This window comes from Equus quagga, chromosome 8 (assembly GCF_021613505.1).
Source record: "Equus quagga isolate Etosha38 chromosome 8, UCLA_HA_Equagga_1.0, whole genome shotgun sequence".
NCBI classification, from domain to species: domain Eukaryota; kingdom Metazoa; phylum Chordata; class Mammalia; order Perissodactyla; family Equidae; genus Equus; species Equus quagga.
In genome coordinates this window covers 8,926,516-9,070,694 of record NC_060274.1, presented here as the reverse complement: position 1 = coordinate 9,070,694, position 144,179 = coordinate 8,926,516, and the positions used below count along the sequence as shown (strand labels likewise).

General features: G+C 42.5%; 3 protein-coding genes across 3 annotated transcripts; all 3 read right to left on the bottom strand.

Moving 5' to 3' along the window:
- Positions 1-12,896: 12,896 nt before the first annotated feature.
- RSPH3 (radial spoke head 3) lies at positions 12,897-31,263 on the bottom strand. The gene is made up of 8 exons (XM_046669969.1): positions 30,605-31,263; positions 26,659-26,746; positions 20,319-20,460; positions 18,678-18,823; positions 17,472-17,675; positions 15,735-15,897; positions 13,770-13,856; positions 12,897-13,358 (listed from the first exon to the last, which is right to left on the bottom strand). The coding sequence occupies exons 1-8, from the start codon at positions 31,222-31,224 to the stop codon at positions 13,048-13,050; spliced, it is 1,761 nt and encodes a 586-aa protein (XP_046525925.1). The 5' UTR covers positions 31,225-31,263; the 3' UTR covers positions 12,897-13,047.
- Positions 31,264-60,251: 28,988 nt separating this feature from the next.
- On the bottom strand, positions 60,252-69,514 carry TAGAP (T cell activation RhoGTPase activating protein). The gene is made up of 10 exons (XM_046669838.1): positions 69,393-69,514; positions 68,716-68,800; positions 68,573-68,626; positions 68,196-68,262; positions 66,707-66,873; positions 65,849-66,010; positions 65,315-65,424; positions 63,689-63,884; positions 62,959-63,073; positions 60,252-62,291 (listed from the first exon to the last, which is right to left on the bottom strand). Exons 2-10 carry the CDS (start codon positions 68,740-68,742, stop codon positions 61,030-61,032), a joined length of 2,160 nt encoding a protein of 719 aa, XP_046525794.1. The 5' UTR covers positions 68,743-68,800; positions 69,393-69,514; the 3' UTR covers positions 60,252-61,029.
- Positions 69,515-82,047: 12,533 nt separating this feature from the next.
- On the bottom strand, positions 82,048-142,452 carry LOC124243787 (uncharacterized). The gene is made up of 6 exons (XM_046669786.1): positions 142,320-142,452; positions 128,145-128,227; positions 119,438-119,596; positions 92,527-92,697; positions 84,417-84,521; positions 82,048-82,234 (listed from the first exon to the last, which is right to left on the bottom strand). Exons 1-6 carry the CDS (start codon positions 142,389-142,391, stop codon positions 82,048-82,050), a joined length of 777 nt encoding a protein of 258 aa, XP_046525742.1. The 5' UTR covers positions 142,392-142,452.
- Between the last annotated feature and the right edge of the window lie 1,727 nt (positions 142,453-144,179).

Sequence of the window (144,179 nt, the reverse complement as noted above, 5' to 3'; positions counted from 1 at the left end):
GTGTCCTTTGAAGCACTAACATTCTAAATTTTGATGAAATCCAATTTATCTAATTTTTTTCTTTTGTCATTCGTGGTCTTGATGTCACACATAAGAAACCATTTTCTAACTGTGGTCACACAGTTCTCCTACGTTTTCTTCTGAGAGCTTTAAAGTTTTAGCTCTTGTGTTTAGGTCTATGACCTAAATCCAAATGAGTTCATCCGTTTGGAGCTAATTTTTGTCTATGGTGTGAAGTAGGGGTCCAACTTGAGTTCTTACATGGATAGCCAGTTGTCCCAGCACCATTTATTGAAAAGATGACTCTTTCCCCATTGAATGGTCTCGAATACTTGTCAAAAACCAATTGACCATAGATGTGGGGGTTTATTTCTAGACTGTCAATTCTACTCCACTCATCTATACGTCTATTCTTATTCCATACCACACTGTTTCGATTACTATGGCTTTGTAGTAAGTTTTGAAATTGGGAAGTAGAAGTCCTACAGCTTTGTTTTTCTTTTTCAAGATTCTTTAGCTTTTTGGGTTCTCCTGCAATTCCATATGAATTGTAGGACTGGCTTTTCCAGTTCTGCAAAGAAGACTGTTGAGATTTTGATTGGTATTGCTTTGAATTTCTAGATTACTTTGGGGAGTATGGCCATCTTTCATATTAAGTCTTCCAACAGGAACATGCAGTCTTTCTATTTATTTAGGTCTTTAATTTCTTTCATCAGAGTTTTGTAGTTTTCAGTTCGTAAATTTTGCACCCCTTTGGTTAAATTTATACTTAAGTATTTTATTCCTTTTGATGCTATTATAAATAGAATTGTTTTTTTAAAATTTCCTTTTAGATTGTTCATTGCTAGTATAGAGAAATAGAATTGACTTTTGTGTACTATTGATCTTGGAACCTACAAACTTGCTGGACTCATTGTATTAGTTCTAATAGTCTTTTTGTAGATTCTTTAAATTCCTTCTTTATTTAGATTGTAGATTCCTTCTTTATACAAGACCATGTCTTCTGCAATTAGAGATAGTTTTACCTTTCCTTTCCAATGTGGATGCTGGGTGACTTATTTCTTTTTCTTGCCTAACTGCCATGGCTAGAACTTCCAATACAATGTTGAATAGAAGTGGCAAGAGTAGACAACTTTGTCTTGTTCCTGATTGTAGGGGGATCACATTAATTATGAAGTTAGCTGTGGCGTTTTCCTAATTGCCTTTTATAGGGCTGAGGAAGTTCCCTTCCATTCCTAGTATTGTTGGCAGTTTTAGTTATGAAAGTGTATTGAATCTTGTCAAATGCTGTTTCTGCATCTATTGAGATGATCATGTGGTTTTGTTCTTTATTTTATTAATATGGTGTGTTACATTGATTAATTTTCAGATTTCACAACCTTGCATCCCTGGGATAAATCTCACTTGGTCATGATATATAATCCTTTTTATATATTGCTGGATTCAGTTTGCTAGTATTTTGTTGAAGGACTTTTGCATCTATGCTTTTAAGGGACATTGGTCTGTAGTTTTTTTTTTTTTTTCTGATGTCTTCGGTTTGGTATCAAGGTAAACTAGCTTCATACAAGGAGTTGGAAGGTGTTCCCTCTTCTTCTACATTTTGAAGAGTTCGTGAAGGATTAGTATCAATTTTTCTTTAAATGCTTGTTAGAATTCACCTGTGAAGCCATCTGGGTCTAGGGTTTCCTTTGTGAGAAGTTTTCAAAATTAATAATTCAATCTCTTTGTTTGGTATAGGTCTATTCAGGTTTTCCATTTCTTCTGGAGTCAATTTCGGTAATCTGTGTCTTTCTAGGAATTTGTCAATTTAACCTAGGTTATTTAATTTATTGGCACACAGTTGTTCATAATATTTCTGTAATAATCCTTTTATTACTGTAAAGTTCGTAGTGATATCCTCTCTTTCATTCCTAATTTTAGTAATTTGGGTCTTTTTTCTTGTTTTCTTGGTCAGTCTAAGAGTTTGTCAAATTTGTTTTATCTTTGCAAAAAACCAACGTGTGGCTTTATTGATTCTATTGTTTTTCTATTCTCTTTTCCATTTCTTTCTTCTCTAACCTTTATTATTTTCTTCTTTCTGCTTGCTTTAGGTTTATTTCACTCTTGATCTTCTAGTTTCTTAAGGTAGAAGGTTAGGTTATGATTTAAGATCTTTCTTCTTTTTAAATATAGGTGCATCCCATAAGTTTTGGTACTTATTTTTGTTTCCATTCATCTCAAATTACTTAAATTTTTTTTTTATTTTCATTTTTCAGAAGAATTTTTTCTTCTTCTCCATTTTATTTTTTTATTTTTACTTTTTGTTTTTATAGCAGTAACATTAGATTATAACATTATATAACTTTCAGATGTACATCATAATATATTTCAAATTCTGTATAGATTACATCATGTTCACCACTCAAAGACTAATTAATTATAATCCATTACCACGCGGGTGCCTAATCACCCCTTTTGCCCTGCTCCCTCCCCTCTTCCCCTACGGTAACCACCAATCCAATCTCTGTTGCTATGTGTTTGTTTGTCCTTGTTTTTATCTTCTACTTATGAGTGAGGTCATATGGTATTTGACTTTCTCCCTCTGATTTATTTTGCTTAGGATAATACCCCCAAGGTCTATCCATGTTGTCACAAATGGCTGGATTTCATCATCAAATTACTTTCTAATACGTGATTTCTTCTTTGACCTATTTATTTAGGAGCATGTTTAATTTCCACATATTTGTGAACTCCCCGAATTTCCTTGTTATTGATTTCTAATTTAAATGTATTGTGGTGGGAGAACATACTTTGTGTGATTTTAAAATTTTAAACTTATTAAGGCTTGTTTAATATCACCCCCCCTGTAGAATGTCCCACGTACACTTGAGAAGAATGTGTATTCTGCTGCTGGGTGGAGTGTTCTGTAGATGTCTGAGGCTGGTTAGTTGATAACGTAGTTCACATCTTCTGTTTTTTTGTTGATCTTCTGCCTAGTTGTTCTAATCTTCTGCTTAGCTGTTCTATTCATTATTGAAAGTGGGGTTTTGAAGTCTTCAACCATTGTTTTTGAATTGTCTGTTTCTCCCTTTAGTTCTGTCAGTTTTAGTTTCCTGTATGTGGGGGGCTCTGTTGTTAAGTTCATGGGTGTTTATGTGTTCCTGATGAGTGATCCTTTTATCATCATAAAATATACTTCTTTACCTCTTGTAACGATTTCTGTCTTAAAGTCCATTTCGTCTGATATTAGTATAGCTACTCCAGCTTTCTTTTGGTTACTGTTTGCATGTCATAATTTTTTCTACCCTTTTATTTTCAACCCATTTATGTCTTTAACTCTAAATTATCTCTTGTAAATAGTATAGTTGGATTACGGTTTTTTTAAAATCCGCTTTGCCAATTTTGGCCTTTTGATTGTAGTGTTTAAACCATTTAATTTTGATGAAATTATTTATCAGTATTTTCATGTGCCAGTTCACTATTGGTTTTTTACATGTTTTATGTCTTTTTGCGCCTTTATTCTTCCATTACTGCTTTTTTCACACTGAATGGATATCTGTTAATGTACAACTTTAATTTCTTCTCTTACTATTTTAAAGTTATTTTCTTAGTGGTTGTTCTGGGGGTTAACATCTTTTTCTTTGGTAAGGAAGATTAGCCCTGAGCTAACATCTGCTGCCAATCCTCCTCTTTTTTTTTGCTGAGGAAGACTGGCCCTGAACTAATATCCATGCCCATCTTCCTCTACTTTATATGTGGGACGCCTACCACAGCATGGCTTGCCAAGCAGTGCCACGTGCACACCCGGGATCCAAACCAGTGAACCCCGGGTCACCAAAGCAGAGCGTGAGCACTTAGCCACTGCACCACCAGTTCAGCCCCTCACTGTTGTTTTAATTTGCATTTCCCTGATGACATATGATGTGGAACATCCTTACATATGCTTACTTGCCGTCTGTATATCTTCTTTGGTGAGGTGTCTGTTAAGGTCTTTGGCCCATTTTTTTAATCGGGTTGTTTCTTATTGTTGAGTTTTAAGATTTCCTTGTATATTTTGGATAACATCAGACATGTCTTTTGCAAATATTTTCTCCCAGCCTATGGCTTGTTTTTCCATTCTCTTGACAGTGTCTTTTGCAGAGCAGAAATATTTAATTTTAATGAAGTCCAGCTTATCATTCTTTCTCTCATGGACTGCACCTTTGGTGTTGTATTAACAAGTCATCGCCAAACCCAAGGTCAGCTAGATTTTCTCCAATGATATAGTAAAGTTTTATTGTTTTCATTTTACACTTAGGCCTGTGATCCATTTTGAGTTAATTTTTGTGAAGGGTATAAGGTCTGTGTCTAGATTCATTTTTTTGCATGTGGATGTCCAGCACCATTTGCTGAAAAGGCTATCCTTTCTCCATTGTACTCCCTTTGCTCTTTGTCAGGATCAGTTGACTCTACTTATGTGGCTTTATTTCTGGGCTCTCTATTCTGCTCCATTGAGCTGTTTGTCTATTTTGTTGCTGATACCACACCATCTTGATTTCCATAGCTTTATAGTAAGTCTTGAAGTTGGGTAATGCAACTTTGTTCTCATCCTTCAATATTGTGTTGGCTGTCCTGGGTCATTTGCCTCCCCATATAAACTTCAGAATGAGTTTGTTGATATCCACAAACTAATTTGCTGGGATTTTGATTGGGGATTGCATTGAATCTATAGATCAAGTTGGGAAGAACTGACATCTTGATAATATTGCGTCTTCCTATCCATAAACATGGAACATCTCTCCATTTAATTTAGTTCTTTGATTTTATTCATCAGAATCTTGTCGTTTTCTCCATATAGATCTTGTACATATTTTGTTAGATTTATACCTAAGTGTTTAATTTTGGGGGGTGCTAATGTAAATGGTATTGTATTTTTAATTTCAAATTCCACTTGTTAATTGCTGGTATATAAGCAAGTGATTGACTTTTGTATATTAACCTTGTATCCTGCCAACTTGCTATAAACAGTTATTAGTTCTGGGAGTTTTTTTGGTCAGTTCTTTCAGATTTTCTACATAGACAATCATGTCATCTGCAAACAAAAACAGTTTTATTTCTTCTTTCCCAATCTGTATACTTTTTATTTCCTTTTCTTGCCTAATTGCATTAGCTAGGACTTCCAGTATGATGTTGAAAAGGAATGGTGAAAGGGGACATCCTTGCTTTGGACCTGATCTTACTGGTAAAGCTTCTAGTTCCTCACCATTAATTTTATCACCATGATGTTAGTTGAAGGCTTTTTTGTAGATATTCTTTATTAAGTTGAGGAAATCCCCTCTATACCTAATTTACTAGGAGGGGTTTTCTTTTTAATCACAAATGGGTGTTAAACTTTGTCAAATGCTTTTCCTGCTTCTATTGATATGATGGTGTGATTTTTTTTTTCATCTATTGATGTGATGGATACATTAACTGACTTTCAAATGTTAAACGAGCCTTGCATATCTGGGATAAATCCCACTCAGTCATGATTTTTATACATCGTTGGGTTCAATTTGCTAATATTTTGTTGTAGAGTTTTGTAACTATGTTCATGAGAGATAATAGTCTGTAGTCTTCTTTTCTTGTAATGTCCATGTCTGATTTTGGTATTAGGGTAATGTTGGTCTCACAGAATGAGGTAGGAAGTATTCCCTCTATTTCTATCATCTGAAAGAAATTGTAGAGAACTGGTGTAATTTCTTCATTAAGTGTTCAGTAGAATTTACCAGTGAACCCATCTGGGCCTGGTGTTTTCTGTTTTGAAAGGTTATTAATTATTGATTCAATTTCTTTGATAGATATAGGTCTATTCAGACTGTTTCCTCCTTCATTTTTAGGAATAGTTTTGATGGATATAGAATTCTTGAATGGCAGCTTTTTCTTTTAGCACTTTGAATATATCATCCCATTGCCTTCTGGCCTCTATGGTGTCTGATGAGAAGTGAGCCATTAATCTTACTGAAGAGTCCTTGTACATGATGAATTATTTTTGTCTTGGTGCTCTCAAGATTCTCTGTCTCTCTTGACAATTTGACTATGATGTGTAGTTGTGGATCTCTTAGCTTTATCTTACATGGAGTTCATTGAGCTTCTTAATAAATATTAACATTTTTCATCAAATTGGGGACGTTTTCAGCCATGGTTTCTTCAGGTGTTCTTTCTGCCCCTTTCTCTTTTTCTTCTCCTTCTGGAATTCCCATTATGTGTCTGCTGGTATACTTATGGTGTCCCACATATCTCTGAGACTCTGTTTGTTTTTCTTGATTCCTTTTTCTTTCTGATTCTCAGAGTGGATAATCTCAATTGAGCTGACTTCAATTTCATGGATTCTTTCTTCTATCACCTCAAATCTGCTGTTGAGGCCCTGTAGTAAAGTTTTCATTTCAGTTGTACTTTTCGATACCAGAATTTCTATTTGGTTCTTTTTTTTCTCTCTCTTGATATTCACTATCAAGATATCATTCTCATACTTTAATTCTTTAGACATAGTTTCCTTTAGTTTTTGAATATACTTATAACAGCTGATTAATGTATTTGTTTAGTCTCGTTAAGTTCAAAAGCTGGACTTTCTCAAGAACCATTTCTCTTGACTGCTTTTTTTCTTCTGTATGGGCCATACCTTCCTATTTTTTGCATGTATTGTGTCTTTTTGGATGAAGTCTGGACATTTTAAAGAATTAAAATGTAACTCTGGACATCAGGTTCTTGCTGCACTCCTCCAACCTGGATTTTTGTTACTGTTTGTCTCTTTAATGGCCTTCCTGAACGAATTCTGTAAAGTCTATCTTCTTTGTTGTGTGCTGCCACTGAAGTCTCTACTCAGTTAGCTTAGTGGTCAGCTAATGATTTGAGATTTCCTTAAATGTCTTGAACCAATAAGTCTTTCACCCTTTGCTGAGAGGCCCTTTGGGTGTTGGGTTGTGCCTTTGGTATTTCCACAGTTTACAATGCTGACTTAGCTTTCACGTCCTGCTTGTGCAGATCCTCAAGGTCAGCCAGAGATGAGAAATTAGGGCCTTCTCAGGCCTTTCCTGGGTATGCACACAGCCCTATGAAGCATCCTACATGCACATTCCCAGGAACACGTTGAAACTTTTCAAGCCCTCCATGGACATCTCATCCCCCAGATTTCCCTTTCAAGTTTTCTGGCCATCCTTCTGTGTGATCCCACTGGTATTTCTGCCTCAGGCAGTTGTGGTGGTAAGCAGTTGCTGCTGATTTGTTTTTTCTTTTTCACAAATGCCTTAGTGTTACGACTTTCCTCACTGAGCAAACTCTGAGTCAGGTCAAATAAAGATAAGCCCTGTAAATGGACTTTTCCAGGGAACTGCTGGACAGGTCATGTAGCGACAATTTGCTGGGGACGTGGCTTTTTGGGGAGCTGCAAGCCTGTTTTGCTTCTTCCAGTGGCTGCGAGGCTGCTGGTTTTCTCAGTCCCTGTGGTTCTGAGTCTGTTGGTTTCAAGGCATCAAGGTATCATGGAGCTAGGAAGAATGAGATGGGAACAGGGCAACCTAAAACGCCAAAAAACTTACTGTTCTTACTGAGATTCAGCCATTTTCCTTGAATAAATGCTCTTCATTATTGCAAGCCTTCGGTTAATTTCCAGAGTTCTAAAAATGTTGATTTTTGACAATTTTTGCCTGTGTTCTCATTGCTTTTATGGAGAAGCAAATTTTCAGAGGTCCTTAGTCCACCATTCCAGAAATGCTTCCTCCATAAACATTAATTTCTGTACTGTGCTGTAATAGAATGATGTATTCAGGACCTTCTGGGGAATATTCCAGTTTGTCCCCAGATAGCTGTGCTTTTTGACTTATCTATTTTTCCTGCCTTTTCTCTAATAAATGCTTGCCTATGGGTCTTCTCATGATGGTCCTTCTCTCCTTGTTAATGTGCTACTTCTAATACACTGTGAGGTTAATAATCAAATAGCCAAATTGGTTAGCAGCGTTACAATAGGTTTGGATGGTCCACTCAGTGTGTGGACTTTGTGACCGCTCAGAAGTCATTTTGGCTTTTTCTCTTCTTTGTTCTAAACTGAGGTTTCTAGATATCTGAATTCAGATGAAGTGAGGTGGCGACAGCCAAATCATGGGAGATAATAGTCCCACGATATTCCTTGAGGAGCCAGAGTACATCTATAGTAGTGTACCCAATCCTGGGAAACACGTTTTAAGATTACTGACCAAATATGAGTCTCAAGGGAACAGTAACCAGGATGGAGAGTGAGGAAGTTCTGAAACTATGCCATATGAGGAATAACTGGGAAGAGTGGTGATACTGCACTGGGAGAAGGAAAAACTTAGAAAAAAGGAAAAACTTATTGGAGTTTAGGATAGGACTGATACAGTAACAAAATTATTCTGTCTCCCCCCACCATAATGATGCCAAGTGGCATGATCATGACCAAAGAGCAGAGGTTAAAATGGGACAGATTTTGACTCAGTGTAAAAGAAATTTCTAATAATGGGAACTGTCCAACAATGTAACTGACTAAGCATTTACCACAGCCTGGGCCTGGGGAGACAAAACTAAGACAGAAGCTACTCTAGAGCAGCTCAGAAAGTGAAAGCCCGTCCTTAAAGTCATTAAACAAAGACTAAATGAGCAACCATTAGGGATAACTGTGCTGGATAGTGGACCAGAGACCACGACAGCTAAGGTCCATTCTAACACCACATTTTAAGGGTCTCAGACACAGGCTGGAGTAGACTGGCACCCCTACAGAGCTGGCAGACGACTTTAGGGCAAGATAAAATATTCAGTGTGAGTCTGGAGTCCCCAAGGAGTACAATATATTTTTGAACTCTGTCTACCAAAGTCTTTTTACGGTCATTAAATTATGCATGAAATTAGAGGCCAGTTAACTTTAGGGTTTTACTGACACCTAGTGGTAAATATGGACATCAGTATAATCTAAAATGTTAGAAGACAATATACACAATTATGATCACAAAAATATTTAATATTTATAAAAATTATAAATGCATATAGTGATAAAAATTTATTGTTTTGAACTCTATTTTCAAAAAGGATTTAAAATTGTTTAAATGTTATCTTCAAGCTATTTTTATCTTGAAATTTCAAACTCTTCAATTTCTTGATTGATTGTATTTATAATCAAACCTATAATGCCATTACTGTATCTTTTTTTTTTTTTTAAAGATTTTATTTTTTCCTTTTTCTCCCCAAAGCCCCCCGGTACATAGTTGTATATTCTTCATTGTGGGTCCTTCTAGTTGTGGCATGTGGGATGCTGCCTCAGTGTGGTTTGATGAGCAGTGCCATGTCCAGGCCCAGGATTCGAACCAACGAAACACTGGGCCGCCTGCAGCGGAGCGCACGGACTTAACCACTCAGCCACGGGGCCAGCCCCCATTACTGTATCTTTTAACTCATATATTTCAGTTATGCTATTTTCATGGTTTATGAAAAACAGAAAAATAACATCTAACTATCAATTTATTAAATTTCAATTTGTAATTTGATATCATTAAAACACAAAGGTAAATGTGCTCTGATTCAAAGGGAGAATTATAGACACCAATCTAAAACCATTAATGGTACTTTTTCATGATAGTGACACCCTGTCTGAAACATTCTTGCTCACTGAGAATGAGCCTGGAGAAGGCTGGTTTTGGTTAAACCTAGGAACCACGACTAAGAAAAAACAGGTGCTGATTGGCCTATGGGGAAACTAAACCCATGCCTGGGCCCCTTCAGAATGCCTTTATGCTAAATAAAATAAGTGAGATAAATGGCTATGGCTATTGAGCTATACAATATTTATAAAAATTTTCTGTGATTCACTTAAAAACAGAAAAGGAGAATGCATCAAATTTTCCATAGTAAGTAAAACATATGAAAATTAAGATTATAGATAAAAATTTAGCTGATGTGGTTATGTTTTAACAACATGATAGGAAAATAAAACTTTTCTAGGATAGAAGAAATGGGTACTCTTAACATTTTGATAGTTATGGTACCATAACATTTTGATACGAATGCAAAATGCCACTTCTCCCATCCCTATTCTGACTTTTAAAGGAATCGGAATCTCCAAATACTTCTTCCTTCTGCAGGTCCTCCCCCCTCCCATGAATTTTAAAATAAAACACAGAGTGATAAGCCAGTTCTTTTTCCTACTTAAAGGCAAACCACATTATGCGTGGGACAGACCATTCCTTGCAGGTGAGGACTCGAGTGCAGGCAGTCTGGCTCGTGTCTGTACTTCCTGTCACCACCCTCTGCTGCCCTGAGTGACTTCCCGGGTTGTGCCAATAGCCCCCAGCCCAACACGAGCCAGGAGGGCTTCACCACCATGACGCCGGCGCTAGAGAAAATGACTTCCACTTTTCTGATCTATTTTAGTGACATGAGAATTTATGTCAGAGATGGCAATCTATAAATTTATCATCCATTTTATTACTATTTAGCTTGTGCTAGCTTAGTGTTAGTTGAAATAACAGAAAGGAATAGAACTCCTAGGAAGAGTATTAGCAAAACTGGGCAAAATCAATGCAAATTTGAATATTTGTATGCATCTAACCCATTTACAAAGTTGCTTACAGTAACAAAAAATCTTCTAGACACACGGAAGCTAAGCATATTGCCTTATGACTTACCATAAAATCCTTTATATGCTTAAAGAAATTCTTCATAAACTTTAAGAAAATTTTAAGAAAATTTTAAGTTTCCGTGCAATGTTTTTTCTCCAGATAACATATAACCCGTTTCTCTAAGTTTTCTCACAGGGACAACACCTAACTCTCAATTGTTTTTGTTTCTCTCTAGGATGGAATGGGATGGGAGTAAAGCTTAACCAATTTCAGCGTGGGCTCTATAGTTTCCATTTATTTTAATACATTGAATTAATTTATGGAATTACAGAGCACAGGTGGGGATGTTTAGCGTGTAACAGGATTGAATTATTGTAAAGGAGGGTCAGAATGGAAGGCAAGCGACCTCAAATCCATTTTGGAAGAATACTTAAAATTGCAGGTATTTGAAAAGCACTAATAATAATGATCTACAACAACCCCAGTTAAAAAAGTTTTTGGTTTTCTTGCCAAAATTAGTAACATAAATTTTAGGATGATCATAAAAACTTTAACTACATAAGTTTAACTAGGATGGAACAAACCCAGCAATGGAATCAGGTGTGATTCTAATTTTTAAAATGCTGTTGATGCAATAATTTATTTAAAGTTATTCTTTGTACCTCGTAAGAGCTCAACGTTGTTCAGAAGAAAGTGCAGTGGATTAGAAGTAAGAAGGTCTGGGTTCCAGCTGTCGTCCCATTCCTTACGAGGCTTATCGCCTATGGGAAACCACTTAGAATCCCTGGGCTGTGCTGCCTCGTTTGCACCCCGACTTTGCTCAGCGCCACCGCTAGGCTGTATCTGCAGCCTCCCGCAGGCTGCCCGACACACAGCAGGCCCCCAGTGTTTGCGGGCTGATCCAACTGACGACTGATTGAAAACGAGAATAAAAGCACCACCGCGCGTACTTCAGAAGGGTTGCAATGAGGTTAAAATGATATAGTGATAAAATACGTAGGAAAATGGTTTGAGAACCATATGATGCCATCTAGACATACAGTCCAGTTCTTTGTACAAATAGAGAAAGATGTTCTTTCTCCATTTTTAAAATGCAGATATATTTTTGATACTTAACTTAAAAAGAAATTAAAGTAAATGTGTTAATAACTGCAAGTTATTTCAAATCACCACAGCTTATATATCTATAAATATTCTGAGAAAAATAGGCTATATCTACCTGAAGCCTCAGACTTCAGTGATTCTTTAAGATTAACATGATTAGAGATAAAATATCTGTGATTTTCAATCGTGCAGGTAAAATCTCCAAACAAGTTCAGATTAAAAAATCAAAGGTGCTGGGGTCAGCCCCGTGGCTGAGTGGTTGAGTTAGTGTGCTCCGCTTCAGTGACCTGGGGTTTTACCGGTTCAGATCCTTGGCATGGACCTAGCACTGCTCATCAGGCCATGCTGAGGTGGCGTCCCACACAGCACAACCAGAAGGACCTGCAACTAGAATAGACAACTATGTACGTGGGAGCTTTGGGGAGAAGAAGAAGAAAGAAAAAAGAAAAAGATCGAATGTGAATTCCCTATATATAACACAATCATATTACGTAATATCTTACCTTATTTTAAAAAGATAAGAGATTTACATGAACTAATGTTGAAAAGTTTAAGATACATTGTTAGGTGAAAAATGCAAACAACACATTTATATTTATATAAAAAAGATCAACCCATATATTTCTAGGTGTTCAAATACGTATGTATGTGAGTATTTCGAGAAAGGCCTAGAAGGTACACACCTAACTGATAACAGCCGTTATCTCTGAGGAGGGGAAGGGAACTGCATGAGGGCAAGGAGGGACTTTAGTGTTATTGGCATTGCCTGAAATTGCTTGACAGTAGGAATCTGAAAAAAATAGACGAGAGCGTATTATTAATTCCCGGAATCCCTCGAGCCTTACCCGAACATTGAAGCTGAAAGGGTAACTATCTGTTCAATTTTATACAAATAAGGGTATGTTTCTTGGTCTTGCCCAGGAGGCAACACTATAGCTTCCAGTAACAACATTTAGGCATCCTTTCGTAGAGTAAGTTAAATGATTTTCCTATTGAGAAGAAAAGCTCGATGGCTGACAGCACTGATATTTAACATTAAACATCACACTTACTAAAAAAGGAACTAACCCACAAAATTAGAAAGATTAAGGAAAAATATCTTTGTTAGTTATATATACTGATAATGGGAAGCTCGGAATTAAGCATAATTCTCATTAGAGTTAATATAGCTTCTAGATGTTACTATTAAATAAATGAATTAAGCATTTGTTTCCTTTTTTATTAGTTTTATTATTCCAACATATTTGATTTGCCCAGACCATTATACAAAAAGACATGTTGACTAAATACAACATAATTTCCATCATCTGAGGGGACTCACGCATCATTACCTGATTGCTTGTGATGCTGACCCGTGGCTGATTGGTTTCGTGGTTCCCCTCTATTGTGACGGTTCTTCCTTCCCTGAGGACTTCCTCATTTCTCTTTGTTCATCCTCTTCTTCCTCCAGAAGCCTCCTCTCTTGGGATGACAGTTTCTCCAAATACCTTCCGTCAAGTGGTGGTAGGGACTCTCTGTCTGGAGGTGGCCCCTGTGACTGTGATGTGCTTTGTCCCTGGATTTCGGGACCCACCAGCGGATCCCTCACTGCTCCAGGACCACTGAGCCTGTCCCCGGGTCTGAACGACAGGCGCTCGTCCTCCTTGTGCTCATACATCATCAGTCTCTTATCAACCACCTCGCGAATCAACACTGAAAAATTACATGTACAGAAATCACTGTGATGTTTTCATGTCTCAGTAGTTACAATGCTGATGTATAGATGAGGACAAGGCATATAACATTTACCAGGCCTCATCCATTCCCAGTAGCATAACATTTTATATAGAGTTAGTACACTTAACTTCTATGCCACTTAATGTATGGAATATGAATTATATTCAATGCCTGTTTTAACAGAATATCATTTATAAAGTAAAGACAGAAGACTAATTTTGATCAAATTATAGAAGAATATAGAAACAATACTGAGGGTAAAAATTTGCACCTTTGTTAATATAATTGATATACTGAAAATTGAAGAAAAGTAAAATTAAAATCTTTTTCCTATTTATTCTTTCTACTGGAAAATTTCAGAGATAACTTTTAAATAAAAGAACTTACTGTCAAGCACTGCTCTTCCCACCATGCTGTATTCCATGGTTTTATCAACTTCATTCATTAGCCATGGAAGGAATCCTATCTCAATATCTGTCATAAAGAAAGTTCATTTCATTAAGTGATTTTTATGAATCATTATATATAGGGAGAATCTGTGCTTTTCCCCTAATGTTAGATTCATCAACATTGTCTTCTTAACACAAAATGTTAAACAGACTCATACAGCATTACTTTTGCCATATTTTTCATACACGTTCTGGTCCATTTCCTTTCTATTGCAGTAGAAACAGTATTTTCAAAATGCTGACGCTTCCTTGAAGTCAAAGCCTTCAGAGCTGACTTTATAGGTGCAATCTGATCAAGGAGACGGATCAAGGAGGCAGGGAGTGGGGGTGGATCTGGAGCTGAACTCCAATTGAAATGCAATGCGAATCCGGGATTGAGCAATAGAATGCCCCCACCTGAAGCTGGGGTCTAACAGCTGATCAAGACTCTGAGGATAGAGGTCAGAGGACATCTGAGAAGGCCATCTAGAAATGGGTCAGAAACTAGGTGTTGCCATTAGTGATAAATTTGTTCAAACTAAAATGGGAATCTACGGTGCAAGCACTGAAAAAATATGGTCCATTAAAATATACGTTTTAATGTTTGAGAATGGCTTTTCCTGGCAGGCAGGCACCTAATTGTTATTTTTGAATGGGGTGACAATAGAGTGTGAAAGAATATTACATTCACTACTAAAAACAACTTTTATCTGAGGCATGAATCTCATTTGCAAGCTTTTAAATGGTCTATAACTGACTTTTTCAGCAATTCATGAGAGAGAAAAGATTCCCAGCCTCTGTGACTAACAGCAAGAGGCCTCGCTAGCCCCCAGGAAGGCGGCGAGGCAGCATGGACAGAGCTCTGGACCTGGAGTCTGAGGCCTAAATGCCTCCCTGTCTGAGTGCTGGTGAGCAAGGCATTTAACCTCTCTGAGCTTCAGTTTCCACTTTTGAAGAATGGGAATTAATGTGCCCTATCCACCTCAGGGGGTTCTTGGGAGGGTCAAATGGTAGCATGTATGGAAAACACTACATCTACTGGAAAGTACAATATAAATGTAAACGAACAATATTTGTTTGTACTCTGACCTCTGTTTATTGAATTGAATACGTAAACAGTGAAAATTAATATTACTAACATCTGCCCCAAAATACTATCAGGCATTTGGAATGGGGCCTGTATACAAAGCACGGTGGATTTAACTGCTTTTGCACCCGCAGAAGGAGGGTGGCAATGAGGACACAGCAACCCATACCCTTCACTTGGCCAGGCCAGCTAAGGAGAGGTGGCTCTGAGGGGCTCCTAACAGCTGGCTAACAGATACGGGTTCTAGACACGCAGAGACCAGGTCCCTGCCTCTTTTTTCTCTCTAACACCTAACATGGTGCCTAGAATAGTGTAAACACCTAATTAAATGAATAAATGACCTCAATAGCGGCCCCCCAAAGGGCTTTTGACTAGAATTGGAAGTCAGCTGAGAAAAAGTTACGAACTATTTATATATACAAGCACAAGTGCTTTCCAGCCCGTAAACCTTTCATATATATGTGATGACATTTAACTCCTAAAAAATTGTCATTTTACACCTAAGGAAACTGAAGGTCAAAAAGCAAGTTAATGAGGAAGCTGGGACCCAAACTCAAGTTTTTGACATCAAGTCCCTATTTCTTCCTACTATTCAATGTTGCTTCTTAATCAAGACAAAGTAACGTCCTAAAATCAAGATCTTTACAATTCACTTCTTCCTAGTAACAGTACTTACTTAAAACAACTATGACTGACTTTTTTATTTGCTTTAGAGATGGAAAGATTCTAATTCAAAAGAAAAATGGGCATGTGATAAATATGATACTTGTGATAAATGTGGACCATTAAGAGGATGCTTATTGTAACAGAGTTGAGCTAATACAACCCTCCACCAACCTCTTTGAACGGGATCATAGAAGTAGCCACCATCCCTGAGGCTGTCAAACACAGAAGGGAGGAGGTCGGCCAGGTAACGCTGTGCAAACACCTGCGCCGCGATCTTCTGCGCAGTCTCGTTATGCTTGTGGACCACTTCCCACTGCTGCTGCTTCCGCCGCTCCTGCCCAGAGAAAAACGCCAGCGCCGGTGGTTACTTAGCCGCTCCGTCCTCCCCAGATACTGAATCCAGTGAGTGGAAGAATTTCGACTTAGATTTGCATCAAAAAAATGGACTGCAAGGTACCTATTAAAGGTTCATATTTTTCATCGAAGACTTTAATGAATTTCAACAGCTAGTAGGTACTGACCTCATAAAAGAGATGGAGCTTAAAGTAAAAGTCATCTCCTGAAAGTAAAACATTTCAAGGAAAATAATTTCCATATATACGTGCTTGACTATATGGATGATATCAAAGGATAATAATAGTTACTTATATTTTTAATGAGTATTATCATAAAGTATTGCTGATACGAAAATTATAGTGCTTAGACATCTTCAGTTAAAGAACTTGGGCCAACGAATTACCTCATTTGTAATGATTCTTTGAATTCATAAAGTTCTGAAAATTATAAAACCTCTCTTTTCTTGTTGCTTCTTGTAGAGCACATATCTGTAATGCTAAAGAAGTGTCTTCTCCCGTAGAGAAGTGGGAGCATTAATATATTTTCTAATTAAGTCTGTTTTCAAAGTTTTAAGCAAATATAAATCTAGATGATTTGTATTCTTCATTTTTTCATAATATATTTGCTAATAGTAAATAAATAAATAAATATTCCTTGATAAAGATTTCACTGATTATTTCAGCAAAGCTAATTTTGTCATTGTTCATTTTATATTTGTAAACAAATAGTCGTGCATTTGCACAATCTTTACCATAAGCCCTATGCTCTTTACACAATTAATTAGTCATTTTGGAGGGAAATTGAAAGGCCATTTGATTAGGTATTGAGTAGAATATACCAACAACTAAGCTATTCTGTGCAGTAAGTTGGCCTCTTTGGGAAGTTAACTCTTTTACGTATTCAGGCACTCCTTTATAATTTCTTCATTCAGTGTACAACATAGGGTGACAGTTATTGCCAGACTCAGAAGGACCCTAAAGATTCCTGAGCCTACTGTTTCCTAACTGGAGGTTATTGGCAAATTTTAAAAACTGGATTCTAAAACTTTTATTAAAGGTTCTAAAAACCTATAATCTAAGAAATATTCTCTAATGACCCAAGTAGTTCTGGTATATCCCTAAGGGTGCAGAGAAGGACCTGGCCACTGAGAAAAAGACTCAAAGGTCTATCTAGACCCTCTGCTTCTTATCCCCCATCTATCCCCAACACACTCCACTTTTTCTTTCCACCTCTTCTGCTACTGACTTATGGCAAATTGATGTATTTCTTTCTCTAAGACTCTTGATATTTAAGAAGGCCTTTCAGTTGGGACATATGCAATTTACTGCATTTAGGAACTTTCGGGAACTCTATTTAGGTACATTTATATATGTTCAAATGTAAAAAAAAGTAATTCAGTCCATGAAAGATGTATGATCTAGAGAACAGGAGAGACCCTAACAACAAATACTATAGGTCTTTTCTAACATGTTTCCAAAGATCTTTAGCTCTATGACATAACACATGTAAATTTGAGCATAATCTGTTAAATAAGCAAAAGACTGTCTAAGAAAGAAAAACAGAACTCTATACTTTTTCCTCTTGGTGGCGTCTCTCTTGCTCTTCAAGTCTCTGAACTTCAGCCAGCTCAACGTTGCGTAACTCTTCATATGCATACTGACTGGCCTGCAGGTTAGCCAGCTCCTCCTCCTCCATTACTTCCAGAAGAGACTGCTCAATGGTCTTTCCCACCAACACTTCTAACATTGGTTTAACTTCAAGATCAAAGTCAAAGAGCTTGAACACACAAAACAAAGCAAATTTAAAACTTTAATCACGAACCAAATGCTCAATGAAAAAATAGCCAGAAGAGCAGCAATAACAAGACACTATTCATGTCTTCTGGGTGCCAGACACTGTGTGGGTGCTGGATTTATGTTCCCAATCCTCAAAATCGCCCTGCAAGGCACACAGAATAGCATTTTGTTTACAGGCAAAAATTGGTTAAGTCAAAGTTATTAAAAAGACCCAGGCATCATCAAAATGAACCCTGATACTTAACAACTTTAAGATCAAACTCTGAAACCCAAGAAATATCCTTGTTTTTCCTATTCTCTGCCTTTTCTGCTCAATTTTTACTGTTTGTTTTTGATAAAGAACTAAGGAACAAGAACAATGGGTATTCTGGTGATTCATCTCCAGGATTTAGAGGCAAACATGTTCTTCTGTGTAGCTGATGAAGACTTATTTCCCAGTTCCAACGATGCTTCTTTCAAGTTCCTTCAAGTTTTAAATCTCATTTAAGTTATTATGCACATACGCATTGACTTTTCTTCAATTTCATAAACTGGCCTATCTATGCATTCCACATTGATAGGAAAATGTAGTTATTTTAGGATTTTTTTTTTAACAGAGAGATTATCTTCATAAAAGTTATATAATCTACAAGCAACTAATAGTGGATCTTTTATACTAGAGATCCTATTTTTCCTTATTTGCTACAAATCTACCTTATATTCATACATTAAGCAAGTATGCAAACACACAAAAATAAAATCTGTGAATATTCTAAGAACATTTCTAATGATGTTCATTTCTGATCAGCAAAGAGGAGAAATCAGAGAATGGAATTTGAAAACATTTCTGGGTACATCAGGATAAAACTACTATTACAGAAAAATTTGGAAAGAAATCCAGTAACTAGAATCTTTCTGATTGTGGTTTGTACTTACGTTAAGCTTTTAACTAAACAATCTATTTATAAAGAAGATAGAGGGAAGTTCAAATAATGTACTATACCTCTCCTTCTAGTATTTGGGTGGCCACATCTTTGCCGGTTTTGGCAGGAATAAAGAGTGGTGTTGGTGGTCTGTCCAAAAATGCATCTGTTTGGCATTCCATATCAACTTCTATGGTGCGGTCGACAATTTCTTCAAGGTATAATTCTAAGAGAACACCATATACATTGATTTGAAACTCTGGTCTATTTCAAGCATATATGTGTATTTGAAACTTCGACTCCTTCAAAATAGAATGAACACGCACAAATGTGAGCTCAGGTCACATACTGAACTAAGTGCTTTTATATATTTGGAAGACCACAGAGTCAGTCAGGCTAGAGCATTTATTGAATGTCAAGAAAGCACTGAGCGTTGTATATGAAAATGGAACTAGAGGAGAACATGAAATCACAGATGTATATAAGATTCAAAGCATAACAGGGCATAGAAAGTTAATAATCCATCTGCATAAGTGAGTCCTAAGATAGTAAATGGATAAAGATTTGAAAATTCTGGATATTTAAAATAATTATGCACCATGTCACTATGTTATTTGATGTTCCCTCTAGCCTTTAGATTATAAACAGATATACGAAAACAAATTTCATCTTAGGAATAATTTATATGAAGCAAGGGCAATGTGGTATCATGCAAAGAACATGAGAAGTGGAGTCAGATGTGGACTTAGCCAAGTTACACCCTGTTCGGGCCTCAGTTTCTTCACCTGTAAAAGGGATCATAATTATCTGTCACATGGAGTCTTTGTAATAATAAAGGTGATACACAGGTAAAGGACCTGGTGTAGTCTGAGATATAGGAAATACTCAACCAAAGGTGGCTGCTATTGTATCACGTGATATTCTGATGGCATAAATAAACACTAAAGTTTAGCTCTCACAGAATTATAACTATATTGGCTAATCACAGACATATGCTCTAGACTTGGCCTCAAGGTAGGGGAAAAAGCGTGGCATGCTTCTCTGCCATTGACCCTTAGTACTCAGAAATAACTCTGATGGATCCACTCACCATCTTGGCAGCGTGCAAAGTGGATCTCGAGTAGTGACATCAGTCCAAGGAAAACCCCAAGTATTGTCTGATTATCGAGATCCTGTCAACCACACAGCTAGACCCTCCAGATCCAGGTAAGCCTCTGTAGCTGAGGACAGGTAGGAAAAGCCTGGCACTGGCCTGTGGTGGGACAGCCTGTGTGGCCCTGGGGAACATGCAAAGTGAGAGGAGAACCAAAGCAGAGAACAGAAGAGGCCGTGCTGAGAGAGGAGGACTCAGATCTGAATGGGCCCACTCCTCTTAAAAGACACACAAAATGCCCAAACAGAACTACATTGCTCTTCTGCCCTGCAATTCCAACAGCGACTCACGCTGGGCTACGAAAGGAAAAAGTGAGAAAAAATCTCCGTTTGAGAATAGAGTATGTGAAAAGGGCTGAGCGTGAATGAATTTGGTCATAAATACTGTTTAAAAAAACCCCACCTCATAGTTCCAGGCATACCCAATATAATAATAATATATAGTCTATGAATTTGTTGGGAAGTCCCGGGTAGAGTAACAGATATGTAAATAATACAAAGGCCCAATAAAAATGAACTGACTTAGGAAACTGAGCAAACCAGGGAGCTGCCACAGCATGGTCACGTACCTGTCTGCACGTCCACGTGCTGCCTGCCTTCCACGGGTTCGGGCGTGTGTGGTCGGAGCTGTTCTTGGGCTCGTTTTCTGGCAAGAGCCCTCCTCTTAGCCTGGTGCTGTCTCTGAATCTCTAGAGGATCAGGCTGCCCAGACTAAGGGTGACAGAAAAGGCTTCTAAAATTCAGAAAATATTTCTCACAGCATGCAGAACTACCACTCCGAAAGTGATTCCCGGAGAGTCTAAAAGCACCTGTCATACAAGGCTTCCTGATTATCAGTGACTTGAAGAAAATTCCATTTGAACTTAGACAATTATAAAGATGTCTGACAAAGCAGAAAAGTAACTTCAACGTCTGGCTAACTGGAAGGAACGGGTGCAGAATCCTATCTAGGACCTTGTCCTTCCTTATCCCAGCATTTTCACCATGAATTCCTCTGGTGCCTAGTAACCCAGCAGACTGATGTAATCATCCAGTAACAATAAATTTTAATGTGTAGTTAAGAAAGTGCAAAGCACTATGATTTTTAAAAATCTGAATTTCACTCAGATGGAATTTCCTTAAAAAATACATTAACTCACAAAGAAAACCAGCTCAGTCCAAATGAAGTCTGTCCAAGTGCACAAGATGATAGCTAAGGGATTAAAAATATAACTATTCACAGTAGTTCTGCAACATCTGGAGGTCCTCGATTTCGTATCTGTATCTCCCTTCGTGGTCATTCTCTATAGCTAACCTGCCTTATATCAAGGTAAATACGAAAAGGAAGGGAAAATATAAAAGCACTTTGCATGAAAAAAATTATAATATTTAAAACTAGATTTCTAAAAACACTTTAACTGAAATGACAATGTAATAACATTAAAGTTTTTCAAAAAGAAAAAGAAAACTACCTATAATCCCATATCCTAATACAAGGGCTACTTTCATTTAAATACACAGTATTTTATCAGTCTTTGGGTGGGGAACATGATGTAATCTAGACAGAAATTGAAATATAATGATGTACACATGAAATTTATATAACATTATAAACCAGTAACCTCAAGAAAAAAATAACAATAACTCTTTTAACAAGTGAAAAAAACCCCCCAAAAATAAATGCAGTTTTTTTTGAAGTTGTGATGGTACCATACATTTTATAGTTTTTCTAACTTAACACTATCTATCATAAACTTTCCCCATATTTGCACTAAATATGGAAAGAACAGCATTGGCTCCGAAGCTCAAATTCCAACTCTTCAATTTATTAATCACTAAGATTAGTAAAGCTTGGACTACTAACCTAAGTTTTCAGATATTCAGCTTTCTTGTCTGTACAGTGGGAATACTAACAACACCTACCTCAGGTTTTGATTGTAAGGAACAGGTCAGAGGATAATGTAACAAGCCTAACACAATCTCTGACACAGAATAGCTCTTCTGCTACATAGTTATCATTTCCTTTTATTACAAAATAATATAACCACATTACAAAAAAAAAAGAGAAAGAATCGCCTATAACTCACTCCATTTTCTAATACAAGTACTATTGTCATTTTGGGATCATTTAGTGAAGGCTTTTTTTCTTTGTGTATATATTCTACATTATTATAAATATCATCCTTGATTTATTTCCATTTTCTTTTTCTTCTGAGGAAAATTAGCCCTGAGCTAACATCTATGCCAATCTGCCTCTATTTTTTGTATGTGGGTTGCCACCACAGCATGGCTGATGGATGGTGTAGGTCTGGCACCTGGGATCCAAACTTGCAAACCCTGGGCCACCTATGTGGAGCAGTGTGCCAAACTTAACCATTATGCCATGGCCCGGCCCCTCCATTTTCTCAAGGTAACAGAATTACAAATGTCAGCTCTTGAAAGATTTGGAGTAACGTGAATACAACAAGTTCATTTTAGAAACGCATTGCCCAACTTAACTGTTTCAGGGTCTAGTTAAAAAACGCATTGCCCAATTTAACTGTTTCAGGGTCTAGTTAAAAATCTATTTTTTAGAAAGTTTATTTTGAAATAATTCATAATAGGTTGCAAAAATAGTAGATAGAGTCCTGTTGTACCCCTCAGGAAGCTTCTTCCGATGGTGACATTTTATATAATTGTGGCACAATATCAAAATCAGGAAATGAACACTGGCAAAATATGATATGACAGTGATCTGTAACAGATGTTGCTCAGTTTTCACAATTTTACGTGCATTGATTTGTGTTTGTATCTGTGTATATAGTTCTACATGATTTTACCCCATATACAGATTCGTGTAACCACCACTATGATCAAGGTAAGACCTGTTTCATCACAACAAAGGAGCTCCCTGGGTATTCCTTTCTATTTCTCCCAAGTCTCTCCTTCATCCCTGTCCCCTGGCAACCACTAATCTGTTCTCCATCTGGATAGTTTTGTCTTTTCGAGAATGTTACATACAAGGAATACAATAGTACGTAACCTTTTGAGATTGGCTTTTTTCACTAAGTATAACGCCCTTGAAGTCCATCCAGGTTGTTACATGTATCGATAGTTCATTCTTTTTTGTTCCTGAGCAGTTCTTAATTGTGTGGATGTACCAGGTTTGTTTAACCACTTACCTATTGAAAGACACTTAGGATGTGTTTTCAGTTTTTAGCTGTCATGATAAAGCTGCTATGAATGTTCACTTGTGTGCAGGTTCATATGTGAATATAAGTTCCCATTTCTCTGGGATAAATGTCTACAAGTACAATTGTGGAATTGAATGGTAAGTGCTAGTTAGTTTTGATAACACTGAACAATTTTCTAGGGTGGATGTACCATTTTACACTTCTATCAGCAAAATATGAGAGTTCCAGTTGCTCCATATCCTCACAAGCATTTCCTATTATCACTATTTAAAAATTTTAGCTTTTCTAACAGGTGCATAGTTATATCATTGTGGTTTTAGTATGTATTTCCCTAATGGCTAATCATGTTGATTTTTTTTTTAATGTGCTTATTTGCCATCCCTTTCTTTTCTTTGGTGAAATATTTGCTCATGTTTTTTGACCATTTTTTCTTTTTTTTTTTTTTTGGTGAGGGAGATTGGCCCTGAGCTAACATCTGTGCCAATCTTTTTTGATTTTGTATGTGGGACGCCTCCACAGCATGGCTTGATGAGCAGTGTGTAGGTCCACACCCAGGATCCGAACCTGTAAACCCCAGTCTGCCAAAACGGAGCATGCAAACTTAACCGCTATGCCACCGGGCTAACCCTTGACCATTTTCTAACTGGACTTTTTTCTCCTGAGTTTTAAGAGTTCTTTATATATTCCAAATATAAGACCTTCGTTGGATACGTGGTTTGCAAATATTTTCTTCTGGTCTTAGCTTGTCTTTTTGTCCTTTTACAAGGGTTTTTCACACCACAAAAGTTTTAAGTTTTGAAGTCCACTTGATCATGTTTTCTTCTCTGGATCAACTCTCTGCTTAGCCCTAGATTCTGAAGGTTTTCTCCTAAAAGTTTATAGCTTTACATTTCATATTTAAACCCGTGATCCATTTGAACTAAATTTTGTATATGGTGTAAGGTTTAGGTCATGGTTCATTCAATTTTTTTGTCTATGGATGTCCAATCGCTCCAGCACCATTTGTTGAAAACACTATCTCTCCTTCATTGACCTGCTTTTGTCCCTTTGTCAAAAATTAGTTGGGTGTATTTGTGTTGGTTTATTTCCGAGTTCTCTATTTTGTTCCATTGGTCCATGTATCTATTCCTCCACCAATATCACCCTGTCTTGACACAATTACTAATATCATACATAGTAAGTCTTAATGTTGGGTATAGCAATTCCTCTCACTTTACTCTTCTCTTTCAAAGTGGCTTTAGCTATTTTATTCTTTTGCCTTTCCATGTAAATTTTAGAATAAGCTTGTCTAGATCTACATAAACTTGCTGGAATTTTGGTAGGAATTGTGCTATACTTATAGGTCAACTTGGGGAAAATTAACATCTTTACTATGGTGAGTCTTCCAATCCATGCACATGGTATGTCTCCCCATTTCTTTAGATGGTCTTTGATTTCTTCCTTTTTAAAAATAGCCATCATATAATTTAAAAAATCAATTTATTTAAACAAAAACAAAAACAGTTCATCCCTTTCTCCCACTCCCCATCCTCTTGCCTCTGGCAACTACCACTTTGTTCCCTGTATCTATGAACTTGCTTTTTTTTTTTACTATATATTTTTTGATTACACATAGAAAAGAGATCATATGGCATTTGTCTTTATCTGTCTGACTTATTTTACTTAGCATAACTCACTCAGGGTCCATCCATGTTGTTGCAAATAGCAAGATTTCTTTCTTTTTAGTGGCTGAATAATATTCCATGTATATATATACACCACAATTTCTTTATCCATCCATCCATTGATGGACCCTTAGATTGTTTCCATAATTTGCCTATTGTAAATAATGCTGCAATGAACATGGGAGTGCATACATCTTTTTAAATTAGTGTTTTCATTTTCTTTGGATATATATCCAGACATGGAATTGCTGGATCATATGGTATTTCTAATTTTAATTTTTTTAGGAACCTCCATACTGTTTTCCATAGTGGCTGCACCAATTTACATTCCCATCAACAATGCACAAGGGGTCCCTTTTCTCCACAACCTCGACAACACTTGTTATTTCTTGTCTTTTTGATAATAGCCATTCTAACAGGTGTGAGGCGATATCTTATTATGGTTTAGATTTGCATTTCCCTGATGACTAAAGATGTAGAACATCTTTTCATGTACCTGTTGGTCATCTGTATGTCTTCTTTGGAAAAATATCTATTCAGATCTTCTGTGCATTTTTTAATTGAATTATTTGTTTTCTGCAATCGAGTTGCATGAGTTCTCTATATATTTTGGATATTAGCCTCTGATACACGATTTGCAAGTATTTTCTCCCATTCAGCAGGCTACCTTTTCATTTTGTTGATGGTTTCCCTTGCTGTGCAGAGTCTTTGACTTCCTTTATCAGCATTTTGTAATTTTTATCTTACAGATCTTGTATATGTTTTGTTAGATTTACACCTAGGTACTCCAGTCTTTTGGGAATGATTGTAGACAGTATGATGTTTTAAATTTTGTTTTCCACATGTTCCTTTTTAGTACACAGAAATATGACTGGTCTTAGTGTGTTGATCTTGCATCCTGCGACGGTGCTCAACTCACTAGAGTTCTAGTACTTTTTGGTAGATTCACTGGGATTTTCTATGTAGACAATTTTGTCACAGAAAACGCCGAAACACATGCCTACAGCCAGTGTGCACTGCTACTGCCACAGAAAACGCCAAAACACACGCCTACAGCAAACAATTGAGCTGTGGTTTCCAAATGCTGGCTCCTGAACTGGCTGTACCAGAGTTGCCTAGAGAAGTTTATTAATAATGCGTATTCGCGTGTCCGACCCTTGGATGTTCCCATGCAGTAGATCCAGGGTACGGCTGAAGCATATATATTTTTAATGAGTCTTCCAGGTGGTTTCTACCTACACTGCTTCAGAATGTCTACTATTCCATACAGCACCACGTGGGGTTAGGCACTCATCTGTCATATGGTGTTTACAAGTTATCTTAACTGTATTTCATTTCTGCACCAAGAAATCATCACTCTTAATATCATGCCACCTCTTACTCATCTCTGCATCCTAGGTACCCAGGACAGGACCTAAAACTCAATAAAGAGTTGTTGAATGAATTAAAGAAAAGAAGCATAATTCAGAATTTTTGACTAAATAATGATAATAGTATTAGAGTATGAGATAATTTAAACAAACCTAAATATATTAGACCAGTGCTACTCAAAGTGTGGTCCTCAGACTAGTGCTGTCTATAAATTGTTTGAACTGGTCTGTAACAATTTAATTATGGAAATTGACAGTAAAAGTTTAGAAACTTCTAGAGCAGTTTTCCAGAGTTCTGCTAATCTAATAAAAAATTAGGGCTTGTATTTTTTTAATTATTATTTTTAATTGTGGCCAAATACACATAAAATTTACCATCTTAACCATTTTTAAACGTACAGTTCAGTGGCATTAAGTACATTCACACTGTTACATGACCATCACTGCCATCCAATTCCAGAACTTTTTTCCTCTTGCAAAACTGAAACTCTGTCTCCATTAAATAATAACTCCCTATTCTCCTATCCCCTAGCCCCTGGCAGCTACAGTTAAGCTTGTATTTGGATGTCTTTTTTTTTCATTTCATTTTTCTTGTAATCTATCTTGATTTCATTTTATAAATGTTTTAGTATGCAACAGATTAGAAATTAAGACAAACGAACCAACTGGTCCTTCACCACAGGTACCTTGAAAGCTCTGTTAGACCATTCAGATGACACTTACCAGCGGGGCCATTTGCAGAGCATAAGTGTTGCCTCGGATCACCCTTCTGTCGTACATTATGTTTCCGTAACGAATAGGTTCTTCGGCTCTGTAAGACAGCAAATTCTAAATAACTACAATCTAAGAGTGTTGGTATCTATGAAGCCAACTCATTTTTAATAGGATTTAGGCTAAGATGAAAAGAATTTTAAGAAAACAGATTTTTGTTTTAGCACAGTCCATAATATAAGGAGCCAAAGGGCTCCCATTTATGGAAGGCTTATTACATGCCAGGCCTTTCACATAATATTTTATTTATTGCTCACAATAAGCTTCAAGTTGAGAACTATGATTCCCATTTGACAGAAGAGGAAGTAAGACTCAGAAAGGAATGTGCCCCAGGTCACCTGGCTAGTAAGTGGCAGAGCTGGATTTTGGCTGTAAATCTGTTTATGAAGGATTTTGGCTGTTGAAAAGGGGCCTGCCCTAAGGGATGGACAAAAGTTTGATTCAAGGATTGAAAAGTTACATTAATAGGATCAGGCTTAAAAAATAAAATCAGTCAAATTTCTCATTGTTCCTTAACCTCAAAGATATTTTTAAATGATACTGTCTCAAATGTCAAGAAAATTTTAATTTTGGGAATAAGCATGATCAATAGTGAAAAATACACAGTTGATATTTCCATTCTAAGTTCTTTCATTGCTATCCTATTCATGGCTATGAAACCAAACATCGACCTATGCCAATAACAGTACTCTAACAGAAATGATTTTCAGAGGGGTAGTAAGTTGCTTATTTATCATATATTGAAATCGTTATTGGATAACCTGATCTCATATTACTTAAAACCCAGAGATGCTGCACTGCTCATCTTTCTTGACCTCGGGGCAGTGTTCAGCTCAGCTGGTCGCTCCTTCACTGAAGCTCTCTAGGCCTCTGTGACACTACCGTATTGTTCTGATTGTTTTCCTGCGACTTCTCTGACTGCGTATTCTCAGCCTCCTCCCGTGCTGGAGCATTTCCTCAGGGCGCAGCGTTCTCTTGTCCTTAGTTGACCTCATCCCATCTCAAGGCTTCACTTATGATCCACAGACTTAAAACTCCCAATTTTATTTTATCTTTAGCTCAGAACTCTCTTCTGAGCTCCAGGCATATAAGTCTGATTGATATGCTCAATGACATCTCACTAAGATGTCTGAACGACAACCTCAGAATTGAACGATCATTCTCCCTCTCCAACTTGTTCCTTAGTGTTCTCTATTCATTAATGGTACCACTAGCCACCCAAGTGTCTTCGTCTAGAAGCCTGGGAGTCATTCATGACTCCTGCCTCTTCCCCAATCCCTAGAGCCAGCAAGTCCTATTGATGCCACCCCCTAAATCTTTGCCACATCCACCCATGGCTCACGGCCGCCACTGTCTTCTACCTGGACCACTGTGAAAGTCCCTTGACTGTCTGGAACAACATTTCTCCCTCAATGTGTTCTATATGTTGTAGCCAGTGATCTGTTAGAATGGAAAAATCTGTTTGCTTGATTAAAGTTAGTGCTAATTAAACGAATAATGATGAAAATTTTTGGTTTTGTTTTTATACTATCAAAATCCAAAAAGAAAAAAAAAATCTCTAACACCTTTTGCCAGTGAGGATGGGGGGAAAAGATATGTTTAAACACTCTTGGAGGAAAGGTATGTCGTTCCATCTGTTTGTATTAAAAGTACACAGGCCCTCGCCCTGGGAGTCCCACCCTGGGAATCTGCCTTATAGAAGTGAAAAAGCCAGTACACGAGGCTGTTTACTGAAAGCTCCTTCTTTGTGGTAAAAACTGAAGCAAACTGAATATCTACCAATAGTAGAAAATTTTAATAAATTATGGTACATCCATACCAGAGGATATCACGCTGCTATTAAAAATAACTGGAGGAGGGGCGGGCCTGGTAGTGCAGCGGTTAAGTTTGCATGCTCCACTTTGGCGACCTGGGGTTCGCCAGTTCGGCTCCCAGGCTCAGACCTACGCACCACTCCTCAAGCCATGCTGTGACAGGCGTCCCACATATAAAGAAGAGGAAGATGGGCACAGATATTAGCTTAGGGACAATCTTCCTCAGCAAAAAGAGGATTGGCAGCAGATGTTAGCTCAGGGCTAATCTTCCTCAAAATAAATAAATAAATAAATAAAATAATTGGAGGAATTTCCACAAAGTATTAAGTGAGAAAAGCAAGATGTTGAGAATTGTATATAACGCATTACCATTCTTATGAAGTAGACAAAGCCCTAGCATGTGTGCATATATTCACACATCTGTGCATAAACATGGGAGCGTGGAGAACAGCACAGAAGCATTCTTGTGAGGTCGTTAACATGGTTTACCTGAGGGTAGGAGAGAGGTGTGTGAGGGAAGGGGGTGGGACTAAGGCTGCACTAAGAATGTCCCCAAGTGTGAATGATGTGAGTCCATTTACATAAAATTAAATATGCATGTGTAAGCATACATAAAGAAATTAGAGGAAAAAAAGGAATTAGAGCTTGTAAAATAGGGGGGAAAAGCCAAATGCAGATGAATCTGTGTAGTATAATTCTATTTGGGAAATAAACATCTCATATATATGTACATATGCCCATATACGTATGTGCGTGCAAGGAGGTACAGAAGAATGATTAAGACTGCTCAATTTGGTGCAACAGGGAAGTTGGGGGTAGAGGTAGGTGGGAGAGAATTAACTTTGCATTTATTCGTCCTTATTTTGTATTTTTCATTTGCTTTGACAAGCAGACAGTAGTTTTGTAAATTGAAAACCACCAATAAGGATAATTTTAAACTGAAAAATCAAATACATACACATACATTCCTTCTAATGGCTTGGATCAACGGATTACTGCAATACACCAATCAACTAATTCTACGAAAAAAGTAAACCTTCCTAATGAAGCACCACTGATTCTTACTTCCTCTGTTGTTCTGATTTCATACTGATGATTTGTAACCAACCACTTAGAGGTACCAGCAAGTGTTTTTGAAAGGAGTCCCTTTTTTAAATTAGTCCTTTCCTAATATATATAATCCCTCTTCAAATGTAAATTTCCTATTTTGGTTCTCTTAAAGTGACAGACATTTCTGATAGGAAAAAGTCTTGTCAGAATCAGATAATTATGAATTTAGACTCAGTGTCTGAAATAACCATCAATAGTTACATTGTTGATGTTCAATCATTAATTCAACAATTTGTGTCGAGTGCCTACTACGTGTCAGGCATGGTCCTAGGTGGACAAAATACACAAAGGTTCCTGCTTCCCTGGGGCCCGCATTCTTGGGAAGTTCTGCTAATTCCTAAATCTGTGGCTTATGGAAAGAACTTCACGAGAACCATGACATTTACGGTCCTTTCTAAATATGGATATTTCAATATTTGCAAATACTCATTAAAGTAAAAATGCAATTTGGGGTCCAGCATGGAAGGATAACCTGATGCCTGACCAAGGAGAACCCATTCCTGGTGTGGAAAGAGCTGTACTTGGCTCCCATTCTGGACATGCTATTGTGTGTGATACCTCTGTACTTGTTTCCTCATTTGCATAAAAGAGTCATAAAACCAACTTCACAGCACTGCGGACTAAGTAAGAAAATGTATGCGAATGCCCCTAGTAAGGTGCTCGGCACAGAGCTGCCCAACAGTAAACATGAGTTGGCTCAAACTTCGTGAAATAAGCCAGTTCCACGTACATGCAATCAACCATACCAACAACTCAAGATCACTAAGGTTAACGAAGGGAGGCCACCCATGCCCCTTCTTGCTTCATTCCTCCAGAGCCCGCGAGAGTTCTCTGGGGAAGAAATTTCACCTCGGCGGCGTGTAGAGGAGGGAAAGCAGCACAGGCAGATTTTGCCTGGGGAGGGTGGGGCAAGATCCCGTGGCCCGGGCATGGGGGGCAAGGGGAGACCACGGGGCGCTGGTCTGCTCACTCACGGCTGCAGCAGGCTGTCTCGGTAACGGCGGCGCTGGCAGGGCGGGGGCCGCGGCCGGCTGGTGTAGGTGTAGGTGTAGGTGCCCATGGCCGGAGAGGTGCGGTCCGTCCACGTGGGGGCCACGCCCGGGGTCGCGCCGCCTCGCCTTCGATGGAGCTTGGCTTTGAAGCAGGTGGGCGCTAAGGCGTCGTGGGAGCGGGGGAGGTGCGCGTAGTGCCAAGGGCAGCGACTCTGCGACGCGAGGAGAGGCGGCAAGGAGGGAGGCGGGCGGGACGCGAAGTTGCCAGGACGGGAGGTGGGAGCTACGCTATGCTCCCTGCCGGCCGCACAGAGCCCGCCTGCGACGCCGGTGCCGGTTGCCCAGCAACCCCGACTTCCGCCCGGGGGCGTGGCCTCTGGGCAGTTCCGGCGGGGGGAGTTCGCGGGAAATGCAGCTCGCAGGGGCACTTCCGGCTCTTGACTCCACCCACCCGCGCCTCTCATGCCGTTGCGCCTGCGTGTTGGCAGCTCCCCGTCCAGGGAGGCCGGCATGGCGGTCTCGGTGGAAGGCCCAGCAAGCCGTGGCGGCGTTCTCCGGCCACACTGTGGAGCGTGGCTTTGCGGGGTTGGTGTGGGCGCCATCCTCCCAGGCCTACGTGCTCCCGCTCTTCAGGGGCGTCCTGCGCTGTTTCTCCTGCCGCCGCGCCGCTGCCCCGGGCTGCCCGCCTCTGATCGCTTACCTCTGGCCCCCGGGCTCCCAGCTCTGTTACGTACAGGGCCGGGCAGGGGCTCCCTGGGGTCTCCCGGCGCCGCCACCTCTTCCGCCCCGGGCGCGCTCGGCGGCCTAGTCTGCATTTCCCGCCTGCCTTGTGTGCAAAGCTCTGTTTCCTGACCTCAGAGGACCCTGGGGCGCACGGAGCGACAAGGACCGCCCCACAGACAGCTCATCTGGGGAGAGGGGTGGGCCGTTTAGTTGAGTCTTTATTCTGGGCACCCTAGACCTTAATCTGTCAGGCCACAGGCTCTGAAGAGTGAAGCATCATGGGGCGCTCAGACACTCCCCCCCCCATTTGGTTTTGTTATTAGCAATGTAAAAAATTTTGTAGTTTGTGGGCGTGAAGTGTGTGTATCCCTGTGTCATTAATTATTTGCATTTGGATTTTCATTTTCTCTTTCAATTCAGATAAGTGGTGTCTGGATTTGAATCCAGGTGCTGCCGTCTGCTCGCCCCATAACCTCTGGCGAATTAATGCTTTTGTGCTTATTTTCCTAATCTGCAAAATGAAGGTAGTAAGATTTATGTCTTAGGGTTTGTCATGAGGCTGAAAAGCATTAACAAATGTAAAATACCTTGAATGTGTCTGGTAGATGATAACCCATTAGATTAAGATCTAGACCCCTTCTGTGCATTGAATCTTGTGGCCTAAAGCGGGCATAGGCATTGTATAAAGAACACTAAATACAGATGTATGGTCAGTGCTAGAGGTGAAAACACTGCGGGAAGGGTTTAGGTCTGATCACTTAATATTGAGGTAATTTATGAAAGGGCTAGAGGAGAAAGTGACATTTAAATTGTGTTTGATGTGTGAAAGTGTTTTGACTGGGGAGGATCTTGGAGGAGGTGCATTCAGAATGGCTTGATCAAATTCTCAAAAACCCAAGGTGTTTTGAGCCTTGGAGAAGTCTAACTGGGTAAAATGTATATTTAGATAATTATAAGAGCTAAGGAGAAAAATAAAGCAGGGAAGAAGGGTAGGAAGTCTCGGAGGTCCGAGGGGGACAGAGGAATTTTAGATTGGTCAGGAAGGCTTCACTGAGAAGGTGACATTTGTAAAGCCCTGAGCAAGTGGAGCAAGGAAGCTTGAGACTAACATTCCAGGAAGTGGTGGGAGCAGAGTACTAAGGCAGGTACAAACCAGGTGTGTTCAAGGATCAGAGTAAGGGGGCTAGGGTGAGTGGAGCCGAGTGAACAAAGAGGAGAGTGTTAGGAAATTAAGTCGGGGGTAATGAGTTCAGATCACTGTGCCTTGTAGGTAAGTGTAAAGACTTGCTTTTTCTTTCTTCTTCTTCTTCTTCTTTTTTTTTTTTTGGTGAGGAAGATTGTCCCCGAGCTAATATCGGTGCCAGTTTTCCTCTATTTTGTATGTGGGATGCTGCCACAGCATGGCTTGATGAGTGGTGTGTAGGTCCACAGCCAGGATGGGAACCCACACACCCCAGGCTGCTAAAGCAGAGCACATGAACTTAACCACTATGCCACTGGGCAGCCCCAAAACTAACTTTTACTCTGAGATTAAAAGGCCCTGAGGGAGGGCTGGCCTGGTGGTGCAGTGGTTAAGTTCGCATGTTCTGCTTTGGTGGCCTAAGGTTCACAGATTCGGATCCTGGGCGTGGACCTACACATGGCTCATCAAGCCATGCTGTAGCAGCATCCCACATGGAAGAACTGGAAGGACCTACAACTATGTACTGGGGCTTTGGGGAGAAAAAAAAAAAAGGAAGATTGGCAACAGGTGTTAGCTCAGGGCCAATCTTCCTCACCAAAAGAAAAAAGAAAAAGCTCCTGAGGGTTTTGAATAGAAGCTTAACATAATTTTACTTTTTAAAAAACATTTCTATTCTGGTTGGGTTGAGAATAGACTGAGGTGGGCACAGGCGGGAGCAGAGAGACCAAATAGAAGGCTCTTACTTGGTAAGTTTGGCTGAGAGTTGCTTGGATCAGGAATCAGGCAGTGGAGGGGTGAGAGGGATAAGAGAGATGATCCTGGGTCTATTTTGAAGGTAGAAACGGATTAGAAGTGGGGCACTAGAGAAAGAAAGGAGTCAAAGATCACTCTAAGGTTTTTGATTAAATGTTGGACATTGTGTAGGAAAACTACAGAGGGGCTCTGGCTGGTGTTCTCTTTCTCTGGAGGATTAATTTGATTCTGGCTGGCATTAGAGTGGGAGCAGATGACCTGTAATCAAGGATTCAGACTTTGGGAGGGCTGATTGCTTTCTGGCTTGCCCTTATTCCAGAGCATAGGCCTTTAAGAATCTCAACAGAGGGGCCGGCCCGGTGGAGCGGTGGTTAAGTGCGCACGTTCCGCTTCGGCAGCCCCGCGTTTGCTGGTTAGGATCCTGGGTGTGGACATGGCACCTCTTGGCAAGTAAAGTAGAGGAAGATGGGCACAGATGTGAGCTCAGGGCCAGTCTTCCTCAGCAAAAAGAGGAGGGTTGGTGGCAGATGTTAGCTCAGGGCTAATGTTCCTCAAAAAAAAAAAAATCTCAACAGAAATTCTGGGGTGTTTAACAGGTCCCCATCTTTGGGGAACCTTGAACTCCAATTTTTGCATTCCCAGCTCTGTGAGACGTTGAAAGGACTACTCAGCCTTTTAGTCCCTTAGCAGCTGCTTGGTTTCTTGATTTCTAGTGCTCTTGCCGCTTAGAATTCAGCAAGTGCCTTAAGGATAAAAGCCAAGCAAATTGTCAGGGTTACTTCTCTGGGATCCCCCGTTATCTGGGGCTTTGTCCGTTCAAGTCCAGTCTGCAGTTCTCAACTCTAATTTTGTCTCCCTGGATCTGAAAGACTCCTGACACCTCTAGGTCGCTGCTTTCCGCTTGCCCCTAAATGCCCAGCTCAGAAACTAGGCAAATGCCCCAGGAGAAGAAGCACTGGAGAAGTTCTGTATCACTGTGTATTTTCCTTCTCCCTGGGATCCCAATTCCTCATGTCCCCACTGGTTTGGTTGCTCTCCATTGCCTTCAAATAGCTTGTGTGGTTTTTGTTTTGTTTTGTTTTTATTTTTCTTTTCAGCTTTTGTAGTTATTCTTGAGGGAAGGTTGGTCTGATTCAAGCTGCTCAGTCAAAGCTAGAAGCTATGCCAAGAATGGAGTTTCCACTTACTGATATAGGGACCACTAGGGAGGAGCGGGTTTTGGGGGGAGCATTAGAGCTCAGTTTGGGGCACATTAAGCTTGAGAGTCACGTTAGTCATCCAAGTGGAGATGCTGAGTAGATAGCTGGATATGGGAGTTGAGGGTTTCAGGGGATTGGCTCAAGGTAGAGATAGCAATTTTTGAGTCAACAGCATATAGATGGTATTTAAAGCCATGAGACTTGATGAGGTTATCGAGGGAGTGTAGACAGAAGAGAGATGAGCCCTTGAGCATAATATTTATAGGTTGGGAAGATGAAGAATAACCAGTGAAGGAGACTGAAGAAGAATGATCAGAGAGATGGAAGAAAATGCATAAAGTCTGGTCCCTGGGAGTCAAGTGATGAAAGTGTTTCAAGGCAAAGGGATTAATCAACAGTGTCTAATACTATTCATGGGTCAAGCAAGATGTGACCATTGGATCTAGCAACATTGGATCATTGGTGATCTAGAAAAGGACACCTTCAGTGGAGTTATGGAGGAGAAAGATCAGCTATAATGGATTCAGAAGAGAACGGAAGGAGAGAAATTTGTGACTCAAGGAGGTTTGCTGCAAAGGAAAAGAAAGAAAGAGGGTGGTGGCTAGAGGGAAGTTGGGTCAAGAGAAGGTTTTATATTTTTGAATGGGAGAATTGACTGTATGTGTATGTGCTTATAGGAGTGATTCAGTAGACAGAGAGCGAAGAATTGATGGAATGATCTAGACAAGAAAGAATGGGCTCTTGTACACAAGTAGAGGGGTTGGCCTTGCCTAGAAGCATGGACAGGTTGTCCATAGTAACAGGAGAAAAGGTAGCTATATGACTACAGATGCAGGCAGATTGATAATAATTTTTAAATTCCTTAGTAACTACTGGTTGTTTCTGATATAGCAGACACTATGCTAAGCACTTTACATGTGTGATTTCATTTAGTTCTTCCCGTGACCCTGTAAAGTCGGTTCTTAGATTCTTTCTGTTTAACTTGCAAAGGAACTGAAGCTTAGAGTTAATGTAATTTACCAAAGACATGCAGCAAGGAAGATTTAAGTCCTTGTCTGTCTGATTCTAGAAACTCTGCATTAAAGAACCAGCCTGTGGTGCTCATTATCTTCCCACCCCGAAACCTCTTTTTGCTGTGTTTCTCTCATTCTCCATATCACAAAGAATCACCAAGTCCTGCCCATTTTGCCTCCTAAATGTTTCTTGATTCTGAGTCCTCTTCTTTGCATCCTTGCTGTTCTTACCAGTCTCTGACCTGATCCACACAGCGTAAGTTGGATTTTCTGTGCAACCACAGAATGGTCTAACTGAACTGCACCTCTGACCCTGCTGGTTCCCTTCTCAAATATTTCTACAACCACTTTGCCCTTAAACATGCTATAAGCCCTTCACTCTATGGTTACTGCTTATTTTTCTGGTCTCAAATCTTATTAGTTTCTCCTTGTACTTTTTTCCCCAGCAAAGCCATACCCTTACAGTCTTACTGCACAAACTATGGTGTTTTCTACCTCCGTATCTATGATTTGTGCTTTCCCCTTATCAGAAATATTTCTAAGCTTAGGTGAGAGATTGCAAGAGAGAACTTAGGACAGTTTATTACTCAACAAACATTAGGCACTTTCCTTGTACCAGGCACTATTGTAGGAGCTAGGGAGAGAGGGAGCGTTCATCCTAGCGGAGGGGGGAGATAATAGGCAAATAAGAAAGAAAGAAGAAAATTTCAGGGAATGGTAAAAACTATGATGAAAACAAAGCAGAGTATTCTGATAGGGAGTGACTGAGCAGGCTGCTTTCGATCCGGTCATGGAAAAGGCCTGAGAAGGTAGTACTTAACTTGAGACGTGTGTGATGTAAGGAGGAACCAACCACAGCAGGTGCTGGGGGAGCGCAGCACAGGCAGAGGGAGGAGCTAGTGCCCTTTGCCAAAGGCAGGGGCAAGGTCATCATGTTTAAGCAAAGGAAGGAAGGAAGGCCAGTGTGACTAGGACATGGAGAGCAAGAGGGAGTGGTTGGAGGTGAATTTTTAGAGGTAGCTAGGAGTCAAATCATGTAGGGCCTTGTAGGATGGAGAGGAGTTTGGATTATGGGGAGTCATTCAAGGGTTTTAAGATTGGGGGGTGATTTGATCTGAGATATCTTTAAAAAGATCACCAATTCTTTTTTTTTTTTTTTAAGGTATGCTTTTTTTGGTGAGGAAGATTGGCCCTGAGCTAACATCTGTTGCCAACCTTCCTCTTTTTTTTTTCTCCCCAAATCCCCAGTGCACAGTTGTATAAGTCCTTCTAGTTCCTCTGTGTGGGATGCTGCCACAGCATGGCTTGCTGAGTGGTGTGTAGGTCCATGCCCAGGATCCAAATGGGCGAACCCCAGGCTGCTGAAGCAGAGTGCATGAACTTAACAACTACACCACTGGGCTGGCCCCAGATCATTAATTCTTATGTGCAGAATGGACTGTAGGAAGTGAAGAGTAAGAAACTAGTCAGGAAGCTGTTATAGGTTAGATGATGTGGCTTGAGTTTGGTGATAATAGGGACAATGGAGAGAAGGGGTGCATTTGGGATATTTTGGAGAATGAATTTCGATCACTAACTGATTGATTAGATGGAGGGGGAGGACTGAAGGGATAAAGGATGACCGCTAAGTTTGTGACTTGAACAAAATGACCTGATAACTGTGTCGTTTACTGAGATGCAGTCAACTGAGTAGAAGGAGGGGGAAGTCGAGAGTTCTGTTTTGAGCACGTTAATTTCGAGATGCTATTGGACATGGAATGAATGTGCCAAGTTGGAGGTGAGTGTCGAGTCTGGAGCTCAGTGGAAAGGTTGGGGCTGGTGATATAAATGTGGTACTCATGAGCGTTTAGAAGGCTTGAAAGACTTGAAAGATCAATGGGAAACAGTGTGGTCTTGTTGAAACCAAGGGTTTCAGGAGCCGTGGGGCCAACCTGGTCAAATATTACGAGAAGTTAAGTAAGATGAGAACTGAGAAGGAACCATCAGGTTTACCAACATGGAAGTCATCTGTGAACTTGACAATAATAGCAGTTTCTGTGGCGTGGTGGGGACTGAAGCCCAAGTAGGTTAATTCGAGGAGAGATCTAGTTATGAGAAGTAGTCTATAACCATAGATTATTCTTTGCAGAAGTTTTGCTGTTGTCTTAACTACTTAGCGAAGTGCATACGGCCTTTCAACAAGACTCTCAACTAAAAATGGGTGGTAGTAGCACGTGAATTAATAAGTTTCTGCCACAAGGTGTCACTAATTCCTTATTAGCTTTTAGTAAGTAAACTAATGGCAGCACAAGTATACTTTGCATGAAGAAAATGCTATTTTCTTCATCACATATTCAAAATAATATGTGATCCAAAAAAATCACAGATTCAAAATAGACCAATTAGAAGGTAGTTATTTACATTGCGGAAAGGTTTCCTTTCAAGAACCAACCTCCCTAGAATATTTTACATACGCGCATAGATCTAAATGGACACATTTTGTACTAGGCTGGGAATCAGCAGACCAAAATTCTGTATTCAGAGCCCTGGAGTTGAAGCAAGAAGACTTGCTTCAACTCCATTTTTGAAGTTACTAACTGTGTGACCTCACGCAAACATCTAAATGATTCTTTGTCTCGTTGCTTCTTTGTCCTTTGTTGTTATTTAAAAAAAAAAAAAAAACAGAGATAGTTGCTACTTTACTTGTCTCACTCAATTATTTTTACGTAACAAAAGAGATAATGTGTATCACAGTGTTTAGAAGATTGTGAAGTGCTCTGTAAATACAAGGTTTAAAATAATTTTTAGAGCCAGCCCTGATGGCCTAGTGGTTAACGTTTGGCACGCTCTGCTTCGGTGGCCCCAGGGTTCTGTTCCAGGTCGCGGAACCACACCACTGGTCTGTCAGTAGCCATGCTCTGGCGGCAGCTCACAGAGAGGAACCAGAAGAACTTACAACTATACACAACTATGTACCAGGGCTTCGAGGGGAGAAACAAGGAGGACGATTGGTGACAGATGTTAGTGAAGGGTGACTCTTACCCCTGCAAAATAAATAACGAAATAAATAAACTCCCAATTTTTATAAAAATTCTTTATGCCCATTTTATAGCAATATGATATTACATTAAGCAGTTTAAGTATTAGTGAAGACTCTTCGTTGCAAATAGTAGAAACCCAGTCTGAACTTGCTTGGGAAGCAGAAAAGGTTTTGAAGTGGGTGAGGGTAGTTCATGTGATTTCAGGGATGGTGGCAATGCCAGGATGGCAGAGGGGGGCTTCAGGCGTTGCTGGAATCAGGGGTCTGAATGATGGCAAAGTGTGTTCACCTCCTTCTTTTCTCTTTGCTTCTGTCTGGTGTCTTTATTCTCTTTGGCTCCAACTTGCTTCCTCCACCTAGTAGGGAACATTTTGATGTTATGAAGGTTGTGGGACATCCACATGACAACGTCCTGTAGGGTGAGCAGGTGGGAAGCCAGAGCTGGAGAAGTAAATGCTGTAGAATTACATTGATTTTGGTGAAGAGAATATGCATTTTGAATTTATGTCAGCCATTGTACATTAATACTAACCTTCAAATTTTGAAAAGTAAAACCCAAATGTTCTGAAACAGCCGAATATCCTTGGGTCTGCATGTGCTTATCTTTTTAAATTAGACAGGATTGCGTTATCATCCTTTTCTTCAATAAATTGATATTATAAAGGGTTAAGATAAAGGGATAGATGTACCTAATTTAAAGAAATGAAAGATTAAATAAAAATGGAAATTCACCATAAAAAAGATAGGTATAATTTTTTTTTTACAGAAGGAGTCTTCATTTAAAACATTTCACAATAGTATTCTTTTAAAAGCCATTCTGATCTGGAATATATGTTAATTTTAAACCTATCTTTACATAATTCTCCAGGAACATATTTATCACAATATTATGAGGTGTACTGGCTAGTTATATATGATATATTTAACTTCTTTTAAATCCCAACAAGTATGCTAATTGCTTTTAACAAAAAACTTAAATGTAACCACTACTGAATTTTTTTTTTCTGCATATGCATTGATCAATCACAGGTCACTTTGGTTGTCAGTGAGATTTTATCTGAAAAGAAATTCTCCTGACCTGAATTCCCTTAGCAGGAAGCAGAAGCAAGTTTTTATAAACTTTCTTATGTTGAATGAATGGAGTCTCTCTTCCCAGCCCTGAGATTATCTTGAAATCCTGGAGATGGAGACCCTGAGGGTTAACTTGCCTGCCTACCCACAAGGAAACATCTCGAAAGCAGAGACCATTCCCTTTCCTGGGAGGCTGGTGTCTCCCTTCTCTCCATACAGCTTCCCTGGCATCTAGAAACACTGATAACATTGGTAGAACTGTGCTTTGTTGCATATATGCCTCAACTGTTTGTGAATATTCTAAAGTATTTAGGTCTCTTCAATAAAAAACTCTAATACAAGATATAGGACATGACTAGGGCTTCTAAAGTGTGTTCAAGTATACTTCCTGAAATTATCTAATAATGTCCCTGTCCTTGACATTTGTTTAAAAAGGACAGAGTTGGAGACTCCTGGTTTAAAATGGCATTGACTGAAGTGGGAATTTCTTCCAAGTTCTGACTACATACTCATGGAAGCTGGGACAGGGTCTGTCCCCTTTCTGTCTAGAAAAGCACAGTAGATATAAACAAGGGGAGAGAGAAACAAGAGTTATGCAGAGCAGTCTGTGTTCTGGCTTGAGAAGGAGATTTAAAATGCACCCAGGTAGACAGAGAATTAGGCCAGGGGCAGTTACAAGGCTGTGTTTGTTGGCAAATACCAGGTCTGGATCTATTTCCCTTATTTGAGTATGAGGGAGAGAGAAGGGGAGCAGGGGGAGGAAGAGGAGAAACATGATGTCTATGAACAAATGCTGTCAAACAGGAGAAAGGGAACATGCATTTGAATAGTCAGCGGAAGACAGATGTCTAGAAGTGAGACTGTTCGTCATCCCTAAAAACACACACCAGCCATGAATTAGAGCAGAAAGCCACAAGGAGAAGAATTCTTGAGAGTAAACAAGACAATTAGATGTGATTGAAACGGGGTGATATTCTAGACAAAAAATACTTCCTGAGTGTCAGGAATTGTGCTAGGGGCTGAGAATAGAATGATAAATAAAATTACCATGATTCTTGCCCTTGAAAGTCTAGTGGGGTGCCAGACAGGGGAGCAGACACTCACAATCCAGTGTGATATGTGTGACAGTAAGGTGGGGCAGGGTACACTAGGAGCCCAAGGACCCCTAACCCATATTGTGGAGTCATGGCATTCTCCCTGTGTGAAAGGATTCTGAGACCCAGACTGGATGAAATTGTAAGAGTTTGCCCATGGAGTGAGGGGGGAAAGTGTTCTGGAGGGAAAAATACTGTGTGTGAAGCCCTAGAGGTGAGAGAATGCCTAGAACTTTGAAGAATTGAGAGCTCAATGTGTCTGAATCTGAGAATGGGGAAGGGCGTATCAAGGAATAAGTGATTAAAAAGAGATTAAGAATTCAGTTACAGAATTCAAATCCACATTCTGGGAAAGTTGTGGAATGAACCCTCCTGAGAAATGTTCCCAGAATCTAGAAGGAAGGATTAAAAATACTGTCCCAGCATGGGAGATGATAGATACCTAGGAGTGGGGATAGCAATTCAACCTAAGACTCATGTTCCTATGGGGAAATAGAAGCCACAACTAAAGACTTAATTTAACAAGTGTTTCCTGAGTTGAAAAAGTACTTGAATACACCACATTCCAATAAAAACTAATGGCAACATTTTTGTGTAACGAGGATATAGAAACAGATCTTATGAGCATTCAGGCAAAAAGGAGCAAGTTACTATGCAAGCATAAGAATCTCACTGGCCTTAGGCTTTCCTGCAACACCCAAGATCAGAAGATAATTAGGGGCTGGCCCCTTGGCATAGCAGTTAAGTTCCCACGCTCTGCTTCAGCTGCCCAGGGTCCGCTGGTTTGGAGCCTGGGCGTGGACCTACACACCACTGAGCAAGTCATGCTGTGGTGGCGTCCCACACAGAAGAACTAGAATGACCTACAACTAGGATATGCAGCCATGCACTGGGGCTTTGGGGAGAAAAAAATTAAAAAGAGGAAGATTGGCAACAGATGTTAGCTCAGTGCCAATCTTCCTCACCAAAAAGCATACCTTTAAAAAAAGAAGACAGTTAAACTAAATCTAATAGAGTTTTCAGGGGAAAATGTTGGGAACAACCTCATACCCAGCTAAGACTGTTGTCTTTCAAGGCAATAGCAAATACTTCCAGATTTGCAAAGTCTAGCACCATAGACCATCCTGTGCCTCATTAAAAATATTCGAAGACTTCTGCTACCCGAAAGAGCAGCCACGATGAAAAATTTGGTAATGAGGAAATTATGATCTACAAGGACTTATAAGACCAACGTTATTCACTTTGGATCAAAATGCAGGCATTGATTTGCCTTTGTGTGTTCTGGTCAGTTCTCCAGCCTAGGGGTGAAGCTTGGCCTGCAGAACTTCCCTGAGCTGTTTCTCTTGAGGCTACTTGCATGTTCCAGAAAATGTATTTTCTCCACCACGTGTTTTACCTCATGTTTCAGAAGAAATGTCCCTTAAAACTTAAAACTGCTTTGGGTCCAGCATCTGTTAATACTGGCTGTTTACCTGCTTGAGATTCAATGACCAGAAGACCTAAACACTCCCCCTTACTCAGAGCAAGAGCTGAATAGTGCAGCAAATTGATCATTTTCATCTCCAAGAGCCTCACATATTTTCCGCATCTTTAAAACTCTGATGTTTGCCTGATTTGTGGTGCTTTTAACTGGGCAACTAGTAAACCGTGTATTAGCAGCCATTGAGTCCTTAAGCTTCACTTTGTCTCGTCTTCCACCTGGGACATGTGAATGTCCTTGCGTTTCCTATGGTGGGATCAGCGTATCCGTTCCGTACGCAGGATGCTCACGTTTAGAGATGTTGCTTCTCCATTTTTCTATCTGTCAAAGAAAATCTCAGAATCAGATAAACGATTTATCATTTCCTTTTGATCTAAGAAGTTAGTGACTCACTTCAGTGAGAGAGAGGTTCTTAAAGGCACAGAAGAAAAGACGAAGAATCATAACATTTCTAGTTACTATTGCTGTGTAGCTAGCTCCCCCAGAAATGGTGGCTTAGACAATAACCATTTTCTTCTGCTCCCAGGTTCTGTGGGTCAGGAGTTGGAACAGGGCGCAGTGGGGATGGTTTGTCTGCTCCCTGAGGCCTGGGGCTCAAACTGGGGAATGACTTGATAGCTAGGGGCTTGAAACGTCTGGAAGCCCTTCCGCTCCCCTGTCTGGTGCCTGGGCTGTGATGACTTGAATACTAGGACCACTGAGCGGAGCAGTTGCCAACTTGTCCAGACTGAGGGAAGGGGCCATAGACCCCACTTTCAATGGGAAGAGTGTCAAAGGATTTGTGGCTGTATTTTAAAAAGCTACCTAATAATAAGTTGCTAACATTAGTTTTCTTTGGCTCATGGATTTGGGGATGATGTTATGGGTTGGATTGTGTTTCCTCCTTCCATCCATGTGTTGAAGTCCTAACCCTCAGTATCTCAAAATGTGACCTTGTTTGGAAATACTGTCTTTGCAGATGTAATTAGTTAAATTAGAATGAAGTCATACTGGAGTGGGGTGGGTCTCTAACCCAATATGATTGGTGTCCTATTAAGAAGGGGAAATTTGGAAACAGACCCCCCCCCCCCCCCCACAGGGAGAACGCCTATGAAGGTAAAGACAGAGATCACTGTGATGCTTCTGGAAGCCAAAGGATGCCCAAGACTGCCAGCAAACCACCAGAAGCTAGGAGAGAGGCCTGAAACAGATTCTCCCTCACAGCCTCAGAAGGAACCAACCTGGCTAACACTGTGGTCTTGGACTTCTAGCCTTCACAATTATGAGACAATAAACTCCTGGTGTTTTGGGAATGTTTTTATGTTCCATTTAACATGGAAATAGACCAAAATCTTACTATGGTTGTGCCTAGGTAATGGGACTCTAGGTGACTTTTTAACACTTCCTTCTACTTATCTATACTTAAGATGTTTTCTATAGTGAATTTGTGGGTTACTTTATCATGATAGGGAACAAAGACTGTAGGAAGTGGTCACTGAAAGTAGAGAGTAAGAGCTTCAGGAAGCGGGTCCTGGGTCCTGCTCTGCTGCATGGTGACTCTGAGCCTGCTTCCTAATCTGTATGTGGGAGGAATATTTCTCAGTGTTGCTGTGAGAAATAAGTGAATGAATATATGCAAACCACCTAACCCGGTGCCTGAGGTCTGTCCCTAATAAAGAGCCTTCCCCCTCCGCCCTCCACAATTTATTTGAGTCTCCATGACTGTCATTGTGGAGAGTGGGTGGAAGACTGAAGTAATGTATGAGTTCACTGACGAATTTCACTGATTTTAGTGGGAGACTAAGGGGATAAAAATCTAGGGAGCCCAGAGGTGGCTTTTGTTATGAAGCAAAGGCAACTCCAGTGAAGGGCTGCTCACTGACCCTGGTCCCTCCTGAGACTTCAGGAGGGGTCAAGGTAAAACATGAGTTCACGTGGTCATGTGGCTTTGTAAAATTTGCAAAAGATAGCAGTTAGTTAAGACTCCTGTCTCTTTCTGCTCTAATCCCTGCCCTCCTCCCCACACCCACCATCCCCTTCCCCACTCGGATTTCCTTGGAGTGGCCATGGGGGTTTTCGGACTGGACTTAGAGAAAGTTGACTTACAAATATTTTTAGTTTGGGTTCACTGAGATTTATTTATGTGGTTTGCCATCACTTCTTTGAATAGGTAAGCTGTTAATAGCTGTCCTGGGGAGGAAGGGCTCCTAGAGATGGTCCCACTGACCGCTGTGCCTACTCACCCAGCTTTCAACTCGTAGAACACGTACAAGAACACTTTTTACGGAGCCTAACACTCAAAGTATGTGGGTAGTGGAGGAGAAACAAGATTTGAAGTGTGTGGAGCCAAAGGTAGTCAGTGGAAAATTTTTCCAGATTTTACAACCCTTATATGAAAGAAACTTGATAGAGATCTCACCAGATTTGACAACAATCTTAAAAATTCACATGACATTACCAATAATGAATTGAGAAGCTGAAATAAATTATTCTAAACTATTAGTATTAGAGAACCCCAAATTTTAATCAAGTAAGCTGAAAAAATTAACTTTTATTCTCTCTATAGAAAATATTACAAAATCTTTCTTAACAGGAAGAAGTGATTAAAAAGTGTACGCAGCCAAAAACTATAGAAAAGGAAGCATGAATGAAATGTGTCAGAAGATTAATAAAAATATTGTGTAATTTTGAATGGGGAATTTGTTGTCAAACCACAGCTTCATTAAATTTATAATTTATTTAATGTCAGCTTCATTAAATTTATAATTTGTGAGTTTCTCATTCTATATAAATATTTGTGTTCATTCTTAAATCTGTATTTCTATTTTTGCATTCTTTTTCTTTTGGAGGACCTCCAAAATTATATAAGCATCAGGCCCCCAAAAACTTGAATCTGACTTGAAGCAGCTCAAGTTTCAACTCAGTCCTTTTTCGAAGTTGTTATTTGAATCTGATGCTAATATTTAGAATTGTAGCTTCTGTTTTTCCATTTCCTACAGAAGGTCTCAGAATCAGAGGCATCTTTACCGATCATTTCCTTTTGATCCGAAAGGTCTCAGCGGCTCTCTCTAGTAAGAGTCTGAGGATGCGAGCTGTTTACCTATTCTGAGCACAGCCGTGACTCAGAATGTGAGAGAATGGCGCTCAGCTTCCTAGGAGGTTTCAGTATAAAAACGTGCTGTGCTTTTGAATGAAAAGTAAAATTTAAAGCCAGTGGATGGAAACTTCTTGTAAGAAGATACAAAAACCCCCTAACTCTTCCGATTCCTAAAAATGAGTTATTTTTGTCAAAGGATCTGAGACCTGCAGACATTTTTGGAAATGAATTTGGCAAATTGTGGTAATGTGCGTGAGTCTATGACTTCATTCCTTGGGGCAGCCCCTCAACTGCCCTTGTTCTACAGACACTGTGTTTGGGTGTCTTAACGTTTAAAAACACAGGAAAAATAGATTTGGGTAATAAGATTACTTTCACATATATGTGGTTTTAATTTAAAGCCAGGAGTTTCTTTTCTTTTATCTCTGATCAAAGATAAGCTTCACCCATGTTGATGGAACTACTCTGTGGTTTTAGAAATATGTCGTCTGTGAAATATAAAAGATTTATTACAGAAAGCACATAAAACGAGTATCCAGCCTGGAATATTTGCTCCTTCTCCCCCTTTCTGGGATGGAGAAAAAGAGCGTGTCTGGGGCCGCCCAGTGGCACAGCGGTTAAGTTTGCACGTTCTGCTTCGGAGGCCCAGGGTTTGCTGGTTCGGATCCTGGGTGCGGACATAGCATGGCTTGGCAAGCCATGCATCCCACATATAAAGTAGAGGAATGTGGGCATGGATGTTAGCTCAGGACCAGTCTTCCTCAGGAAAAAGAGGAGGATTGGCAGCAATATTAGCTCAGGGCTGATCTTCCTAAAAAAAAAAAAAAAAAAAACACCTCCAAACAAACAAACAAACAAAAAGAGTGTGTCTTCAGAATAGGATAGATCGTTGTTTAAATGCCAACTTCATCTCTCATTAGCTGTGTGACCTTGGGAAAGTTTCTTAATTTTCTCATCTATAAAAACACGAATATTAATTATTAATCTATAAGAACATGGATATTAATTAAATGAGATAGTGGTAAATCTTTTAAGAAACTCCCCATCTAGTTATAATACTTGGCACCAAGAAGGAGCCAAGTTTGAAGTAGAAGAAAGATAATGCCTTACATCTCCTCCCAAGGAGTTTGGGATCTAGAATATAGCATAAAAGAAGGATCAAAGGGAAAGGATTAAATCATGGAGCCTTTGAGGTTGACGAATATTGACGGAAGTGGTAGAAAGATGAGTGACTGTCATTTGCAGAAATTCTATATGAGAAAGTCTTATATAAAGCTGAGCTGTAAGCAGATGAATGATGTGTAGGGAACCACTGTCAGATTTTCCTGATCGAGTTATGGGGTACATGTTCCTTTGTTTGTTCTTTCGTTAACTCAACAAACACATAAGGAATTTTAAGCATGTCAGGAGGTTTTTTTAGGACGAGGGAATACAAAGAGAAATGTGACCCACTTTTGCCCTCAAAGAAGTTATAAGTCTGCTAGGGGGAGAGAAATGTGAAAAACGTAAGGATATTAAAATATGGGACACAGAAGAGAAAGGATCAGTTTTACGTAAGAGAGGAGGTGGTCTCAGTGCGTGCTTCACGGAAGAGGTCAGGTGTCTTCATGGAGCAGAGGTGGGGGAGTGGGGACTGTGTAGCTGGTCCAGGTAGGGGAGCTGGAATGAAGAAAGGCACAGGTGTGCTCAGCTTTGCCTGCATGTGGGAGCCACAGGTAGGGTAAGGGCATGTGGTGCAGGGGGCACCTGGAATGGTGAACTGGAGAAGTAGGCGGGGTCAGATGATGGAGGGCCTGGCCTGCCATGTTTCTGAGGCAAGGCTGTGGGGGGCCACATCCAGGAGCGATGACAGTGGCTATGGAGTGGACTCCAGGAGCAGATACACATCTTCTAGTGGGCCAGGCAACAGGGTGGGATTTGAAGGGCTTGGTAAACAAGATGAAGTGGGGTTGGAAGGTGAGGCTTCCAATTATTGTATGCTGTCTAAATTGCAGGGGGAAGACAATCAAGGCCAGGATATTAAATAAGAAGACATACGCTAAACCTGGGCGTTTGATGATATGATCTTGGACCAGTAGATTGTAGTTTAAAATTTGCCTTTCTAGTTTCTAACTCTTTAATCTCCAGGAGTGGCTGGAAATTTTGAAAAATTACTATCTCCACCATGGGGATGGATAGTCAGATGCCACTGTCCACAAACTAGACTTGAAAGCTAACTAGACTTGTTTAAAGACTGATGTAACAGGAGGAATTTCACACATGCAAATGAACACCTGTAAAAATTCTTGGCAAGAACTGCTAGATTTAGCAATACCAGTTTAGCAGTTTGAGAGGGGATCTCCTTTGGGGCTAAATGCCCAATTTTACAGACTGTTTTGCTACTTGGACCTACTGTAAAGTTTGTTGAATAGACAAACAATCCCCATCTTTAAAGGAGTTATTGAACTTTTTCTATAATTAAAAATCCTTAAAGGAATGAATTTAGATTTACACATCTCAATGTGTGTTGAGGCCTGTGGATGTTTGCCATCCCTTAAAACTTTAGATTTAGACAGCTAAGTCTTGCCATGTGAAGTTTTTCTTAGGAAGTAAGTGCATACAATTCAAGTGTCATCCCACCTACGAATTGGCCAGAAACCAAACTACACGTTTTCTCATTTCCAATCACGATGAAAACCTCACCACTTTTTGCTACAGATTTACGGATAAAGATAATTTGGGTCAGGGGCCAGCCCCGTGGCATAGTGGTTAAGTCCGGTGCACTCTGCTTTGGCAGCCCAGGTTCGCAGGTTTGGATCCTGGGCATGGACCTACACCACTCATCAAGCCCTATTGTGGCAGTGACCCACATACAAGCTAGAGGAAGATTGGCACAGATGTTAGCTCAGGGCTAATCTTCCTCAAGCAAAAAAAGAAGAGGAAGATTGGCAATGGATGTTAGCTCAGAGTAAATCTTCCTCACCAAAAAAATAAATAAATAAATTGGGGTCATGAATGAAATGACCAGATGGCTTCCCTGTCACCCTATAGTGAGGGCCCCCCACTTGACATGTTTCTGGTTCCTTAAGGCTTTAATATGTTTTCGTTAACATTTGTTTGGGCCATATTTGCATCTTTGGAAATCGATCAGTTTCTATGTATATCTAAATGCCTCCTTAAACTTAACAGCATTCTTAACATGCCAAAAGAATTTTCCAAGATGTGATCACATTTTATCCTTTTAATAAAGCTTCAGGGGACCAGGGGCACCAGTCCATGGCTGAGAGCTCTTTACTGGGTGTTGCATATACAGTGTTGAAAGAGATACATTCCCAGGGTACGATGGAGAAAGCTCCTAACAGACCAACCCTCCCACAAGTTGCAATTATAAATTCTGGACAAACTCCAAAAAACAACTGTCTAAGGAACCTGGAGAGTGAACAACAGCAGGAAGAGTGGAGTTGAATCTTGGGGGAGGGTGTGAGTTTCTGGTATTCAACCGGGAGGAGGGGGATGGGGAAGGGGCGAGAGAGAGAGAGGAGGAGGTTGAGGTTCCTGGCACGGAGCTCCTGAGACCCTCTTAATGTCCTGGGTGATAGGAGTGTCCTTTGTTCTAATGAGGCGACTCCGGGTGGGCTCCTCGATGGCTCCTGGGTGAGGGCTGGTCATGGGAAAGACCGAGCCGTGATGAGAAGCTTGGGATTTTCAGCTCTGACCCCCCTTCTCTTGAGAAGGGAAAGGGGCTGGAAATGGAGTTAATGACCAACGATGCCCATGTGATGAAGCCCCCCTAAACATCCCAATAGTATGGGGTTCAGGGAGCTTCAGGTGGTGAAGACACCATGTACTGGGAGGGTAACACATCCCAGCTCCACACGGACAGAATCCCCTGCACTGGGGACCCTCCCAGACCTCGCCCTGTGTATCCCTTCATCTGGCTGTTCATGGGTCCTTCATTACATCCGTTAACATACTGGTCAACGTAAGTAAGTGTTTCCCTGAGTTCTGTGAGCTGTTCTAGCAAATGATCGAATCCAATGGGGAGAGGTCCCGGGAACCCCCAATTTGTAGCCAAGTCAGACAGAATTGGGGTAACCTGGGGACCTACCACTTGTGATTGGCATCTGAAATGCGGAAGGGGAGCAGTCTCATGGGACTGAACCCTTAATCTGTGGGATCTGACACTATCTCCACGTAGACAGTGTCAGAACTGAATGAAAATGTAGGACATCCCGGGGCCGGCTGGTGGCGTAGTGGTTAAGTTTGTGCGCTCTGCTTCAGTGGCCCAGGGTTCACCAGTTCAGATCCTGGGCATGGACCTATGCACCACTCATCAAGCCATGCTGAGGCGGCATCCCACATAGCAGAACTAGAAGGACTTAGAACTAGAATGTACAACTATGCACTGGGGCGTTGGGGAGAAAAAGAAAGAGGAAGATTAGCAACAGATGTTAGCCCAGGGCCAATCTTTCTCACCAAAAAGCATACCTAAAAAAACCCCCAAAACAAATGTAGGACATCCAGCTGGTGCTTGTCATGGAGAAAAACCCCCAAACATCTGGTGTCAGAAGCTCTGTGAGTACAGTAGGCGTATGAGAGTAAAGGAGAAACACAAGAGGAAGATTGGGTTTTTCTTAAACAGCAGCTAATCCGATTGTCTATGTCAAAAATTCTGAGAATCTACAAAACAACTAGAAGTAGTAAGTGAATATGGAAGGTCATAGTGTATAAGGGTAAAATTTAAAAAAATCAATTCTATTGTTATATTTTAGCAGCAAACAATCATGAGATGACATTTAAAAACAATTCCATTTATAATGAGTCCAAAAATCAAAATATTTAGGAATAAATTTAATAACAGATGTACACTGAAAACCACAAGACATGGCTAAGAAAAGTTCTAAAAGGCCTACAGGGGTGAAAAGATATAATATCTTCATAGATTGGAAGATTCAATAATTTTAAGATATCAAATCTTAAATACATCTTCCTAAATTGATCTACACATTCAATTCAATCCCAATCAAAATTCCTGGAAATTTACATATGGATGTTAAAATTTATATGGATGCAAAGGACTTGGAATGGCCCAAATAATTTTCAAAAAGAAGAACAAAGTTGCACAACTTACACTACTTAATTTCAAAGCTTATTATAAAGTTACAATAATCTAGACAGTGTACTATAAACAAAAGGATGAGTATATTGATAGATCAATCAAACAGAATGGAGAGCCCAAAAATAGGTCTAGACATGTACAATCAATTGATCTTTGATAAAGACACCAGGGAAATTTAACGGGGGAAGGAAAGTCTTTACATTTATTTGAAAGTTGCCAAGAGAGTAGATCTTAAAAGTTCTCGTCACGAGAAGAAAAGTTTTTGTAAATATGTTTGGCGATGGATGTTAACTAGAATTATTGTGGTGATCATTTTACAATATATACAAATATTGAATCATTATGTTATGCACTTGAAACTAATATAATGTTATATGTCAATTGTATATCAATAAAAAAGAAGAAGTGGTCTTTTCCATATGGAAAAAAATGTAAATTGATTCTTACCTCATATCACACACAGAAATTAAATTGTAATGGGTCATAAACCTAAACGTAAAATCTCAAACTGTAAAATTTCTAGCAGAAAACAGAGGAAAAAGTTTTTGTGACACTGAGTGGGGAAAAGATGTATTAAACAGAAGATGAAAATCACAAAGAAAAGAAACATTAGAATGAACTTCATCAAAATAAAAAGCATTTGCTCTCCAAAAGATATAGGTAAGAAAGCAAAAACAAAAAGACACACCACAGATTGGGAGAAAACAATTGCAAAACACGTATACTTAAAAGAAAGACAACTCAATTTTTAAAAAATGGGCATAAGATTGGATATTTTACAAATGGTCAGTAAACACATGAAAAGATGCTCAACATCACTAGTCAATGGAAAATGCAAATTAAAACCAGAGTGAGATAGAACCACATACCCTCTAGAATGGATTAAAAGACAAAACAAACAAGAAAATTTGACAATATCAAATATTATCAACATGTTCCATTTTTTGATGGTGGTAGTTTTTCCATGAGTATATATGCTGGGCAAAATTCATCAAAATGTATATGTATATATATTTTTTTGGTGAGGGAGATTGGCCCTAAGCTTCCTATTTTTCCTTTTTTCTCCCTAAAGTCCCCGTACATAGTTGTGTATCTTAGTTGTAAGTCATTCTAGCTCTTCTATGTGGGATGCCGCCACAGCATGGCTTGAGGAGTGGTGTGTTGGTCCACGCCCAGGATCCAAACCCAGCAAACCCTGGGCCCCTGAAGTGGAGCACTGGAACTTAACCACTCAGCCACCGGGCCAGCCCCAAAGTGTACATTTTTAATGGATGCAGTTTATTGTATGTAAATTTTACCTCAATGAAGTTGATTTAAAAAAGTAAGCCAATGGAAGAATGACATTGTTTGTTATCCTGATGAAGAACCAAAGATATAAAGATGCTTAGGTACTTGCTAAACATGACGTTCAGGTAGTGAGTGTTGCTAGGGTCACACTTTTGTTCTCAACCCAGACTATTGTCTCTTCCAGTGCGATCATGCTGCCTTCCATAGAAAGCAGGAATGAAGGAGAGAAAGAACTAAGAAGAGAAAGAAGTGGCCTGAGAATTTACTTCTCGTAATCCAGACCCTTGTCTTGTCCCAAGCAGTGACGTCAAAACACTTCCCCACAGTACAAAAGATGTCCTGCTCTTAACTGAGAAATTTTTTAGTCTTTTAAAATAGATTCCTCATTTTCCTTTCTCTTCCCTAATTATAAGAGAGTCAGTTTGAATTATATAGACATATGTCAAAATAGTTCAGGCAACTTACGCTGTATACCGTTGAGGGATGTGAGTAAAGGAATTTGGACACATGGCTTCCTGTTGGTTTCTGAGACCATGAGTGAAGGTTCTCTGAAAATTACTTAAATTATGTAGATAGATTAAAAGTACGTAAAGAATTTAGGGAGAATCAGAAAATGCCGAGAATGTGTTGACATCTTTTAGAATTAATATGTAGATTTGTCAACATTTCTTTTCAGCTTATTATTTTAAATACTTTTATTTCCTATATATTTTACATTTATTTCTTCTACGTTTTTCTTGGGCTTAAAAATAGTTTCATTGAAATTTGGTATTTTTCCCTAAGAGGACATTTTATGATCTTGAAATTATTGATGTGCTAAGTTGTCATACTATATCCGACGTTAGTGTTGAGATTCCACTGTGAGAAAAAGCGAAAGGTAATTCAAGGCAAGAGCCCTTATTTAACCAGCCTTTGTTGTCCAAACGGAGTTAAATCGTGTCGTCTTTCCGGTTCCTAATCCTCACTGCGTTCATTAAGGGCTTGAACTGAGTGTCGCATTTCTGAAGGGCATTTGTGTTCAAACGGCGAAGGATCACATGGCTTGAGAAATTTAAAAATTTTCTCTGTGAATCTGATTCTGAATTTCTAGAGGGTACTTTCCTTGAGTTTCTGGGAAATAGTCTAATTTGATGTCCACAAGGAAGACTAGCACTCATTGAACGCCGGATGTCTTTTGGGGATGGAGAAGATCCCTGTGCGTAAGATCTCATTTTGTCTTTCCATCAGCCCTATGGAATAGGTAGTATATTGTCCCCATTTCGCAGAGGGGAAAATGCAGGCACAGAGAGGTTAAGTAATTCGTCCAAGGTTAGATTTATCCAAGGCAAGTGGTAGGCGAAAGATTTTAGCCCAGGCAGCCTGTCTGTGGAGCCTGCACCCTTGGACTCCTGGCCATACTCTGAGGACCAGAGTCCTCACCGTTCCGTGAGAACACCACGCTTGTTCCTGCCCTCACTCATCCTGTTCTGTCCTCCTGGAGTGCCCCCCGCCCCTCTCCATTGATCATACACTGTCCGCACTGTGTCATCTGGCTCTTTGTCCTTCTCTGTTCTCACTGCTGCTGCCCTGCCTGATTTCCTATTGACTAAGCATAATTGCTTCCTAATGTTTGGGTAATAACCTCAGAACTGGCAAATTGCTCTTGCTCCGAACCATTCTACGTGATCCTGGCAATCACCTTAAATACACTTTCATCAGAAGACTTGGGTGGCTCCCACTGTTCTTCTGTGAATCCCAGTTTGGAGAACATTCAAGGTCCTCCAAAATCGGTCTTTGACTCACTTTTCCAACTTTATCCAGAGGCTGAAACACCAACCCCACACAGGTATTTCTCAGGTCATTTAAGTGTGCTTGGCATATAATAAGCACTTAATGTTAGTTATTATTGTTTTATGTTTAATATTTGAATAGGTAATACATGGTTCAAACAACAAAAATATAGAAATGCATTATTGAAATGTCTTCTACTTCTTCTCGGCCCCATCACCTCAGTTCCCATTCCTCGCCTGCAACACAAACTCTTGTTATGAATTTCTTTTTATTAAAGATAAATTATAGTATACTATACATATTGACCTACACATTGCTTTTTTTCCACTTAATATATCTTGGAGATGTTTTTGTATCAATAGCTGAAGTGCTTTCTCATTTCTTTTTTTGTTTTTCTTTGCTGAGGAAGATTAGCCCTGAGCTAACATCTGTGCTCGTCTTCCTCTATTTTGTATGTGGGATGCCATCACAGCATGGCTTGATGAGCTGTGCGTAGGTCCACACCTGGGATCCAAACCAGTGAACCCTGGGCTGCCGAAGTGGAGTGTGCAAACTTAGTCACTACACCACCAGGCCAGCCCCAGGCTTTGCACATTTTTAAATGGAGTTTTGCTCTTTTCCTAATCAATTTACAGGGGCTGTACATATTATGGGAATTAGCGCTTCTTCTGTTCTATGAGATGCAAATATTTTCCCACATCTGTTGTTTGTCTTTTGACTTTGCTTACAATGTTTTATTCATACAGACATTTTCGATTTTGATATTTTTAACTTGTCATTTTCCTTCACGCCTTCTGGATTTTAAGTCATGTTATAAAGTGTTTTCCCACTCTGAGATTGTATAAGAATTTTTCCTTATTTCTTCTATAACCTTGATTCTTTCATTCCCCACATTTAAATCTTTGATCCATCTAGAATTTATCCTGGTATATATTACGAAATATGGCACCATCTTTTTTTTTTTTTTTTCCATTTGGTCACTCATTTATATCAATACCATTTATTGAATTATCCTTATAGTCCCCACTACTTGGAACTGCCACCTTTACATACTAAAGGCCTGTGTGCTTTTGCCTCTGTTCTTGGGTTGTTCTATTCTGTTGGTTTGCTGAGGAGCCGCCTAGACACGTATTGAATATGGGTTAAAATCCCTAAGGCTAGTTTTCCCTCATTGCTCCTGTTTTACAGAATTCTCTTTCCTATTAGCATTTACTGATTTTTTAAATGGTCCTCAGATTCCGTTTGTTTAGTTCCAGTCTGCAACAAAAACAACCCAACCCCCCCCCCGAAAACCTCTTGTTGATTCTTTTATCCCCATCACCCTAAGTTTATAAATTAACCTAGGAAAATGTCATATTTTATGAGTTTTGAATCTTACTCTCCAAGAACCTAGGAAGTTCTTCTATTTTTGTTCAACTCCACTTCCTTGTCCTGCAGGAATATTTTAAAGTTTTTGTCAATTCGGTTTTGTTAAGTTTATTCCCAGGTGTTTTACCTGTTTGTTGCTAATGTACAAGGAGTCTTTTCTTTCACTATATTTTCTAACTATTGTTCGTACATATGGAGGCTTTTGATTTCTGTATGTTAATTTTACAACTTGCTAGCTTATTGTTTTTTTTTTATTATTTCTAATTGTTTTTGTTTTTAATTGATTCTCTTGAATTTTCCAGGAATCTAACCATATAATCTACCAATAGTAATAGCCTTACATTCTCCTTCAAAATTTTTGTTCTTCTGATTTCTTTGCCTTGTCTCGTTGCTTTAGGAGGTACCCAGAAGAGTGTTGGATAAATGCAAATAGTGCCAACCTGACTATTTCCTGACTTCATGGGAGCTTCTGGTGTTTCCACATCAAGCTTAACACTGCCTTTTGGTCTGAGATTGACATCTTTAAAACAATCATATTCATTGATTTTTATTTCATTAATGATTTTTTAAAAATTCAGTAATGGAGATTGAATTTTGACAGGTGCCTTATCAGTTTCTATGGAGCGGATTATATTTTCCCTGTAACTTACTAAAATGATGGGATAGCAATTTTGCTCCATCGAATCACACTTGCATTCCTGTACTAACTCCACTCAGTCTTTGTACATTTTATCTGCTAATAGTTTATCTGGGATTTCTGCATCGATATTCACAAGATTGATTTATCACTTTCTCTGTTTCTTATATGAAATACATCTGTCTAGATTTTCTCTCTCTTCTGGAGTTAGGTTGGTAAATTAAATTTTTCTAGAAAGATGATCATCTTATTCACATTTTCAAATGCATTTGCGTGGAGTTGAGCAAAAGAGTTCTTTAATTCTTTTCATTTTCGGTCTCTGTTGTTATTTCCCATTATCATTTCTTATGTCGTGTAGTTGTGATTTGTCTCTTTTCCTGGCTTTGATTAAGCAGAAGTTTGTTTTCAGAGAGCTAGCTTTGGTTTTATTTATCAGTTCTGCTCATTTCCTGTTTCCTAAATTATTAATTTCAAATTTAATTTTATTATTCTTTTTCTAACTTCATGAGTGGTATGCTGAATGCATTCACTTTTATTTTTGTTTATTAATATAATTATATAAGGGCATGAAGAATTTTCATCTGAACGCTGCTTTATCTATGTCTTAGGAACTGAAAGATTGTGTACCCATATATATTTCATATTAGCTGTTGTTACTATTATTATTTATGGTAGAAAGCCACTGGAGAGTTAAGAAAAGAAATGTTTGGTTTCCTAGAATGCAGCTAGATTAAGGTCGGCCTTGACTAGTAGGTGGTAGGTAGAGGATTTGTAGACGTGATAAAAATAGTATTAAGAAGCCATTGGAGATCTCTGGTTAGGAAAGTAAGAAGATATAAGTGTCGTTTTGAAAAGTTGAACATATTAGCATAGCCCATAAATTACAGTTATCTTCTCTAGTGCTTTGTCTTTTCCAAAGCAATTTTGGATAGGAAATGCCTTTTTCAGCAAAGATGGAAAAAAGAAGTCTAATCTCTTTCTTAAAGATGATACAGTCTAATCACATAAATGATTGCCTCCATGGAACATTTCATGATTGTTTCAAATGTTGTCCATCTGTTGTTTCATTACTGACTTTGGAATAAGTCAAATAAATTTGAAGTATACTCTAAAATTAATTGGATCGTGAAGCAATCGTTCATGTCTAGTACAGCACTTTATGTTGTTATCACTCATTTGGAAAGTATCTTTGCCTTCAAGGGTGTCTTCTTTCTCTACTATATTGTAAATTCCTTATACAAATACAGTATCTTTTATATTGTAGGAGATCAATTCATATTTGTTAGTAATTTATTTTACTTAAAACTACTCTTGTATAGTTATAAAATTCTCACAATGTACATATGAATAATTGAAATACTCCGAGTTTATCTGCCTTATTGTTATATTATCTCTAGTCATATTCAACATTTTCAGTTGTCTTATTGTACTAAATAGATAATCTGTGCTTTATCCCTCTTTCCTTTATTAGAACAACTAAATTAGTATGTCTTGTACCGCATCTGTGATCTCTTTGATTTGATTTTTGCGTCAAGGGCTAATAGTTCCTACACAATAACCATTGTCCTCTTCTTTCTAACTGATTTTGTTGGAGAAGGCAATGCGCCCATGAAAAACCGTATTTCCTGGACTCCTCTGCAGCTAAGACTAGCTATCTGACTAAGTTCTTGTCACCGGGGTGTAGGTAGAAGTTACTGAACAAGAAAGTTCCTGCCTGGAATTTGGAAGGCAAGGCTGGAGGAGGAGAACCATGCTCACAGGAAAGATGGTGGACTAGAAAACTACAAAGCATGAACCAGACTAGGTACATAATTTGCAGGATCCAGCACAAAATGAAAATGCCAACAGCAGAGCATTAAACCCAATGCTGGGCCTTCTAAGTGTGGGCCTTATGTAACTGCACGAGTTACACACCCATGAGGCTGGACCTGGGGTGAAGGACCCTGGGGCCCGAGGATGTCATGGAGCCCTCATGCCAGCCCTGAACTGCCTGTCTGTTCTTTTTTGAATAGACAGCACAATCCTCTTCTTGTTTAAGCCTCTGTTATTTGGGTTTTCTGTTACATGCATTCCACAACGGATGTGATGTTATCATCCCTGTTTTACAGATGGAGAAACTTACTTTATAGATGGAGAACCTGATGCTTAGATGTGTTTAGCACCTGGTCCATGGTAGGACATTTAGGGTGTGGACTTAGGCCCTGTGAATTAGGGTCATGTACTCTTTCTTGTGCCAACCCATCGTCTTTCTTTTCCTACAAAGATGTTATCACTCTGCTTTGCCTTGTTCTGGCAAGATTTTGCCTTCTGCAGGTTTGCTGGTCTCACAGCCTGTCATAGGAGGAGGGTAGCCCTTCGTCCCATGGGTTTTTGCTCAGTCACATTTCATTTGTACTCTGGAGTGGACAAAATGCAGGGTCTCAGTCCACATTTAAAATATTGCCAAAAAGTGATTCACTTCCATCTGTGGCAAAATGTTTATGCTCTGATGGCTCAGTAATTCTCCCTTTGCAGATACAGAATTAAGATCTTAGATAATTCAACTAAGAAAGAAACTCGAAATATGTGAGATCCCATTTGATGTGGGTTGCCTCTACTTGACCCTTCAGGAGGAAGGCATGTACTGGCGGTCCTCCAGTGAGATCACAACGAGGGAAATTCAGCTAGAATTTATATTCTTAATAGTGCGTTAGAATAAATGGTGCTTATCGTCCTTTAGACATTCTCATCTACGGCCACGGAAACACTGTGGCCATGAACTATTATCTGTTTTATTAGCACTACGAGCCCGTCATTGCCACTTCAACTGCTCAGAGACCCCAGTGTAACACAGGCATTGTGTTTGCTGGGCTTGAGCTCTGAGGTGATGGCAATTTGCTCAATTCCAGCACAAGAACCCAACCTTGATTAACATTCACAAGTCAGCATTTCTGAACCAAGTCCTGGGTGGTGCAGGGGTGGGGTGGGCACAGCAGGTCCTCACAGGTAATCACAGTGCATCATGTGGGATGCTAGCAAAAGCATGTGGCAACCTACCCTCCCCCTCTTTAAAGGAGGAGAGAAAATTTCCTACTTTCCCCAAGAGGAAGACATTCTAGTGTGCTCAGCCAGGTCCCAGGACAGTGAATGCTGGAATTTCACTAGTGTGCACGTTAACTGTATGTGCTTCCCCACCTCTCAGTTGATAAGAGGGCCAAGGGCCCTCATAAGCTAGGCTCAGGCGGGATGACGCACAGCTGCTTGGGGTGCCCAGTGGCTCGGAGGCTGGGGATCAGACCTGGATTTAGGTCGAAGACCCAGCTTAGGCGTTGACTTCCAACCTGTTTTTACCATACTTTGCACTGGGGTGTCAGGCACATTTGTGATTGCGTGGTCCTTAGGAGTTCCCTGGAGGATGGAACTCTGGTGTTCCTGGGGCCTTGACTACTGTATCATCTTAGTATCATGCAAATGTCACTGCAAGCTTGGGCCCTCTGCTGACGCCTTGATTTCTGTCTCGTCTTTCCAACTGTGAGACAGTACATTTCTGTTGCTGAAGCCACTTGTTGGTGGTGCTCTGTCATGGCAGCCCTCGCTGATGTATTCCCTTGGTGACCAGGTTGGGCAGTCCTATTTTAAAAGGCCAGAGGACTTCGTGGCTAGAAGTGGGAACACCACACGGTACAATATTTGAAATAGTCACTAGGCCTTTTCTCCACTGTGCAAAGACAATGACAATAATGACATTTGCTTGACTACGAGAAGGTCCTGAATGTTTGTCAACAAACTGTGCTACTTCCACGTGACAGGTTTCTACCTCCCGGGATCACTCCTATTTTTTTAAAATAAAGAAATTTGGGGTAGGGTTTTCATGACCTGAGTAGGGTCACTGAAGGTCGGGTCAGTAGTAAAGTGGAATAGATTGAGTCTTCCTAACTTATGGTCTTAGTCATCTATTGAGAAAATTCTCTGATTCTCAAGAACAAGTTGCTAAAAACTTGATAGAGGATTTTTTGTTCAATCCTGAAATACTTAGCATAGTGCTTGGCGTGTGTTAGATGCTAAAATTTGTAGCTATAACTATTAGTGTCCAATTCTGGAAAAAGATTGCTTTTCTTAAGTTGGCAGTCAGGAGAGGAGTATCTGCCCCTTGAAATTTATACATTATTGCTGTGCTCAATAAAGTGTTTTTAATGATATTATCAGGTCTGAACATGCTGCTTTGAGCAATCTGGGTTACAACATTTTTAACTTTGTATCACATTATTAATAAATCACCTCTGAAAAGAATAGCTCTCCGCCATCTGGTAGCTAGCCAGCAAAAATATTTCTTTAGCAAATCGAAAACATGCTCAGTGGTTTATGAAAGAGGTTGATAAAATAAGGAAAATAAAAGTCCAGTATCTCCAAGATACTGGATAAATACCTTAATCATTGAACGTTAAAGTTTCAACATATGACAAATATTTTACCATGAGGTTTGCTAATAATCAAGCAAACTGAGCATCATAAAAATAAGATTTGTAAAAGTACTGAAAAATTTAATTTACTAAAAACAAGAAATATTATATTTGCTATGTCACTTTTTATTTGCATACCACATTTTCTGGCCTCTGAGTGACTGTTTGCTGAAAAAACAGCTTAAAGCAGGTTCTACTTTATGGTTTTGCAAACTTCTAGAGAATAGGGATCGTCTCTTTTTCCTAAACACAAGATCCCCAGCCTGCCCATTAATCTAGAATAACGAACGTATATTCAGTCACCGTTGGTTGAATGACCAACATGTGAATGGTTTTCTTGGTGGGTTTCTGTGAACTGAGGGAGAAGAGGCAACCTGTCAGCAAAGAATGAACATTTTCACTTTGAAATAAGGAAGGCAATTTATTGTAGTGAAATTACGTTGAAGTTTTACACGTGACCTCCAACACACACAAAGTAATTTCCTCCACACTATCGGAGAAGACATCACTGAACAACAAAAAATCTCAAAGTGCTATAAATCAGTTAATAATGACACGATGCATTTTCACTAATCTACCCAAATTTAAAATTCAATGATTAAAAGGACATATCAAAGTATTTTCCATACTTTTCTTTTACTGGAGTCTGCAACGCCATTGATAACTGCAAACACGGAACTCTATGCCTTGCCACCTTTGTCTTTTTACTGTGGCCATCAGTTATCACAAAGCTGCTAATTCGAGTAAACTTCTAACAGCGGTTTTAACATTTTCCCTTCCATAGAGTTTCCGGAAAATGGGAAAATTGTCATGACATTTAAGGCAACATTAAAAAAGGCAACAATTATTTTTAAACACTAATCAATAGAAAAGCACCCCAGGAGGAAGAGAACAGCAATGTAGCTGACAGCAAGTTCACAAACAAATATATACACATATTTCTGTGGACATCTTTGCACCGGACGCCCTGTCTAGAAAACACTTTATACATCTGCTGCCTGTCACCCAGATTCAAGTACACACAGACACCACCTGAGTGGCCCCTGGGACTCTGCTCTCTGAACTGGGCCCTACACAACTTTTCTAAAGGAGCTTATTCTCGACTTTTCTTGAAAACAGAGTCTAAAAGCAGTTCTCTCTACAGTCGTGCATTTACAGAGACACTGCCAGCTGTGTCATGGTGTCCAGCCCGCTTTCCTAAATGTAGGATTCTCTAGCAAATTGGAGCTGGTCGGCCTCAAAGATCGGCTGACTACATCGCCGCACCAGGTAGTCCCATTTCGTCTTCTGTTTCGACTCGGACACGGTTCTCAGCCGGGGCAGCTCAGGCCTCCTTGGGACAGTCACTGGCCCTATTGTTTCCACAGAAGCACAGACAGTCCTTCTTTGTTTCCAGCTCTCAGTCCCGTGTCCATCAAGTGGCTCTCGATGGCATATATTTCTGGAATCCCCTCCATGGCGAAAAGGCAGAAGGGCTGAGAGTCCACTGTCCTGGCTGAGCATTTTGGCCCTCACGCTGCCAACTGTTTGGCTCCCGTAGGCCGCGAGTTCCAATGCCTGGCACCGAATGGACTCTTCGTAAGATGGCGGACTTCCAGGGCATCTCTGATCAACGAGTTGGAACACATTCTCCACCGAGAGAGCGTAGCATCTTGAGCTAATGTCTAGATTAGTTTGGCCGTGGATTTCAGACAAGTCTTCCTGGACGATTCGGCCAGCAAGCTGGCTCTCTTTCTTCAAATCTTTCCTTGCTTGGTCTCTGGGAAACCCTTTGGGTTTCCCAGACCCAAAGCTGGAGGTTTTGCTCAGTACTTTTTTGTGAGAGGCAAAGGAAAATGACATAGAATGCTTTTTAATTTCTCTGTTGGGCTTGCTTTTCTCAGTCTTTGTGAAAGACTGATGTCTGGTGAAGAAACTTCTTTGAGGACTGGAAGGAGATGCCATGGGGGAGCTGTCAGAGGAAGCATCCAGAGAGCCACTGGAGAAAGCTTTGGGCACCAGCCCCGATGGTAACCCTGAACCCTGAGTCCAGTACTTCACCTTCAGGTCCTGTGGCCTCTGGGTTTTGCTTTCAACTGCAGGAAACACCTCCTCTGGAAATGGGTCCTCAGCTTCCTCACTTTCAAAATGAGAGCTGTTGCGGGCCATGGTGAAGTCATCCTCACTTCGCGTTAGTTTTTGGGTTGTTTTCCGGCTCTCAAGGCATTCTTGTGAGGAGGGCATGTTGGGTTCTGAGTACCTCCTGTCGAGTTGACTCAGGGAGCTTTTCAGCCTGGCTACAGTACTGACGATGGGCTCCCGGCTTAACTCCCAAGTGCGCTCGGGGCCTCTGGGCTCCAAGCTAGCGGCCGTCTCCGAGGGCACCTGGGGCCGCCTGCTTGGAGAGTCGATGGCACTGCTGGATTCCACATCAGGATCGTTGCTGTCATAGGCTGAGTCATTCTGCAGGGTCGACATGTCTGGGGGAAGTGAAGGGACAGTTGATTTTTTGTTCAATTACTTCTGGAAATAAACTTCAGGACAGTTCACCCTACTGATATCAAGAATGGCCCTAGGTAATTGGTGAAGCTACTTTGGGGCTTGATATGAAAGGAATTTGCCACATTAAAATTTTGTTTCTTTCCAAATCTATTATTTGGAGGTGGAGAAGAGAAACAGGAAAAGGAAATGAGAGAGAGAGAGAAAAGAGAGAAAAGAGCATCTCACTGAAAATTTATTGATCTTCAATTTAAAAATTGACCCTTTGGTAGGTCTGTTATGGAAGTTTTCCATTTTAACGGACCCACATTTCATTATGTGGAAATAAAAATTTCTCACCTCAACCCTCTGGTTATTTACTTAGTAAATAAAATTGGCAGTTCTTCGTGATTTAAAACAGGAACTGGAAAGTTCCAGGCTGAAGCTCGACGAGAGCGTAAGCCAGAGGAGATATTGCAGGAAAATTCAAGAGCAAGGGTTTCATGTTTAAAGACTTCCCTACGGACTTGAGTCTACTCTGATTTGGTGATTTGTGAAGGTAATTTCTGCTTCAAATACCAGAGATATTTTTCGTTACTGGCATGGACTGGCAGACTGGCATGAACTTTTCCCCACAAATCATAGTCAATCAGCAGTTACATTCTGTACCTGAACTGTCGGTGTGTTCCAGGGAGTCATCGGAAGCAATGCTGGAATGCACCGGAATGTTCTCCCCAAATATTTCAAGGCAGTTATCGATGAGGAATTCCACCAACGTCTTAACCTGTGAGGAAAAATTAGCAGGTTGTCAGCTTAAAGATATCCTTATTCATTTATTTTTAAAGGGAGTGGGGAAAGAATGGGGACCTGGTGGGGGTCAGCTGTCAGGGAGGTGCCAAAATGAGCATAAGAGATCTTTATGTCTCTGGAAAGACCATCTAGAACATTGGTAGCAATCATCTACGTTAAAGTTATTTTTGAGACGTGTACTTTTAATTTGAGAATTTAAAAAAATCTTTTACTTTAAAGTGACTAAATTTTTCATTTAAGTAAGGAGTTGCCCAAATTGATAGTTGGACTGACAGAGTGTGATGCACAAAAGGAAAAAAAAAAAAAAAAACGAAAGGGCTTTTCGGTCCTGGGAGACAGTGACGTAAAAATCTGTAGCACTTATTGCCTGTCTGGTAGGATGACGGAGGACACGGCCCTGGGTTTATTCAGTGTCATCAAATGCACACATCTAAGGGAGCAGAACGATGACTAAAGCATTCTGCATTTCAGATTTTCACCGTGGTCTTGAGTCAGTCAGAGAAATTCAGAGGCATTTCATTGCTCGGCTTTTGCAAACAGATGGTGAGATCATAAATTGGGGGTTTCTCAGAAATAGACCGGAACAAACCTTATTGTTCAAGTCTTTCTGGGCTTCCAATGACAGGTTTTGGTCATTCTCTCGGCTCAGCATGTTGGGTCCCACGCAGATGGCTAGATTGCTAGCGTCCATCTTGGTGACCTCCGCGTTCTTGCTGATCAGATAGAGCACGGACACCAGGTGCTTCAGTAGCAGGAGATTGGGCTGGGGCAGCTTTTCGGCAACCCTGGAATAAAGTTCAGGGGAGCTAGTATCAGAGGAAGCGGCTCATGGTCTCTCTAGCTTCAGTGTAGCAAGTTGAAAGTTTCTGTCTAACCCAGACTTCCTTTAAAATGAGGAAGATGCATTTCACAAGTAATATGGTGAAATGTTCATTCAGACACTTCCAGCGGCAACTAACAGGGAATGAAACTGGTTAACCACGAGATCCTGAAGACCTCAGAAACCCGCCTTTGTAATTAGGACACCAATAACACAGCCCTTTGTTATCTACATAGATCTTAAATTACGAAGCCTTAACTCCTGCAATAGACTCCATAGTTTAATACATTTTGACAATCATTTTGTCGAGTAATCATTTAGCCATGTAGCATGTCTTTCTGTTTCTAATACTGCAAGACTGTTTTTTTTTGAAATATAAGCATTTGCCTTTTTTTGAACTTCGATCATCAAACGAAGATGACACATTTTTATCCGATTCCGAGAAACTATTATGGAGAATAAATCAGTTTATAACAGCATGTTCATAAAGATGACCAAGACAGCATTTAAACAGCAACATTGGTACTAACAATAATAAACTAGATTTATAAAGCTGCACTTTTTCAAAAAATGAAATGGTGACTCTAATATAGGGATCATTTTCCTTTCTCATAAGAAGCTATTGTTATGAAAGTGCTTTATATCTTTAAGTAGAAACTTATTGTGATAAATGTAGCATTTTCAATTTGGAATTTGGAACAGTCTCCAATGTCTTCAATTCAATAAATTTTTCACTGAAAATATGTAGCCATGTGGGCCAATCATAATATGTAGGCAGACTTTCACAGGATTTGGCAAAAGTGCTGACATTTTAAAGTTAGGCGTTTAAGATCCTGTAGTCACTAACAGGTCACACTTCCATTTACAAATGTAATTATTTTCTTTGTCACGGGATTTGTTTTTATATAGTTTTCATTTGGGTTAATTATAAGACTACAAAATAAGCTATGGAATTTTATGAACAGAACAATCACTTCCACATTGCTCTACTATGCTTTAGGGGATGTTTTACCGGAGGATTGCGGTCTCGCACAACACCAATCTATGTAGGTTAAGGAAAAACCCAAATTCCTACGCTTGGCTGGTTAACTGGTTTTCATCTAGGAATTGGCCTCACACCTTCTTGAACTACTTCTATTTTTAGGCTCCCCCACATCTTGAGAGTTGTGAGTATTGAAGTTCATTTTCTACCTTTTGAAGAAGTGCTTCCTCTCATTTGGCTAAAACTACTTTTAAAAAATTTCCGGGGTCCCTCCTGATTTTTATTCTGAGAGTGGATGAGCAATTCCACTCTGATTTCCTAAACATTTACAATTTTTGTGAAATAGTTATATAAAGAACAAAAAGATGGAGCCCATGCCAGCCTGGCCTCTGGGAATGATTCTGGTGACTTACTGTTTCAGGGCCTCAATCCTGTCCTCCTCATTCAGCTTCTCCAGGGCGCCCATCCACTCCTCAAACAGGTCACAGGAAAGGAGCTTCAGGGGGATACTCCGGAGGAAGTCCTGGAGGATGAAAGGGGGACGATTTGGCCTCTTTGTATTATATCATGTGCTGGCGTCTTCGTCCTCACCTTATTTGTTCCATCTCAAGGACCCTATGCTTATCCTAACACAGGCTGTGCCCCCTTCCTCCCTGCCTTTTATTAGTTTGGGGAAATCTCTCTCAGCAACTTCCTAACAACAGGCACAGTAAGGCTATCATCAGAGGGGCCACCCAGTTTAGAGGTACTGACTTGGCCACAGGACAGTCAAAGTTCTTAGAAACAGAGATGCTTATATAAGTAAATAAAAGGCTCAACAAAACCCCATAAAACTCCAAGATCAGTTTACTTTGATTTGTAGGGAGAGGAGCCCATTTCTTACTTCCTGAGAGTTAACGTGCCAGAGCCTCTGGGCAGGTTCTTTGGCACCAATGCCATGAACTCACCTTAAAGACCGCCGCCAGCAGGTGCACAGGGAGACTTTGCAGATCCACCACGCCTCCTGAGTTGAGCTCTTCCTTTAGCTCTTTGCGGGCCTTCTCGTTGGCTCCTTTCCTGAATATCCCTTCCGTGGAAGGACCTTTTATGCACAGGATAGTGAGAATATCCTATAATAGGAAGGAGGTATAGGAATAGAAAATGGTTACCCTTGGCTTGAAGACACACTTTGCTACTACCAACATAAGAAAATCTACGTCTAGGTGGGAGAAGGAGAATTAAAATTGTGCACATGAACAGTAGCTAAATTCACCTATCAGAAAATATCCTCTCCATAAAAGTTAGCTCTTTGTGACACTAAGATGGACTGAACAAGAGACTATTGATGACAGTTTTTCCTTTCAGTCCAGTTGCTATCAACTGCCTCCCTCAACTGGGCCATTTTTCCAAAAGGAAGTAAATTGTGAAAGCTCTGATTCTGCACATTCTAAAATTATTTCAGGTCTCCCTCCTTTCAAGTCATTCCATATAAACATTGGATTTCTGATCATATACTCTATACCACATCTCTGTCTGTTGATTTTTCAGAAGCTACACGTTTTCAGCATTCTTGATTCCATGAAGTCAGAAGGATGGAGGAGGGACCATCGATCTGAGCTCATTGGCAAATACAACTAATTTCTAGACCAGAAGCGGCCAGGTGTTCTCCTGACTGTACTCATGTGTGGAAACACCATTTCTAAAAGTGGAAGAAAATGAAAGATCGACCCCAACAAGTTTAGCATGAGAACGACATTTAAATTTCCCAAGGATTTTTCACCTTTGGCAGAAAACCAAAGTAGGTTTATGAGGAAATGCGCACCTACCTGAATGGGTCTCGGGAGTGTGTCATCATCACCGCAGATAATTGACAAGGGCTGATCAAACAGCGACACTTTCAATTCTGGCTCTGAAGCCCCAGAAAAATCTGATGATGGAGAAAATCTTTTCATGAGAAAGGGCCAGGACAGCACCTTCTTTGTCTTCTTAATTTCTACAGCCAAGAAAACAAGGCAAAGAGAAAAATTAGATTAAAATATTAATAAACAAAGATCCATAGAAGATGATGGATATTGTCAGCCATGTAATGTCATCGATGGTGTGCCATGTAGGGGAAATAATTTTGAAAAACTGAGAAAGCAAAGGGCGTGGATCCTAATCTAGAAGAATCAATCCGAAAACAACCACATTGTTACCAGGGCAACCAGTCTCTATACATCAACACCAAGGTTCCTCAAAGGCTCCACCTTTCCTGTTTTTCCCCTTCCCCAGCTGTTTGCTACAGAAAATTAGCAAAATCTAACTGTGTAGGTCATAAACAACCACCTTAACATATTGACCTTAATAACTATGGTGGGCATTTCTGATGTGAAGTAGATTATTTTAGTTTCCTCCTTTGACTAGTGAAGAAAACGAAACTTATGAGGAGAGGAAGTGACTTGCTCAAGATCATTTTGAAGGCTCTTATCTGGGCTGGCCATTAAACCCTTGCAGCCACGCTGGCGCCCATCAGCCACTAGAGGGAGCTACATCCTTCAGTCTGTCTGCCGTCACCCTCAGGGGATCCCGGTGGCTGCTTTAAGACAGGGCGGGCACAAATCGCTGCAGGAAGGCTTGCCCCGAGACCCGGCAATTGTGAATTATCAGCAAAACTTTGCCAAGATATTCGATCCTTGCAAAATCCTGAAGACATGTGCAAAGGATATTGCATCTCACACATTTCCTTCTTTCTCTCTCTTTCCTTCCTTCTTTTTTCTCTAATCATAAAAGCTCTGTTTTCTGAAGGCATTGGCGTATGTTTCTATACATTGTATACTGACAAGTGGAAGAGGATGGCGAGAGCAGTGGCTTGTCCTCATATATTGTTCAGGAGAACTGAATCAGGGTTATGTTATAATGAAATGCATCATGAAAAAAATTAAGAGTCAATGGTGGGGTTCTTTGGGATTTGAGATTAGTAACAATGGGCTCTTAGATTTATTCTCCATTAAGGAAGAAAATGGAAAGGCTACTGTGTATTTTTCATATGTATGCATGCTCTGCTTGTCAAAATATAAATGGCCGGAAGATCAGTTAACCCCACTGAAAGCCCTTGGAGAGCTGAGATGTCGGCTACGGAGAGGATCTTTTCCATCAGAGCACTCTGATGCTCAAGTGAGCTGGAGCAAGCCTGTCATTTAAGTGTTAATGTTCTGCGGTCTTTAGAAGAAAGCTATAAAAAAAAATTCCTAGTAGAGAAAAGAACTGTGGTTTTGCAAACCAAGATCATTTGTTGTTGGCACTTACATAAAAGACCAGTATGCTTTCAAAACTCACCAATTAGCTGGCAAATACTCTCTTCACTCTCACATGATACCAACAGAGGATGTTCCTTGATATCACCCTAAAAATATATTTATTTTAGTTAAAAATAGTGACTGAAGAAACTTACCCAGTCTTTCCCCACAAAATACACATGCAACATTTTATTTGTGTTAAAATTACTTAATAGAGTCCACTGCTTTTTTTTCTAGCTTCTGGAATCAACTTTAAAGTCTAGATTGTCGTCATATAAGAACCCCATTAATGTGTTTAATTTACTGCATTAATGATGTTAAGTTTCTACTCTGATGATTAACCAATCCAAACAACATTCAAGTAAAACAGAAAGTTCCCCTCTTCTCCCAGTGCAGTTTTAAAAATTGCTTTCTTACCTCTGATTGACATTCAGTTAATGCCTCCATATTATTGGCATTTAGTGTTTTTGACTAAAAGAGAAAAAAGTCAAATTAGGTAAACATCTTTTGACTCTTGACTCTAGAAAATTTGAATTAATAAATGTAAGAAGGACACTTACCACATTGCAGCTGCTTATCAGCTTCATGAGCGATTGGGCTGACTGTCCAGTGATGAATTTCGCTCCCGTGTGGCCTCGGCTCTGTCTACGAGAAGTCACACGGGAAAGAGTTAAGAGGGACACATACGAGTTGGCCAATTTCATCGCCACTTTGGCAAAACACAAAGTTTGGACTTATTAGGTAGAAAGGTTTTCATTTAAAGTCAGTTAGATGTCACCAGCTGTCACGCTGTTAAGAACAGCAGCTGAACGCACTTATTTCTAAATTATTTAAACCTGATATCGTCACCATGCCAAACTTTGTTATTCATTTATTACATTCTCATCAAGAGATCATCCAAATACCAATTACAATAACAACTAACAGGTTTTTGGAGAGCTATGTGGCCGGTACTATACTAAGTGGTTTGCGTGGATTTTCTCATCTAACTCAAAAAGGAAAAAACTTATTCCTAGGACGCTGCTTGCAGCAGACATAAAACAAAGATAACATTTACAGAATTCTCATACCCCAAAAGCACAGGCTTCATGTTGTGACAAAGCTTTTTGCCTTCAGTGTCTCTCTAAACTATTTGTTGCATATTCCACGATCTAGCTGTTTTCTGTTGGATATGATCTTAAAGACCAGAGACCTGTCAGCACCTTGTTTTCTTGTCATGTTCATTTATGGTACTTACCCTCGGAGGGCCTCCAGCCAGAGTCCTTTTACCTCCGGTGAACTGTGGAAAATGGGAGAAACAGCATGACTCTCTGCTCCTACTAATCCACTGGCAGAGAGAAGGAGAGCGAACTGCTTTAACTTCACGTGTTCTGCATTATAAGGCAGAGGGGGCGGGCAGGTGGAAATTCAGAATATTACTGAGACCGGAAAGAGCATCACGGGCTGTCACACAGCCATCGCCAGCCAGACACTGGAGAGCTCTCACTTCCTCATTCCTTTTAGGGCAGCTCTGGTTCTTTTTTTTTTCTTCTTCTTCTTCTGCCACTTCAAAGTAAAAGATCTGTCAACTACTAGGAGTGGAAAACATGACATATGGCCACAGGTGAAGGCTCTGATTAATGTCATAGGTGGGATGTGTGAATAAGAAATTGTGTTAGTCTCTACGTAAACATCATTTTATTTTCTAAAGTGGTAATTTCAGGCGCCCTTTTTTTTTTGGTATCCTGTTTGGGTGCTGTCTCTTCTCCCGCCCACCCACCCACCCACCACTCTGTTCCTCAGTCACCATAGATTGATTAGGACCATCTGGGGGCGGCATGTTGTCCCTCCCAGAAGCCGCAGACACGCTGCCCCTTTGGAGAAACACGAGAGCCAGTTGTCAACGTGTTAACCTCTTCTCCTTTCCCAAACTCGCAGTCAAAATTAATAATACTTAATTCATATAGCTCTAATCCTGACATGGAAGGAAAACAAACGAGAAATTCCTTTGATCAGACTCATTTAAAGTAGAAAGGAAATGGTGAATTTCACCTGTGGATCCTTGTGGATAAGAGAGAATGTCTGGTCTTTTCTATGGTTAAAAGGCTAGATACGAAATGACTCACATACCTCAAGAGTAGAGTGGATACATACATTGTGACATACACTCGGGGTGGTAAACGGCCAATGCCAAAGGACAGAGACACTGGCTTTACTTTCACCTACTGTCTCTATTGCCATCAACATACGCCAGCTTCTCTGGAAACTTAACCGAGTTGCCTTAAATCAGACTGTAATCAGCTCCAGTATCTACCAATACCAGCACAGACTGTACATTGCTGGGGGACCAGTAAATCCCAAGTTCCACGGGAGTCCTATGGTCCTTTGGGGATCCCCTAAGCCGAGCACCTCCGCCTTCCCCCTAGTCAAAGAGGTACATGAGCTCCTCACCTGAGGGCTTCAGAAATCCTGAAGGCTTGCCTGGTGACTCTTGCCAGGATTTTTCCCCACTCCTGCTGTCTTCTAGAATTCACACAGTGAAGGGTTGCATAGCGCCGAGGAGGCGCAGTCTATGACTCCATTCAACAATAAGGTTGCATCTCACAGAATAATGTTGAGCGAAAGAAGCCAGACACAAAAGAGCATATTTTGCATGCGAAGCGCAAAAACAGCAAAGGCAATTTGTGCTATAAGAAGCCAGAAGAGCAGTTTCCCTGGGGCACGAGGGTAGTACTACGAGGGATCCGAGAGGGGCATTATAATGGTCCATCTCTCGATTAGGATGCTGCTAGTCTGATGTGCATATTTCTGTCTGTAGGTAATTCTTCAACAAACAGTTTCAAAATAGCTTGACTTAATTCATTGTCAGCGCATTTAATTCTAAGACTTTTTCATATTGATAGCTCTATTGTCTTTATACTGAAAGGAGGTCATGATTAGGCTTGATTCTGGAAAGCGAAGCACAGAGTGGTGAAAACTTGCCCCGTAACTCAGTGTTCAGGGGTGACCTGAGGACAGATCCTGGCTTCCAGGCTTCTAGCTGGAGGCTTCCTCCCTCAAAACTTCCCCCATGCTGGACTTCATCCAGTGTCCCCACGGCATCTGTAGATGTCACCACCCTGTCATTGTCTTTCTCCTGCCTTTACAAGCCTCCAAAATGAACTCACTGATCTTTTTTTAATTGAAAAGGGCATTTATGCTGTAGCCAACCTAGTGCCAGTCTCACAGTAGTATTCAATGAATAATTTCTGGATAAATACATTTACTTATAAATATTACTATAATGTGTATTCTTTGCTAATACGTATTTTATGATCTTTTTTCCATTTGACATACTTTTTGGGTTCTTCTAAGAAACAATGTTTGCACTGTTCTTACAACTGAAGTGTCAGTCCTCAATAGAAATATTTCCCTTTTTTTAAAAAATGAAGACCATATTTTCTCAAATCCTTGGGGTTTCTTCTCTCTATTATGTATTATACCTCACAAAACATATTCTACCAGTGGTTTAAAAACTGGGATTTTTTTTTGCCATGGAATTCTATATTCAAAGGAAGATGAAGCTAGAATCCTGATAAATAAAACGTAAAAAAAAAAATGTAAAAAAATGTATTTCTTTTGTGAGAGAAGGATGGGGAAATCACCAGCCCATCCATTTTGCCTCTTCTGACAAGCCCAAGTTGGGGGTTCCTGGAGGAAACTCAAAAACTCATAGGTTTGGGGCCGGCCCTGGGGCCAAGTGGTCAAGTTTGCATGCTCTGCTTTGGCGGCCCAGGGTTCATCAGTTGGGATCCTGGGTGTGGAACCACACTGCTCATCAAGCCATGCTGTGGTGGTGCCCCACATAGAAAAACGAGAATGACCTACAACTAGGATATACAACTATGTACTGGGGCTTTGGGGAGAAAAAAAAAGAGGAAGCTTGGCAAGAGAAGTAAGCTCAGGGCCAATCTTCCTCACACACAAAAAAGTAAAAGAACAATAAACTCATAGGTTTGGTCTATATTAGCCATTCTCAATGTGTGTTCCAGAGCCTGGGGGGTCCTTGAGACCCTTTCAGGGGGATGCAAGAGGTGAAAACTACTTTTGTAATAATACTAAGGTGCTATTTGCCTTTTTAAACTCTCTTCTCTCAAGAGTCTACAGTGGATTTCCAGAAGCTACATGATGTGGGATGTTTTGATACCATGGAAATGCAGGCTTGTGCGTTCTTGTGTTTTAAAATTTTCTCAGTTTTAATTTCTCCTGAGGCACATATCAGGAGACATAACTTACACACATTAAAGCTCTTTAAGGTTGTTAGTAATTACGTCAAAAGGGTTCCTCAAACTAAGAAGTTTGAGAACTGCTGATCTACACCCTATCTTTGCATGTCAGGAAATTCTATGTACTTGGAGGGTGTCGTTTACCTATTATTTTCACCCTCACAGTCATAGCCGTGTTCAATGAAAATTCTTTTGAAGGTGTGTTGTCTGACAATCTGTCACTCCACATGCGTATTGTTTATTAACAGTTTTGACAAGTCTTAGAGTGAAGGAAGGATTCTTTCCCACTCATTTAAATCCACTGCACTGTGATTTTCCATGTCTTCCACGACAGCCAGCTCTGTGCCTGCAGCTCCCATCTGAGTCTGTGTTCTTTATGGGGGTCACTTCACTTCTTCACTTCTTCTCAGTTCTTCTAATGACACAGATATCCCTCACTATCAACTCAGCCATCCACATATGGCAATGGGGAAAATGAGGAAGTTAGTCAGATAGAAGAAGAGTGCCATTTCCATTTGGATATGTAAATCTAAAATTTTTTGAACTTTTCGGTGAGATTTGATTGTTATTGGGGGTTATACATCTATTTTCACTTTTCTTTTTTAACTTCAAAAAAATGTTTTTTTTATTGAGGTAACATTGGTTTATAACATTGTCTAAGTTTCAGGTATATATCATTATATTCAGATTTCCGTGTAGATCACACCATGTTTACCATCCAAAGACTCATTACAATCCATCACTGTACACATGTGCCCTGTCACCCTTTCTCCCTCCCCACTCTCCACTTCCCCTCTGGTAACCACCAATCTAATCTCTCTATCTATGTGTTTGTTTGTTGCTCTTCTTTTTATCTTGCATATTTGAGTGAAATCACATGGTATTTGGCTTTCTCCCTCTGACTTACTTCACTTTGCATAATACCCTCAAGGTCCGTCTATGCTGTCGCAAATGGCAAGATTTCATCTTTTTTGTGGCTGAGTAGTATTCCATTGTATATATATATATATATATCTACCACATCTTCTTTATCCATTCATCCACTGATGGGCACTTAGGTTGTTTCCAATTCTTGGATTTTTTTTTTTTAATTTTTTTTTTAAAGATTTTATTTTTTCCTTTTTCTCCCCAAAGCCCCCCGGTACATAGTTGTGTATTCTTCGTTGTGGGTTCCTCTAGTTGTGGCATGTGGGACGCTGCCTCAGCGTGGTCTGACGAGCAGTGCCATGTCCGCGCCCAGGATTCGAACCGATGAAACACTGGGCTGCCTGCAGTGGAGCGCGCGAACTTAACCACTCGGCCACGGGGCCAGCCCCGCAATTCTTGGATTTTTGGAATAATGCTGCAATGAATATAGGAGCACAAATATCTTTTCGAATTAGTGTTTTCATGTTCTTTGGATAAATACTCAGAAGTGGAATAGCTGGATCATCTGGTAGTTCCATTCTTAATTTTTTGAGAAATCTCCATACTGTTTTCCATAGTGTCTGCACCAGTTTACATTCCCACCAGCAGTGTATGAGGGTTCCCTTTTCTCCACATCCTCTCCAACATTTGTTATTTCTTGTTTTTTTAATTACAGCCTTCTGACAGGTGTGAGGTGATATCTTATTATAGTTTTGATCTCACTGTAGCATTTCCCTGATAATTAGTGATGCTGAACATCTTTTCATGTGCCTGTCGGCCATCTGTATGTCTTCTTTGGAAAAATGTCTGTTCAGATTCTTTGCCCATTTTATAATTGGGTTGTTTGTTTTATTGTTACTGAGTTGTATGAGTTCTTTATGTATTTTTGTGACAACGTGAACGGACCTTGAGGATATCTTGCCAAGTGAAATGTCAGACTGAAAAAGCCAAATACCATAAGATTTCACTCATATGTGGAAGATAAAAATAACAACAACAACAAACAAATACATAGATACAGAGGTTAGATTAGTGGTTACCAGAGGGGAAGAGGGGAGGGTGAAAGGGGTAATAGGGCCCGTGTGTATGGTGATGGATGGTGATGAGTCTTTGGGTGGTAAACACAATGCAGTCTACACAGAAATCAAAATATAATGATGGACACCTGAAATTTACATAATGTTATAAACCAAGGTTACTTCAATAAAAAATAAAAGGAAAAATGATTAAAATGCAAATACTATAAATTATATTGAACAAAAAATTCCCTCTCTTCTAGTTTCTTTTTCTTCTTCCTCTTCTTCTCCTCCTCTTTTTCTTGAGACCGAATTATGGGACTAGACATGGCCATTCATTGACATTGAATTTCAGGGCAGAATGGGTTTTAAATGAGCAACTAATTTAACGTCTTATCCCTCTTGTGATGTTTTTGTCCCTGCGGCGTCTTCCACCCAATTGTCTGTCTAAGACAGTTCTTCAAGTCCTCTTGTGCTGAGGGCATTGCTACTCCAAAGTAAGCCATTCCCCAATCCAGCAGAAAGCTCCTGGCTCTGCCAAAGTGGAGCCCACCTTCCAGAAACTTTCCTGTCTTAAATCCCATTCTATTTGGGGAGATAGAGATTTCAGCTTCCTCTACACAACCCCTGCCAACACCATTCCCTCGCCCCCAAACGAACGAAAACATTTCTCTTTTTGAAATGAAATGATGTCAGTGCCTTCATCATCATCAGGTAATGTTCTTTTAAGCATCATCTCGCTTCTTGGTATCCATCTTTAGCTCTGCATTCTAAGATTCCAAGGCTAACGAGAGGAGTGGTGAGACTTACTTATTTAACACCTGCCATGCCTCATATACTCTGCTAGGCATTTCAAACACCTCATCTCACATAATTATTAAAACAACCCTCTGAGTATGTCATTCTCCTGTCTTATAAATGAGGCAGCTGGGGCTCCACGGGTCAGTTAACTTGGCCAAGCTCACTCCGCTGGGTTTGAAACTTTGCTCTTTTGATACTGGGTCCAGTGCTGCTTCCATGAGTTCTCTCAAGGATAACCCTTCAAGTGATTCATTTATAAATGGAAACAAGATGTCCAGACTTGCTGTATCAATTTATGCCAGATGAGTCCACGTGGATCCTTGTGGATGGATCCTCATGTAGCAGACAGTCAGATTTAGAGCATCGCCTTGAAACTGCAAAATCCCCTTCTGTCAGTTTCATAAACAATAATAATAAATAGAATACAATTTACATCATCTTTAAAAAATACATAGCACTGAAGTTTCAGTCACCTGCAGAAACTGTTACATGGACAGATTACCATTTTCCTCTTGTTTATAATTCTTCCACTGATGTCCCACGTCCCAGTTTAGTGACGAAGAGACATGCTGACCTATCTGGGACTGGAAGTTAGTAGTAAATACAGCAATAGAAAAGAGTAGGTTAGGGCCTTGGCATTTTTTTAAAGTGGGAATATCTTTTGGCTCTTCTTATAGACTGCACCATTGATGGGAGAACCAAGAGGGATAACCATTCTTTGGTGTCTCTGGAAGATTCCAACAGTCACCCTCTAATTCGAAGGTCAGTTTTGTAACTGATGGACAGCCACCATCAGCAGCTGGTCCTGGTGGCTAACTGAGGAGCTGTTCTCCCATCATCAGTGCTGCCCCGTCCCGTGTGTGGTTCCCACTGTGGAAACAGACTGGTAGGGGGCAGGTCCTGCCTCACTGATTCTGAAAATGTCAGAGTAAGTTGGATTGCAGTTTTCTGAACAATAGTAGGAACAATTGTAAATACGGTATGAAGTCGCCACATCAAAAACAAAAAACAAAACGTGGAATGATTCGTTTCACTCTCTCTATAATCTTGCCTCCTACAATTTCTTTTGAAAAGCAGGTTCTTACCCTGCATGACAGGAGTTTTCAGAACGTGGAAAAGAACTTGAATGGCTTTTGTTAGCCAGCAGAAAGAGACAAGACAGATGGCCAGATTGAAGAAACGCATCATAAAGATCCTTCTTACGCCAGGACATGACTTACTTAACTCCTGGTCCCCGCTGATTTTTCTCCCAAGAACTGCCTTTGGTTTTACTGTGACAAGTGTCTAAAGACAGTAAACTCTGTGACAGGGACTGGGGTTTCTGTACTGATCCTGCATTTTTCACATTGTCCTTGGGAGGACTTATGTTTCTTCCCCTACTTTCAGGCTGCCCCCACGACACCCCTTTCACGAAGTCTCAGTTCCTACCTCGTTCCTCACTGTTGTGAACAAGACTTAGAAGTCATTCACCCCATATTTTCCAGATGGACCATGTAGTGTTACCTAGCTGGCCTGCGGGAACATCAACTCAAGAACCAAGAACCGTCTCTTCATTCTAAGCTCACTGTTCCTTTTTCTCGCTTGGACCACCCAGTGACTCAGAACCCCACTTTCCTTAATGAGAGTGATATCAACTGTTTCCCGCATAGAGGATTGCTTTCCCAAATAGGTCACAATATCCTTGAGAATGTCTACATAAACCCAGTTCCTGGCCATCTAATGATTGATTCATACATTGATCTTGGAGATCTAGAAAGTTCTCCAAGTTACAAATAAAAAAAATTAAAAAGGAATCCAGCCTTTTCTCTGATTATGTCTCCTCTCCCTTCTCCCACTTGGCATACGTTTTAGCCACAGAGTTTATTGTCATTCCCTAAAGAGTACCCCTGCATCTCCAGGCCTTTGTTCAAGCTGTTCCTTCCTCCTGGAATGCTGTTCACCACAACATCTGCCTTTTGGAATCCTGCTCTCCCTTCCCTCTGAGTCCACCTTAAGTCCAATTTCCTATAAGAAGGGTCCCACAGACTCTTCCAGATGGAACGACACTCCCTACCCTGGATCTCCAAAGGCAGCTGGCCCTGAGCCTCCAGAAGCAGGCGCCTATTTTCGCCTTTTATCTTTACAAGCATCTTGCAAAGTACTTTGCACAGAGTATGCGTTTACTAGGCTTTAATTATTTTCCACATTAAAATTGCGTGATTAAATGAGAACATTTAAATCTCACTGTAGGTTTATTGGTATTGCAATGGGTTTCTTAGTCTTTTTGACTGTCTTTCTTGTCTTTGTCACAACGTAATAGTGACTGTCCTTGCGAGATGCTGTTGATGTTGAGGGGGACCTCCTGTGCTGGCAAGCCTTGCCTTAGTCGTGATCAGCAGCCTTATGTTAATACCAGTGCTTTAGAATTAGCCCCTTGGACTTTCCAGTTTTGCCCCAAGTAAGGTGGCCTCACCTGAGATGGCTTGAGATGACAAGTCTTAGCGTCAGGAGCCCTGAATGGTGACTTTTGTCAGTGAACTTGGAGGGCACAACCACGACTGACTGTCTCTTCATCTCCTGCCCTTCGCAGACCTAAGCCTCAGCTTCTGCATGGAGGAGGAAATCCCTGATGGTCCCATCCTGGATGCTCCAGCTCCATCTGGCCTGGGGGTTGGGACCCCTGACTGTCCCAGGGCCATGTTCCTTGCTGTGTGCAGGCTGGGGAGCCCTGGAAACCAAGGCTTAGAATAAAGGACCAATGGGCGGGGGAGTCAACCATGGCCCAAGGTTGAGACTCTCTCTGCTGGGAACTTGCTTCTGTTCCAACAAGTCCTCCAGCCAGACTGGGCCTTAATTTTCACCTTTAAATGTGGGCATGCGATTTCATAATCTACGAAGTACCCGGGTCTGCTAAGTTCCTTTTCTACGGTGACTGGTTTTGGTGAAATAACAGGAAAACCTCTCACTTGCCTCTCTTCTAAGGAACTTCGAGGAAAGTCTGTGGGTGTGTGGGACAGGGCTGGAAGAATTTTCCGACCTCTCCCAGCCCTGGGGCTCGCAGAGGGCAGGTGGGGACTGATTCTGGGCTTGAGTAAATCCAGTCCATGTCCTTTAAGGTCATTTTATTTTCCTGGCAGGAAAAGGGCTACCCTCCAGCCAAATTTTAACACATGGACAAGCATTACCTGGACATCTCCGAGGTTTGCTGGGACCGCAGCATCCCCAAAATACTACAGAGTGTCACTGCATCTTGCAGAACTATTCTCTGTACCCACAAATGCCTGTATTACTGTGGTGGATGCACATCTTTGTATTAAATTTTCCTCTCAGATCTTTGCAATATTTAATTTATCTTTGTATTGGGATCCAAAAAAGCCCCAGCATAAAATAATATTTGAAGAATCCTGTGTTTTCAGAAAGCTGGCTTGAAAATAAGAAAGGCCAGAACAAAATGTTCTTTTTAAACTGCCTTCCCCACTTACCGAGATCAAGATGAAGAATTAGAAATAAAACATCCTGAGATGAGGTGATTAGAATCTGTAAATTGCTGATGCTACAACTACCTCAGTGCCATAGGCAATGCTCCAACTTAGCTGCATACATCACTTTAAGAGCTAAAAATGCCTTTCTTTCTGATGATATTTTGGCCCAAAAAATTGTACAAAGAAAACACGATATCAAAAAGGGTATGTCAGCAACCGCAAACATCAGTTAATTACAACAGAATTCAGCAGATTTCTTTTTTTTAAAAAGAGGGAATATTATGAAAACCGAGGTTCTTTGTTAGCAGTCTACAAATTTCACATACAGCAGTGGTAAAAAATTTGAATTAAAAAAGCAGAAACTATGGAAAAATGTTTAGTTATCCCCATGCTTTCAAAAAGCCTTTAAAAGAGATATTTACTCTAATTTCCCTGGAATTTTTTATTTTTTACTTAGCACTTCTTTCATTTGTCATATGAAAAAAATTATCCAGGGCTTTTACTTTCCTGTTTAAATTTTAAAAAAGAAAAGTATTTGTCATTTTGAATGTGTGTGGTCCCTTTCTCCGATACTGTGCCTTATTTGGTGTCTGCTGAGAAAATCTCCTGGGAATGGCCTTTGAAGGTGGCTCGGGCTCCTAGGGGTCTTGGCGTTCAGGGTGGTATGGTGTAGACAAGGCAATGTGGTCAGCATCCACGCAGCTCCCACCCGGGGAGAAGGGGCCAGGGGGTCTGTACTGTGCTCATTGTGTGGCTTCATCTTCTCATCTTCTCCTTCTATTTCAGGTTCAGCTACCAACCACTCACTCCTTAGAGGCTAGAACTGTTGAGTGCTTTCTTCTCTTGATAATGGGAGCTTTTCTGATGCACCGGTCGGTTCTGATTTAGACCCTAGGACCAATTCTGGGGGACTGTGTAAAGCTTGTGTGATTGTTGATGTGAAAAGACTTTGCACAGAGGGAGCAAGGTAAAGCCAGGATGATTCTGGTAAGCCTGATACAGCCTCCCATGGAGAAAGGCAGAGAAATGAAGATGAACCGAGAGGGTGAGAACAAACATACGTGGGGCCGTGGAAGAAGGTCTTGTCATCATTATACACAGCTGATAGTCATAATTGCTCAGCTGTCCCCTTCTTGGGTGGATGAAAGGGACCAGGCCCTTGTGGTATTGTTTGTAGCCCACTACTCCTGGGGAATTCCCACAGAAAAAAGAATCACAAGATTTTCCCTCCTGGCTTTGGGTCATAAAACATTATGCAAAATGCTGGAATCGCAAGAATATTTGTAAAAATGCTTGTATCTTTCCTAATTTTTACACCTGTTGTCTGCACAACTGAGTCCAAATGCCATTTCTCTGAGATGGATCCTTTGTGAGATCTTCAGTGAATCTTAAAGGGCAACCATTTTTCAAATTTGCAGCACAGGGCTGCTCAAACTTGAGCATGTATTAGCTTTCTCCAGAGGGCTCATTAAAACACAGATTATGGGCCTCACCCCCTGAGCTTCTGATTCAGCCAGGCTGGGGAGAGGCCTGAAATGTGCATTCCTATCCAAAGCATAGGAAAACAGAAATACGTAAAGATACATGCACCCCTATGTTCATTGCAGCACTATTCACAATAGCCAAGACTTGGAAGCAACTCAAGTGCCCATCAAGGGATGAATGGGTAAAGAAGAAGTGGTATATATACACAATGGAATACTACTTAGCCATACAAAAGACAAAAGTGTCCCATTTACAGCAACACGAATGGACCTTGAGAGTATTATGTTAAGCAAAGTAAGTCAGACAGAGAAAGACAAATACCATATGATTTCACTCATATGTGGAAGATAAACAAACATGTAGATAAGGAGAACAGATTGATGGTTACCAGAAGGGAAGGAGGTGAGGGGAGGGTGAAAGGGGTACATACATACGGTGATGGATGGAAACTACACTATTGGTGGTGAACATGATGCAATCTATACAGAAACTGACATATAACAATATACACCTGAAATTTACACAATGTTATAAACCAATATGGTCTCAATAAAATAATTTTTTAAAAAGTGCGTTCCTAGCAAGTTTCCAGTCGATGCTGATGTAGCTGGTTGGGGACCACACTTGGAAAGACTACCGTTGAAGTGTCATGAAAAAGCAAAAAGTCAATGCATTTTATTCCTGCTTTCCAGGCATTGGAGTGGTTTACCTAATGACATTTTTATAATCACTAGGTTATTCGACAATTCTAGCACTTCGCTGTCTTTCACACATTTGTTTTGCCCTGAAATTAGCCTGCAGGCCATTACAATGGAGAAGTTCATTCTGACACCATGACAAGCCTCAGGAGCCCAGTAGGAAGTGCAGAAATGTTCGTTATTAAGAATGAGTAAAATGACAGCTTCCCCACGCCCAGAAGTTGTACTTCTGCTTTTATCAGATATTGGGACACATCTCTGCTCCTGATCGCTATGCTCAATGCTATTTTCCCAGATACAAAGTTGGGGGCTACTCCAAAGGAATTGTGCAAACTTTTGTGTTCAGAATAATCCCAAGAACCTTTCCTAGGTAGCCACAGAAAGAGAAGGAGTCTACTGCCTGACTCACTTAGAGTCCCAAGATCTAAGGAAACAGAAGCTTGGCTAATTTTATTTTATTTTTTCAAATAAATGTGGTATTCCCCTGTTGGTGACTCACTTCCAGTGGCCCTGGGTTAAGGAAATCAAATGGACCACAAGTTACACCAGGTTGTTCTGAACTTGAGAGTCGGCTGTTTGCCCATAGGGTGTCTCTTCATAGTTAAGAGAGCACAGCTCTCTGCAAAACACTTTGTTGCAAAACCTTAAACACTTGAAGTTGTCTCCTATATTATCATCTACCAGAACATTCTGTGAGTGTGTGTGTGTGTATATATGTGTATAACACTATCTTTTCACTTACAAATCACAAATGACCAGGTAGGTACAATAAACAGGTGTTAGTTAAATCTTTCTTGCCAAATGAGAAAAGGCAGTTTCAGGTTTAAACTTCAGTGCTCTGCCCACTTAGCGGCCCTGGGGAGCTTTTGAAAATCCCCCATACCCAGGCCACATCCTATACCAGTGAAACTGTGATTTCTGGAGATGGGATCCAGACATCGGTGTTTTAAAAAACTCTGCAGAGAATTCCAATATGCAGCCAAATTTGAGACCCAGAGATTCCAGCAACAGCTTTTGGGGTAGAGTGATCTGTTAATTCTGCAACTGGACCCTTGGCTGCAAAGAATGTAGGCGCTGGACAATCTCAGAAGCAGCAGGTGGATTCTCCATCAGGGTGGGAGCCTGGGGATGTTTTCCTCCTCAGAGGAGCACCAGCTCAGGAGAACCACTTCCTGGACTCACCCATTTCTGCTCAGGAAGTAAGAAAGTTGGGGTGACTTTGGATCTGCTGCAATCTTGTGGTTGATTAAATGTGGCCATAAATTCTGTGCAGCTTCTCCATCAAGAGATGAAGTCTACTTCCCCAGTCCTAGAAGGTGGGCTGGTTTCATGACTTGCATTGACCAGCAGACTGTAGCAAAAGGGATGTGGTGAGAGATCTGGAGCCCGGGCCTCCAGTGGCCTGGAAGCTTCCTGGCTCTCCTGAGTGCAGCGCTGAGATGGCCTTGCAGGAAGCCAGTCTAGCTGCCTGGAGGATGAGAGGCCACATGGAGGAGACGCCAGGCACTCCTGTCCAGCCAGTGCCTATTCCGAGCCCTCAGGGACTCTCCAGCTGAGTGACGTCATCTGAGTGACTCCGTGTGAAACCAGCAGAGGAGCTGCCCAGCCAATAGAGTCGAGGAAACCAGAAATTGCCATTGTTTTAAGAGACTCAGTTTTGGGCTGGTTGTGACTCAGGAATAGACGCTTGAAACACAGAGTGACTCCAGAAATTGTTCTCACGACTTTTGCACATGCGCAACATGGATGGCCTTGCATTGTACTGCCAGTACCGATTTTAAAAAGCACTGATTTAATCTCTTTCTCAGTGGGAGTCTACTTTAAAGCAGCTTCATGAGCTGTTGATAGCGTATTTCTCACAGCGAGCACCGGGTGCATATTTTTCAGTGTGTTCCTGATAATAAAGTTTAAAGCAGACTGTAGAGACGTATAATAAAGATCAATCAATGTAGATGCTAAAAAAATAAGTAAATACCCATAGGCACAAATTATATATAAGGGAATATTCAGATGCAAAAGTGAAGGGTAGAGTACCCAAAACTTTGAGAAGTACGTTTACAAATTCCAAAAAAAAAAAAAAAAATGACTTTCTCTGAGGACTCAAAGAGTTAAGCTGGGACACTTCTGTAAATTAGTTCTGATATTACTTGCACTCGCTCAGTCAATGAATGTTTTTTGAGTCTCTACAACGGGGAAGAGGCTTTCCTCGGTGTTGAGGAGATTGGAAAAAGGACATGGTCTCCAAACTTGAGGAGCGAGTATCTTGTTCCCGTCCCATCATTTCAGTTTTCCAAGTTACTAGCTGCTGACAACATGCATATCTCAATGCTCATGGTTGGAATTCAAATCCAGCTCTTGTGGAAACGTCTCATGGTTCTTCAGTGCAAAAGAGGGGAGCCAGCCTTCCCAAAAGGGTTCTATGGATGGAAGAATGGACCTGGGACGGGTGGGACATTTCACTGAACAACCTGGAAAGGGGCGTCTGCTGGGCAACATATTCACGTGACTCAGCATCAAGAATTAATTAAACAAGAAGATTCTGCCTTGCAACTAACCACTCAGATTTAATCACCTCCTCATATTACCCACACACATACACACATTATTTTGCTGGGGCTACCATCACAAAATACCACACATTGGGTGGCTTACACAACAGAAATCTATTTTTCATGGTCCTGGAGGCTGCAAGTCCAAGATCAAGGTGTCTGCAGATTTGATTTCTCCTGAGGCCTCTCTCCTTGGCTGGCAGACGGCCACCTCTCTCAGTGTCCCCCTGTGGTCTTTCCTCCGGGTCCTAATCTCCTGTTCTTATAAGGGCACCAGTCCTATTGGAGTCCACCCTAATGGCCTCATTTTAAGTTAATCACTTCATACATGGCCTTTCAAAATACCGTCACATTCTAAGGTACTCTGAGTTAGGGTTTCAACATAGGAATGTGGCGGGGGACACAATTGAGCCACAAATATATATATATTTTTTTCATTTCCCGGAAGTATGCCTGCTTTTGTTTCTCTGTCAAGGGGTTAGTACCAGCTCTCTGCTGTATGTTAAAACCTACAGATAAAGACACAGGGAAGAGGAAAGTAGATGGTTTTGAAGCAGCAGATACTTGAGTCTGAATCTCTGGAGGTCAATACAAGGAAAGCTGCAGGAATTTCTCGAGGGCTCATGGGTGCGCAGCATAAGCATAAGCATAAGTGGGGGACGCTGTCAGGAGGAGCATCCGTTCATAGGCTTCTGAGCAAGTTAATTGGGAAGAAAACCCCACTTTCTTGTGTGAGATTGCTCAAGTTCCTATTCAAAAATAATTGTCAAAGAGGAAATTACATTTTTGGCGGCTCTTTTCTTCCTTCTCATTTTTAAACTCTCCTTAACGTGATAGGCAGATAGCACTTCCTTAAATGAAATTCACCTAATTCCTGTTTTCTCTAATTGGAGGCATTTCAAATAAAAAGCCAGGTTGCCAGACATGTATACAATTTCTTCTCTGAAAGGGGATTCTGCAGATAACTTGGAAATCTGAGAGCAGGAATTGAGGGTGTTTGCCTAAGTCCAACAACAGGTATTAATTTACAAACAACAGGTTACTATAGAATCCATTCAATACTATGTCTGAAGGACATTTTCTCAGAGGAGTCTAACAGACCTTTGCTCAACTTCCACAGTGGAGCACTGTTGAAGCCAGACAGAAAGACTGTCTTGCCCAAGAAGGGCGGCAGCCATCATGGCGGAGGTGTCGCCTTCCTGCAGGCTGTGGGAGGAGGGAAGACAGGTTTTGAAAGAGAAAGTATGAAAAGCCTACCCAGGAACAAACGGTGAGACAATGTTACATCATGATCCCAAAATTGAGATTGTCAACAAAAATGGCCAGATGAAAAGATCAAATCCTGCAGACATTGAATCCCACAGACAGAAGTCAACACAAGGAGACTGGGTGAATGTGGCTCGTGTCCCACAGGAGTCCCAAATGGGACATCTTCTTCCTGTGGGTTTTAATTTTTAGTTAGTTTGCCACCCTGCATACTTGTTTGTTTTGTTTTCGTCATGATGGGGTTGAAAAAAGAGTGGTTATGGAGTTAAAGAAGGTGGACTCAGAGCTTGCACAATGTTTCAGCAACGAACCTTGGACATAAAGATTTATAAATTTTACTCTGAGCTTATTAAATGAGTAAAATGTGTAAATGTTTCCTGTACTCCTTTTTCTCAATAAACTACTTTTTCTCCTGAAAAAGGAGCCATATCTGGGATGTGCCATCCCAAAGGAGCCCGAGTCTCTTCTGAGACAATCAAGGGTTCTTCAAGGCATGGGCGTGACTCTCTAAGAGCAGAAAGTCTTCCCATGTCTTCCCAGGGAGCCTGCCTGGCGTTCCTTAGCTGGTCTCCAGGGTTCCGTTGCTAAACAGAAGAATGGAGGTCTTTTCCTGATTCACACACCAATTGAAGTTGGGGCATAACTTGCTTAGTTTTAAGTTGTCACCCCATATTTATAACAAATTTGCCACTAATAATTGTCTATATTGGAATCAATTCTGTGAGGCAATTTGCTTTGGTACAAAATTACGTAGTTATTCTACAGTCAACATATTAACATCTCATGGGGATCAAAGTACTCTCCTGTGACTTATAGGCGCCCTGATGCTCAGACAAGGCTGAAAACGAGGCCCCGGGATGTCTTGTGCAGTGGTTTGCTTCTCTCTCTATGAGTGCCGGCACTGCGTCTTATTAAAATTGATGTTCTCTCCACATTGCCTGGCACGGAGGAGGCATCCAGTTAAGGCTTGTTGAGGAAATGAATTCCCGTGGGGACCATCTGTGAGCAGAGAGCACGCTTGGCCATGACTTTGCAGATAGTGCTGATGGAGTGTCGTCCAACGGCAGCAGATTCACGAGTTGGGCTAACCCAGGTATCAGCCCAGAGTCAGAAGGAGGAGGATACAGGGTCATGTTCTAGTTTGGGGACTTTATGGGAAGGGAGAAGATACGTCCTACGTGGTAATGAGTCTGGTTTTCTCTGTGCTCCATCTTGGAAGTCACACTTCTCAGTGTGACCAGAGGAGAGAAGTCTACCCCAGCTGCCCCTGTAGAGAACCTGTTTAGAAAACTTATACAAGAGCTCAGGAAAAGGTCCTGACCCATGGGAGAAGGTAGCCACAGAGCCAGGCAAATGGATGGTCTCTGGAGTATCTCTCTCGTTCTCTGATGGCCACAAGAACCTTGTCCAAAGCTGCGCAGGGAGATTCCTCACTGTTAGCGATCGTGAGAAGCCAATCTCTCTCGAGGGACGAGAAGTGATGTGCCCTTGATCACTAGTGATAATTGGCTAGTTGTGTGTGGGGATATGAAGATTTTTGCGTTAAATTTCCTTTATGTCTCTCTCAGAGCGGTATGTTTCACATAGGAACAAGTATAACTATTTTTCTCTTAACAGGAGGAAAACCATCCCTAGTAAGAGTTAATTTTCCCTTCTGAAATCTCCAGACCTTGGCATCCTTTTTCAAGTTTGGAGATCAGGATGGTTGTGTCCTGGGACAGTGGTACTAAATGTTGCCTGAACATTAGAACTCCCTGGGGGGCTTTTAATTTTCCCAGGGCCCTGGCTGGACCCAGGCCAATTCCTCTGGAATCTTTGGACTCAGACATCAGTATTTTTCAAAGCCCATCAAGGACTTTCAATGTGAAGCCAATACTGAGAACCACTGTTTAGAGTCTACGATAGTCCTCAAATGCAAAGGTTTTGATAAAAAAAAGAGAGAAGAAAGCCCAAAGATTTCCTTTAATTGGAAAAAGTCTATTTTTTTCTTATTCTCATAACTCAAAAGCTGGTAAAGGGATTTTACCCCCCCTTGAACTTTCCATTAATATAAACAAAACAAATTTGTACTGAAAACAATAATGAGAAAATTCAGCCCAAAGTAGAATTTTCCAGAAAGTTATGGGCAAGTGAGAAAAAGCAAAGACTATCATTGAAAAAATACTTTTACAAGAATTTCCTTTTCAACCTGCAGGCAGTGAATGTCTCATATCAAAGATGGATAAACAGCATTTGCCAAAAAGTCCCACCTTCAGCTGTTGCTAAGAAGCTCAGTGTCAAGTGATGGAAATGCCCACGGCAGAGTTAACACAGTCTGACTCAATGTGGGTTTTAAAGAAGAAATTAACAAATTTTTAACAGTAAGAGCACAAGTAACTAAATGACTAGCAGCTAAATGACTAGTTGAAAAGGATTATCTTGACAGCTGGGCCTGATGGCTCATTCTGCAAACACAACTTTCTAAAGACTGTATTAACCCTGTCTTTCCGTGGCAAAAGAAATATGTGTCTCCAATTGGTTAGATGATACCGCATTCTGTATAGTCCTGAACTACTCTGAAAATAGCAAAAAAGTGGTCTGCAACATATCGGTTATTGACTCTGCCCCAGGGCATCAAGTAATTGTGACTCTCTGCTTTACTCTAATCTGGCACAAAATCTTGACCTCAGTGATTTTGAAGGCAAAGCTTCTCATTAACTGTAGGATAAAGTAGAAACCCCTCAGGCTGACACGGAAGCCCGTTCATGATGAGGTCACACCATGCCTCGTTTCCATCCTTGCACCTCACTGTGCCTGTTATCGGGCCAGTGTTCGCAAAACCTTTTTAGTGACCAATGAGAGTCCAAGAGAGTCTTCCAAACTCTTCTGAATTTTGCTTTTCTAACATTGCCCAGCTCTTCCTGTAGGCTGAGCTCTCTGTTGAGCATTTTACAGACTTTATCAAATAAGTTCCTTACCACAAACCTAACGGGTGGGAATTATTATCCTCTTTTTCCTTGAAACCTCATGGAACCATTGTAGTTTCCTCCTTCAGGAATCAGGAATACCTTTTCTCTCTCAAAGCGCCTACTAAAGTTGAGGTGCATGGCGATGCCAATTCCCTGGGTCACGCTGGTTTCTTTGGAGACTTTTGACTGAGCACAAATGTTTATAAGGAATTGGAGCAAAGCAACTCAGGACTAGGCCAAGCTGGATTCGCTCTGTAGGAATGGAGGAGAGAGATGATCCTTGCTCAATGTTTCTGTCCCACGGCTGAACTCAGCATTGGGTCGTGATGGTGACAGCAGTCGTGGTGGAGGTAACTTATGGAATAGAGAGGAAGGGACAGTCAGATGCAGAAGCCAGCTCACCCCCTCCCTCTGACGTGGTTTGTGTCTTCTGTGTGTGCCTAGTGCTTTTGTGGCTCTCTGAGCTTCACCCCTCTTGTCCCTCTGCTGAAATGCCCTTTCCACTCCTCTCCAAAGGTCCCATCCTGCCTCTGCCTGCAAGGCCCAGTTCAGATTCTTCCTGCTCCACACCCGCAAATTCTCCTGTTTCTCCCAACTTGAGGTTAACTGCCTGTGGTGGGTTGAATTGTGTCCCCCAAAAAGATATGTCTAAGTTCTAACCCCCAGGACCTGTGAAAGTGACCTGATACGGAGAGAGTCTTTGCAAATGTAATTAAGGTAAGGATTTTGAGATAAGGTCATCCCAGATCAGTGTGGGCCCTAAATCCAGTGAAGGAGGTCCTTGTAAGACACAGAAGACACACAGAGACACAGAGAGGAGGACGTGAGGACGGAGACAGAGGCTGAATCAATGAATCCACCAGCCAGGGAACACCAAGTATTGCCGATAGCACCAGAAGTTAGGAGAGCAGCCTGGTAAAGCTTCTTCCTCAGAGCCTCCAGGGGAATCAACCCTGCTGACACTGCAGTTTTGGACTTCTGGCCTCCAGATGGATGAGAGAATAAATATCTGTTGTTTCCAGCCACTGAGTTTGTGGTGATTTGTTACTGCAGCCTCAGGAAATGAACACACTGCCTTTCGCTGGACTCGTCTAACATCCCATCTGATTTTCTCTTAACACCCATCAATTTTGGCTCCATGTTTTACTTATCCTACCAGATTCAGCTGCATTACCCTTCAGGTCTCTCATGACGGCTTCGGCACTGTTGGTGCTCTCACATATTTGCACTCACCCCTCCTGTCTGGTACACTCCAGGCAGCATGGGGACGGGTTCCTTTCTCTGTGCTCCCCATCGTCCTCATTAGCACACTTTGCCCGCCATTAGAATGATCTTCCCACGGCCATCTTTACCAGAATTGTAGCCCCTTAAGGTCAGATGCCGTGTCTTATCTGTCTTTGAATTTCCTAAGCCTGGGACTGATGATGTATTGATGTTCAGTGAATGCCATTTAAAGCTCTTAAGCATTTGGTCTCCAGCTAGCTTTTCAGGATCATTTTGTTTCATCTGTTCATTCTGCCTGCCCTCCTACCCCCTCCTCCCAACACCCACCCAATTGCAATCTGGTGATACCAACCTCACGGTTATGCGTTGAATTGCTCCCCCTCCAAGTCCCCTCAAATCCACATGTTGGGGTCCTAACCCCCAGTACCTCAGATTGTGGCCTTTTCTGGAGATAATATACTTACAGGGGTAATAAGTTAAAGTGAGGTCGTTAGGGTGGGCCCTAATCTAACATGACCATTATCCTTATGAAAAGGGGAAATTTGGATGCAGAGATACGCATAGAAGAAAGGCGATGCGAAGACACGGGGAAGATGGCCATCTACAAGCCGAGGAGAGAGGTCTGGAACAGTCTTCCTCAGCCCTCAGAAGAAACCAACCCTGCCGACAACTTGATCTTGGACTTTGAGCCTCCAGAACTGAGACGCTAAATCTCTGTTGCTTGAGTCACCCATTCTGTGGTACTTTGTTATGGTGGCCTGAGGTGACTAATATACCATTGTAGTTCTCAGATCACTCAGCCTCTCCTTCAAGCCTTTGCATATTCTGTTTTCCTTTGCCTGGACTATCCTTCCATGTTACTGGTGTGAAAAACTCAACTTCTGTTGAGCACTGCTATGTGGCAGGCTCTGTGCTAGGAAGCTTACATGCGTTACCTCATTTCACTCTCGTAACAACATGGTATCTGCAAGTTCCTTTTCATGAAAAGAAGCGTTGCATATGCTGGTTGGTCTGTACAAACATTACAGATGGAATTAATCTGAGTGGCCCAAAAAGAGCAATGACATGATTTCATGATACCCCAGTGACTGCACTGAAGGACCTGGTCGAAGGGCATGGCCATTCTTGGGCACTGTACCCTGGTCCAGCATCACACCAGAGGATCTCTTGGTCACCTGATATTGGATGGCATGGGGTTTCCAACATTAGTAAGAGAAATAATTTTTTTGTGACTTAGTGGAAGCCATTCTGGGAAAAGAAAATCCATTTGTGTCACTCAGTTTGAAAGGCTCTCACATGAGATGAGGGCATCTGTGTCGGGAGGAAAGTGGATGATTCATTGTATGTCAATTACTTAGAATGGTGTTGAGCACGTAGCGGGCACTGTGTAACTCTTGGCTGTTATTATTAGAATACTTCTAAGACTTCTCTGCCCGGGGAGCGTGTCACAAACATTAATTTTGGCTCCTACCCTGTGTATGTGAGCTGCTCTTATGAAGTTTACAGGATCACAGTTATCTACTGCCAGGATAAAATATAAACAGTTTTTCTAGAATATTGCAGCAAGTAAAGGAAGGTGACACAACACCAGCCATTTCCTGCCCAAGCCCCAAATCTGTGGCTACCAACTTTGCAGCACCGGCTTCTCCCATAGTGATGCTCAGGGATATCTCAGTTCTTCCATGTGACTCCAAACCTCTCAGGTATAAATCACAACTCTTTATGGCTGCTGAGGGGACCCTCCCCTTGGTCCCTTCTTTTGCAGGTGTGTGTATCTGCTCTACACTACAAAACTGTTCTCCATACTTTGCCATGCAGTGGTTTGCCATAACAATCTGAAGCAAGGAGGGAGGTTGTTGGAAAGCTTCTGAAGTCACCCCTAAAAGACTGAGATCAGAAACTTTGGGGGACAATTCTAATCTTATCAAGCATCTTGGCAATGAACCCCATCTTCACTGACCCGGATTTTGCCCTCCAAGAAAAAACAAAGCATTTGCATCACGCACCTGCTAAGTGCTCGGAATTTCAGTTAAACTGCCTTATTTCTCAATCCTCAAAACTGAGGGGCAGCGGCTCATTTATTCCTCGTCAAAATTCTTTTTCCTCCTTCTTCTGTTTTTTTTTAAGGTATACTTTTTGATGAGGAAGATTGACCCTGAGCTAACCTCTGCTGCCAACCTTCCTCTTTTTATTTTTTCTCCCCACAGCCCCAGCATGTAGTTGTATATCCTAGTTGCAAGTCATTCTAGTTCTTGTATGTGGCATGCTGCCACAGCATGGCTTAATGAGTGGTGCATAGGTCAGCGCCCAGGACCCGAACCAGTGAACCCTAGGCCGCTAAGGCGGAGCACGCAAACTTAACCACTCAGCCATGGGGCCAGCCCCCCCTCCTCAAAATCCTGTACAGCAGATAGAGTTATTTCCTTAACAGGTGAGGAAACTGAGGCTCAGAGTTTGAAATTTGCCCATGGAAAATAGGCAGGAAAAGACAGATCCTGGACTCCAATGTAGGACTTTTTGGCTTCAAGTTCTAGGCCCTTTCAAAATCCTCACACCTTCTCAGCCTGGGAGAACATGAGTCAGGGTGGACTGTCCAGACAGGGAAGGACACAGCTGATGAAATGCGCTGAGAGAGTCCCGTATACAAGGTCTCTCCAGAGGTGTCTGGAATTCCTTAATCCGAAGCTCTGTTTAAAGTTAAAGCATGTTAACAAAGGGTGACCAGCAGACTGTAAGTCCCTAATGTGTGAGCAACACAGGAGCACTGTTCAGGGGTCTCAAAGTCAGATGGCTCCTCCTGCCGACCAAGAGCATGGGTGGGTTTGCATGGTGAGGGGGGGGGACAAAGAAGGCTTCAGAGAAATCTCCAGAATTGCACAAATGAGTGCTATTATCTGCCAGGCCAACAGCAAGTTGTAGATGGGAGCTCCCCGGTTCTGTGCAGATGAAGATGGAAGGAGACTCAGCACTGTGTGTTGCTTTGAGGGTCAAGGGGGCAAAGAATGTTGAAGACAAAATGGACGTATATTTACGTTACCTTCCGGTCCCACGATGAAGGAACAAGCGCTGCCCTTTTTGAGGTTTTTGTCCCTTTGACACAGCTGACATGGACAACATTCCCAAAGCAAAGGAGGAGTAATTACAACAATGCTTGAGTGTGTATCATCATCCTTATGGCACTTCTACGCACATCAGAATCCTGTGATCCGTAAGGGGGCTTCTAGAGGTATGATCTGTACTAAAGAAAGGAACATCCCCATTTTGATTCTTTGGGGAGGGGAACCCTCCCCAGAGGTCACTCTGAATCATCTCATGAAAGATTGGGAGAGGGAGCAGGTCTCGTTCCTGTGCTCAACTTCCTATGTGACAGGCTCTCTCACTGGGTTACATGCTCACAAATCTCCTTTAAGGAAAAGAAATGGCATCGTTTATGTACTAAAACTTTCAGAGGGAAATAAAGCTAATAGTTAGCCTGAATCCTAGAATCGGTAGTTAAATTACCAAAATCAACTGTTCTTCTTCTTTCTTATCTTTGCCCACAGCTTACTTCTTTTATTTCTTTAAAAGCAATTCATTTGGATGAAATGCAGGAAAAAGCAAAAATCGGCTCTGAGGGAGCCCTCTTCTAATGATAACGCAATCCCTCCCTGTGGATCTTCGAGAGGACATTTTCACACTCCTTTCGTTGTAACAGTCATGTGTTAATTAAAGCCCTGGGACCCTCCGGAGGATCTCAGGGTTGTAAACCTGCAACTGAATTTGCTGGCACTCACGGGAACTCGGTGACACACGGGTCGGAGGCCATGATGAAGAAGATAGCGTTTCCTCCATGGGTGATGAGATCACCATCTTTGTCCTCCTCCTGCTCTTCCCCTGTGTCACAGGAGACTACCCCCAAGTCAGAGAGAGGCAGCTTCTGTTTGAGTCCGTAGCTCTTGGAAGATCTGGATAAAAGAAAATGAGAATTTGGTTTGTGTTCTCTGTTTGACTCTGAAGGACAGAAGAAACGCTCTGAGTTAAGCTAGTCACTTCATGAGATCCCTGAGCAGCCCCAATTTAGAAGCTTGGTCCTCTTGTCTTCTCTTCTATCCATAGCTGTCATTTGATTAGCCATCTATTCAGTATCCAGACAGTGTTCAGAAGGAAAGGATAAGCACCAGCAAATATTTCTGGATCTGCAAGTGTGAGGCCGTGCAGTGGGTTTGATTGAACATGGCGCCCACTGGCACAAATGACTTGACATATCCACCAGCTCCCCAGTTGCAAGTGGAAAACAGACCTGTGTTTGAGATTTGGCATAACACCAGGAATGTGCCATCCTTAATAGAGCTGAATGAGGATTGTCCCCACCCAGCCCCCACCTTATGCAACGATGTACTCAGCAGCCAAGTGTTTTGATAATAAAAGATAATAATAATAGATGAAGGTTATTGTCTTCTCCATTAATTTTTTTGCAAAGCATCAAAAGTTAGCAAAAGGGCATTTCCTCCCACCTCATATTTAGGAGATTCCAAGCTTTGTTGTACGTATAAATAAAAAACATAATATGTTAGATCAGAAGAAAAGCATACGACCAGGCAGATAGTAGGCACTTAATAATGAAAAGAAAAATTTACGGAAGAATCGGAAATTATCAGGCCCTTTGAAGGATGACTAAAGACTCATGAGTATGCATGAAACGTTCCTTCTTGACAAGAACAAACTTGAAAGTTTCCCTTTTAATCTTAGCGGCCCCCACCATGTGCCATAATGTAATTATTGTAAGGCAAGGAAAAAACATATTCTGAACGTGCAGGAAATATTCACCCTAGAACCAAGATATTTCTTGACTTCTGGACTCTTATCAAGCTCTTTTTTCTATGAGGCACCTAACTTTAATTTAACATGAGAACTGTGGGAAGGAACAACTGTGGCTTTGGCAGGGAGTGAAGACTTCTAGAGCCAAGGGTGTGGGGGTGCTCATCGTCCCCTGATTTAGGAGGCGAGGATCGCATTATCTTGACGACTAGATCTGAGCTGAATAAGAGGAATGGAATAAATAGTGAGTGCAAAACAAGGGACCCATAAATATTATTTAGCCTCAGCATATTTTCAAAACATTTCAACCATCCCAGACGCCCATGGCAGCCCTAACGCGTAGCAGCGAAATTTGAAGGACTTCGGCTTGGCGGAGAGGAAGAAATTGAGGGCAGAAGAGATTGTAGGGACAGGTCATCATAGCCATTCTCTCATTTTCCCAAAGATTAACAAAGGGGATTCTGCTGGCCATCTGGAAAAAGTCCAGTTCCTCTGTAGGGCAGGCTGACCCGCCAGTCCTCATATATATATTTGCAACGACAACTTTCTACTTGAAATAATAAACTAGAACTATGGTTGCATTTAGTTTTCCTCTCCTGCATTGCCACCAGGGCACCTCAGGTTACTTAAACTGCCGAGACTTAGGGCAAATGGCCAGTGACATCTTCAATTTAGGTGACATCTTCAATTTAGGTACCAATGTGAAAGATGCCATGCATTTTTTATGGTTCTTATCTTTGTGTAAATTCATTCTCCTTAAAGATGTCACCCATGCTGTGCGATCACAGAGTGTTCTTTGGAAGTCAACAGACATCTAAGTCTTCCTCCAAATCTTATTTTTGTGAGAGTTGGAGTACATCAAGGACCCAGACTAGGATGACTGTCTCTGGAGCTTTCTCCTCTGGCAATTTTTGTTGCCATGGGAGATGTGTTTTGGCACGCTTACCCTTTGCAAGTAACACATCTCTCCTTTAGACATGTGGCCTGTCGAGAGCAACAAGAGATGCTTTTTTTTTTTTTTAACTCGAATTCCAGAGACAACCTCATCTTTCTATAATTTGAAATTAAAAAAAAATATGTCCTTGACACTCAACAGTTGCTCTCCCTTCTCCTCCTCCACCCCCTGCCCTAACCAGCCTGCTGCATTTTATGATCTTCATGACAGATTTTTACCCACTGCCTTCTCAAGGGAGTGGCAGCCTGGGTTATTTTGTGTTTGTGTTATTTTGGTTTGTCTCTAGGTGGCTGTGCCAACTACAAGCCAAATACCCAATTCCTCCCTTTTCTACAAACTCAGTTGACAGCAAGACAAAAGGACACTTCAACCCAGCAAGATGTCATGTTTTTTGTTCACGCGAAGGAAAGAGAAAATCAAGAAATGGTCAATGTTTTCTCTCCTGGGAGATGGGGTGGGGTGTTTATCCCCTCATATCAGCTCTTGGGTTTCTTTGGACTTTGATTTGGTCTTCACCAAGACAGAAGATGAAAACGTAAGCTGTGAAACACGATTATAAAGTAGTGACATGGGAGCCAGAAGCGACAAGGAAACTGTCACCTTCTTCTGCAGCTACACTTCCAATGTGATCATTAAAACATGGAGTCAAACGGGAGGAACTTGGTGGGCTGGGGCAGGGGAAGGCGCAGCATGGAGCCATCCCTGGGGAGAGGGGTCCATGTGATGTGTGGAGTGGTGAAGCTCTCTGAAGTGTCTGACATCTTGCCTCACTCAGAGAGGGTTATGAAAACATACAGAGTTGACGCAATATGATGTGTTGTGTCTTCAACTGATAGGCAACCCAAGACATCAGGAGTGAACTTCCACATGCTCATGGAAAGTACTGCATTGCTCTTCCGAGGAGACACTCTTATCCCCAGGAGAAGGGGATTGTGCAATGGAGACGCATTCTCTCTGCCAAGAGAAGATGGTAACCGGATGGCTACACTGTCTTGGAAGGGGTTAAGAAATCCAGAGAGGCAAAGACTGGTATTGCCTCAGGCTGGGGGGTTATAGTTAAAAAGGCAGATTATTCACAGGCTTTCACTAGGTGAAGTTGATTAAACAACTGAGGGGATGCCTATGAATCTGGGCAGAAAAATAGATAAAAGTGAATTGGATTCACTTCCCCAGTTAATGGACGTGATCTTGCTAGTTCACTTTGTTTCACCAAATAGTGCTGTTTCTGCCTTAGCCAGTATTCATAGTTCAGGAATCTCATGATTGCATCTAATAACACACTTGTAGGAGTTTTTCTTCCTGTTGTTCCGAACTGAAGCTCTTCTAGGAGATTTTGTTTTGTAAGGGAGGAATGCTTCCCCAGGGGCCCAACAGTGGTTCCATTGAATTGGCAGTTGAGACTGTCATCTGACCAGTTGGGGATCCTCACGCCACTGAACCAAAAGGAAAAGAAGGGGATTACTTGTGAAATAATAGAAAATATATGTGTTGGTCTCTGACCCCATTCCTGGCACAGAGCTTCTAAAATCTTTGTAATTTCCTAAGTGGTAAGAGCACTAGGAGCATCTTTTGTTCTAAGATTTGGTCTTTGGTCTTGGTTCCTGACACAGAGCTCCTAAATCCCTTGGAATTTCCTGGGTGATAGGAGAATCTTTTGTTCTAATGAAGCAAGTCTTGGTTGGCTCCTTCATGGGGGCTGGTCACTAGAAATACCAATCCATGATTAGAACCTTGAACTTTCAGGCCTGTCCCTCATCCTCTGGGAAGCGGAGAGGGGCTGAAGATTGAGTTAATAATTGATCATGCCTATTTGATGAAGCCTCTATAAAAATCTCAAAAGTTTGGAGCTTGGAGAGTTTATAGGTTGGTTAACACATCCATGGGCTGGGAGGTTGGTGCACCTCAACTCCACAGAGACAGTAGCTCCTGTGCTTGGTACCCTTCTGGACCTCACCCTATGTACCGCTCCATCTGGCTGTTCATCTATATCCTTTATCATATCCTTTATTATATAATAAACTAGTAAATGTAAGTAAGTGTTTCCCTGAGTTCTCTAAGTTATTCTAGCAAATGATCGAACCTAAGGAGAGAGGTTGTTGGAACTCTGATTTATAGCACAGGTGACAACCGAGGACTTGCGACTGGCATCTGAAGCAGTCTTGTGGGACTGAGCCCTTATCCTGTGGGGTCTAGACTAACTCCACTTAGTGTCAGGATTGAACTGAATTGTAGGCTGCCCAGGTGGTGTCACAGAGAATTGCGTGGTGTGCGGGAAAATTCACACATCTAATGCCAGAAGTATTGTGTGGTAGCAGTGTGAGAGTAAAGGAGAAACGGAGTTTTCCCCGCCATTATTCCACAGGCTGGGTGGATGATCCAGTCTCTGAGAGGAAATTGGTTGTTCGACACAATGGGGGCAGGGAGGACTATGTCTGGAACCCAGAGCATTCTCTGAATTGTCCCTTAGTACCTCCATATCTACTGGAAAACTATGGCATCAAAAGAAGGGAAGGCCACTGAGGATTCAGACCTCTTTGGAAAGAAGAGTTGAGTCACTACATCAGATAGAGAACTCAACAAGCTGAAGGCTTGATTGAGAACAAAGGAAGTATAGAATGGGTTGTGGAGGAAGGAAGTCATACATATCAACCAATTGGGTAGAAGAGGATTGTAGAAGCTATGGATATTTTCTCACATGCTGTTTGTGTGAGTATGAGTGTGTGCATATATAATAGCATATTTCTTCTTCTCTTTGCTCCTTCTCTTTATGACTTTGAATAAGTACTGTTAATTAATTTACAATTTAGTCTCTAGGTAACACAATATTTGGGCAAGACTGTGATTGAATTTGAGGAATAATTACCCATCTCTTGTCAACATCTTTTAGCTTTGTTTCTTTTTTTCTCCCTTCCTTCTTTGTGGTGCACTGATCAAATTTTCTTTTACCTCCTTATTTTCTCATCTAATTGTTTGGAAAGCATACATTCTATTTTTATTTAGAAGCCATCCACTAACTTTTAACATGCATAACTTGACCTTATGTTTTTCTAACAAGATCTAGAGGTGATTTATGTTTCTATTCTCTTCTTGAACAAATCAAGAATGGTTTAACTTCTTTCTGAAGTCTTCTCTTCCATCTTTTATGATATTGTCCTCTACTATATCAGCTTTGTCCTGATTTTAAGCAATACTCAATTAGCTGTTGCTGTAGCCTGTACTAGTCAATAACTATTTGGACTCAGCAGTGCATTTACTGATTTTTTTGGCCACCATTGTTTTTTTGGATCTTCATCTTTGCTTTTGGATTCAATTTCGTTCTTGTAGAAATATACCTTTTAGTAATTTTTTCCAGCATAACTCTGTGGGCACTCAACTCTGTTAGTCTTTGTCTGAAATTGTCTTTATTTTGCTTTAAACTTGGAATGATAATTTTGTTAGAATTTAGATTTTGGTGATGACTATTATTTTCCCATGAGTATTTAAAAGGCATTATTCATGGTCTCTGGCATCTATCATTGCTTCTTAGAAATCCACCATCAGTTTAATTATTGTTCCTTTGTAGCTTGTCTGTTTTATTTTCCTTTTAGATAAATTTTGGATTTTTCTTTTTACCTTTTCCTTTGATATTCTACAGTTTTACCACCATGTGTCTAGGTGCTTAATAATACTGTCCCAGCTCCAGCCTACTTATACAATTTGAAGACATGTTTTTCCTGTCTTCTGGAAAAATTTCAGACACTATCTCTTGAAAATTGCCTCTCCATCTTTATCTTTTATCATCTTGTTTTAGAACTCTAAACTGACACATGTTGGCCTTTGTCTTTCTATCCTTATGTCTTTGATACTTCACACTCTATCTTTCTGAACTACATTCTAGGTGATTTCCTTAGTTCTATATTCTAATCCACTAATGTTCTCTTCAACTGTATGTAACTTTCCATTAAACCTACCTGTCAAGACTTCACTTTCGTGCTTTTTGTTTAATTTGTGTAGTTTCTGCTTGAGTTTTTTTTAGAAGAAGTTAATCCATCTTTCCCCCTCATATTCTTTCCTTATGTTTTAAATATATTTAGAATCTCTCCAGATTGTTTTGTTATCTCCAGCGTGAAAATATTCCCATTTATATTTGTTAACTGCCCCTTTTGGTAGTTTGTTTCCTAATGTGATCTAGATTCTGAATTCATTTTTTAAAAGGGTTGTTTTCCATGGGAAGCTACTGTTTATGGGAATATGCCTGTGGAATACTTCCCAGAAGCTTCTATTAAAGCACCTAGAGCATCTCATTAACCAGAATGGAGTCACATGTCTCTATGTCTGTTTCTGGGCCAGTCAGTTGCAAGGAGGATAGAATAAACTTAGATCCATAAAGTCCACCCCAATCAAACTGATGGTGGTTCAGCTTCCTCTTCGAAACACGGGCTGAAGGAGAGGAGAGGGTACCTGAATGAAATCAAGGTTCTATTAGAAAGGAAGAAATGGGGTATGTTCACTCAAAACTGTAATGCTCCCAGAGATTTCAAATTTGCAAAGAATACCTTAAGAGATAACAATTGAGTAGAGAAATTCTTCAAGGGCTGTGGAGGGGGAAGAGAGAAAAAGAATAAATGAAAAAAAAACAAACACTAAGGGTAAATCTGGGTGAGACGTATTTTGGTGGAGTATGATTTATGACCTTCTCCAGAAATGCCTCATGTTTTTGCGAAAGGCAACTTGAGTTTTTGTTGCTGGGTATGGAGTAGCACTGTACATTCCACTGTATGCTTTTCTTTTGTCTTTTTTCCTCCTATTTGTAGGAGAAAAACCAGTATAAAAGAATTCAACAAAGAAAATGTAAATAAAGTGATCTCTCAATTTCAGATCTGACAAAACAAAAATTTAGTATTAACAAGAATTTGAATTAATCTTTGAGAACACTGTGATCCTCTGAAGGGTTCAAAGTCATTTGCAGAAAGGAAAGGCTATATTCACAGGATTGATGCGCAGCCATGTCTTGCCCCTGGTCACACGCATAGTAGTTCAGTAACATAATAGAGAACAGAGTGTCTGGCTCCTGGTTCTAAAACTATCACCAGCTCCACAACTTTGGCATGAGCTCTTCCGTGATTTGGGAGGCAGAGTTGGATAGCAGTAACAGAAGCAACTGGGTAGGCCAAAGGCTCTATGAAGTTTTGCTAAGACTGGTCTATTTCCCCGTGTTCAATCAATATTTGATGAGTGCCTGTGTATCAGGAACTATGCTATGTGTTGATACGTTAGGAAACAAAGTCTCTACTTTCATTGGAGCTTACTGGAGATAAAAACATTGTATCAGACTTTACTTATGTTTTAAATGTATGGTTATTTGAATTCTTTATTATTCATGGAGATATCTGCCACTTTGTTGAAAAGTAAAAGCAATACTGATCATAGTAGTAGGTACTAAAATACCAGAAATTCAACATTCTAGACATTTAGGCTCTCTGCGTGTGCACCGTCTTCCTTCCATTCACTCATTCATTTATTCAACTGACGTTAGATAAGATGGCAGAGAAGACCTCACTACAAAGGCAACAATGAAGCTGAAACCTAAAGAGTTAGTGGAAGAATGGTGGTACTGGCGGGAGTGAGGGTAGGGGCTGGCTGAAGAAGAATGTTCCAGAAAAAGGGAATGGCATATGCAAAGAATCTGAGGTGGGAAAGAGCTTATTCCCTTCTTGTATGAAAGCAATGGCGTACCCCAGCCTCCATGTCCCTTAGCTCCCTCCAGCATTTCTATCTTCTACTTGGGGAGTTTGGCTTTCTCCTTGATCTTTCTCCTGCTTGTGCCCAATCTTTTTTATTGTTTTCTCCCCTCACATCCTTTCCCGTGTCCCTTCACCTCACATCTTTTCTATCTTCTTATCATTTTATCCTTGAGCTTTAAGTCTGCTGTTTTCTGGCCATAATGTTATTGTTTAAACTTTGAAATCCATTGAGTCTGTGAACATGCTTGGAATCATTTCTGGTTTTCCTGTAAACCAACTTTTAAACACCATAATGTAAACTTGTAACAATCTGATATACAAACTCTATGAAAGAATCAGCATTTGTTCATCCTGTAGAGTTTGCATGGCTGGCTTTCACATGCTATTTCATTTAATCCCAGCCCAACTTGTCAAGAAGGTGTACTCACGAGGAGACCAAGGCTGCAAGAAGGACTTTGCTAAAATCTAAAGGCTAATAAATAGTAGAGCTGAGACTGAAGCCTAGGTCTTCTGATTCCAAGTTGCTTCTTCGCCTTTTCTACAGATAATACCATTCCCCTGAAGAAAGACTGCCAACATGATTTTAGTAACCAAAGGACAGCTTAAGCAAAGCTTATGTTGAATAGGACTCAATTTCCATTGATTTTTGAGATTGGAACTCTTTTTAAAATTTAGATCAATTACCTTTCTAGATGGCATGGACAGAACAGATTATACAGCACATTTTTATCCCCTCTCCCATAGAACTAGGATCATTTCTATCTCTTCAAATGGCTTTTTGTTCAGTTGATTCTCTGGATTTTCTAGATCAGGGGTTGACAAACTTTTTCTGTAAAGGGCCAGAGAATAAATATTTTTGGCTTTGTGCAACTGCTCAAAAGACAATGTGTAACTAAATGAGTGGGGCTGTGTTTTAATAAAGTTTTATTTATAAACACAAGAAGCTGACTGGATTTGGCACCCAAGTGGTAGTTTGCTGACACTCATTTAAGATAAATGATCTAGATATTTATTCCTCATAGCATTTAGGACCTTTTTTCAACTTTGAGTAACAGAGACACTCAAATAACAGTGGTCTAAACAAGAGGGATGTTCATTTCCCTCTCATAAAATGCCCAGAGATGGGCAGTCCAGGGCTGGTATGACAGCTCTGTTCTGGGAAGTCCTCACTGGTCCAGTGGCCTTCCAGCTCACCAGTCAACATCCCTAGGGTGTGGCCTCATTCTTAGGTCTGAGGTGGCAGCATCAAGTTCCAGTAGGATGGAAGAAAGAGGAGGTGGGAGAAAGGCACATGATGACTGACCCTTAAGGAAATTTCCCGGAAGCTGTCACATGACACTCCCTCTTTCATCCCATTGGCCAGACTTAGTCACATGACCACTGGTTTAGCTGCAAGAGAGTCCATGAAATACAATTTTTATTCTGAATGATCACATGCCTGGCTCAAAATTCTGTTCCTATGAAAGAAAGGAAAATCAGATATTGGGAAAAATCTGTTCCTGCCACATACCTCTTACTTTGTTTTGTAGTTGAATTTCATTTGTATTATTGCTAATATAACACTGAATAGTAAGCACCTTTATCTTGTTTGTCTTTAATAGGAATGCTGCTAATGTTTCACTTTTAAGTATGATTACAATACAAGAGATCCATTATCAATGTAAGGAAGTTTTCTCCTATTTTTAGCTTTCTAGTTATTTTTTAATCAGGATTGAATAAGTCTGTGATCTGATATGACAGGCCTGCCTATCCCCCTTTTTATATAGTTCACAAGAATAACCTTCGGACCATCTGAACTGAAAAGTACCAGCTTCCCTGTGTAGGTGAACCAGGCCTTCTTGATTTTCCAGGGGCAGCTGGCCATGCTGCCAGTGAACCAATCTCAGAGATTCCACCCTGGGGGAAGCCGAAGCTGCCTTTATATGGAATCACCTTCTGGTTCTCTGCAGAGGGCCTGCTCTGTCCAGCTTGTTTGGAGCTGACGTATTATGATGCTTTTCTATCCTCCCATGCTATAAACTATAAAATATCCCACTGGAGTCAGTGAGCACCTGGACTGGGCAGCCCTCCCTCTGTTTGTAGAGGCTTGTCCCTGCAGACGTTGGGAGAATTTATTGCTTGCTGTAAGCACAAAAGTTAATCCCATGCTCCTTGTTGAAATCAGAGTCTCCTGGCACCTATGCTTAAGGACTCCCAAGTCCTTAGTAGAGAGTCTTCTGGAAAGCATCTGTTGAAACAGCTCCTTCCTCTCTGACTTAGTCAACCTTCTGTGCCTCTAGATTTGACATGGACCGATTTTATTTGCTTTCTCCTCCCTCCTTTGAAGAGATCTGGATTTGTTTTTCTCTAGACTGATGGTACCTACTTGCCCCTTCCTAAAGAAACAGCTGCCTGTGGTCTGGATGTCAGGTCCTTCCTGAGTCAGGGAGTCCTGGGTCTGGCATCTAGACCAGTTCTGTCCTGTGGGCTGTTTGCATTCAGGAGAAATATTCACTTTGCTCCTAGGCTGCCATAAAGCACATCCCATCATCCATTCAAGTCTCAAGAGCCACACCACATGTGTGCTCACCACATCTCTTCTTCCTTAACACGATGACCAGCCCCATAGAGATGGAGCCTATTCCATGAGCCTGGGTCCTAGGATGAAGGAGCTGTAGCTGAGTCATAGCTGACTCACAGTGGGCATGGAGCATGAGCAAGAAATAGACTTTCGTGGTCCTCAGCCACTGAGATATTTGAGTTGTCTGTTTCCCACAGCATAAGCGAGCCTATCCTGACTGATACAGAAAGTTAAACAAATTCTTTATTGCAGGACTTCTCAGACCCTCTGCAAGATGATTGTGCTTGTGTGAATCTCCCAGACGGAGATGAGGTCTACTGATTTTTGCAGTATTAATACCCAACACTTTCTTAACTGAGGCATCTACTGGGGCTTGGACTGCTGTTCCAAAGAAAACAAATGGATAAATGGTTGGTCATGTTTCTCCAATTAGATTGAAAGCCCCTCAGTGTCCACCTAGGGACTAGCATAGGGTCTGAAACAGGGTACGTTCCACAAAAGCTTGTCAATAACAAAAGCCTTTAACCCATCCGTGGCCCCTCCATACCCACCCATGTGAATGATTCATTTATTTATCTGCGATATCAATGTCTTGCTTTGGGAATCGAATTAGGTACTTCATGCCTCCTGCTTAAGACAGATGAGATCCTGTCTGGCCTGTAGAACCACTGACCTCTAGAGACGGTCCCTTCTGGGGCAGCGTTTGGGAGGCAGGGAACTGCATGAGGAGCCAGTTTCCAGAAGAGCTGAGGCAGGTAAATGAATAGGATTCTAATGCTGAAAACTGGTCAGGAATCACTGTGCAACAGAGATCATAGCACTTTTCAAAGCTCTTCAAAAGGATAGCAGTTAGAGCTTCTTCAAGGACATGGTCATTAGGGGGAAATGGTGCTGCCACAGGGAGTTTTTTCTCAAGGGCAGTTGCAGGAGAGATCCCTGTGTTCTGAAGAGAAGGAGCGGCGTTGGTGGGAAACATTTGGGCCCCCAGTTAACGCTAATGCCAGGACCTCAGGGGACCCATCAGAGGGGCTCAGGTCTGTGATTTCCGCTGTCTCCAAGCTTCAAGGGAAGTGGCCCTGAGTAATAGCAGGGCGGCCTGCTCTATAGCAAGTGGGAGGACAGGAAAAGTCAAACCACAGAGTGGGCTCCTCAGCTGCTGGTGCAGTGGCCTCTGTCCTTTCACTCGAGGGGGCTCAGAGGCCCGGGGGAGGAAGAGAAGGTTGGGTGTTAGCGTGAAGGGCCTGTCATGGTTTCCGTGGTAAACCATGGGGTTTCCAGGCCTTCAGATTCCAGGGCCCACCCCACTGTGGCCGCCCACCCTCCAACCCACCTGAACCAACACAGCTCTCTCTACCGTCACCCTATTTCACCGAGGAAGTGGGCATCTGGCCCCTGCTCACTGGAAAGGGAGAGCCCTTCTCAAGGTGGATTTGATTTGTGACAGATTAAGGAAAAATAAATAAATAAAACTAGAGCTTCATAGATCCAGGCATTCTTTTTTAAAGTTGGTATTTAGGGGGCCTGGTCCCCCGGCACTGTGATAAACATTTTCCAGTCATTACCTCCCCTAACATTCCCACGGTCACTATGTGGGGTGCTGTTGCTATTCACATTCTGCAGAGGACGAAACTCCGAATTCAGGGCCAGCTAAGTCCTGTGCTTCTGCTCTTTACCACGGGGCTGCCCTGTATGACCATTTTGCGATTTTCTGGCTGAAATAGGCTATTTCATGGGAACGAAATACTCCTACCGGGTTAGCATTTCTTTGTTTATCCTGTGAAGGTTTGTCAAGCTTCTGCTCTGTGGGAGTCCAAGATGAAGAAGGCTCACCCCATCCAAGATGTGCCCGTGAACTAGGGCAATTATAAGGAGACAGGAATTCCTCGTGGAGGAGTCAGCAAGGGTGAAGGCCCAGAAACGGGAGCGCACAGGCTGTTTTGGAAGCTGTAGGCATTCCTGTGCACGACGTGGGGAGAGGACAGGAGATGTGCATCAGACCGGGGAGTCAAGGGTTCTCAATGCCATACAAAGTTGTTGGGTTCTGTGAAGAAGGCGTGAGATGTGACTGGCAGTTTAATTGAGCTGATCTGTGACATTGAGAATTCGAAGTGATGGGAGAGAGGGGCGGTGGGGCGACTTGATGGGAGCAGAATCTTAGAGCGATGGTCTGGAAGACGAAATGGGCCTAGGCAGGAAGGGAGACCAGCACAGATGTCCAGACGAGAGAGGACGACACCTGGAGCGAGGCTCAGGGCATGGGTTAGTGACATGGTCTCCGACAGAATGGATTTTGGGGGAAAAGAGGGGAAGGAGGGCATTTTGGCTTCTGCCTGGCCACACGGATTCAGTCTCTCAGTAAAGGGGAGCCTCTCTTGACTTTATGTGTAAGATCCTCTAAGTGAGTTTTTGGGGTAGGAGTTGTCTAAGCAGAGGGCAACGGGTCTTAAGTTCCTGTATCTCGTTTGCTCATTTCTATCTTCTGTCTCTCTGGGATAGAGCTGCTCGTCAAGCCCTCGTGAAAGCCGCGGTGGAGGAGGGCGGAGGTTGTTGGAGAGACCCTGGGATTCAACTGGCAAAGATGGTATAGCCTCTCCCTTTCGTCCCTTCCCTGCTCCCTGCTTTGCTCTGGGTCTCCCCCAGTTACAGAGAACAGAATTCTGGGACTCATGGTTTGACAGAAAATAAAAACACTTGGCACTTAGTGAAAATAAACAGAGGGGCCGGCCCACTGTACAGTGGTTAAGTGTGCACGTTCTGCTTTGGCGTTCTGGGGTTCACTGTGTTCGGATCCCCGGCGCAGACACCCCACATATAAAGTAGAGGAAGATGGGCATGGATGTTAGCTCAGGGCCAGTCTTCCTCAGCAGAAAAAAAAAAAAAAAAGAGGAGGATTGGCAGCAGATGTTAGCTCAGGGCTAATATTCCTCAAAATAAATAAATAAAATATAGCAAAAAATAAATAAATAAAGACTTGCAGTGAGGAAGTATTAATCCGGGACAATTCAAGGATAAAATTTCTTCTATGGGGGCCAGCCCGTGGTCAAGTGGTTAAGTTCACGCGCTCCATTTTGGCAGCCCAGGGTTTCGCTGGTTCAGACATGGCACTGCTCATCAGGCCATGCTGAGGTGGCGTCCCACATGCCACAACTAGAAGGACCCACAACTAAAATATACAACTATGTACTGGGGGGATTTGGGGAGAGAAAGCAGAAAAAGAAAAAGAAGATTGGCAACAGTTGTTATCTCAGATGCCAATCTTTACAAAAAAACAAACCCTTCTAGGACATTTGAATCACCAGGAGCGAAATGATGCTTTTAGAGAACACATGGGCTGTAAAATCAGGACGAGGGGGCAAGCAAGTTTCAATGACCTCTTTAGTTAGAGCACCTTGGTTAGAGTGGTTTATAGCCTCCTGGGACCAATTGTTTATTTTATCATTTTTCCCTAAATTTTGTTTTGCAAATTTTTTTCACCAGCTAGATCAAGAAAGCCTGGTCCAAATTAACTACTGATGCATCGGGACCCAGACCTACAAGGCCTCCCAGAGCAGTCCAAATCAAGCCTGGGTTCAAATTCCAACTCCACTGTTTCCTGGTGCTGATTCTAGGCAAGGAAGTAACCCAAGCATTGCTTTCCCCATCTTCAAACTGAGGATAAATATACCAGCGATGGGTCACTATGTGGATCAAGCTATATAAATAATATGAAAATGTTAGCACAGTGCCTGGCACAGAATCAACGTAGAATAAAATGTTAGCTCTTACTGTGTCATTTAATCCAAGTGACCAAACTCATGTACAGTGGCATTTGGGCACACTGGGGGGCAGGTGAAAGCTTTCATGGCCCAGTAGAGTTGACTGACTTAGTTTCTTCCCGGAGACAGAGGTGAGAAGCCAGTGTCCACCGCGTTAAGGAAACAGAGACTGGACTGTGTCCCATGCAGCACGGGTCTTCGAAGTAGAACGGGACACCCAGCAGGGTCCATCCAGATCATGCTTTAACAGCACATTACAAGAATCTTTCAGAGCTTAAAATAACCCAAAGCGCCCCCACCCCCACCCCCCACCCCATCTCGACTCTGGGTCTGTCCCACCTTGTACACTGGCAGGAGGTAGTCCCTTTGTTGATGCTGGACTATGTAACTGCCCACATCCGCTAGTGGGAAAGTGGCCTGCAGGGGACTGGTCACGGGGGAGTCCCCTTGGCGGAGAGGGCTGTGGGATGCACACGGTGAGCTCCTGAGAAAGGAAAAGTCCCTTCTTTTCTTCTCTTCTTGCTCTATGAGTTAGTCTGAGAATCTCCATGGAAGGGAAGAAATAGTCTCAAGGGTCTTGTTTCTCTTTCTTTCTTTCTTTTAGCATAACCCTCATTCCTGTCAGTCCTCCATAAGTGTGTCACCAACAGTACCACAGAAACACCAGCGAGTGGAGAGAAAGAGGAAGACGGACAGCCCTCAGCGCTGACCCAGCCCTGGCCCCTCGCCTTGTCCACACTCTGTGACTGGGGTGGCCACCCTACAGTCAACTTCCCCTACAAGAATTCCTGTAAAAAACAGACCTGGAACAAGCGAATTCATGACTGAAAAAGAAAAAAAAAAAGAACTCACAGGAATTTAGAAGTACTTACATGCCGCGCTATCCTAAAAATTCCAGGAAAATGACTAGTATCTGCTGAGTACCAAGGACTTGCCACATGAACATTAAATCTTTACCAACAGCCTCCTGGGAGCTCATTTACCTCATTTTATGGGTGAGGGGACACGTGCCCAAGCGTACAGAGCTCAAGAAATAAGAGGAGAGGAAGTGAAACTGTCTGTCTGTCTCCAAAGTTTACACTCCAAAACTCTGCACTTCCCACCGCTACACCTAACAGCCTCAACTCGGGGAGACGCCCCAGTACCACTTAGTCAGCACCCAGCTCCCAAGAAGAGGATGGAGCAAATTGCTGGTGATAATGACCCCATTGTCTCCTAGAGCCGGGCTGGAAAGTGACAGAGCTCCTGCAGGTGGTGACACACGGAAGAACGACACTGCCAAGTGGCAGAAAATAAACATCCCACTTATACTGTCCTAGTTATACGCTTTACAAAAAGATTCTGACATTCCGATGAACAGCAGAAAACAAGACTTAAAAAGGATAGGATTTTTAGTAAAGTGGATTTCCTTTGGACTTATTGTTAACTAATACGATTTAGTAAAACTTTATTGCTATGAAAATGATAGAACTGGGATCTACTGATGGCAAGTTTATGCATAAATATCTACATCTGGCAATAGAGCCTGTGATGATGCAAACCCCTGCTAGGTGACTTGCAGAAATGTAACCTCAGTGAGTAGACAGAGAACTGCAGATTCAGCTTACTGAATCATACCACAATATGGGCCACCTGTCAGCTCTGCCAGCCACCGTGCTGATGTTTCCAAGCGTGTTTGAAAATCACTTGAAGTGTTCCCCAGTTCCTATTCCACCTCTGCTTTGTTCCTGCAGTAACTAGATACGTTTACATGTGATTTTTTAAAATGCCCAAAAAAATACAAGAAAGAAAAAAGCAATCATCTATGATGCTGTTATCCAAACACATCTGTTCTGATTTCTGTGGCTTTATGTTTTGTTTTGGTAGATGGTGGAGCCTGTTTTCCTTCTTGGTTCTCTTCACTTACTTGCCTTGGCTGTTTTTGCACATTTAAGAGTCAGTTCTATTAAAAAAAAAATCCCCTGGGGGGCCAGCCCAGTGGCATAGTGGTTAAGTTCACACACTGTACTTCAGTGACCTGGGGTTTGTGGGTTTGGATCCTGGGTGTGGACCTACACACCACACATCAAGCCACGCTGTGGTGGCATCCCATGTGCCAAGTGGAGGAGGACTGATACAGATGTTAGCTCGGGGCCAATCATCCTCACACACACACAAACACACACAGACAAAATCCCCTGGGGATTTTGACTGGCACAACAAGTATACAGTAATTTGGGGGGGGGGGGGAAATGGTAGCTTCTCAATTGAGTTTCCCCATCCATGAATATTGTATAGCTCCCCACTATTCAAGTCTTCTTATATTTCCTATTGAACTAAAACTTTCTCTATAAAGGTCTTGAACATTCTTCTTAGATTTACTCCTATATTTTAATGACTTTGTTCGCTACTGCAAACTAGATATTTTCTTATTTTTACATTTTAAAACACTGGTTTATTTCCAACTTTTAAATTTCTTTTTACTGTCTTTTATTCATCTGGCTGTATCTTAATTTTGCTTTTCTATATTTTTTTGAGTTAAATGATTTAAATTTTCGATTGATGTATTGTGACACATTTTCTAATAATTGCACTTAAGGTGCAAAATATTATGCAGCATGGGCTAGCTTTAAAATTTCATATCTAAATAGTAAAATAAGAGATTTCATTTTTAAATAGTAAATTTATTTTAATAATATGGCTGGAAGTTTTACCACAGCTCTATTTAAAGACTTTTGAAAACAAAGATAAAATCTATACATGCAATTACCTGCAGCTGAATAGAAATTAAGGTGGAAGTTTTGCAATGAACCCGGGTGGTATATATCAATTGTGCAACGACATTAGTCATGAGAATCACTTTAGTTTCTATGAAAGTACTAGTGCTGCATCACCTATATATTAAGTAATTACAACTTCATCTATTTTGGTGTTAAAACAAGATTGTCATTTCTCTTTGATGGCATTTTCTTTGCATTACTGTTTCATAATTTTCTAGCCTATTTTGATTTGGTTAGGAATAAGAACATCGATTTATAGAAGAAGACAACTGATTAAATTTCACTGAAATTTTAAGAAATATTGGCCAAATGGGAACCATTTTGCTATAGTAAAAATTAAAATGTTAAAGTTTTAAAATGTAAAAAACTTTTCTCATCAATCTTAATTATACTCATCTTATTTTTGTTATAAGCACTTAAAGTACAGTTATTAAAATTTAAAAAATAAGTTATATTGATTTTATTACTTTTTTATCCATTGCATACAAAATTCATTGCAAGACTTAGAAAACAGTTTCAGAAGTAACTGAAATTTATTCCTGTCTTAGACATGCAAATGGAGTTGGTTTTTAGGTTCTGATAACAATTCTCAAAACTTAAACTCAATACTTGTACAGGGAAAAATCTGTGGAATTCCATGAATTAAAAAAATACATATACTTCAAAATATATTAAAACATATTCAAAGCATAACAGAAAAACTTCCCATGAACCAATCTCAAATAGTGGGAACATTCTACAGTTATATTTTAAAACTATTATTTCTTTATTTCTAAAGTTGTACTTTTGTTTTACTCATTGCAGACAAATCGAAACTATAGAAAAACATAAAGAGAATAAACTTTTGGATAACTAGTGGAATTTTGAAAAGATTTGGGGAGTAATTTCCCTATTTGGGGGTATAAATTTGCCAATTCATGATCCCACCCTTGGTCTAGAGCAGGCTCACTTATAAGCCTGGAGGTAAATGATCTATGGAGCAGTGAAGTCAGCCTGGGCAGGATTCCTCTTAGGCTGATACTAGCCTGCTCTTTCCTCTGGTCTTCCTCCACTCCATGTCTGACCTTTAATGTATCTTTCCTGGCCCACAGGAGCCTTTGCCTGCTTCCCATCAAGGTGCCCTGCATAAGAACTTGGGCTCAGGGGCTAGTCTTCTTGGGTTTAAATGTCAGCATCTCCACTTAACATGAGTGGGACACTGGGCAAGTCTTCTGACCTCTCCTGGCTTCCTCATCTTTAAGATGAGTATGATCACAGCACCCAGGCTGGATTCAGTTATTGGTCCCAATCTTCACTCCCCTGTAGTAGCGTTACACATCCACACCCCTCACATGGCCTCCTGGTGGGCAGAGCCTACGTCCCTCACTCTTCACTTTGAGCTTGGGCATAGGACTTGTTTGGACCACAGGATGCTAGCGTACATTAAGCAAGCAAAGGCCTGGAGCATGCTTGTGAGGTTGGGTGTGCCCTCTTGCACTTCTGCCATCACCGTTAGAAGCACACGCTCTGAGTGTCCTGCAGGTCCCAGAAGAATGAGACACTGGGGAACATGAACTTAACCTGTGGCAGGCACCCCAGCCCAGATGAGCCCAGCTAGGTCACCCAAATGCTGGAAGACCCGGAGATGCATGAGGGAGAAGTAAGTGCTTGTTTTGTGAGCTACTGTGTTTTGAGATGATCTGTTCTGTGTCATTTTTGTGACATTAGCTGACTAATATAGTACCTGATGTACAGAGTGATTGTAAAGAAAAAATTAAGCACTGTATGTGAAGCACTTCAGAATTTATAACACAGTAACCACTCAGTGAGTGTTGGGTTTTTGGTGTTTCCAACCCTTTGTGTCATACCCTGGTTCCCTAACTGCCTCCTCCCACTGAGCGGATTTTCCAGCTTGAGACTCTCTTGTGAAAGGCACCCAGATGCACCTGCAGTGGTGATGACCCGAGGCCGATTCCTCACATAGAGCCCCACAGTCAGAGGCCGATACTTACAAGATAGGATTTTCTACGGATATAATCATTTCACAGTTTCCGATAGTTAAAATGAGAACGTTACTCATATCAGAAACACTTAGAAAGATTTTATTAAAAATTTTCATGTCTACCATCTCTTCTCTCATCAGCATTCAGGTGAGCAGTCAAGATAATCTCCTACTACGGATGGAGATTTCTTTTTCAATGAAGCCAATGACCCCAAGAAAAAAATCATTTAAGATCGGACAAGTAAAATGAAACTTAATGTCAGCTTTCCATTTCTCCAAAGTGCCAAAAATGAGCCAGAGTTTATTTTTCAACAAAAGCTAATAATTCGCCTACATAATTTTTCACTTGAGAAATGGCGACACCCTGTGAGATAGTCCTGTAGCTCTGTGACTTGAGCAAGCACATAAGGCGCAGGGACTATGGAACTTCACAAAGCTGTCACAGGTGACTAAATATATTAAGATGCGCACGTGGTAAACACGGTGTCTGGGCCATAGTAAGGGCCAAGTGGATGACAGACAGTGTTTAAATTTGGCACAGGCTAAGTGGAGATGGGTGCAATGGGGGTCATCCTCTCCTAAGTAGCCGGCAGGGATGGTAAGAGAAGGGGCAGCCGTCAGAGTTTGGGAACAAGCCATAGCTAGAGCTTCTCCATGTTTTATCAAATGAAAAGCATTTCATGAGTAATTATGCATAAATATGCATCCTGGGATGTCTGTCTCTATCTTATCTACTTGGGTCACGTTGAAGATGCTCTTTTTGCCAGTTTCTCAAAATATTTTGTCTCAACAAGAAGAGCCCTTCAATTCTGCAGCACTATAATAGTCAGTTTTTTCAAGATTGCTAATTCTCAAAGCGAGTTTGGATTAAAGCCACACTCAAACTTTAGCGTAATCTGTGATTACATCAAACAGTGACTGAAAAGAGTTAAAACTTCGAGAACTCAGCATTCGCGAGTTTTAAAATCTTACTTCAATTTAGGATGTTATTTCATGTTATATTTATGCTAATGCTAGTTGATATTTTATTCCGCTCTTTAATAACATTTCATAGAACAAATATTTTGAATGAAAAGGATATATGTCTCAAGAAAATCGCTAATTGTATGATCTCCTCTGGTCACCAGACTTCTCCATTGCCCAACCCAATTCCCAAATCTCAGAGTTGACAGAGTTGACCACTCTCTCCTCTTTGATGCCGTTTCTTCACTTAATTCCAAAACACCACACTCTTTTGGTTTTCTTCCTGCTTTACAAGGCTGTTATTCCTGATTTACTTTGGTCGTTCTTCATCTTCTCCCAAACCTTTTAATGTTGATGCATCTTAGGGCTCAGTCTTCAGTTCCCTTCTCTTTTTCCTTCACACTCAATCTTTTGGTGATCTTATCCAGTCTCATGGCTTTAAATATGGGGTGTATGCTAATGTGATGGTTTCGAAAATACACCCATGAATCCTTTGGTATATCTTTCCTCAAGAAGTGAAGCTTAATTTCACTTCTCCTCTTGAGTGTGACCGGCTAGTTGACTGGTGTCTACTGAATAGATTATAGCAGAAGTAAGCAAATGTCATTTCTAAAATTAGCTATAAAAAGACTGTGGCTTCATTTTGGGTAATCCCTCACTCTCTCTTGGTCACTCATCCTGAGGTAAGCCAGAAGCCATGCTGTGAGGCAGCCCTGTGGAGGGTCCCATGTGGTGAGGATCCGAGGCTACCAATAGCCACGTGAGTGATCCTCTGAGTCTGCCAACAACTATGTGAGTGAATTTGCTAGCTGGTCTTTCCCCAAACTAGCCTTCAAATGAGACTGCAGCCCTATCTAACACCTTGATTGCAGTCTCTAAGCCAGAACTTCCCAGCTAAGCACCTCCCAAATTTTTGACCCAAAGACACCGTGGGGTAACGACTATGGTTGTGAGCTGCTAAGTTTTGAGTAATTTGTGACCTAGCAATAGATAATTAATATAGTTGACTCTCATATGCATCTGTCTCCCGACATTTTCTTTCAGATTTCTAAACAAGCATCTCAAATTCAACATGTTCCAAACCGAACTGCCATTTTCACTTGTCCAGAATCTACTCCACCTTAACCTTTCCCATCTCATTTGAAGGCCACTCCATCCTTCTGGTTACTTGGGCCAAGAGATTTTAGTCCTCCTTGATTTCTCCCTTTCTCTAACTTCCCCTCTTGAATTTGGAAAATTGGCCTTATCTTCAAAATTTATTCAGAATCCCATAACCTCTTACCATGTTGATTGTCGCTTCTCCGATCTCAGCCACCACCATCCCTTCTTGCCTGGATTACTGCAGTAGTCTTCTAATTCACCTCCTTCTTTCTGCCCTTGGCATCTCCCCTGACCCTAGGCTATTTTCAGCAAAGCAGCTAGTGTGATCCTTTTAAAACATAAGTGAGATCACAGTACTACTCTGCTACAATCCTTTCAATGCCTTCCCATCTCACTCTGCAAAAAGAAAAGCAGAGTCCTCAGAAGGGCCCACAAGGCCCTGTTTGGGCTGGCACCTGTCAGCTGCTGACCACACCTCCCATCTTCCTGTCCTCACCCTCTCCCCTCCTGCCCCACTGGCTGCTTTGCTGTTCCTTCAACATGCCAGGCATGCTCTAGCCTCTGGGCCTTTGCTTTTGCTGTCTTCTCTGCCAGGGGTGCTCTTCTTCCTGATATCTACTTGGCTGACTCTTTCAATTCCTTATATGTTTGCTCAAAACTCCCTTTTGCAACAAGGCTTATATTGTCCATTCTATTCACTGTTGGAACTGACTTGTCTCTTGCTATGAATTTTCAATTCCTTTCACTCAATTCTACTTTCCACCCAATAGCATGTGCAACTTTCCAACATACTAGATCATGTATTGTTTCTTGTCTATTTTCCATCTCGCCTTGCTGGAATAGAAGCTCCATAAGAGCAGGATTCTTTGTCTATTTTATCCCAAGTGCCTAGAATCGTGCCTGATATACAGACATGCTCAATGAAAACTTGTTGAATAAGAGAACAAATGCTTACAAGACTAGCACCATCATCTGGTGGCAGAAACATCAAGGCCAAGAACCCAAGAAAAAATAATTATTTTCAAGAATCTTACACACCAGACCAAATGGCAAGTATCAATTTATACACCTCCATTAGTCTGCTTATTTGCTGAACTTGTGCTTTTGTGGTGTCTATCTATAAAATAGAAAAATCACCTTTTAATATGGTTGCATCCTAGGGCTCAATCCTTGGACCCCGTCTCTTTTTTCCTTCACACTCCATCTTTTGGTGCTCTTATCCAGTCTTGTGGTTGTAAATGTAGTCTGTATGCCAATGTGATGGTTTAAAAAATACGCTCATGAATCCTTTGGTGTATCTTCCCCCAAGAGGTGAAGCTTAGTTATCCTCCTCTGACTGTGGGCTGGACCTGTTGACTTGCTTCTAAGAATAGGCTACGGCACAAGTGATCGGATGTCATTCCCCACCTGATGGGAATTTTTTCAAGAACTAAGTGAGCTACCACAAGAGAAGGGCCTAGAACAGTGGGTGGCACAAAGTAAGCACATATTGTTCAACATTCAGTAGATTCGTTCCCCTAAGATTTCTCTTTCCAATGGGCTGCTTTGGGTAAGTCTTGATGGGAAGTTTTCCCAAGGTGTGGGAAATAAAGAGATATCTGTTATTTCAGTCAATAGGAACAGGCAATCTAAATTCTTCCAACTCCTGTTGTTTGATAGTGTGGTCTTTGTAAAATGAATGTCAGGACAGGCTGTGTCAACTTGTGAATGAGAGCACGTCGTGAAATCTACACTGAATTCATATTTCAGCCTAAAACAGTTAAAGCCACATTGAAATTCACAGAAACGTGAGAAATGCACTTACATAACTTCTATTTTTTAAAAAAGTAATGTTGATGTTGTGTCTTGTTCTAAAACGTGATTTTTGGAAAAGAAATTAGACCTTTTGTGGAACAAAATGAATGCTCTTGAATATTGGTAAATGTTAGTAAATATGTCAAATCAGGGCCTTAAGTTTGGTAGTTTCTGAAGTATGTTAATACATTAATGTTCACATTAAAATACATTATAACAGCTAGAGCCAGCCTCATGGACACATGACCTGTGTGGTGACACGGGTTCCCAAGCTCAGAAGGGCCTTGTGCTTGGTTTCATGTTCAGCTCTTTGAACAAATACAAATGAAAATTGTATATTCACTTCAGCCTGGGGTCTATAAATTATGTAGCTAGCCCTGGGGCTGATTATTATCAATCGTGAACTGATGTTGCCTCAGGGGTAAAAGGACATTTCAAAACATCTGAGCATGTTATGAAATACACTTAACTTCTTTGTGTCTCATACTATTTATAGTAAAACGCAACTGAAAACATTTCCCTTTGGCCATGGATGCAAAGGGTGTGTACTCGTCCACAGATTGCTGAGGTCATTATGGATTTTCACTCACTGATGCTAATCACAAGGATTTGAAAATAACCACGTGGCTCATGGCTCCATAATGCTTTAAAAGTCAGCTATTGATAGAAGCCAGTAAAAACACAGTAAAACGTCTTTAAAATAATTCCTCATTTATACATATTTGAATATGGTACCAAGTACATCCTAAAAACATATAGTGGAAGATTCTAAAGTAAATTTACTTTAGATAACTTGAACACATTTCCCAGACACATAGGAGTTTCACTCTTTGAATTAAAAAAAAGCCCAAAACTAAAGAAAACTAGAGTTAGTCATCATTCCTTCCCTTTGGTGCATCAAGGCTGGCGGGTTTTAAATTATCCTGCTATATTACAAATTCCTTGAGAGCTTGGACTCAAGCTTACAACACCAGAGGATGGCGGAATGCCTTGGGCGGAGCAGACCTCAACCCATGACAGCAGCAATTAGCAAATAGGTTATTAACAATGAACTTTCAGGCTAGTGGAGGAAATTGAGACTCTCTCTCTTCTCTTTTTGGGCCCAGGGTGAGGTGTCAGAACTCTTCCTGGAAAGCCCTTCAGAAAGTGACTCCTCTTCATAGCAAACACTTAACCCACGTGCCAGCCCCGTTCTAAGCTCCCTACGTGGAGCAGTCCTTTTCATCCTCACCCCTAGCCATCCTAGAAGGTAGGTGCTATTTTCATCCCCATTTTACAGATGAGGAAACTTGAGGCACACAGAACTTCAGTCACAGTTAGGAGATGGCAGGGCTAAGATTCAACCCCAGCGGAGAGTCCCAGAGTGTGTGCTCCGACTGCGCATGGAGCCATGTCCCCAAGCATGGGGTAGAGCTGGCCACAGGAAGAGGGAGCGTACCCTCCCAGGTGGCCCAGGCAGCAGGGACAGCAGGAGCAAGGTCCCTCAGAGGGGGTGAAGGTGGGTCATACTGCTGGGCCCCGGAGAGCGTGTGGACATCTAATACCCCTTCTTGGAAAGTGCCATCACCCTGACTCTCCGTTGGGGAAGTCAAAGAGGATTGCTGTATTGTCATCCTTTTAAAGCAGTGGCCTGAAGGCTCAGTCCTGGGCGCAGAAGCGTCCCTGCTGGTGCACTGCAGCCAGGGGGAGGCCACGTGGCTAGGTCTGGCCGGGTCTCCGGGCTGCGGCCAGCATGTGCCTCCAGCCGGCCCACAGCGCCCCCTGGAGGCATGGCGGTGCGCCCGCAGCTGCCTGTCTGTTTCAAGAGATGCCCCAAACCCCGCGCTCATCTTTCCGGTTTCATCCCTCACTGCGGGGAAGCATGAGCTTTTTTTTTTGAGGCAGGAATCAGTGTGTTCGTTTGAATGAACGAGAGGGGTGGTTCCGCTCCCTGCTGCAGAGCGCTCTGTGCAGCCCGGGCAGGAAGGCACCGTTTCACTTTCTCGGGAAACAGGGTTTCCCCGCCGCTGTTTGTGTCTCGGGGGATTTCTCAGGGCTCTGAAAACAATATTTCCCTGGCTGGGAGGAATATGGGGGGAGGATGCCTGATGTGTTTTGAATTCTTTGAAATGTCTAAGTATCTAAAAAAAATAATCATGGTGGGTAGGTGTGAGTAGGTCTTTAAAATATGGCACATTTTCCCCCCAAAGCTTAAAATAGAACTTTTCAAGGGAAATTAAATGAAAGTATAAAAAGTGTGTAGATGTTCTTCTTCTTACAAAACAGAAGCTAAATGTTACAGCTCCACCCCCCACCCCCAGTCATCATCATCCATGCAAAAGCAGCTACCCCAGTCTTCTTTTAAATCTTTCCCACGCTCTGTATGCAGACCCTGCTGCCAACCGTGAGCATCAGAGCTTTCCCCCAGGGGACCCACTATTTCCCTGATGAATCCTACAAGCCCAATGTTCGCATTCATCGCCTCCACCCCTTTTCTTTGCCAGTGTGGAATTTTGGGGAGGCTGTCACACATTCCCTGTGCTTGTCTGTTTCTTTCTGAAAAATACACGTAATCCTATCTGAGGTGCACCTGGCCCTGGGGAGTGTGGCTCAAGTCAGACAGCTTCCCCCCCAGGATCAGAGGGGGCACGCCCTGGTGGAATGCTGTCCTTGGAGAAAGAAGATGCAAGTTTAAGGCTTGCTTCTGCCATTTCCTCTCTGTGGGACTCCGGGCAAGCCCTCAACCTCTCTGAGCTTTACCTTCCTCCTCTGTGGAATGGGTTGTGAGGATAAAGCGAGTGCATGCACGTGATGAGCCTGGCAGATGCTCCGTTCTGAGAGGGCACAGGCCTGGGGGTGGTGGGGGGAGGGTATTCCCCAGGTACCTGGGCTTGGTGATATGCCCTAGTTAGTGCTCTCTGGATTTTGTTGTGGCAATAAAGGGCTCAGAAGCCGGCAGGCACGACTCATTTCCAGAGGATGAATGGTGACCAGCCCCCGAGGTCATTGCTCTGGGATTCTAACTGGAGCTTGGGTTTGTTCGAGGTCAGGGGGTCACACTCCTTGGTCCCTGGCCATGTCCTGTCCTCAGGGCCACTGTGTCCCTCACTCAGGCTCAGATAGTCTCTTGCACCCAAAGCTAGCTGGTGGCCTGGCCAGATGGGTCCCGCCACTGCTCCTTGTTTATCTACCACCTTGGAAGCTGCAGGACCAGGGGCCCCCTCCTGGGGAGAGGTTGCTCTTCATTCCTCTTAAGCTTCATGGAGAAGAGGAGCCCCCGAAACTAAGGGGAGAGGAGTGTAGGGCAGGGAGGTGACAAGGGCCCGGTGCTGCCCACTGGGTGGCTTACCTGCCATTGGCCCAGTGGGTCATCCTCCCCACTCTGCTGCCTCACGAGGAAGGATATTCTTTATACTCTACCTGCCCCTTCAGCCTCCTCTCCCATCTTCCCTGAGGCGATGAGGGGGTTACCCAGTTGATGGGTGACTCCTGGGTGGAGCTAATATATCAAAAATTGTAAGCAGGGAGCCAAGGAGGGGGAGGGCACAAAGTGGGGAGTGTGGGAGAGACGACTTGGTCTTTCTCCTTCCCTCTCTGCCCAGAGCAGTTCGAGGTGGCCCCCTGGGGAAGGTCTGTGCTCCGGGGCGAGTTAACAACCTGAGCTCCTGGAAGTGAGGAATTTATTTGGGCCCCATCAGTGAACTTAACAAGTAATTCCCTGGGCAGTTGTAAAGACGTGCTGGATGGGAACTCGGTTCAGAGAACCACGATGAATTTAGATCAGACAAGTATCCAGAGCACACGTAGCTTTTACACCGATAGACCCGCGTGCATGTGTGTTCTCGGAAGTGGGAAAGAAGTCACGGGGAGGTGTTGCGAGTAGATAGTTGTTCTACAGGCAAGACAATTAATATTGTACTCTGTTGACGTCTCCGCCCCTAATCTCATGCAAATATTGAGGAAGTATAGTTGCATATTTTCCCAGGGAGAAAAATGATTATCATGATTGTTAACATTAATGATTTATTGAGTTTCTAAATTTCTGATTTTAAATCTGCTGCTGTGAATACATCCAACACTTTTTAGTAACCCCAAGGTCAAGTTCACCCAGGACTTCTTTGTGATGGACTTCCTATACTCGTCTTGTCCTAGTTCTCTACCCACTGCAGATGTGATGCTGCCGGAGGGATGCAGCCTCTGGGGGCCTCGATTGTCAGATGAAGGGGAGTCCCTTGCAATGTTGCCAGGCAGTGGAGACTTTGATGAAAGAAATTGCCTTTTAACAGAGAGGGAGGCAGTGACAGTTTTGTGACTTACCTCCGCTTGGCGATGACCAGCCAGTCCCTGAAGAGGAAGAGATGCCTCTGCTTGGTCTCGGGGCCCTGGGTCAGCACCACCGGGCTCTGGAGGATGGGCTCGCCCTGCTGCTCCGGCAGGTCCGGCTGTTGGAGGGATGCTCTCGAGGCTAGGCTTTTCCTGGGGGGGAGAGTAGGCGTTAATGGTGAGGGAAGAGTGATGGAGAGGCAGAGAGTATATGAGAGCCGTGTCCCCAGACAGCAAGTCACCACGAGTTTGGCTTAACTGGGCGGTGGGGGGGGGGGGGGGGGGGGGGGGGGGGGGATTAGCAGAGAAAAAAACGAAGAGGCACATTGCAGGTTGTTTTTCTAAAACCCAAACTTTGAAGAATGGGTTTACAATAAAGCACAGGACACCGGGTATTGTTGATCCTGCTTCACTGAATAGCTGATCACCGCTTGTCACGCAAATGTGAAGGATCTCTGTGAGAATTTTAACAATGCTTCCCAGACTTTCACACTCCACAGCACACACAATAAATGACAATATTTGTATAACACCAGGAGGTAAACAGAGGCAGGGAAGGCTGAGCGGCCCACCCAGTCCTTGTGCAGCTATGCCCAGAGCTGAGGGGAGCAGAATGATGGCATTGCCATAACTCTTTTGTGCCACCTGAGTGGGAAGCTCTGACTGATTCACGTAATGAGTAATGAGGAAAAGTTGTCCCTAAAAGTTGGAACAGTCAGGTTTAGCCGGCTGAGAAATCTAAACGAATGACTCTAAATTAAATGGTTTTCTTCCGTATGGGGACTGAGCGGGAAAGCAGAACGAACATCACCCGGGAGTTTCAAGTCGTCGTGATTCATGACTTGACTCCAGTATCTTCTTGTGATTCTTACGATGCTAGAATCACTCAGTTCCTGTTGCCATTGCCACTTGCTCACTTCCTGGTCACTTACCCTGTTTCTGGCAGAGCCAGATGACCTCAGCAGGTAGCGTGCGTGCGTGCATGCAAGAGTGTGTGTGGAAGGAGAGAAGGGATGGTGGGTGACACTCCTCAGCAGCTCTGACATTGAGCCATAAACATGGCTCCCTGCTTGACCTGCTTTTCTGATTATTTTAACTTCTGCTCACATCCACCTCCTTCTGCTCTCAAGACAGCGATGCTACCTCTGGGAGGCAAAGCTTTTACAGAGGGAACCTTCTGTTTAATTCCAATGTGGTCTTTGAATAAAGCCGTGTTGGGGCTTCAGGACACATTTCTGTTTTTTAAAGCAAACATGACCATTTTCAATTCTCAGTATTTTCCAGAAATCGATGATGTGGCACGAGTCCCTGATGAACAGTTCCCGCCCGTTCCTGCCACTCTGCTCTCTGACCTTCTCACCCCCACACACCTCCCACTGCCCTCACCTGGTTTCTCTCAGCACAAGGTGGTGTCCTGAAATGATACAGCCCCAAGTAAAGCCTGGGCACTTCAGAGGTAGGGGGTTTTCAACTCTTTCTGATGGCGAATCAACTATTTGCGGGGGGTCGGTGGGGGGGTGGGCAGGATAGAGAAGTTGGGACTCAAGCCATAGCAACTGGGACTAGAACTCTCTGCTCCATTTATAAAGGTCTTTTGGTTCTCTCTGAGTTTATTTGGGAAACTGCCTGATGATTTCCATATATTTGAGAGATTATAACTCACTAGCATGGAGCACAACTTTGTCTGTCTGGTTTCAGAGTCTGCCTCACTGCCTAACCCAGAGGTTGCACCCTCAAATGCCTGAGGAGCCAGGTGGGGACAATGAAGGGGTGAGGTGAGTGATAGGGAGCGGTGAGGACTGTGGAAAATGGCAGAAGCCATGCTGTGTCCAAAAGGGGCAGCACATTGGTATCACGTAGGAATGTGGGCCTGGTGTTCCTGCCAATTATTTAAAAGGCCAATAAGCCAAAATTCTATTAAATGTCAACTGATTCTAAGCATTTATTTAATCACACAAGGCTTGGACCTCTGGCCCAATTCATCCTAGTCGCCTGCAGATTTAGAGCCCATGAAAACACTCAGATGATCCAGAACCTCTGGTGATCTGAGCAAAATATTTGAATATTTTTAATATGTTCTAAGCCATATTGAGAGGAACAGATCTAAATCTGTCAGATAATTATTCATTTGAGCTTTAAAAAGATATGAACCCACAGATAACCCACGACCAGTAAAAGGAAGTAGGTAAAGTTTCTTTTTTAAGAATGCTGCTTTGCCAAGTGTTTTCCCACATTTTAATCTTGATTTCTTTTCTTTCCCCTCTCCTTCCTTGCTGGCCCCCTAATTGCCCTCTCCTCCTTTTTTTTTGCATTTCTTTGCGATCCCAGAAGAACCTGTACACTGTCTGGGGTTAATTTTCCTACACATGCTCGGGGACCTAATCTGAGTGATGTCACAAAAAAAAAAAAGCACCTCGTGTTAACCAGGTTTCACAACAAAGGCGGCTCGGGGCTCGCACCCTAGGGGAAATTTTAGAAACGCACTGAAATAGGAAACAAGTGATGTAGCAAATACCTGATGGACGGAAATAACTTTGCTCTTGGCCTTTCCGCGTGGTGATGAATTTCCAGCGGAGAGTGGGGCCGATGGCGGCTTCTCACAGTGAAAGTGCTGGCTGCCTGCGTTCCACTGTGACCTACTCTACTCCCCCAGAACTCAACGTGGGAAATGCTCTAGTGGACTGAGGTCCCCACAGAGTTCAGGTCAGCTCCTGCCTGAAGAAGCTTTGGGGGCGTGTTTGGAAAGGGGCAAGGAAAGAATGGTTGGTGGACCGTGGAAGTGAAGCAGGCATGAGCAGATGTGTGATTCTGGAAAGGGGTAGGGGAATATTTACTCTGGTCCTTTCACTTGGCTGTGGGTTTGCAGAGAGGAATGGGGAGTGATGAAATAGCTGGGGGTTCTCTGAGTTTTTTCTGGTGATTTTGTAAAAGGAAAAAAGTGTTGTTCAACTGATTTCAGCATTAGAAGCTGAGTTTGAACCCATCCTTTCATAGGGGCTGGGGTTTAGAGGTACCAGGGATGTTGGTCCTTAGTCCCCATGACTTGGGGATCCTGGCATTTGGAGTCACTCCGAGTGAAGTCACGGGGCACATCCCTCTCTTGACAGTCACGTTATTTTCGTGTGGTTCTTCCCCAAGTCCACATGTGAGACTTGTTACCCTACACTAGGGTTCCACAGCAGCTGCTCTCTGCCCTTCCCCTTTCTCTTACTATTTATTTTCAAAGTTGACTCCAGCCTATGGCTCTAGTTACCACCTTCTTCCATGGGGCTAACGTTAACTGAGTGCCTGCGACGTGCCAGGTGAATCTCTTTACTCTGTTTTTCAATCCTTTTTCAGTGAGGCTGGTTTTACAGATGAAGAAACTGAAGTTCAGGGATGCAACATCGTCTGCAGATCATGGAGCTACCAAGTGGCAGAGCTGGGAGCTGGAATCAGGACTTTTCCATGTGTCCAAACTCTACCTCCTGAGTATTTCTCATTTACCCCTTCTTTTTCATCTTAGGTGTCATCACTGAAGTCCCAAGCTCTCGTAGCACTTTGCCTATATGGCTTTGATAGTTTCTGACAGTTTTCTTTCCTCCTTTCTTTCTTTTTTGCTGAGGAAGATTTGCCCTGAGCTAACATCTGTGCCAGTCTTCCTCTATTTTGTGTGTGGGTTGCTGCCACAACATGGCTGATGAGTGGTGTGGGTCTGTGTCCAGGATCCGAACCCATGAACCTGGGCTGCCAAAACAGAGTGAGCTGACTCCAACCACTATGCCACAGGACCAGATCCTCTGACAGTTTTCTTGCTTCAGATCTTAACACTCGCAATTCTCTGTCCCCCTCTAACCTCCACATAACTCTCTGGGAAATTTTAACAAGCGTATGAGCTTAAGCCACACCCAGGCTTACAATCCTGCCCTGCTCGCACGGCCTTTGGGGTTCTCAGGGCTCTGTGTCATTGGCCCTGGCCCTTGGTGTTTGCTGAGGTGCCCCCTCCACATATCAATGCAGGGACCACGTGTAGTCTGGATTGGGTGTCTCTCTGCCAACCTCTGTCATCGAATTGCTTCGTGTCCATCTGTCTGTCTTCTCTATTGTAATGCAGATTCATTTCTACACCCCAGCATAGCGCCTGAATAAGGAAAATGCATGATGAACAAATGAATGAATGAATGAAGCCTGCAGCAATGTGTTGAACCACCTTTGAACTTTTATGTGCTTTGTTTAATTTGCTTTCCACTGAGGTGGTCTGGATTTCTCTTGCCCTTTCCTGGCTCATCACCCATAAGCAGTTTGAAGCAAGGGGACACAATTGGGGACCAATGGGAAAAAGCAGCAGGTAATGGAACCACAGGGGAGCCGGAATCCATCGCGGGCCCTGCTCTTACACAGACACCAGTGTAGGGAAGAAAGAAATCATGGAGCGAGGGAGGCCTCGGTTACAGAGTGGCCTGGCCAGGCTCATGGCACACAGCCTCTCCATCAGCAGGGTTTCTCCTGGTTCAGCACCTCCTTCTAGAATAAAAACAAACATTGGCTGGACACCTGTGTCCCAGCCAGTGTTCGAGGAGCATCTGCTCCAACCAGGCAGGAAGTTCTTAACTCTCACCTGGAATCACATCAAGGCGCCTTTTCTTCCTTGTCCTTTCTAAAATTGTATAATAAACAAATAAAAATATTTATGATACCTTATCACAAATGAGAGACACTATCCATTCTCTCTCTATAGGGTATCTGGCTTTTTTTTGATGTTGAAATTTTGTTTTGGGGTTTTAGTAAAACGCTGTGTTTTTTTCTGTGATGTTTATCATTAACTCTCTAATATTTTCTCTAATAATAATTAATGGCTTTTCAGAAGGTTGAGAGTTCAAAGCACTTCCCCGACATTATCTCACTTGATTTTACTCCCTCTGCCTTGTGAATCAGGTGGGAATCCTGGAGCCCTATTTACAGATGGGGAACCCGAGGCTCAGAGAAGATGAGGAACAGAAGGGATAGATGGCCGGAGGACGATGCAGGCCCAGGTCTGCAGACTCTAAATTTTACCTGTGAACTTCAGCTTTCTCCATTATGTTTGTTTACTTTGTTGATCCTTCGTAGGCCATTTAGAGAGCCTCCCACTAGCACGAAGGCCATGGATGGAATGTTCTCTGTGGAGACACTGTTAGCTGATGGGTTGACTGTGGGCTCAGGGGAAACACCCGCCTGGAGAGTTGCCTGGAGACACCCACAGCGGGGTGAGGGGCAGGAAGCAGCACTATGCTGCCCGCATGTTAGCTCACCTGAGCTGGGCCTACGGCTGGCTGCCCAGCCTCGCTCTGGGCCAGCACACCCTCAGGGCAGCGGTGGGCTCCGTGCCAGGAAGTTCCACCAGTCACAATGCTTCTCTCGGTGGGCTGTGTAAGAGACGTGGGTGGTCCTAAGAGGCAGAGGCAGGGAAGCCCAGCCCCCGGGTACCTGTGGCTGTGGCTGTAGGTCAGCATCATTTCAGCTGGCTTTGAGGCACTTCATATTCCACACGAGGACTTCTTAACCAGGAGTCACGGGGAGAGGGCACATAGTTGCTCTTCTTTTTAATCAGCTTCTCAAAGGGCTCCATGTCCCCCAAATGTTTAACATTCATTATTCTACAGGAATTTCATGAATATATAAATAACGTCCTACAACCAAAGTGGAGGTGTCCTATATTATCCCCAATGCATGGTGATGACATACTGCTGTGCTCACCAAGTCAGGCAGTGTCCCCTCCTGCCCTCCAGACATGCTGCTGTGCCGTTCAGAATGCTGTCCATGGGATGTGCTGACCTCTACTTGCAATGGCCCCACCAGCCTGGCCAACTCCCACTTGTCCATCAGAACCCAGCTCTGTTCAACCCGTCTTGGACTCCCAGGGAAGCCCTCGGACACCTTCCTCTAAGCCGCCAGCACCTGCTCTGGCCCTGACACCCATCTTGCTGTCCTGTGGTTACCTGTCCACCTGTCACTCTGTTAGGGATACCTTGACAGCATGGCCTTTGTTGTAGCATCTTTGCATCCCTAGGGTCCAGTTCTGTGCCAGGTACACAGAAGGCGCTCAGGATATCTGTGTTTGATTGACGGTCTTGAAGCCAGACTATGAAGAGCAGACATGAAGCCAATTCTGGGCCTAATCAGGTCAAAAGATGTGGTTAGCCTGATTCACACAGGACTCTTTAAATGTCATATGAAAATTGTCGCTTGCATTTGGATGATGTAGTTACCATGACAACCAGGGCAGAGATGTCTGCCGCTTATTGAGCACCTCCTGTAGCCAAAGCACTTTATTGGATTCCCTTCTAAGGAGATGTGTAAATTCTGCTTGATTCGGTCATAGAAAGTTTAAGGGCTTGAGTCTTGGTCCCACCACGATACCAAGCCGCGTGCATCTGATGTGTATCGTGCTTAGATGCTCTCACAGGCACACTGTATATCTAAGACTAAACATCTAGTAAAAGAGATCAGTTGGGAAGATAACCAGGTGGCTCTGATTCGTCTTTGGAAGGAGAACCATTTGATCGTATGAGTCAGACCATTTGTCAATTACAAATAGTAGCTCTTGAACGTGCCAGGTCAATCAGGGCGCTAATATGGAGGCAGAGGGATGAAATCCACCAGCTTTAGCAGATGTCAGACACACTTTACTTTCGTTTACCATCTGGAATATCGTTAACTTTGGCAGCAGTCTTACTCAAGGCCATCATTTGACTTCTATAAACCAGACTCCCATTTGTGATTTTTCTCAGCCTTTCTATTGTGTATATTAGCTTACAATAGACTGTTAGTGTCATAGATACTTGAAACTTTTACTTGAAGTTTTAACTGCTAAAGATGCTTGTAAAAATCGTGGTATGTGGATTCAGGTATTTGGTTCCCAGCTAGCAAATTGAAACCATCTCCAAGCACATCTCTCAAAGGGCTTCTGCTGACCTCCCATCCTCCTGTGATGTATGGAGTTGAGGGCAAGGAGTGGCCTTCCCAGGTAACAAATACTGGGTGGGGACGGCCACCAGCACGCTTGCCCTCCTGTAGGCCAAGTGCGTTACCCAGGCTTTCTGTCAAGTTTATCTTATGTTTGGAGAGCTTGGGAAAGTGCTCTTCATCCGCCTGATGAAGAAGACGTTCCCATCACTTTCTGAGAGACGCTGCCATCACTTCTCACGTCTCCTCGTAGCTCCTCGCTTCATGTGCCCACGCGTTTGTGACTGAGGGTCACTGACCACAGTTAAGGTCCCGGCTCGGTGATGCTCAAGCAAGCACCCAAAATGTATAAGCTCTGCTCTGCTCTGGCCTGCTTCTCTGCACCCCCCGCCCCTCCCATCCTCCGCTCTTGCAGGATCCTCATCACAGCACACCCATCTCAGTTGCCAGGGCTCCCTTCTGAGTGTCGGCACCTCCCTCTGGGTGATGGTGACTCTGGGGAGGTCGGGCTGCATCTGCAATGGTCCCCCCCGAGGCCTTTCTGGCTCTCCCATCTCTCCTGAGTCCTTTCACATCAAAGTCACGACATCAAACCTGTGACTCCAAGGCCCCCATCAGGATAACAGCATATAACCTGCATTCTCAAATGACCGGAGGGTAAATCCTGTCTACCATTGACTGCTCCGGCTTCCTTCAAAATGCTTCCAGCAGGTGCGTAAAGGCAGAAGCTACTTGCCTATATCCACTGAGCTTTCACATTCAGGAAGGTGGTCTGCTGGCTCCATGGGAGAGAAGGAGCACTCTACGGGGAGTCCATGGGCTCTGCACACTGCAGCAGAGCCTCCAGCATGAGTCGGGGACCCGCTTGCATGTCCCTGAGTGGACTTGAGTTGCGTGTGTCTGCGGCAGCCTGGAGTGGGGGCTTTGTGCCCAAGAGTGGGGTCTGGGGGTAAAGGAGAGACCGCAGGGTAATCACAGAGACGTCCTCCTTTTCTGTGGGTCCCACTGGGCTTTGCCATGTGCTGTCCACTGCCTGGAGTGGCCTCTCTTTGGCCATTCTCCCAGGACCCTTGGCAACACTGTTTTAGTTTCCTCTAACCCCACTGCCTGCAAGAGTTTTAGGTAAGGCCTGAGACTGTGGTGTCACCGCATCTGAACTGGGATCCTAGTCCTCATCATCTGTTCGGCAAGTCATCCAACCTCCCAGAGCATCATTGGGATAATAACTTTGTCCACTTCTGAAGGTCGGTTTGAGGGTAAAGGATGCAATGCGGTGATGGTGAGCGGTGTCTGGCCTACGGGAAATGCCAATAACTGGTGGCCATTCCAAGCTCATTCGGCCCGACTTACCTCTTGGGGTGTATGAGATCCTTTGAGAGGGATAGTGATGCTCATCAATTTGGACCAATTCAGTAAAGAAAAGATGAAATCAAAACAACACTCTTAGATGGACTACTTTTCACTTTTGTGAAGTGGGTTTTTTTTCCTTCTCTTTGGTTCTTTTTGGAGTGCACCCACATGATGCCCAGAACACCTGGGTGATCCAGTGACAACCTGACACTTTGTCCTAGTGATGCCATATGCCTAAGAATAAGCCGAGGCTTCTTCTGCATGGTCCATCTTCACAGCACCATCGCATTCTGCTGTGCGACGGAAAGCGCCCTAGAGAGAGGAGACCACCAGGCGGTGGGGAAATGAGAAAAGAACCAGGAGCTGAGGGCGCTCCTTGGCTTAGTGGGGCCCCAGCAGCGGGTTCATGCGATGGGGTTTCACCTACCTGGTGGGTGGCCACGCCTTGCTTAAAATCTTGCCCAGTCCACACGCTGGTGCTGAGGAGCGAGGCTGAGCCAGGATTCTGAGCTGCGGAAACAGAGCAGAGCGGGGTTGGTTTTGGTCTCTCCCTTTGTGGGGAACATTGTTCTCAGGAAATGCAGCGTTGTTCCCAGTGCAGTAGGCTGAGCATCAAGGGGGCACGTCCTCCACGCCCTAGCGCCCTCTCATCTGGGGGGGCAGGGAGAGCGGCTTCTCGCCAGCGGCCTCCCCCACTCAGTGTGGCTGGGTCGGGTCTCTGAGTTCCTGCCTGGGGCTCGTTCTGTGATTCCATGATTCCTAAGCCTATTAGCTCTCCTCTCGCTCCCCACAAAGATCCATAAATGGATAACTTTTCCAAGAGGGGACAGTGGGGCAGAACAGATGGAGCAAAGTTTTGGGCAAGTTTTTGGCCTCTTGGCCATCTGCAGGTGACAGCTATATGAGGCCACTGCTGGGCTTCTCAGCATGAAGGTAACATGTTTTGTGCTTCATAGGATGTTTCCTGTCTTGTAGTTCAGTATGAGTTTTGACAGGAAATCCATTGTTGTTTCCCAACATGGCATACCCTATTCTTTCATTCAGTCATTCAACAAACATGCATTCAACTATGTGCCCCGGTACTGAACACAAGGAGTTAGGATTACAAGACAGACAAATAGATGCCATCTTGCCTTGTGGAGTTTATATTCCAGTGAGGGGTGCAGATAAAAACAACTGGCCCCACCAGGATCTCATCGCCCAGAGGCCAAGTGCCACAAAGGAGCAGGGGCTGGGAAAGCATGAGATAAAGGACCTGCTCCGGTCTGGGAGGTCACAGAGGCCTTCTGAGAGGAAGTGACATTTGGGCAGAATCCTGAAGAAGGAGTAGAAGTGAAGTCAGTGAATGGAAAAGCAGGGGCAGAGGGAACAGCACATGCAAAGGCCCTGGGGTGGGAGCCAGCATACAAGATGGTGGAACTGAGGCAAGACCAGTTTGGCTGGAGCCTGAAGAGGGTAGGGGAGACATGGCGCAAAATGAGGAGGAGAGGCCAGCTATGAAGGCACATGAGTTGTCAGGTTTTTATCCTAAGGGCAGCGGGAAACAATGGAAGGTTGAAGCAGAAGAGTGACATGGCCAGATTTAACGTTGTTTTGCCTCATTCGGGCTGCAGAAACCTAAGAGTGAGTGCCCCCGGGTTGTCATGAGCCATTGCAGGTGTTCAGGGAGCCCTGGAGGAGGAGGTCACCAACATGAAGTGTGTTCACAAACAAAACCTACAAAGGCAAGCTCTCTCCTTGCTATTTTCTGCACCGCTATGCTGCCTGGAAGGGCGTTACACTTAAACTCAGAATAAATATATTATTGATGAGGCCCCAACACAGACCCACGGTGAGTGGCCTGGGCCCTGCTTAGACGACATGTCAGATGGTTGCAGTCAAAAGGGGTGGGCCGTGGACGCTTTGAAGGCCCCAGTGGTTGAACTACATTTAGCTTAGAAAATAAGCCCATTTTTGCACTAAGTGAAAGCAGGGGTTGTGCAAACCATTGTTCTCATACTAACTGAGAAACCACGAGGGCTGGAGAGACCAGAGCAGAGAGCTCGCTCTCCAGGCCTCTCTTGGCCTATTCAGTACAATCAGAAGCCTTGATTTCTGGGTCTGCCATGTAGCGACCCTCACGCTGGACCATAGCTGCATTTCCAGCCCCTCTCATGTGTGGCCATTTGACAACAGTAAGTAGCCCTTCGGCTTTATTTCTGCAAAGGACAGATCACCAGTGTTTTCTCAATTGTGTCCAGCTGTGTTTATTTAACGGGTCTTGTTTTTAATTTTACTGAGGAAGGTCACAGACCTCAGCTGTACGTTCTGCTTTAATGGAAGACCATCTATCCTGTTCCATTGTGCTGTGTTGACATCTCACACCCTCGGTTTACTCCCACTTTGTAGGCAATTGGGAATCCCCATCAGGTAGTGGGAGAGGCTCCTGTTCCCAGACTGGAGGCAGCTACACGCGGGAGCAGGGAGAACCGAGCTGGTAAATCAGGCCTTCCTGAGTCTGGATGCGTCGTAATTTAGTCATCCAGTTCTCGAAAGGGCCCGATTCTCTCCAGGTGTGGCATTAGCTTTCACCACAAGTAGAAATCCCTACGCGTCAGGCTGTCTGAGAATCAAATGCAGAAAGTCATTCCAAGGTCAAAGAGAAATCACGTTCATGGTCAACCATCACGTAGACCCCGCAGGCTAAAGGACGACAAGGAAGGAGTGTGGTTTCCAGGGAAAAGGAGGAGTGAGGACGTGTATGAACAAAAGGAGGTGGATGGTAGAATTGGGCTGCAAACATCCAGTGGTGGCGAGGGGGTTTGACAGCAGAGGTCCCCGTGGAAGGCTGTGCTGCGGGTCCGGGCCAGCTCTCCCTATAGCACCGTGTGCCGGGTACCGGAGAATCCGTGTGATTGAACCAGAAAAAGGACAAAGGAAATGGCTTCTAACCAGCCTGGTTTTTAGGAGTGAAGACTGAGCTCTTCTCTCCAAGGTGTTCATCGGTGTCCCAGCTACGCCTTAACACCATCCTGACAGAGTCATTCTTTTTCACAAGGTTTCTTGATGCTGATGAAAGCCAACACAGCAGAGCGCTCTCACTCCTTTATTCCTCCAGGCTCATGACTTGAATTATTCCCTTCTTCAGAGCAGGTTTTCATATGAAGGGGACAGGGGTGACTTTGACGATGCCTGGAAAAGTGCTCTGAGAGCCGAGAGAGTCCGACTTCACGTCTTTGTGCAGTCAGCTTGGCTCTGGGGTTCCGTTGAGGGTTTCCGGAAGATTCACCATTATCTCATCCACCCTCTTTTTGCAGCCCTTTCCAAAAAGGCAAAGCAGTAGTTGAGGGAGACGTGGCTTGTTGGGGAAGCCGGGAGCAAGCGGAATGCAGCGGGTCTGTCACGGGTTGGCAGCTCCTGCCGTAGGATGGGCACACACATGCCACCATTGTGCCAGCCACTGCCCTCCGCGGGTGGGTCAGACTTCTGAACCAGCAGCCAGATATAGAGCGCGTTCTTTTGTCACTGGCACAGCTCCCCTGAAGCGTGGGCTGAGCGCTCTGGATTTGGACGATCACGTTGGTGTGGCTTCCAGCAGCTGTGTTTGCGGGGGGGGGGGGGGGGGGGGGGGGGGGGGGGGGGGCCCAGCCCTAGGGGGGGGGGGGGGGCGCAGGTTTGCGCCCTGCACCAGCCGGGATTGGTGTCCGCCTGGAGGCGGCCTCATGTGTCTTCCACCTTGGCCTCTCTGGACATGGCTTCATGACAGTTAATCCTGCTGGTGTCCCACGGGGCATCCGAGGACCCACAATACCCTATAACTTGTGCCCTGGGATGGCGTGCAGCGTGAAATGGAGGAGAGAAAGGAGAGCGATGCCTGAGAACCAGGAGCTTTGGGCTGGAGCCGCACCACCTCCTGCAACTCGCCCTGTGAGTCGGGCCAAATGGCTGAAGCGTCTGTGTGGAGCCTCAGTCTCCTCCTCTGTGAAATGGGCATGCCCTGTTTTCTCCTGCTTTTTCTTGCTCCCATCAGGAATAGGATATCAGTTTAAGTCCATTCTCTAAGCCTTGTCTCTTTTGGAATGAAATACTTCATTTTCTTATGAAAGGAAATGAAAAAATCAGAGACCAGGCGGGAGATTTTTGTGACGGTGGGATGTTGCTTTCTTTGCCCTCAAAATGTTCCTACTACTTTGCTCTTTAGAATGGATAGTGTTCTTGTCTCAGAAATAGCAGCTGGTAAGTCTGTATATCCAGCACCTGCATCACGCCCTCTAAGAAGCTGTTGACCTGACTGACTTGAAGTGGTTTAGCTGTCTCCCCCTTCGGATGTCATGTCCCCAAAGCAGGGACTACGTCCTCTTTTTCTGTTTTCTATCCCCAGAGCCTACCGGTACAGGCCAGGCGTTTCGTAAGTGCAAGAAGTTGTTGAATGGACAGATGAGGTGAATGACAGGATGGCAAGTCCCCCGAGGATAGGGGACACATCTCTCCCACACTGTGGTGCCCAGCACACAGCCAACTACAGAGTGGGTGGCCAGCAATTTAACTCCTAATGAGTTCACTCACCATACACTCAAAAATAAAGTCAGCCAGGAGGGAAAAAATCGGATACACACTGCCAGAGAGAGTGGCAGGGACCCGAGACCCAGATGATGCACAGTACCTACGGAGGACATAACAGCTTTCACTCGTCATATTTTGATGACAGCATTGGAGAGAATGGCTCATCCAGCCAAACCCACGGGCAAGGGAACTTATTTCACATGGGAGTTTTTCCCTGTCCAGGGTGGAGAGTAAGGAGCCATCCATTCTTGCACACCTACAAAACACCAGGCCCTTCTCCAATCATTCTGGAGTCAACACCTATGGAGCTCCATGCAGGAGCCTGCACTGACTACTGATGGGGGACAAACAAGGAGTGTCCCTGACCTCGGGGAGCTACAGAAAAAGGTAGGTACCTGACAGGCAGCAGTGGGGAAAGTACCTGACTATGGAAAGGCCAGGGTGAGATGCTGAATGGAAGAGGAACTTGTTGGGTTAGAGAGGTCAGGGAAGGCTTCCTGGAGGAGGTGGATTATGCGCTGGACCTAAAAACACCAGCAGGATTGGGGCAGGCGGGCCACAGCGTGACTTGGGAATGGGCCAGGCGTGCTCAGGTCCAGGCACTAGATTAACAACCCGGCTGGAGGAGGAAATGGAAGAATAAAGTGACAGCCAGGCGATTTCGTGTGGACTGTATCCCACGTGACCACACGAGCCAGGCTGCATGGATACATTTTAGCTAATCCTGGAAGAAATCACAGAATCAGAATCAACATATGGGTCCCCAGCTACAGACCCAGCTTCCTTCCTCCCGTGTCCCTGGGTCCGCGCTCTGCTCTTCCTTCCAGCTCCTCGGCACCACTGCCCTTTCTAAGTAGGTGGTGGGTAGAGAAGGAGGTGGAGGGGAATTGCCATTGTCCTCCCAGGCAACCTCTTGCAGAGGGCCTTGTGGTCACCTTTAAAACTTGAGGCTTTCTTGATGTTTATAGACACACCTCCGCCCTCGCCCACAAACTGAAGTCTATTCCTGGACTCCATCTGGAAGGAAAATCATCACGGCCCTGGAGGTTGGACGCCTCCTACTGGTGAGCGTTGGTAACTACAGCATCTAAATGGCCATTTTCCCGACTTCTCCAGGGAAAGAGCCAGGTGGAAATGGACCTTGAGATGAGTAACTGCTAATATTTACTGAGTACCAGGCCCTTTTCTAGGGCCTTATATGGACTGGCTCATTTTCTCCTCACAGCAACCCTACAAGGTCAGCACTGTTACCATGCCCATTTTATCCACGAGGAAACTGAGGAACAGAGAAGTTCAGAGTGTGCCCAAGTTCACACAGCCAGGAATCCACCAAGGTGTGCCAGCTGACACGGAGCTGACTATTAACAATAATGCAGGACTTACAGGACCTATTACTGATAGAAAGTTGTAACATGGTGATGCCAGTTATTTAAGGAGTTAATGTTAAAACTGAATTGTTCTGAAGGGTGCAAATTGTTCAACCCAACAAGCTTTAAATACTTACTCTGTGCAAGCCCCGGCTGAGATGCTACAAAATGAAAGACAATGATATAATTACAAAGTTACAATAACCCACAGTGTTATTGTATCAATGATAAGATGTATTCAAATAGTTATAATGCAGAAAGAATGTTCTAGAAGAATGCTATGAATGCTATGGGAACACAGGGAAGAGACATGATTTCTGGCATGGAGTGAGGACTGGTGGAAGCAGCAATGCAGAGCTGATAGAACTTTCTGGAAGGGTGACCTCTGAGCTAGAAAAACTAGGGGTAGAAAAACTTAGGCTGGTGATGGAGCAGATGATGAAGATGGTGAAGGGAGAGAGGAAAGCATGTGTTGGTGGGGGGAGTCATACCAGTAAAGTCAGTGGGGCAGGAAAGCAGAGGGCGCTTGGAAGGCCCATTGATGAGTGAGGCTGCTTGAAGCTGAAGTGAGAGAAATTAGGTAAGAGTGGAAAGTAAGGATGGACCAGGTCACTCAGGGGTTAAGGATTTCAAACTATATTATAAACATGGAAAGGTTTGGATGGGGAGAGTGACGAAAGCAATACATGTTTGCTGGTGCAAACAAAATTGTGAGCAGGACTCGCTTTAGGGGAAGGCAGAATGCACCTAAACAGCAGGTCACATTTGCAAAGACCCTCAGAGGATGCTACAAACACAGCATCCACATATGCGCCTGTGCTGGACCAGCACTGAACAGCACACCTGTCTCCAAATCCGCCCACCTGGCTCCGTAGCTGGGTTTCTACCTGGAGCACCTGGTGAGACAAAGGCTGGGCTATTAAGAAGCCCCAGTTGAATTGCACATAGTTGCTCATAGATGGCAGAGAAGATGGGAGCCACGAACACATTAATAATGATACTCATATGAGCTAATGTTTCTTAATCACTTCCTCTGTGTGGGGCACTGTTCTTGGTGTGTTCCATAGCCCATCTCATTTCATCTTCGCCATAATCCTTTGCAGTAGGTACCATTAGGATCCCATTGTACTGAGGGGAAATTGAGCCCAGAGAGTCCACACAACTCGTAAGTGGTAAAGCTGGAATTCAGTCCCGGGCCCACTGTCTCCCACATCCTGTGGGTTTAACCACTGTACCAGTTTATCAGACTACGTAGCTATAACTATAGGCTAGCAATGGAAGCAGGGCCCTGAGGTGAGGGACGCGGGCAGGAACATTCCCAAAGAACATGGACAGAAAGCCCAGAGCAGGATGGCTCTGTGAAGGGAGAGAAGGTCCCGGAGGACACCAGGGGGTGGCAGAAGCCCCGGACCATCTGATCCTGTGCAGTGTGTGTGCAGCAGGGTGGGTAGGAAAGCTTAGGCCAAGGTCACGAGCCTCCTAGACTGTGAACTCCAGAGCAGAGAGCCACGGCTGTATGGGTCCTTTTTGCGTCCTCAGTGCCTTGCTCTGATCCACACGTTCTGGGTTTATGTTTTATTTGGTCTAGCTCAATCTGCAATTATATATATATTTTAAAAATCTAGTTGGCAGGGACACATTTTTTTCCTTCTAAATGTCTTATTGTGTTGGTTCAGCTAACGGACATGCAGATTTATAAGGAAACATATTGGAGGTCAAATTAACTAGCATTCATTTAACATACAAAACAACAATACAATAGAAACCAACCTGAAATTCAGAGAGGTCCTTGGTTTGCCTGAGGTCACACGGCTGTAAGTAATGGGATGGCTATAGGCAGTCTCCTATGTCCTATGATTTAATAAGCTCTTCTAAATTTCCCATTTTAAATTCTACATCCCATTACCCTGTGACCCAGAAGTTCTCCTCAGTATATGCCCAAGAGAAAAGAAAATATATGTCTACACAAAAACTTCTGCGTGAATGTTCACAGCAGCATTATTCACAATAGCTAAAAAATGGAAACCACCTAAATGTCCACCAACTGATGAATGGATAAACAAAATCTGGTGTGTCCATAGAATGAAATAATGTTCAGCCGTAAAAAGGAATGAAGCTCTGACAGGCCTACAATATGGATGAATCTTGAGAACATGACGCTGAGCGAAAGAAGCCAGTCACAAAGACCACAGAGTGTACAATTCCACTTACGTGAAATGTCCAGATCAGGCAAAAGCAGAAAGTAGGTTAGTGGTTGCTGGGGAGGGGAATGGAAACGGGGATTTGCTGCTAATGGGCATGGGGATTCTTTCTGGGGTGATGAAAATGTTTGGAATTGGATAGTGGTGATGGTTGCATGGCTTGCTGTCATGTGAATTTTATCTCAACTAAAAAAATAAATCTGTATGCTTTAAAACTATGTCTCTCACATGACATTGAATTTATTATTCTCTCTGGCATATTGTCTGTATTTCTACCCATAAGAGAAGTGTTTGAGTTGAGAAACACCTTTTTAAAAAGGCAAACACGTGGGCCAGCCCTAGTGGCCTCGTCGTTAAGTTTGGTCTTGAGCGCTCTGCTCCGGCAGCCCAGGTTCGGTTCCTGGGTGCGGACCTACACCACTGGTCTATCAGTAGCTGATATGCTGTGACAACAGCTCACATACAAAAATAGAGGAAGTTTGGCAACAGATGTTAGCTCAGGGTGAATCTTCCTCAGCAAAAAAAAAAAAAAAAGGCAAAGACTTTACAAATGCCATCGGTCAGTTGCATCTTAGAGAGAGTCAGTTTAATGAGGTTAAGTCCCTCCCAACCTCTCCACGACTTGGGTCAACACTGAGAGAAGGACTTCTTGGAAAAGGAGTCAGAGCACTGGAAACACAACTCTGAAGGAGGTAGGCGTAGATTTGGCTACCATGGAAATCTTGAGGCAGACCGGTGGCCTGGGGGCCGGGGTCTGGGTCGTGAGTGGAGCGAATGGTCAGGGCACCCTTGGCCGGGGTCATGACAAATGAAGGGTCAGGGGTCATTCTAGAAGACATTGCCTAGCTGTGTTGAGCTGCGTCTGCTTTTCCCCTGCAAAGTCACAGAGTGATTCACAACGGACCATTCTTTTGTTCTTTACCATTAAAAGAGGGCCAGGATAGCATAGTACAACCTGTGCCTTGAGAGGTTTGTATCCAGCTCTGCCATGGACTAGCCATGACCGTGGGCAAGTTACTTAACCTCTGTGCCTCGGTTTCCTATCTGTACAACGGCAGTAATAATAGTAATTTCCCTACAGAGCTGTTCGGGGCCTCTGACGAGTTTCTGTAACTAAAGTGGTTAGAACAGTGCCCGGTACTTGGGGAGGGCTGGATACATACTTGAGATTTTCTAGAGACTCTGAACAGTACGTTTATCTTTTGAAAAGCTGACTGATGGAAAGAATTACATTCTCTGCTTTCTTTTACATAGCTTCTCATTTCCCACACTCATCTATTTGTTAGGAAGGGACTGAGCAACTTTGTTACGACAAAAAGAATGTTATACTTTAAATTACATCCTAGTCCTATGCCCCACTGGAAACAAAGTTTCTAAATGAGCAAACGCTGCGTAATTGTTAACACATTTTAAGGAAATCATTTATCTGGGTAGAGGGTACAGAGATGGGCAATTTTGCCAGACAAGGCTGCGATTCACATCCATAACCTATTTCTATTAAGTTATAGTTTTGGCATGGGAATCAGGTTGACCCTTTTTGAGCAGGTAATTCGAAATCAGTGCCTGTAGACCAGTTCCCTGCAGAGGAGGTGGAAGAGTGGGGGATTTCAGCCTGTGACCTGGCAGGTCCTCAGGCCTGGGTGTGTCACCAACTTTGTAGGATTGTTGCTGTGCAAGAGCATATCCCATGGCTTACAGGTGCCCTGCCAGCTGGAGTCCCCTCAACAGGATTCCAGAGCGCCATACGTCTGGAGAAATGGCGATGAGACGGGAGCAGAGATGTTCCTGGGCTGTCACTTGGCACCTCTTCCCTGATGGCACTTGGCATGGCCATGAAATTGATTGGGATCACAAGTCAGAAAGCCGTTGACAAAATATGGCTTCTTTTCATGAAGACACAGCCTGAAGGATTTGCAGAGTGATCCTTCTGAAGCATCGTATGCTGGTTTGGAGTTTCAATCAGTGATCCTTGAGTTTCGGATCACCTCCTAGCAAATGCTTGTCTTGATTTCAGGCCTTTACTTCACATGATGTTTATATGTCAGCAGATACAATGTGTGCTAACAATGAGTCAGGCCACAACACGACAACCACTGTAAATCCGTAGGCCATCTTCACTGACATATACAGTTAGGGGTCACTGGGTTGGTAGTGTTCCCCAAAATGTCAGAGATGGAGATGGACATGCTAGATCAGGGTGTCACTGTGGACTGACTCTCTGTGCCCCAAATGTCTGTATATATACTCAAGGGTATGAGCTTGTAAATTCCTGGAATCGAGGGAGCTGAGTGGTTATGAAAATTGGGAAAGTATCGTTGATATCAGGCTCTCGTTGGATGGTGCGTTGACTGGCCAAGCCAGAAACAGGGTCAAGGACCAAGTGTAACTCCAGACCTGGCCTTGGGATAGTGGCCTCAGCTTGTTATAAAGACCAAGGGGTGTGTCATAATCTAACCCAGAGTGATTAGCTACAACCATGAGGTTGTAGGGAGGGCCTACAGAGGACCCCAGGCCGTGTTGGGATGACATTCGAGCTCTCCCTGAGGACGCCCCCTGTTGGTTCTGTGTGCGTGTACTTCATTCCATCCTTCTTCAACATCCATGGCTCAGATGACAACTAGCTCATGAAAACTCGCTTTTCTCCTGTTGTCTCTTTGGCTTCCCAGGGGAATTTCCAGAGGACTAATCTCTTGTCACTGTCACTGGGATAGACCAGGGGGGACACTAAGTCCCTATTCCCATCCCAGTTTGCTGTGCATCCCCGAGTGTCATGGAGCGCTCGCATCCCCCTTAGGTGTCCAACACACAAAAGCCCGTCTTCACTGTGCCATCCAGCCTGGGGATGGGGAGCCCTGGGTGGCGCTGTGTGGCTGCTGGGAGGTGTGGCACCTGTCCTGGTCACCCCTCAGGAATTTCTTCTTCACCTTGTGTGAAAGGCTTGGCTGTCCACCTGGCCTCTGGCTTGTCACCTAGTTCTGTCACCATCTCCCCTGAACTGCAAAGACAGTCAAAGTGGTTGACCCTGACCCCCCAGCCATGCTGAGTGAAGCTTCCTGAAGCGCGGCATCGTTGCTTCTGATGTGAAGAGCCCGGCTGTGGATTCGATGGACCGGGTCGCATTCGGGCTCCTTCACTTGCTAATGGAGATGTTAGGATCTGAATCAGAAGGTCGTTGGGAAGGTTAAATGAGATCATGTGCGCACAGTGTTAGCCCAGGTCCTGGCACAGAGCAAGTGCTCAAAGAGTTTGAGATCTTACTGTTTTTATTCTCATAACTCTTTGTGGACAGTTCTCTTGTGAATAATGGCAAAAGTCAAGGCAGTCACGACAGGGTGACTGCAGGACAGTGGGTGGAAGACTGTGGAGGAGTGTTGCCGTGGCCCAAGGGGTAAGAAGACAGACACAAGGGCAGCTGGTTTCTCAACTATGGGTCACAAGAGTTCATCGCTCCATGATGGCCTTCCTTGCCCTGGCCGTGGGACAGGCAGTCCAGCATTCCACTCTTCACACCTTCTCCTGGGCCAGGCCAGTGCCCTTGGGTCGCCTGAGAGCCCACACTCGCTCTGTTGTGAGTTCAGCCTTAATAGCAAACCTTACGATCACGTCCATAGTTTCAGTTCAGCTCCTTCCTCCGAGGGAGCTACATCCACTTCTCCAGAGATCTCCCCGGAGGAAACAGACTGCACAGAGGGGTCTAGAACAACCCCATTCCTAATCTTCCAGGCCCCCCTGGCTCCAAATCCCTCCCACATTATAAATGAACAAAACATCCCTGTGGAACCCTCGAAGAAGACAATTCTGTCTTCCCCCTTAGGCGTCTCTGTCTCCCACCTGATCCGAGCATAACCCTTATTTTTCATTCATCAGCATTAAAAAGAACAGAACTCATTACAGAATAATTCTGTGTGCTGGCCCTAGCAGAGACTGGGGCTGTATTCTTAGCGTCCGCAGCCCTCTCCCCCTTCTGTATTTCTCTCGGTTTCTCCCTGTCTTCCTCCCTGAGTGTTGAGGATGCCCCGCACACGGCCTTCTGCAGCTCAGGAAATCACAGAGCATCAGCCCTTTTCCTCCGTGGCTCCCAGTGGCTTTCCCTGTGGCTGCCACGGCCTTTGTTTCTTATAAGCATTATAGGCTACACATAACGGAAAGAAACTTAACCACTAAAGGGAAAAGCTGGAGATAAGAGTTTATAATTACAGAGAAACAGCAAGAAAGAGCAAAGCTCTCTCCCCCAGCATCTAGGAGCGAAAGAGGGTACAGGCGAGCGGCGAGTCCACGAAGCCACTGCTAAAGGCCAATGAGCTCCTTTCTTTCAAAACTAGACCGGCTTTCAGGAGTCCCCTCGCATCCACCGTATCATTTTTCCCCAAATCTGATACTGTCACAACTTTGAAGTCATTGCCTTTAGCATAGAAATTATCTAAAGAAACCAAGAGGGAAAAGCAAAATTTTAAGTCACTTTTGCTCCCTGTCAAATATTGGGAACACAGTGTCCAGAAGATTCTAAAAAGAAGCCCGTTTGAACTGAATGCTTCTGATATTATAGGCCATACTCTACCCTTGCTTTTATTAGATAATTAAAAAGTTGAACTTTAACAAATAATTTTTTTTGCCAAGGTGCAGTTAGTTATCAGTTACTAGTCAACTTATCTACCTTTTTTTCCAAAAAGGCTTGTGCGTGGATCCTAGCCTGTTTCTCTCACCCACTCTGTCTGATCTGAGAGCCAGCTTGTTGATTTCCACCTCCAAAATATCTCCCAGAGGTCCATATCTCTTGGCTACAATCCAGGCCCGCAGTGTTCCTGCTCACTTTATTGCAATAACATCAAGACCAGTAGATGTTCTTGCCTTTGCTCTCTACTCCCCCCAACCCACACTCTCAGTGGTTGCTAGATTGTCATTAAAAACACAAATCCGATTGTGTCACTGTGTCACTTTCCTCCAGGGCAATGGTTTTTCGTCCCCTAGGAGCCCAGGACTTCCGTTCCAATAGCTCGCTGTTCCTGAGCACACCTTCCTTTCATGACCAAGGGCTGTGGTGGGATGTTTCTCCACCTGCAAGTCCCTTCTCTGCCTGGCAAACTCCTACACATCCTGTAAGACCTGGCCAAGGGTCATCTCTTCTAGAAGCTTCCCTGTTTCCCCAGGCGGGAAGCCTCCTTCTCTGTGCTCTCCTTACACCTGTGTATCCCTCCATGGTGGCCCTGATCACATTGCCCTGGGCTCCTCCACCAGCCATGAGGTCCTCTGTTTGGTCAGCCCAGGATCCCACACGCAGCATATATTTGATCAATGCTTGTCCTGTGAACAAGTATCTGAATTGATAGGGCAGTTGCTAACGTAACTACAAAGAGAAAACAACCCATAAAGCATTTGTTTCTGAGAACACAGGACGGCCAGCCAAGATGGAGGACTCCTACGGTGTCTGCGGTGTCTGCGTAAGCAGCATTATGCTTTTTTCTTCCTCATGGTTACACAAACCCTTGCCTTCTTAACTCCTGCAGAGCCACTGGGTTCTGCGTTAGAGCTTCTGCCTTGAATCTGGATCAAACGCTCCTGTGGTCCCTTTAAGTGTGGCTGAGATGGTCTAAATTTAAACCTCTCATTCCTTCTCCTTCCCCTTTGCTCCAAGATGTATCATTTCACATAAGACACTACAGGGAGCTCTTAAGAAAGAAGGCCGCTGCTTAAATGTACTGAAGTTTCATTTCATTTAACGTGTTAAATTCACTTAACATCAAGGAGTGCTGTTGATTTCAAGTTAACATCATTTGTGAATAAATCAACAAATTGTTTAACACCCACAAGTATTGTCTGGGCTGTGGCTCTGGACACAGAACATGATTATTCTTGATCTTAGACTAAATTTAGAGACTTATCTGCCTGAAAATATAAAGAATTGCCATTTCTCTTTCGAGTTAATGTTTCTTTTTAATTAAACTTTAAAAATCACTTTGAGAGCACTGTATCAAAATATCCTGTATTTTCTACTCCCAGCACTTAGAGGAAGGTACAAAACTATAAACTAAAAGAGGACAGAGGACACTGGAGTAGAGAGGCGAGGTTTAGATTTTTGGTTAGAATATAAAATCTTAACTCTTAGGCTCAACAAACATTCCCCCTCTTCCAATATAGCTTCAGTTTGAGATGTCTAAATAAATATTTCTTTAAAAACTTTAAAAAATGTATTTCACTGTAGAAAAATACAAAATATGGATAATAAACAGGCAAAAAGAAAAATCTACAAAAATTCCTACATCGAAGCCAATTGTGGTTAACATTCCAGCACAGAGTTTTCCGGACTGTCATAGGAACATATTCTTCTAGATAGCTACGTATACCAAAATTGGGTTGATCGATATGTAGTGTTTTGAACAATGGTCTTTAAGTTGGAGACTATTTTTAGTCCTGCTCAGGGGGACATTTGCTATATTCAACCCCCCTTATGTGTCAGTGCCCAATTGACTTCACACTGAAATGGCCCCTACTTACCGTGCCCTTTGTGGCAGGGACACCGTGACGGCTTCTCCCTGCGGGTGCTCTCAGAGACTGGGGACCAGGCATGGTGGTGCTGCTCCAGGACGGCAAAGAGCTGAGCTTAGAGTCTCCTGACCCAACTGGACCTGAGTCGTCAGCACATACGCTGGCCGTTCCAGGCAGAGGCGCTATGAGAAGGCGCTATTCCATGCAGAATGCCCAAGCACTGCACGCATGCGCCCTAGCATTCTCTTGTTCGCTCTCTCTCTCTCTCTCTCTATCTGCCAACTGGCTAGAAAGTAGCAAGTTCTCCTTCCTTCTTTCTCTCTCTTTATCTCTCTCACCCTAAACTTGAATCGACTTGCCAAATTCTTAAGAACTTCATACTACAAGGGTCTCTTTTCAGCCAATGTGACTTACAGGGTCATCCTTGCACAAAACAGGTCAGTCAAGCACCTCTCTTTGCAGAAGCTTCTGTCAACTGTCGGACGCGCTTACCCAAGGGTACAGTGTGGGACAGTGATTGAAAAGCTGCGCACTGTTTCCCTTCATGTCGAATAAAAAGTGTTTCCATGAGCGATTGCTTTTTATAGCGCACACAGGTGGTTGTACTACCAGCCCCTCTCAGGAAGGCAGAGGGCTCTGCTCCTTGCCCTTGCTAAGAGAAGCCTTTTAAGAGAGAAGAGAAGCATTGCTAAGTGACTTGCTTTTTTCTGGGAATTTGAATCATTGATATTTTCAAACTTTTTCTTAGTGTCAGCTGTTTGAATTGATTCCAACTGGTAATAAACAGAAAACATCTATTTCTCAAGAATTTTCTATCAGAGCTCTTATAGTCATTCATAAGACCCTTCAGAATTTTAGATTTAGCTGCAGCTTGAAAGGTAATCTGGCCCAAATGCCCCATTTTATAAATTCAAAATCAGTAATTTCTTCAAGATCTCCAAGTAGCCCAATTTTGGATTGCCTTCCAGCATTTTCTAAAATATTGCAATTTAGTCTCTGCTACTAGACTCATCATTTGCATTGGGTATAAAGATGGCATTCCAGACGAAGGTGCATGTTCTAGATGTCACTAGTCTGTGTGCTGCATGTAAGCAATGGATGTAGCAGGGATAGAATGACTTTCTTTGCTGATCTTTGCGTGGACTTAAACTCGTTGGCATAGTTTCAGAGAATACAGACAATCTGTTAAAAATTCAAAAATGCAGCTCCCATCTTAAGGTTGCACGTTGAGAAAATCATGCCTTATGAAGCTCCAACTTTCTTTAAACAATGTGGAAGGAGAAGAATGACTTCAGTGCATGAAGAGGGAAGCTGAAGTGGACTGGGACAGAGTCTCAGTTCTAGTCCAGACTTTTTCTGCACGGAGGAATTTACTAGCTTATCAATTTCAAGGCAAGGCATCTGAAATAAATGTAGCCTTTAGCCAGTTAGTCTGAGTAGGAGTCTATTCTGCTATATCATATCCACCCCTTTCTTTGGAGCCAATGTTCATGGTTGTGGGGACCAGCCGTGCTATGACTTGGCTGCCACCACTGGCCATGGCTGGTCTGGTTCTGGCTAGGCCAACAGTTTTTCCACACGGCTCCTGACTACAGTCAACCATGCTCCAAGAATAATCATCATATCCAAATTAGGATATGGTTCTTTCTTGGGAATTTTGCAAGTGAAATGATGAGAAGAAACCATTACTTGGGCGTTGGGGTGGCAGGAGGAAAAGTTAGGGATCCATCAGGGGGCCATACACCCCCAGTGCATTCTGGGTAAGAGGAGAGAGCCAGTCTGCAAAGCGAGGAGCAGGGTGAAGCTGATGGAGCAGAGCAAAGTGAGGGGCTGAGGGACCCTCATGGCAGCCATGGGGTTCTGTGGGTT

Excerpts from the sequence above, each read along its gene's own strand:
- LOC124243787 (XM_046669786.1), bottom strand. The coding sequence starts at position 142,391 with ATGCCTGGTCCCCAGTCTCTGAGAGCACCCGCAGGGAGAAGCCGTCAC. Across the intron at positions 92,698-119,437 it reads CTGGTCATCGCCAAGCGGAG|ATCTTCCAAGAGCTACGGAC; the intron begins GTAAGTCACAAA and ends TCTTTTATCCAG. Across the intron at positions 84,522-92,526 it reads CCGTGTGTCACCGAGTTCCC|CCTGCAGGAAGGCGACACCT; the intron begins GTGAGTGCCAGC and ends CTCCTCCCACAG.
- TAGAP (XM_046669838.1), bottom strand. The coding sequence starts at position 68,742 with ATGAAGCTGATAAGCAGCTGCAATGTG. Across the intron at positions 68,627-68,715 it reads TGATAAGCAGCTGCAATGTG|TCAAAAACACTAAATGCCAA; the intron begins GTAAGTGTCCTT and ends TTTCTCTTTTAG. Across the intron at positions 68,263-68,572 it reads TAACTGAATGTCAATCAGAG|GGTGATATCAAGGAACATCC; the intron begins GTAAGAAAGCAA and ends ATATATTTTTAG.
- RSPH3 (XM_046669969.1), bottom strand. The coding sequence starts at position 31,224 with ATGGCGCCCACACCAACCCCGCAAAGCCACGCTCCACAGTGTGGCCGG. Across the intron at positions 15,898-17,471 it reads GACGCCACCAAGAGGAAAAA|GAGCGGCGGAAGCAGCAGCA; the intron begins GTATAGAGTTCT and ends TTCTCTGGGCAG. Across the intron at positions 13,857-15,734 it reads CTATGATCCCGTTCAAAGAG|ATATTGAGATAGGATTCCTT; the intron begins GTTGGTGGAGGG and ends TCTTTATGACAG.